The 144,179-nt window shown below is 42.7% G+C and overlaps 1 protein-coding gene across 2 annotated transcripts; it reads right to left on the reverse strand.

The window, feature by feature from the left end:
• Positions 1–102,977: 102,977 nt before the first annotated feature.
• On the reverse strand, positions 102,978–106,338 carry LOC137813777 (protein DETOXIFICATION 21). Of its 2 annotated transcripts, none has more exons than XM_068616199.2 (8): positions 105,893–106,338; positions 104,719–105,260; positions 104,480–104,566; positions 104,125–104,181; positions 103,787–104,025; positions 103,518–103,636; positions 103,347–103,433; positions 102,978–103,235 (listed from the first exon to the last, which is right to left on the reverse strand). In XM_068616199.2, the coding sequence occupies exons 1-8, from the start codon at positions 106,154–106,156 to the stop codon at positions 103,158–103,160; spliced, it is 1,473 nt and encodes a 490-aa protein (XP_068472300.1). In that variant the 5' UTR covers positions 106,157–106,338; the 3' UTR covers positions 102,978–103,157. The 2 variants fall into 2 exon arrangements, with proteins under 2 accessions (XP_068472300.1, XP_068472301.1); XM_068616200.2 differs by having other exon boundaries at positions 104,719–104,897; positions 105,893–106,262.
• Between the last annotated feature and the right edge of the window lie 37,841 nt (positions 106,339–144,179).

The raw sequence follows: 144,179 nt of genomic DNA on the forward strand, positions 1-144,179 counted from the left end.
AAGGACCAAGGATGTTAAAGCACACAAAGAAAATTCATCTCAAAGTAGAGACCTCACCAGAGGGAGGATTGGACAAAGACCAGAGCACTTAAAGTTCTTCCTGCTAGTCTTCTTAATGTTTAGAGAAATATTGTAAACAATTTGGGCTCATTTGCGGGGTCGAAATAACAGAATAAGGAAGAGTAGGTCTATATAGCAATAATAGGAGGTGAAGATATAAGAATGGGCCCATGAGAAGTCCATTAGGGTAGGAAGGAAACCCTAGCTTCTAGAATGATGCATAAGGTGCGGTTTTGATTAAAGTCTACCCTAGAAACCGCACCACATTTTCTTTTACCCTTCTACCCTTTAAGCTTGCTCTCCAAGGCTCCTAAATCTATAAATAGGGAGGCCTACCTCATGTACTCACAAGTTGAAATTAGAGTAAAGAGATTCTGCATAATTTTTGTGTGATTTGTGAGTGAGTGAATCTCCTCCTAAAATTGGCCTTATCTTGTGAGAAATGAGCTTTCAAGTGGCGGCCTCCCATGCACTCATCTTGGTGATTCCATCCCATCAAGTGGCGTGTCTCATCCTAGCTCCACTTCCATAAGTTCTTCTTTCATCTTCTCTTCCATTAATCCATTCCATTTTGATTGTGTCAATTCGGTTTTCTATTCTTGCTTTTAGCTTTGTTTCCTTGCTTACAATTCAGTCCATTTTCTTGCTCTTCTAGTGTTTGTTAAATTTCCGCACCATATTTGTCATCATTCTCACCATTGAATTGTGTTTTTCCTTTGCCTTTGTGAAATGAACATTCACATCTACTTAACCACTTGGGGATTTTCCTTAGGTTCTCACCTATAATTGTATTAAAATCCAAATCTAAGTAAAGTGTCACCATACAAATAAACAATCCTAAAATCAACTCACAGTTTGTGTACCTTAAAACAGAAACAAAAACATATTAAAATGTAATGAAACTAAAACCGACTGAGGTATATTCTGCCATACTGTTGTCGTCAAACTTTGGGACTCTGTCCCTTAACTCCATATATTTAAGGACCATCACCCCAAAATCATAATTAAAAAATGTCAACCACAACAACATCATTCAGTAGTAGAACATAAACCCATGTAACCTTAATTACATGCTATTAAAAAATGGATAACTACTCACGTATTTGGCTGTTGGAAGCTTTGGTTGAATAAACTTAAGAATAACATCCATTCCAACCATACTAAACATATGTTGAAGTCTTTGTGCCTAGCCAAATAAAATCAATTTCAAAAAATACATAACATACACAACAAAAATCAATTCATATTTTACATTTAACGAACACTAGACATTTACTCAACAACATACATATCACAACTTTATCAATGCGTTTGCGTGACCGATCATTGTGTCCAAGGGAATCCAACACAAACAACTTCTTACTATCACACTGACCACATAACACCACTAGTGGTCATCATGCACAGTTGGCACAAAGACCTACGTGTTAGCAAAACAATGGTCATCATGCATATTTATAAAGTTTGTAATCATGTATTTCATATGTACATTTCGAATGTGCCACTCATAAAATCAGCATGTGATATATGTTGGAATTCTAGGATGCCATTTTGGTAAAAAACTTTGTAATCCTTTGTATCCCAAGCTCGCAATTTAGATTTTGGGTTCTTAATTTCTTTGATAATAGTAGTATGTAAAGAAATGGAATAACATAATTACAACAACACTCTAAATCTATGTGTGAACCAAAAAATATATTACACATACAACAAAAAAAGGACTAAAGAAAACTCGTTTCAGCTTGCCACTTCCACTTTCTTTTTTTTCACCGTACATCATTGTACTACATCCAAACAACATAACCTACAAACGATAATCATCGATGAATTATATAGCAAACTTTATATGTAAAATTATTACAATAAATTTTATCATGTTGTCGACTTTCTCTCTAGGCCTAAGCGAATGGATGTCGACTTATGTCAGGATCTGCTTATTCACCTCAACCACGAATCTACACAAAAACAAACATCATATTAAGAAACCATGATTTTACTCCATAACCAAAATTTCACACTTTAATATTCACAAACCTATTGTTTTCAGCATCAGAATTGGAGGTCAAAGTCTGATAAATAAGCTCACAATCAACATCATCATGCATCTTACCAGTATTTCTTGGTGTTGGTGTCCAGTATGATGATGACTCCACATTATGGTTGCCCTTGAAGACTTGCTCCAGTAGAACTCTTATTTTCTCTTCAATGGCGCTAATGCGAATGTCATTTTCCTCAGCCTTTTCTTTGCACTTTTATTTGTCAGACAAAATCCTTTCCAAATCAATGGAAGTGAAGGAGGATTCATCATTCTCAATACATTTTGGTGAGGGCTCTCCACCAAAATTGCCTGCTTCAAGCACTACATCCAACGCCTCTTCTTCCTCTGACAGATCCCAATCCCATACAATCTAAAAAAATTCCAATAAACCAATTTAGATAAATGAAAATCACCACTTAAAAACTTAAAAAAATCAATCACCAATTACTTCATGAAAAACTTCTAATTACCTCATTCGAAGCAAATGTAGCATGTATTTTGCTTGATCGGTCATTTACACCTGGCCATTGAAGAACACGTGGAAAACAATATGTTGGACTCCCATCACCAGCACATACATGTTGAACTTCCCACAACTGTTACAATGGAAAACAAAGTTCTTTTTTTAATTTTTCAGTTTAAAAAATACAAGAATTTTCCATTATGAAAATATTGAAAAAGCACTTCAACTAACCTGTAGCGCAACAACACATCCAACCAGGTGCAGTCCGGCTGAATTCTTTTTCATGTTCAAAAATTCAGAAGCCTACCCTAGTCTGCTAACAAGTAACCCGTGGACAGCTTCACCCCAGTTATACATACTCAAGGAATCTAAGTTATCTAACAAACTAAACAGAAAACAACCAAAAGACCTAGATGTTCGCGGAAAATAAAAAAAGGCAAACCCAAGCAATATATACAGTCTACAAAATACATCAACATATTTTTTTTTCTTATTTTACTGTCATTCAATTTCGCCCCAATGCCAACAATTGTAATCTCCTCACCACCAAATAATTTTTTAACAAGGCCCCCCTCATCGTCTTGTAATTCAACATTAATACCACTAATTCCTAATCCCAAACTAATACAGACATCAAAAGGACTAAATGGCACAAGATGTTGCCTTATCCTAAAACATTAGTCCTCAACAGACCACCTACTAACCAACTCCTTTAAAATAGTACTTGAAATATTTAATGGTTCTTCTAATCCAAGCAACCATTTAAACGATGTACTTTCAATCCTCTTACGTATGGAAGATGATAACATACCATTAATCTCAATGATATGTTTTATACTTACCCTGTGTCTCACCCTAATTTGTAATTGTAAACAATAAACGAATTAGTTGCTTTACAAAATCATAAAAAACAAAATATACCTTTTAAGATAAACATACATTAACTTCATTCACACCATACTCGTTTGCCATATTTTTCCCTAAAAAACAAACCTGACATCGAAAACCCAAAAAATCAGCAAACAGAACAAATGCTAGACCACAAAATGCCCAAATGAACGAAGCAAAACAAAACACAACCAAAGAAAGCATACATACTCACTAAGACAATACCAAGACGAAGATGAAACCATAACCACACCAACAGAAGAACAAAATAAACCGCAACACACCGTAAAAATGATGTCACTATCACAACGAAAACGAAGGGAAACGAAACCCAAGACGAACCACCCACTCGGAAGTTGAACAAAACGGAGACACTGAGAACAACTGAAGCTCAAGGACTACACTCAAATAAGAGAGAAAGCAACATGACTTAATTTGACATAAAAAATTATTTATATTCACATATTTTACACTGGTTACATGGCTAAACCGGTGTAATATGGGTGTATGACTAAAAACTACAATATATTACACCGGTTATCACTAAGAACTGATGTAAAAAAAACTCGCCCTTTCAAAGTTGCCACATCACCGAACGCAATCTCACTTTTCCATGTCACGCAACGCTATCTGAGTCTGCCACGTCTATGCCACCTTTGCAACGTCAAATGTGTGTTATGTGCAGAAGGTCTCAACATATCGGGACCCTATAAGGAAGTAATATAGGGTAGGAATGGTGTGCCTTGTGTTGTTTGTTTGTGTTAGAGAGAAAAAGAGATTGAAGTGAGAGAGAGAGAATACAAAAAAGAAAGAGAAAGAATAAGGAGACAGGAAAAAACGTAAGCTACATAATCATTACTATGAAAAAGATGGAAGCAAGGTTTGAAAAAGAAAAATAAGATAAAGTTGCCTTTGTCACACATAAAGTTTTAGAATTATGTTGGGTAAGGAATTAAAAGAAGAAATATTTTACTAAAGTTGAAAATATATATTTTTAGAACAAATTACAACAACACTCCTTAAAAATTTTCGAAACGATATTTAATCATCCTCTTTTTTTCACCATTTGACTCTTCCTATTAGGAATATAAGTGTTTTTTAACCTTAAGAAGTGCATATATAATATAAAAAGTGTGATGATATAAAGTTTTTAAAAGAAAAGAAAATTGTGTAACTTGTTGATCTTTTACAATGATAAATGTTTTTGACAAAACTTGTGGGACATACCAAAAGAGAAATAATAGGTAGCAGAGGAATACAAAAGCTACAATATGCATTAATACAGTGCAATTTTGTGTTATTTTCTTTATGTATATCTTTTAATTGTGACGTTTCAACCATTTCTACTAACTTAACTTTCTTAGATTCAATTATTATTATTATTATCTGTTGTAGACTTAAGGATGGGTTAAGTGACATAATTAAAACCTTAATTATATTAATCAATAATGTCATCTAATTAGTGATTTAAGTACAAGTCAAAGTACTTGACCTATTGTATTCATATGCTACAATCTTCTTTCTTGGATGTGTATGAAGAAGAGTTCATTCATTCTTTCCATGACCATTCCCAGTAAAAGAGCACTCGGAAATGATATCGATGTGTATTTAATGCCATTAATTAAAGAATTAAAAGAGCTATGGAACAATGGACTTAAAACTTTTGATTTATATAGCAATGAAGTGTTTAATATGCATGCAGCTATATTGTAGACCATTAGTGATTTTCCTGGTCTTGGAACCTTATCTGGGTGGAATACACATACTAGTTTAGCTTACCCTAGTATAATTTTTACACTACTGCTAAGAAGATTCAGGGTAAATTTTTTTCATGAATCATCGACGTTGCTTAAATGCAAGACACAAATTTAGATTTGCCCGCATTCATTTTGATGGAAGTGTTGAAAATAGAAATTCTCCTTTGATAATATTAGGAATAGATGTCTTAAGACAAGTTGAGAATGTCAATATCATATTTGGGAAAGAACCAAAAGTTAAGGATTTGGGGAAAAGATAATGTAGAGATTGCCAACCTATTGATGGTCCTCTACAATAGGCAAAAGGAGTATATTTTTTGAAGTTCCTTATTAGGTAAACAATTTATTGCACCACAATCTAGATGTTATGAACATTGAAAAAAAATGTATGTGATAATATGGTGTATACATTATTGAACCAAGGTAAAAAATCAAAGGACAACCTAAAGAGAAGAAAGGACTTATAAGATTAAAGTGTTAAACCTGATCTTTGTCCTAATGAAAATAATAGATATGATGTGATTCCACTAGCCATATAGAGAAAGGTTCTTGACCTTCTTAGGAATCACCTTGAGTTGGACATTATAGAGGCACTTTTCTTAGAGTTGGATCATTGTTCTAAGACAAGAACTCACCAAAAACTAGTACCAAATCCCAAACTCATTTGGATGAACCAATTTTAGTCAAATTGAACCGAACAAAAGAATAAGAAAAGCAAAGGAACAAGATGAATGGACAGAATTATAAAACTGCCGAACCAAAATACTCATAAAAACAGCAAGAACACCAAACCAAACTCAAGAACACAAGCTAACAAAAACAAATGAAAGAGGAGAAAGGAAGGAGAGAAGAAATGCTCATGAAGATGGAAGGAGGATGGATGATCTCGCCACTAGAAGTATGGAATGCTCCTAGATGAGAGTGATGCCGCCACTTGAGGACTCCATTGATCCATCAAGATAAGACTAGAGAAGAAGGCTCAAAGCTCTCCAAAGTTCACTCAAAATTTGAGTAGAGTTTTCTTAGATTAATTCCAATCTGAATTTTTACAAAGAGAGCACCTCTATTTATAGCCTAAGGTGCTGAAAAGTAAGCTACACAAATTCAAAAAAACTCCCTCCTAAAAAGCTTCTAGAATTTGCGCCTAAAACAAAGCATGAGGAAGGTGTGATCCCTTCTCTCACTTTGGCACCTCCTTATTTACTCCTACACCTATCTACTAACACACCCCCCCTAAGACTCTTAACTAAAGACTAAAAGATGCTTTAACAATAGAGGTTTCTAATGTTTCCCCCTAAGCACCTTTCTAAACAATATTTATTTAAAACTTGGCTTTGCCCTTCATGGGATGGTCTTTGGGCTTTTGTGGGCTTTGGCCTTCTTGGGCTTGGGCTTGGGCTTTATCTTTTGCAAAGATTAACAAGAAAAACTTTAAATGTGAAGGCGAATGATCTTGTTCTTCATTATAAAAAGCCACCTTTAGTTGATTCTCATCAAGATATCTTCCTGTTATATATACATTGACAAAAGAAAATAAGCATACATTTCTGACAAGATTAAAGAACATCATTGTTCTAGATGGCTACTCAAGTAAGATTAGTAAATGTGTTGATGCCAAACAATGTAAGCTTGGAGGATTGAAAATTTATGATTCACATGTTTTGATGGAGCAACTTCTACCTTTAGAAATGAGAAAGACACTTCCTAAAAAAATGTGTTATGTTTTGATTGATTTATGTTCGTTTTTTAAAAACTTAAGCTATAAAGTTTTGAAAGTGGATGAACTTAACCAATTGTAAAATAGAGTTGTTCTCACATTATGTCATATGGAGATATTATTTCCTCTTGCACTTTTATGGTCATGGTTCATTTGATTAGGCATTTGGTGGAAGACGCCAATCTTGGAGGACCTGTCCAATATAGATGGACGTACCCCATTGAGAGATATTTAGGAGAAATGAAGTCTTATGTGCGTAACAAGGCACAACCAGAAGGCTCAATAGATGAAGGCTACATGGCTAAAGAGTCTTTAACCTTTTGTTCAAGATATTTAAATGAAATTGAGATTGTATTTAATTAAATAAGGCATGTTCATCATGAACCAGACAATATGTCATCTACTGTAAGCACTTTGTTTCCACCTGTTGGAAAACCAATTGAGTCTTTTACTTTTTTCTCTTTATCAACAAAGGAAAAGTTACAAACACATCGTCATATATTGACTAATTGTGCCCAAGTTGACCCTTTTCTTCATTAAGTACTTTGACTTTATAACTTATTATGATCCATCCGCAATTGAACACTAACCATGTAATTATTATTTATTTAATTTGGAGAATTTAGAGATGTTATACGAAGTCAATTAAGAAGTCATACACGGTCATCCTCTGTGATAGATAAGAGGGTTCATAGAGAATTTTCAAAATGATTTTCTCGTCATGTATGTATAATTTAAATTGTTGAGCTTTGATTATATTGAATATATAGAATTGTTTTGATTGTAATTTCCTCTTTTTAGATAAGAAATGAGTTGAATGGACCTTACTTAGATGATTTAAAGTTCTTGGCTATGGGGCCAATTGATTGTGCAAAACGTTATAATGCTTACAATGTAAATGGCTTTAAGTTTCGTACATTGGAGAGAGATTAAGGACTTAACACACAAAGTAGTGGAATATTTGGTACTTTTGGGACAAGGAGTTATGCAAGTAGCATCAACAATCAAATGCAATTTGGGAGTGTGCCTTATTATGCAAAATTGGTAGACATGATTGAGATAAACTATAATGGTTGATTTTCTGTTACTTTATTCAAATGTATGTGGGCTAATACAACTACTTCTAAAGGGATTATGATAGATGACCTGGGATTTACACTAGTAAACTTTACACGTTTGATACACACTCGTGATAATGATGATGACAAACCATGCATCCAAGCTAAAGAAGCACAAATGCTTTATTACATAGTGGATGAATTAGGTATTTAAAGAAGATTGGAGCATTCCTGTGCATCTAAAGCCACGAGACTTATATGATATGGGTGAAAATAATGATGTCACTTTTCATGAATGTAAACCATTTGTAAAAAAAAATTGGAAACTTTATTTGTAAATGGAGAAGGGAGTATATCACTAACAAGGTCCTATTTTTAATTAAAAACTTGTATATTATTTTTGTTTAGGGTTTATGGTCTTTATTACTTATACATGCATTATATTAGGTAATTATGATTTATTGAATTTGTGATTTGACTTTTATTAATGTTATTATTTCAAAAATACCTGAAGATGAAGAAAATATACATCAAGAAGACTAGAGCAACAAAACATGAGGCCCTTGTAGAAAAGGAAGGTTTGATGCATGTGCTACTGTGTTTGGGGTTTAGTTCTAGGTTGTTTAGAATTTGTAAAGTTCATTCTTAAACCAATGCACAACTGAATCAATCTGTTTTGAAAAAGAAAAGTGTTTTTTCTAGGCCAAGTGAAAAACAACCTGTTGATTTCTCGGTTTAGTCGGTTGTTTTACACCCAACTTGTTTTAGGGTTTTCAAAACTGTTTTTGACTTGGTTGACTAACTGTCAAAACCAATTCAACCGGTTAAAACGACATTTCAACCGGTTGATTTTTGAAGTTCTTAATAGTTTATGAAAAACTTGTTAAATCTGTTTTCAATTGTTTTGAATCTGTTTTGGCTCGTGTTTAACTGCCTAAAACGGCTAGATTGAAGAGCTATAAAGTTGGTTACCCTCCATATTTGAAAAGACACAGAAAGTGAGATTAAGAAACATTTTTTAGGAAGATTTTATTCAAGCTTTGCTAGATTGCCTAAAGTTGTGCAATTGGTTCAAGAAGTGAATTAGGAGCTCTGTGATTTCCTGTACACCAGGTGTAATCTGTTCCTTCTATTCTTGTAATTGTTTTTCATTTTGTATACTTGTAAAACGTTAAATCTGTAAGGTCAGAGGTTGTTTTGACTGTGATTGTGTGAAAAGGCAAAGAGGGTGTGTGTTCTTGTGGGATCAAGATCACCTCTTTGTAGTGTTGTGTCATTGTAATCTGTTGTTGGTTACTTAGTGAATACCCAATGGTTTTTTGGGGACTGGATGTGGCTCTAGTAAGGAGTGAACCAATATAATTGATTGTGTGATCTTCTCTTTCACTCATTCATTTAAAATCTGATTGAATTGTGATTTTAACACTGCTGCCATAAACAATCGGTTAAAATGTAATTTCAACCGGTTGTTTTTCTGATAGCTGGTTTAACAGTTCTGTTTTCTTGGCTGATCTAATTCATTTATCTGTAAATCAATATCAATGTTCATTCTTAACATATATTTGCGAAAATCGCTCCTTAAACAATTCACCCCCCTCTTGTTAAGGCCATTAATTCTTACAACCCTCAATAACACTTTTGACCAACTTTCAGCCCTTAATAACTCAAGTAAGTTGAATTTAAAATGTTCAGTCTGCATGCTAATTTTGAACATGATACATTAGGAGCACCTCAAGTACATACTTATCTTTCTAGGCTTAATAATCCACCTCAAGTTCATACTCAACTTCCATTTGCACCACAATCTAGCCTAACACCTCAATTAACATCTAAATTTAGTAAGATATTTGTACTTCTATTTTAATTTGGCATTCTCTTTAAAAATATCTTATTTTTCACATGTATTTATTTAACTATTATGCATCACCTTATGTTAATTCTCATCCTATAGAGAATAATAAGAAACCTCATCCCCCACATGCACCTCATAGGTTAATTTCTACTATTAAGATCAATGTTGCACCTGAATTTAAATTTAAATTTGATTGTACAAATGAATATGTCCATGAATCTACATTTGAACCTACACCAAGGTTACAATCTGATGAAGAAGGGAAATAAAATGTGGGTATTGAGATGAAAACTAAATAATCAAAGCATGTATTACATAAAAGATCATGGCTTGTTGATGTCATTGGTAAGCTCGAATCAATAACATTGCAAACTCACATTGTAATTCTTTTATGTTCGTCCTCTTAAACTAACAATAGCTTTGAAAGATAATGAAGGCACAAAAGCTAGAAAACAATTAACAGTGAATGATGTTTAGTTTTTATTTGTTGATGAGAGGATTCTTGTGAATTGGAATATCAAGAACCAACCAGTTGATGATCGTGGAACATTACTTAATAGGCTTTTAGGTCGTGTTGCAAGAAATGTTAATGCATTTCCTATTAGCTATCAAAGTTGGAGGAAGATTCCCAAAGAATACAAAGAAGATATATCTAAGAAAGCCATTCAAGTAATTGATTTCTGGATTTTCCTATGTTTTAATTGATATTATATTGCAATTATCATTAAATTTACTTGTGTAATAATTTTGAAGGCTAAGTTTGAAGTTGAATCTGCTGCTCATGTAAGATATATCTTCAAATCACTTAACACAAAATGGACTGAGTATAGGAAATAACTATGGCGACAAAGAGATGATGGAACACACAATAAAGATGAAATTATTACAATGTGTTCAAGAGAAATGAATAGAGACCATTGAGCTTCTTTTGTTGACTACCCTCTAAATTCAAGGACAAAGGTAATAAAAACTACTTTATTCTTTGAAGTGTTTATTTACCTATATTTAGTTATTTTACTACATGTATGCTTAGGAAATTGCCAAAAAAAAAACAAAGATAATAAAAAGAAGTAAACAGTTCCTCATACTAGTGGATCAAAGAGCATTGCACGAAAGAAAGATGAGATGCTAACTTGATTCTCTAATAATTGTTATGTCATATATCATGATTCATATACTTTTGTTATATTTTATAGGAGCAAGATCTTGGTCCCAAAGTTAGTAGGAGAAAAGTATGGGTAGCAACACATAAAGATATTGGGGTAAGCATAACTTTTGTAAAGATGAAAACTCAACCAAATTGGATGTGAACTTCATTTATAACTTTTTCCATTATTTGTAGGAAAAAAATTCAAGCATATGAGTCAAATACATCTTCCCTCTCACAAGATATATCAATTGAAGATTCATTAGCTCATGCCTTTGGAAGTCAAGAACATTGTGGTCGTGTTCGAGGGATGGGATTGGGACCTTGCCCTTCTCATGTGTTTAGATATACTAAGAATTCTCGCACTGGGATATCTTCAACTTCTTCTCATAGAGAATTGGAGAATCAGGTTATTGAATATGCATTTTCTTATGTAGCTTTTTGGTGTTATTTACTTTAGATTATCATGCCAAGATTGGAAATGTTGTGTTGAATATTATTGGGTCAACATTAAAAATTGTAGCAAATGTAGTATAGCTTTTGTTGATAGATTGATTAATTTTTTAATGTGTATAGTTTTCTCACTCTTTTTCATGATAAATTGTGTTGTAATATAGGTTATTGCATTAAAGTCATAATTGGATGAACAAAATAAAAGATATGAAGAACATGAAAAAAGATTTGAGACAATGATGAATTTTTTCTTTCAACATTATCAAGGTCAATTGCCTCCCGAGTTGACTATGTTCAATCCTTCATCGGTAATGTTTAAGATAGTTAAATAACTTGTTTATTTTTCATATTTATATTTTTAATTGTGTTACATGTTTATATTGCAGGTTTTTTTATCAAGGAAATATGCCAAAATATTCTAGACATGAAGAGGAGCATATGTGATTGTTGAAGAATATAGTATAGTATGGTAATATTTTTTACATATGTTTTGCTTTGTGAACAATATGTTATGTTTTCATTTGTAGTACTTCATAGTACTATTCGTCCTATATTGCTTCCTCATAGTTTTTTTAACTCATATTTTGCTTTTGAGTTTGAATTTCAATGTGTTTACTTGATATATTTTGGTATATTTTTATGGTATAATTACCTTTTCGGTCCTTATATTTGAAGTCAATATTCAATTTGATATAGTGGTTTTTAAAAAAATCAATTTGGTCCCAAGGTTTTTTAAACAGGTTTAATTTACTCCCTTCCGTTAAGTTTCGAGCAACGATGTTAACTATTGCTGATGTGACACTGATGAGAATCAAATAAAGGAGGCTTTTATTAATGGAGGAAGAGGACATCCACCCTCACATTTGAAGTTCTTCCTTCTAGTCTTCTCAAAATTAAAAGAAGAAATAAAATAAAGATGAGGCCCAAGCCCAAAGCCCAAGCCCAAGCCCAAGAAGGCCAAAGCCCAAAGAGCCCAAGTCCATCCCATGAGGGGCAAGGCCAAGCTTTGAAATACTCTTGTATAGTTTTAGGAGGTGTGGTTATTAAATAAAGGTGTGTGAAAATGTAAAATAAAGTCACATTGTCCATGTGACTTAGGAGAGTGGTGTAGGTGTAGTTTTTGGGAGGTGTCATAGTAGAAAAAGGTCACACCTCCCATGTGACTTGTTTTTGGTGGGAATTTCAAATGAGTTTATTTGAAATTTCCCACCTATTTTTCAGCACCTTAGGCTATAAATAGAGGTGCTTCCTTTGTAAAATTCAGATTGGAATTAATCTAAGAAAACTCTACTCAAATTTTGAGTGACCTTTGGAGAGCTTTTGGAGCCTTCTTCTCTAGTCTTATCTTGATGGATCAATGGAGTCCTCAAGTGCCGACATCACTCTTATCTAGGAGCATTCCACACTTCTAGTGGCGAGATCATCCAACATCCTTCCATCTTCATGAGCACTCTCTTCTCCTTCCTTTCTTCTCTTTCAATTGTTCATGTTGTCTTGTGTTCTTGAGTTTTTTTGGTTCGGTTTTTCTGTTTTTCCAGCACCTATGTTCTGTTCTTGCCTTTTAATTTCAATTCTGTTTGGTTCCTTTTAGTTTCTCTTCTTTTTTGGTTCAATTTGACTAAAATTGGTTCATCCAAATGAGTTTGGGATTTGGTACTAGTTTTTGGTGAGTTCTTGTCTTAGAACAAATGATCCAACTCTAAGAAAAGTGCCTCTATAATGTCCAACTCAAGGTGATTCCTAAGAAGGTCGAGAACCTTTCTCTATGTGGCTAGTGGAATCACATCATGTGGTATCATGAGTCTTAGGTTCATTCTTGTTTAATTGTTGAGTTGTGTGCACTTTATTTCAAGAGCTCTTTAATTTTCTTGCAATTTAAGTTTCTGTTTTAGGAATTATTTGAGTTTTCTTGCTGTTTTTCTTTTGTTACACCAAGTGCTTGTGAAAAGGTTTATGGCACTCATAATTCTTATGAGTATGGTTGCTCTTTTGGAATGGCATTATCCTTCCTAGAGTTTACCTTAAGCTTCCTTTCACTTGTTGTTAAAATTTGTGATGTGTCTTTTAATTTTGTAATCATGTCAAGTTTTGTCTTAGTCATGTTATTCCATATTTGTCATTACTTCTAGTAGTACTTTTATTGTTTTGATTGTTTCTTGCTTTGGTGTCATATAATTTTCTGAATTGATATTGATCCTTTGTGCATTTTTCCTTTTAGAATTGAGTTCATACTTGTATTCTAGACCTATACAAGTTCCAATACATCATTTTCCATTATGTCTTTGCTAGTTCATCATTCTGTTTTTTATTCCTATTAGGATTCCTCTGTTTCTGAAAAAAGTGCTTACTGTTTTTCCTTATTGCAATTGATTTACTTACTGGAAAATTCTGAAATTCTGGATTTGAGATATTCAAAGTGTTAGAAAAGAATAGAAAAAAGAATCATTCAAAAATACGAAGTACACAAAAAATGATAAATAAAATAAAAAAAGTGTACAATTCTGCCGAAAAAAATACGGTAATCTGGCAGCGATTTTGAAAAATTTATTTCTCTCAATTGGCTTACTGTTTTTAATTGATTCCAGTGCCATTATTGAGTTAACATCTTGAAGTTTCTGTGGTTTAAATTTCATAATCCAGTTCGCTCTACATCATTCCAGTTAAATCCGTGAATATCAAGCACAGTTTGCCTTTTAAAATTTTTTTTTTCCAGTAGCTAATTTTTGTTTTCTTCATCTACTCTAGAACTTTTCCTTAAGTATTCTTTTGTGTGCCTACTTTTCTCATTGAGTTCTTTATTTTCTTGATTGTCTTTCATTCTTACTCTTTGAGTTTGTCTCACATATAGTTTTCCTTTTGCAATTACCTTTCTTTGCTTATACCTTTTCTTGTTTGTCTTTATTGTTTCATTGGTTTTGTGGTGGTTGCTTTTGAGATTGGTGTGCTTGCTTTGATATCTTTCATTTGAGGATTCCAAGGCCTCAAGATCAGATTGGTGCAAGAACATTATTTCTTTGAGAGTGATCTCTTTTTTCAGCCTCATTTCACTTCGGCAGTTTCATTGCCAAGCTCACTGTTTTTGCTAATTTTGTTTCTTAACTTGTTTGCTGTTTTTGTGTGTTTGCTGTTTTTTATTTGCAAAATGGCTGGCTATTCAAGTGGTGCATATTACAAGCAGCATTCTCCTTGCAAAGTTTCAGTCCTTGGTGAAGAAGAACATAGAAGAAGGTGGCATCACCATCATTCTCATGAAGAGAGCTATAACCGTGACCAAAGATATCACCAAGTGTTCAACATTGCTTGTAAAAAAGTCCCTAGTTTTAATGGTGATAGTGATCCTAATGTGTATTTAGAATGGGAGACTAAGGTTGACCATTATTTTAATGTGTATAAGGTCCAAGATGACCAAAAACTGAGATTAGTTTCTTTATCCTTTTTGGGCTATGCCAAAGAATGGTGGCATAAAATTGTAATGGACATTATGTATCGCAAGAAACCTCCCGTGGTTTCTTGGAATGCTTTGAAAGAGTGTATGCGCGCGAGGTTTGTTCCTCCTTCTAGGAAGGAACACTTGTTGAAGTTCCAAAGGCTTCCTCAAGGACATAGGATGGTAGAAGAATACTTTAAAGATTTTGAAACAACTTTGACTAAAATGAATATGCATGCTAATGAAGAGTCAAAGATTAAATGGTTTGTACGTGGTTTGAAAAGAGATATTAGAGATTTTGTAGAATTAAAAGAATATTCTTCTTTAAAGAGCGTGTTTCGCAAAGCCATCAAGGTAGAATCATATCTTTTGAACAAAACTTTCAAAAATACTCATGATGATGATTTCTACAACTCTTCTAGGAAGGATGCAAACAAAATTTCTCCTTCCAATTTTTCCAAACAAACCATGTTTCCAAACAAAGTTTCTACTACAAATCTTTCTACTCCTAAGTCACCTACCAAAACTTCAAATATCAAATGTTTTAAATGTTTAGGTTTTGGGCACATAGCTCTTCATTGTCCACAAAAGCAAATCTTAAAGATCAACAAGGTAAAACAAGACCTAACTCACCCACCTACCACAAGTAAACAAGAAAAAGACAAAGAAGGCCAAGTTGACATGGGTCTTATCCTTTCACCTCCAAGGTGTTTTCCTTCCTTATCTTTTTCATTACCCAAGGTTCCTATTTCACCACCATCTTGGTTAAAAAATGTTAGGGATGATTTGTTCATACCTCCTAATGGTTGTCACCATTTAAGAGGTCTTTTTCCAAAACATCACATCATTCCCAAACAAATTTTTCCAACTTGGTCGATTTATAGAACCTCCTTTTCTGAAATCCCATTATTTACAAATGCTAAGTCATGTTTACATTTTTCTTCCACTTTTAATTGTAAAACTAAACTGACTTTGTTATATGCAGGGATTCAGAATTCGTGGACGAATTCTCTCCAACTCGAGGAGTATGATGAGAATCAAATAAAGGAGGCTTTTATTAATGGAGGAAGAGGACATCCACCCTCACATTTGAAGTTCTTCCTTCTAGTCTTCTCAAAATTAAAAGAAGAAATAAAATAAAGATGAGGCCCAAGCCCAAAGCCCAAGCCCAAGCCCAAGAAGGCCAAAGCCCAAAGAGCCCAAGTCCATCCCATGAGGGGCAAGGCCAAGCTTTGAAATACTCTTGTATAGTTTTAGGAGGTGTGGTTATTAAATAAAGGTGTGTGAAAATGTAAAATAAAGTCACATTGTCCATGTGACTTAGGAGAGTGGTGTAGGTGTAGTTTTTGGGAGGTGTCATAGTAGAAAAAGGTCACACCTCCCATGTGACTTGTTTTTGGTGGGAATTTCAAATGAGTTTATTTGAAATTTCCCACCTATTTTTCAGCACCTTAGGCTATAAATAGAGGTGCTTCCTTTGTAAAATTCAGATTGGAATTAATCTAAGAAAACTCTACTCAAATTTTGAGTGACCTTTGGAGAGCTTTTGGAGCCTTCTTCTCTAGTCTTATCTTGATGGATCAATGGAGTCCTCAAGTGCCGACATCACTCTTATCTAGGAGCATTCCACACTTCTAGTGGCGAGATCATCCAACATCCTTCCATCTTCATGAGCACTCTCTTCTCCTTCCTTTCTTCTCTTTCAATTGTTCATGTTGTCTTGTGTTCTTGAGTTTTTTTGGTTCGGTTTTTCTGTTTTTCCAGCACCTATGTTCTGTTCTTGCCTTTTAATTTCAATTCTGTTTGGTTCCTTTTAGTTTCTCTTCTTTTTTGGTTCAATTTGACTAAAATTGGTTCATCCAAATGAGTTTGGGATTTGGTACTAGTTTTTGGTGAGTTCTTGTCTTAGAACAAATGATCCAACTCTAAGAAAAGTGCCTCTATAATGTCCAACTCAAGGTGATTCCTAAGAAGGTCAAGAACCTTTCTCTATGTGGCTAGTGGAATCACATCAGACACACACAGTGGCATTGGTTTGCACACGTGAACTAAATAAAGTTTTAGGATGTGGAAATTGGGAAAAGAAGATTGAGGGAGAGGGAGGCGGCGACAATAGTGACTGTGGTGGTGGAGCCAAGGGAGGGGCGACACGACTATGGTGGTGGAATCATATAGTTCCTTGAATCCTTCCTTAATTGATTGAAGCATCACTTATAAATTTTTATTAAGGTGACATGGATTCAAATTGATTTTTTTTAAAACCGCTATATTAAATTGAATATTGACCCCAAATGTATGGACAAAAAAGGTAATTATACCTATTTTTATCAATAGTTTGGTATATTTTGTCAATTGATGAATGTTATATCTGTTGGGTCTATTAGTGTCTAAGTTCAAGAGGGGAGGGGTGAATTGAGCTTATAAAATTTTCGCAAGAACACACAATTTTCAGTATACTAGAGGCAAAAAGAACAGATTGTTTTTACATAAAACAGATTGATTCTTCAGAGCAGTCTAGCACAGTTTGAATTTGTTCAATATAAAATTGTGATCAACAGAGGATTATAACAGAGTCAGATCAGCTGAATATTATGAGGATGAAGGATACAACTATGCTTAAAGATCAAACAAATTTACTCAACACAAGGTTCTAAGAAGAATGATTCTTTCTCAGATTTTAATGAATAGACTGTTTGTTCACAGATCACTTAAACCATCGTATACAACTGCCTTGTTTGTGATTAGAAAGCTTTAACAAATCAGAAAGAACAGTTCTTACTTAAACCCAGAATTAACAGATTCAATTTCAAAAGAACAGATTTAGTTTTTGACAGAATTAAGCAAAACCAGAAATGAGTGCAGGGATGAGAAGAAAAAGGCACACAAGTTTTTATACTGGTTCACTCATACAGAGCTACGTCCAGTCTCACCTTACCCCAAGGTGGAATCCACTAAAATAGTACCAATTACTTACAAACACACCAGTTCTTGAATACTACAAGAACAACACAATCAATGCTGAAAAACCCTATTTCAGCACACCTTGCACTCCAAGAAATCCTATCAAGGAGTGACTAACACTTACACCTTTACAAACCAGAATAAAGGAAAGATTACACCTGAAAAGAAGATGCAAGAACTCAAAACCAGTAGTTCAATTTGCTGCAGAACTGCACCAGCACCTTCACCAAGAACAAAGGTTTCCTAGAACAAGCACACTTGAAAATCTCTTTGGAAAACCTTTCAAAAATCTTTCAATCCTTCTTCTCACGTGGAAAATGTTTGATCTTTGTCAAAAACGTAATTGCTCAACACTTTTTCATGTGAGAGAGACTTTTCTTTATATAGAAAACAGTTTCTAACTTCTTTTCAAAAAACAGTTGAAAAGCAGTTATGAAAACAACAGATTCATTTTTGAACTTAACAGATTTATTTTGTTTAAACCACCAACTCAGCTAACTGAAATAACTGTCTGAGTTGTACCTTTGGTGCCCTAACTAACTTGTGAAAAACCTTTCAGCAGACCAAAGAATAAACCTGTTCTTTCACAGTGAAACAGATTAAATGATAGCAAATGAGCCAGCTCAGCTTTAACAGAAATAACTAACTAAGCTTTGCCTTGGTGCCCTAACAGAATTTTAGAAAAGCCTTTTAACAGAGAAGAAATAAACAGATTCTTTCTCCATAAAACAGACTTATTTGTGTACTGATTTAAAACTGTTAAAACCATTTTAAAAAGCTTTTCAAAAACCATTTAACCACATCATGTGCTTGATCTAGACTTGGTTAGGCATCTAGGATGGGTTATACAGCAAAAGGCAACCCTACACACTTACAAGCCTAATTACAAACGAATCTAAAACCTATTACAAACTTCAAAGCACTCAAGCTATTTTCTTCATCAAACACACATCAAGCCTTGGTAGGGAAGAAGCTTCCTCCAGCTTCAACAATCTCCCCCTGTTTGATGGAGACAAATTCCCTTTGCTTTGCACAGCTTTGAAGGACCAAATCTGTACAGTACTATATACCAGAAAAAAAATACACAAGTGTCAAGGCAGAACAAACAGATTTAGAATTGATGTACCTGCAGATTTAACATCTGAATCATATCAGCAACCTCTGTGAATATCAGCTGCAGAACCTGTATCAGGCTATTCTTCTCCCCCTTTGGATTCATCAAACAGAATGGGAGCACAAGATACCAAAGAGTTCATAGCCATACATAACAGTTCAAATAAAACCAACATAGAGGTCCATTACAAACCACAAATCAACTAAAAACCAGTGCCGAATAAAGACAAAACAGACTAATCCCAAATTGTTCAACAACATATAAAAGATAAGGACTTAGAAATAGGATCACTTGTTGTTGTAATAAAGCTCAGCTAGCTGCACTTGAACTCCTTCAAGTTGGTCATCCAAGTGTTGAAACCTGGCGTAAGTCATTTCATAGTGTGCCTTCTGCTTATATGTGAGTGTGTCCAGCCTGCTTAGCACTTGCCTTTCAAACATAGGCAGAGGTTCACCTCTGTACTCAGGTGCCTCATATGCAACCATTGCATTTTGACTCGTAGCAGCAACATCTTCATGTCCAGCAGAGTGCCCTGGTGATGCATCCATGTTCTGCACTCCATCAGCATTTTCTTCTTCATTTTCTGGATCAGCTGCTTCATTTTCGGCCCTATTTGCAGCATTCCTTCTAAATACCCAGCTGCCATCCTCCTTTTGAAAGCCCATCTTGAGGAGAGTGGAGTTGTCTATCTCACTTGCTGCCTTAATTGTGTCATTTCTTTCATTTGTAGTGTCAACTTCAAAGTAATCAATTAGCTTTGACACAAAAATTGCATATGGAAAGCGATAGTCTGGTAACCTTGTGGATTTGAGCATATGCTCTACCATAGTACTCACCCAATTTACCTTGAGTTGATTCATGATGCAGTACAGCAAAATCAAGTCCTCTTCATGGAGAGTTGCATGATTACTTCCTCTTGGAGTAAGCTGCCAAGCAATGATGTAGGCAAGGAGTCTTGGAATGATTGTGAGATTTCCAGCATGAAATCTAGCCACTGGTTCAGCAGGATTCCTCACACAACTTCTGTAAAACTGCATCTTGTTGAATCCCTGAATTCCAGCAGTGTTACCTTTGCTTACCTTCATTCCAGAGTACTTGGTTCCTCCCACATTGCTCCATATTTCTCTTGTAATCTTCAGCTTCACACCTTTCACATGGGAGACCAGATTTTTGCCATCTTGAACCAAGTTGCTGTAGAATACTTCCACCAAATCTGGATAGACATTTCCAGTCATTTCTAGGAAGTTCTTCAGCTTTTGATGCTTGAGCAAGGTTTTTGCTTCAGTCAGATTTTCTTCTCTCAGCCAAGAAAATTCCAGCACTTTGGGCGCATTGACTTGCTTTCTGCTTGTCTCATGGATGTACCTTGTCATTGCTTCAGAATCTCCAGCAAACCATTTCTCCAGAATGCCTTGGTTGCTGCTGGATTGCTCCTTGGATTTCTTTTTTCTGTGTGATGAGGATGCCATGCTCAATCTGTTTTTACCTGCACCAGTTTATTAATATACAATTCTAGCTGAAAAAAAATTGCAGTTCAGATTAACACTCAAAACAGAAACGAAACCTATGGTGAAGCAAGTGTGAACCTGGACAGCTTATAGCACAAGTGAGAAGGTGTGAGAGAAAAGCTAATTTGTGCTAGGTTTATATAGAATCATTAAACCAAATTTTGAAAAACACAGATTTTAACGAAGGGCAATTTGATCAGATTTTGTAAATTATTAATTTTGAAGGAAAATCAAATCTCTCAGATATGCTACAGATTTTATTCCTATGGTGCAGCAGGTTCAGGTGTGGATTCACGTAAGAATATCTTGGAACCTGATTTTGGCACATCAAATCTGTTGCATCTACACAAAATTCAATTAGTTAGGATACCCACACATTAATTGGCATAGACCTGCTGGTCAATAACCGTAAAAGCAGTCAACAATAATGTGAGAGAGAGAAAAGTAAATCTTTCTCTTTCCTAGTCACAGCTGTGATTACTGAAACAGGGAACAAAACATGTTAAGTCATAAAACAACAGATTGAAATTTTCACTGCAGAGGACAATTTAAGCTAATAATACCCAATTCATTTAGAAGAAAGTAAAACCTGTCTTTAGCAAGTGGTTTAGTGAATAAATCAGCTAGTTGAAATTCAGTACCAATGAATTGTATATCACAAGTTCCATTAGCTATATGTTCTCTTAGAAAGTGATGTCTAATTTCAATATGTTTAGTCCTTGAGTGCATGACAGGATTCTTAGACAGATTTATGGCACTAGTATTATCACAGTTTATAGGGATCTTGTTTAACAAAATTCCAAAATCACTTAGCTGTTGCCTTAGCCATAAGGTTTGAGCACAACAACTTCCAGCAGCTATGTATTCTGCCTCTGCTGTGGAGAGAGCAACACAAGCTTGCTTCTTGCAATGCCAAGAGATGAGACTTGATCCAAGCATGTGACAAGTCCCACTTGTGCTCTTCCTATCAACTTTGCAACCTGCAAAATCAGAATCTGAAAAACCAGTCAAGCTTAAAGATACATTGTTAGGATACCATAATCCAACATCTTTAGATCCTTGCAAGTATTTCAAAATTCTCTTTGCTGCATTGTAGTGTGATTCCTTTGGATCAGATTGATATCTAGCACATAAGCACACAACAAACATAATATCAGGCCTGCTAGCAGTTAAGTATAGTAAAGAACCAATCAAACCCCTGTACTTAGTTTGATCCACTGATTTTCCTGCCAAATCTTGATCCAGCTGGCAGCTTGTTGAAATAGGAGTGCTGATTGCTTTGCATTGATCCATATTAAACTTCTTAAGCAACTCCTTGCAATACTTTGCTTGATTTATGAAGATTCCATCTTTGAGTTGTTTTACTTTTAAACCAAGGAAGAAATTCATTTCCCCTAACATTGACATCTCAAATTCACTCTTCATTGCAGCAACAAAAGCTTCACACATTTCTTCATTTGTGGCCCCAAAGATGATATCATCCACATATACTTGTACAAGGATAATATCTTCTCTTTTCTTCTTTATGAATAGAGTTTTATCAGAATTGCCACGGTTATACCCTTGAGAGAGCAGAAACTCACCGAGTCTCTCATACCATTGCCTAGGTGCTTGCTTCAATCCATATAAGGCCTTCTTAAGCATGTACACATGTTCTGGATTTTTGTGATCTTCAAACCCTGGAGGCTGAGATACAAACACCTCTTCATTGATGTAGCCATTTAGAAATGCACTTTTAACATCCATTTGAAACAGCTTGAAACCTTGTATGCTGGAAAATGCTAGAAGTAATCTGACAGCTTCAAGACGTGCTACTGGTGCATAAGTTTCACCAAAATCAATCCCTTCTTCTTGGTTATAACCTTTAGCAACCAGCCTTGCTTTATTTCTAGTGATAGCTCCATGTTCATCCATCTTGTTCCTGTACACCCACTTGGTTCCTATGATATTCATCTCATGCTTTCTTGGAACCAAGGTCCATACTTCATTGTATTCAAACTGGTTCAACTCTTCTTGCATTGCTGTTATCCAATTACTGTCTTGCAGTGCTTCTTCCAGACTTTTAGGCTCAATCTGTGACACAAAAGCCACTGTTCTGCAGAAATTGTTGAGTGAATTCCTTGTTGAAACTCCTTTCTCAATTTTACCAATTACATTATCAAGAGTGAGATCCCTTGGAGTCTTCCATTCTTTAGGCAGTCCTGCATTCACAATAGATTCTTTGATAGAATTTGAATTAGTTGCATCAAGCTCACTAGATTGATTCTGTTGCAAAATGGTTCTTAAATCATCCATACCAGGTTCATCCAGAACAGATTTGGGCACAGAAAAATCTGTTTCATCAAACACAACATGTATAGATTCTTCAACTGCAAGCAATCTTTTGTTATACACTCTATAAGCATGACCATTTATAGCATAACCAATATGAATTCCTTCATCTGATTTAGGATCAAATTTCCCCAGATTATCTTTACTGTTCTGTCCGGTGACTGGGACGTCTTCGTGCGCGACCTCAACCGTCAGCTAGGGACTCCTTCCCACTGGTTACCTGTGGATTCCTGCAAAAAGAGGACAAAAGGGCGCCCTAGCGGCCGTTTGCACTCCGACGCTCAAGTCAGCCAGCAAGAAACACCAAAACTGTGCACCTCCGTCTCTGAGCACCGCGTATGGCACTCTGAAGGTGGTAAAAAGAACTGTGTTTGTGTGTATGTTTTCTCCCTCAGGCAAAGATCTTTCCCCAGTCCCTTGTACGTAATCTCAAAGCACGAGTAAGCAACTAGAGAGTTCTCGTAAATTTGCCAAAAGTTCGAACCCCGTTTCCAACATTCTCCGCGCCATTTAAACTACCCAAGCATTTAAAGCGCCTTAAAGCGCCTTTAATTACAAATGTAACGCACTCAATCAGCGTATCTAATTTAGAAAACGTAGCACATTTAAGACGTCGAAACGCTTGGGAGCCATTATGGTACCTGAACGCTCGAAACGGAAACTGTATTGAATGACTTTAATTACTTGGCACCTGACTAGAGGGTGTTTCTATTCTGACGTGGCTATCGTACACGTGGAGGGCCTCACGACGCCGTGGCCCCATCTGGGGGCGTTTCTGCCCATCTGAGGACGTTTCTACGTGTGAGTCCTCCTGCTTGGGAGTGCTACTGCGCTAGGGGTGACTTTTTGGGTGCCAACTCATGCCCCCAATCATCTAGTCACTCACTTTGAGAGCGTATCTGCCTTCCTCTTGTACCCTGCACCCGGCTACCCTGGGCGTGACCTTCCTCTCGAGTCGTATCTGTCCCAAAGGCGTCTCTGGGGCGGCAGGGGTACTTCTCGAGTCAGGCTGCCCTACACTGGTGTTGTTGTTATGGCCTTGAAGCCACCTTTCTCTCCTCTTTATTACTGTTCCCTGGTTATCCAGGGTTTGGGGCCTTCCCATGGCGTCGCCTCCTCCATGGTCTTTCCTACCCATGGGTATCGGGGAGCAGCGCCGTGGTCACCTTGCCCTTGTGCCATTCCATCTTGGCGACACCCAGTTGGGCGGCGCCCTATCTTGGCGATTCCCTGCTAGGCGACGCCTTGCCTGGGCGACGCCTTATCTTGGCGACGCGTTACGTTGACTTTGACCTTTACGTTGACTTTGACCTTGACTTTGTCAACGCCCGGGTACGGGACTGTACATTTACCATTATTTAAAACAAAGCATTTGTAGCCAAACACCCTAAGATGACTAATGCTAGGCTTCCTACCTTTATACAATTCATAGGGAGTTTTCTTAAGAATTGGTCTAATCAATGTTCTGTTAAGCACATAAGAAGCAGTGTATACAGCATCAGCCCAAAAATATTTAGGTAAACCAGATTCATTTAGCATGGTCCTAGCTAACTCTTCTAGTGATCTATTCTTTCTTTCAACAACACCATTTTGTTGGGGTGTCCTAGGAGCAGAATAACTATGTATGATCCCATGTTTTTCACAATATTTCTCAAACTTTGCATTTTGAAATTCTCCCCCATGATCACTACGAATCTGTTTTATCCTATTTTCATTTTCATTATGCAAAACCTTAGCTAGTTTCTTAAAGGCTTTATATGCATCATTTTTAGAAGCAAGAAACAAAGTCCATGTATATCTTGAAAAGTCATCAACAATCACCAAAGCATAGTAATTTCCAGCTAAGCTAGCAGTCTTAGATGGTCCAAACAAGTCCATATGCAAAACATCCAAAGATTTATTTGAAGAAACCATATCTTTTGATTTAAAGGTAGTTCTAATCTGTTTTCCCTTTACACAAGCATCACACAATCTGTTATTTTGAAATTTTATGTTTGGTAAACCAGAAACAAGTTCCTTAGATTTTAGCTTATTCAAGTGATTTGTGTGAATGTGAGCTAGCCTCCTATGCCACAGCCATGACTCATCATTTTTAGACAACAAACACTCATTTTCAGAACAGCTCTTTATAATATCTAAGAGATAGATGTTGTTTACCCTTTTTCCAGTGAACAGCACCTTACCAGAAATTTCATTTGAAATTGTACAAGTGTTGGCTTCGAAATTGACCTTGTATCCCTTGTCACACAGCTGACTAATGCTTAGAAGACTATGTTTTAGCCCTTCAACATACAGTACATTCTCAATAGTGGTTGAGTCTTTAGTACCAACATCTCCTCTTCCAAGAATTTTTCCTCTATTGTTATCCCCATATGTGACATGCCCTTCAGCCTTGAGTTTCAGATTTATGAACTGAGTCACATCACCAGTCATGTGCTTTGAGCAGCCACTGTCAAGGTACCACTGGTTTCTCCTGCTGTTTTTCTGCAACAAAATAGATTTAGCACATATGGTACCCCTTTAGTCTAGGGTCCAGCATGATTAATACCTTTCCTTAGGAAGCCATTTGGCCAATCCTTTAGGAACAAGGTACCTCCTAGCTTTACATGTTCTAGATACATGACCAGACTTCATACAATAAAAACATGTTGCAGTATGCATTGTTTTTGAATAACTAAGAGAGGAAAAACCAATTTTGGAAGGAACAAAGAAACTAGACAGCTTTTTCACATTACTTTTCAATCCAGGATTATATCCTAGACCATTTTTATTGAAAACAACATTCTGTGAACCTAATAAGGTTTCAAGATTTTCTCTTCCTTTAGTGAAATTTGAGAGAGTTTTTAACAAATATTCAACCTGTTTTTCCAGCTTCTTACAATTATCACAGGTTTTAATTGATGCATGCAAACATGTTAATTCAAGGCTAACCAATTCAGTTTTAGCTTTGTGCAGTTCTTCTTCAAGAGTTTTGACCTTAGGTTCAAGTACCCTATTTATTCTATTCAATCTGTTGCACATTATAGCCAACCTGTTTGCTTCATCATGTGTTTCCTTAAAAGCTATTAACAGCTGATCATAGTTTTCAGAATCAGTGGAAAAATCACTTACTGAGTCAGAGTTGGATCCTTCATCATTCACCATGAAGCACAGATTTGCTTCTTCACTTTCAGTTGAGGAATTACTGGATGAGGATACATCATTTTCTTCCCATGAGATGTATGCTCTTCTACCTTTGCCTTTGTCACTCTTCTTGCTTGCTGATTTTTCTTTATGTTGATTGTTTGGACAATCAGCTTTTATATGACCTGGTTTACCACATCCAAAGCACGTGTAATTGGAAGAATTTGAATCATTAGGTTGTTTAGAGTACCTCTTTCTTTGTTGAGTTCTGTCATGGTTTTTCTTTCTAAGAAACCTGCTGAATTTTCTGGTGAGCAGACTCACAGTCTTATCCATGGTAGTTTTCAAAGCAATTCCTTTGGCCTTCTTCTCCACAGTTTCTTGTTCTTTCAATCTTTTCAGCTCTATTTCATGCTCTATCAGCTTTCCAAAAAGTGCAGCAGTGGACATCTTGGATAAATCTTTGGATTCTGAGATTGCTGTTACCTTAGGCTGCCAGCTCCTATCAAGACATTTTAGTACCTTTATGTTAAGCTCTTCCTTGTCAAAGACTTTACCAAAGCCAATGAGGTGATTTACAATGTGTGTAAATCGTTTCTGCACATCTGCAATACTTTCTTCTGATTGCATTCTGAACAGCTCGTACTCCTGAATTAGTGAGTGCTTCCTTGCCCGTTTCACATCATCAGTTCCTTCATGAGTCACCTCTAGTACATCCCACATCTCCTTTGCTGAGTTACATTGAGAGACTCTAAAGAACTCATCCATATTCAGTGTAGAGGTGATGATATTCTTGGCCAAGGAGTCGTATTGGGCCTTCTTCTTCTCGGTTTCACTCCATTCAGACCAAGGCTTTTTTATTGTTTCATCTTTGACAACCTGCATAGGTATAAATTGTCCACTGACCACTGCATCCCAGATTCCCATGTCAATAGATTCCATAAAGATCTTCATCCTGATTTTCCAGAAAGCATAGTTAACACCACCAAACATAGGAGGTCTATTAATAGACGCACCTTCAGCAAAAGGCATTTTAAACTCAGACATCATGCATACACTTGAGCAAAATACAAGCCCTAGCTCTGATACCAATTGTTGGGTCTATTAGTGTCTAAGTTCAAGAGGGGAGGGGTGAATTGAGCTTATAAAATTTTCGCAAGAACACACAATTTTCAGTATACCAGAGGCAAAAAGAGCAGTCTAGCACAGTTTGAATTTGTTCAATATAAAATTGTGATCAACAGAGGATTATAACAGAGTCAGATCAGCTGAATATTACGAGGATGAAGGATACAACTATGCTTAAAGATCAAACAAATTTACTCAACACAAGGTTCTAAGAAGAATGATTCTTTCTCAGATTTTAATGAATAGACTGTTTGTTCACAGATCACTTAAACCATCGTATACAACTGCCTTGTTTGTGATTAGAAAGCTTTAACAAATCAGAAAGAACAGTTCTTACTTAAACCCAGAATTAACAGATTCAATTTCAAAAGAACAGATTTAGTTTTTGACAGAATTAAGCAAAACCAGAAATGAGTGCAGGGATGAGAAGAAAAAGGCACACAAGTTTTTATACTGGTTCACTCATACAGAGCTACGTCCAGTCTCACCTTACCCCAAGGTGGAATCCACTAAAATAGTACCAATTACTTACAAACACACCAGTTCTTGAACACTACAAGAACAACACAATCAATGCTGAAAAACCCTATTTCAGCACACCTTGCACTCCAAGAAACCCTATCAAGGAGTGACTAACACTTACACCTTTACAAACCAGAATAAAGGAAAGATTACACCTGAAAAGAAGATGCAAGAACTCAAAACCAGTAGTTCAATTTGCTGCAGAACTGCACCAGCACCTTCACCAAGAACAAAGGTTTCCTAGAACAAGCACACTTGAAAATCTCTTTGGAAAACCTTTCAAAAATCTTTCAATCCTTCTTCTCACGTGGAAAATGTTTGATCTTTGTCAAAAACGTAATTGCTCAACACTTTTTCATGTTGGAGAGACTTTTCTTTATATAGAAAACAGTTTCTAACTTCTTTTCAAAAAACAGTTGAAAAGCAGTTATGAAAACAACAGATTCATTTTTGAACTTAACAGATTTATTTTGTTTAAACCGCCAACTCAGCTAACTGAAATAACTGTCTGAGTTGTACCTTTGGTTCCCTAACTAACTTATGAAAAACCTTTCAGCAGACCAAAGAATAAACCTGTTCTTTCACAGTGAAACAGATTAAATGATAGCAAATGAGCCAGCTCAGCTTTAACAGAAATAACTAACTAAGCTTTGCCTTGGTGCCCTAACAGAATTTTAGAAAAGCCTTTTAACAGAGAAGAAATAAACAGATTCTTTCTCCATAAAACAGACTTATTTGTGTACTGATTTAAAACTGTTAAAACCATTTTAAAAAGCTTTTCAAAAACCATTTAACCACATCATGTGCTTGATCTAGACTTGGTTAGGCATCTAGGATGGGTTATACAGCAAAAGGCAACCCTACACACTTACAAGCCTAATTACAAACGAATCTAAAACCTATTACAAACTTCAAAGCACTCAAGCTATTTTCTTCATCAAACACACATCAAGCCTTGGTAGGGAAGAAGCTTCCTCCAGCTTCAACAATATCCATTTATTTATTTTATTTATTGCAAAAGTACTTTAACAAACAAAGATAAATAAATACAGTATATGAAAATAATTGTAGTTTAAAAAACACATGAATGCCTATACGATAAATGAATAAAAAAAACAAATTTTCATAGTTTTGAAACCAATCGTATTTTTTACGGAGGTTCTGGAACCTATTGTATTTTACCAAGGTTCTGAAACCTATGATATTTTATGAAGCTTTTCAAACCCATGATATTTTATAGAGGTTTTGAAACCCATGATATTTTACGGAGGTTCTGAAACTTGAGGTATTTTACGAAGGTTTTGAAACCCATTGTATTTTACGGAGGTTTCGAAACCCATGGTATTGTATAGAGCTTTGAAACATATGGTATTTTATGGAGGCTTTGAAACCCATGGTATTTTATGGCAGCTTTGAAACCCATGGTATTTTACAGAGGTTCTTAAACCCATGGTATTTTAACAAAGTTCTTAAACCCATGGTATTTTATGGAGGTTCTGAAAGACTCTTATTGTGGTTTAGAAAAATCCCGGAGAACACATTCCCTAGGAATGATTTAACAGGAGAAACTGCAACCCTGAATAAATGACTTAATGGAGATTTTAACCCAGAATAATGTAAAAATAAACTCCCGTTAAAATAATTTCTTGTAGACTCTTCTAATTGGATGATTATAACTTCTCTATAAAAAAAATAATTCGTTACACGGTAATCTATAATATACTTGTTACCATTTGTTTCTTACTAATTATAAATTATAATATGTTAAGAAGTTTTATTTAACTTAAATTAGGATAATAACCTTTACTTAAATTTTGTTTTATAAATTTAATAATTTCGAACAAATCGGGCATTTCATAAGCTGGCCTAATATATTTATATAAATTTAAAAGTGCATGTAACTTTTGTTGGACAAATCAATAAATATGCATATGTAATTTGGATAAATAAACCAATGCGCAAAGGTTATTAGTAATCTTTTTGTGACGTTATAATGCATAACATAAAACAAAAGTCAACTATATTCTCAAACTAAATAATGGAATCCTGTAGTGATTTTTTAACTATAACTTTTTTTTTAATTTATTAATTGTTCTTGTCGGTTGACCTTAAAGACAAGTTCTGGCTCCGTCTATCTCTGTTGGAATCTATTTTTCCCTTTGTTACGTTGGAACGCAACTCCGTTGAGATAGAGGGGACGCGACCTATTGATTGCACTCTGACAATCCAGTCAGTACAGGGCTTATAAGAAACAAGAAGTAACTAGTTTCCATCTTAGAAACAACGTCTCTTAACCTGGGATCTCAAGTCCCTTTTATAACCTACTTCTTGTAAGAACTTTCTATCATGAGAGCATCATCTCAACTGAAAGCCTATGCAATAGGAAGATATTCTGTTTTAGGGCACACTCTCTTAGCGCCACAACTAAAAAAAACTTTTCCTCTCTTGAGTGCATAAAATCTTAATAGAATAACCACTAGGGTACCAACTCATGTACCGGCTTCAGGGGTCCAATCTGTTTCCTGTAGGCACCCTCGACGAGGCATTACACATCATACATGCAACCTAACTCATCGTGCTCTAGCACACATGGCCTTAGGTTTAGAGAAAAAATTTTGGTTGTACTAGATCCATACGCACTAAGCGCACCCCTAGGTCCATTATCACCCCCTTGCTGACCGCCCAGGCCCCGTGCATGGGGGTTACGTTAAGTATACAGGAAAGAGTTGACACACATCTTGAGCCCAACCACATGGCCCATCAACTTGGCCCAATAGCCGAGTTGACGATTTTGAGGCAGATGCTGAGCTCTGACCAACGAACCCTGAGCTCTGGTCCAGTACACAAGCCCCACAGGCTTGAGCTGAGCTTGCTTCAGTGAAAAGGCTACTTGCTCGCCCTTGGTGGCTTACATGTCTTGTAGGTAGTGGCACATGCAACACAACGCACGAAGCGTTTCTGAGTGGACATTTCACCACACTCCATCACAAGCGCACACGTGGCCTTTCATCAACTGTTGAAAAACATTGTCGTTTGCCCTTCCCAACATTGGGTTTTATAACGTTTGAAAAAACTTCATCGTTTTTCACTGTTCCATCTTTCTTTTACAAAGCTTTCGCGCCTTCACTCAGACTCTCTGGACCTCCTTCCTAAACCTGGGAAACCTTCTCGCCTCGACTCGTTCGAATCAAGGTACCCCCTCTGATTCATGGTTATGTGCTGGTATCTTTTAATGCTTTCACCATGCTCATATCAACTGTTCTGGAACTATACTGCATTCATTTGATTCTGATTGCTATGTCTATTTAGCTTTGTAACCTTTCTTTGAACCTTGCATCATTTTTTGAATGTGTGCTTGTACTTTGTTTGTTTTCTTTTCTTGTTTTAGATATTCTGAGTGATAGATTATCATAAAATGTACCCCTGGGCTCTTGATAACCTTATAGAGGAAACTTCTATCTACACCTCATCTGAACAAATAGTTTTATATATGAAAAGCGAGCACCCTAAAAAATGTATTTTGGGTAGGGAAAATGATAGAGCTCTTAAGCTAAGGCCCTGTAGGGATAAGCCAGTTTGTTGTGACGAGTCTTCGGACCCAGATGGTCCTTTTTTGCTATTTTTACACCACCATTTTCAAAAAAGTTCTTCTCCCACTTCCCTATATAACTTCGAAAAAGAACTCCTCACCGAAATAAATGTCGCCCCGGCCCAACTACATCCAAATAGCTGGGCATTTGTTGGGGTTTTTCCATTCTCTGCACCCATTTCGGCCATCAGCCATCAGTCATCAGTGGAGGTCTTTTTGCACTTCTTTGAGGCCAAACACCTAGGTCGCCAGTTATGGGTGTCCTTCAACGGGGTGGCTAGGAGAGCCTTGTTGTCCCTCTTCCAGCAATCTTACAAGGGTTTCAAGGGCAAATTCCTGAAAATCCACTGCAATACGATTGACCCAACTCTTCTAGATGGGTTCCCCTTGTATTGGACTGAGAAACCAAGATTCCAAGGGGCCAAATGCTTGGAGGATATGCCCCAACAGGACCGAGAGGTGTGCCTATTCTTCTCTAGCTTGAAGGTGGTTTTTGACACAGCCACCCTCACAAGCAAAGTGTTCTACTCTGTGGGACTTAAAACATACATTGGTATCCTTCGTTCTCTTACTTTTACTAATGTTAACTTGTGTGCTTGCTTGCTGATCTACCTTTGTTCTCTTGCAGACAACATGCTAGGTAGACAAAACAAGAAGGACTTCATAGCCAGGGCCAAGAAGATGAAGGCAGCTGCCCAAGCTTCACCTGCTAAAGATTTGAAGCTCAAGGTTGTGGCTGAGGTCGTCCCTTCTGATGATGAGTAAACCTACTATGGGCCTGTCTTCAAGCGAAGGTGACAGATCGCTGTTGAGCTTGCTGAACTTTCTGCTTCAGATGGCCGCGCTCCTTCCCCTCAAGATCTTCCACCCAACCCTCCTCCTTCTCGCGACATAGTGGTGCAGGAGAGTGTGGGTGCAAGTGCGCCAGTGGGAGGACTGTGGGATCCTACCTTGGATGCCCCTACCTTCCTTGAGAAGACCTTGCTATCTGTTCAATCTAAGGAGAAGCTTGAGAGCTTGGAGGAGGACCAGCTGGTGGAGCAAGCAGTGAGGCAACTGGGCCATGCCTTGGTTGCGAGCTGCCTAGCCATCTCTAAACTAAGGGGGTGGAAATGTTCAACCAAGGAAGAAACCCATAAGGTTGTTGAGCTCTCGCGACAGATGGATGGCCTAAAGCATGAAACTACTAAACTCAACGAAAAACTCCAACAAACACAAGAAGAGTCTAGGGTTCTTTTGACTAAGAAGTCCAAGGAAGCCCTAGATTTATCCAACTAGAATGCGGAGCTCCAAGATGAAGTGGAGAGATTAAAGGGGGAGCTGACCAAGAAGAATTAATAGTTAATCCAAAAGTATGAGGAGCAAGCACGAGAAAGGGAGGCTCTCACCAACGATGCCGCTAACTCCTTCACGGTGGGCTTTGAAGACGCCGTCGCACAGGCCTCGGGAATCTACCCAGAGATGGATTTCTCCCAACTCGGTTTGGGCCAAATCGTGGTACATGGGCGACTGGTGGATGAGGAGGAGTAGAGGGTTGAGCCTTCTTGTAATCAACTGCCTTTCGTAGCTCTTTGAACAATTTTTCACCCTTTTTGTATATATCAGTACTCTTATTTATTTAGCTTACTTGTGTTTACCATACCTCGACTAGTAAACAATGCATGTCTCGTTAAACACGACTATTATAACTTAATCAACTGATAATGACATAATCAATCACCTTATTAATGTAATGCATCGATTCAGGATGGTAAATCACAGTGCTCTTGGTGGAGCGATCCCATGGATGACCTGTAGCTTCTAACTGCGAAGGATGTCACCCTTGCTCGAGCATTGACTAGCTACATGAGCAAGGGATTAAGGCTTGTGCACTTGGAAAGTTTATCTGCTTTCTTCACACATCCTTCCCCAAGACCAGGGGTGACTTGAGCATCTGACTTGGGGCCAATCTCTGCACCAAGTTTGCCCTTGAACGACATTTAGTAGCTTGGAGTATCTGACTTGGGTGTTGGCTTGCACACCTTTAATAATTTTCACTACTTGGAGTATCTGACTTGAGTGTTGACGTACTCACCAAGTCTACTCTTAACACTTTCGTGGTGCATTGCTACCCTACGGGGTCAGTCTTGGTTCTTTTCCATAGAGCGCCCGAGCTTGGATGGTTCCACCAACGCCGAGGTGGGTTGCTCTCCATACCTTCAGCTGTGCGCTCTTAGGCGCTGTTAGCCGTGGCTTAGCACCTCCTGGACTTAGAATCTTACTGAGGAGAGAACGTACCACCTCATGGTATACGTTTAGGGTGTCGGGACTCAGAATCTTACCGAGTCAGGTCATGTTTCCCAGGTTAAGCCCGACAATCTTAGTTATGGCTAACTATGGTTCGGGGCATCTGAGCTCAGAATCTTACTGAGCAAAAGTCGTCCTATCTGATGTCCAATTATAAATATTTCATTTGTAACTTTTTGGCCTTTAGAATATCTGACTTGGGTGTTCACTCACACGCCATGTCTACTCTATTAAGGCCTTTCGAATGGAGTATCTAACTTGGGTGTTTGGCTGACATACCGAGTCTACTCCTAAACAATTTTGACCACTCGGAGTATCTGACTTGGATATTGGCACACCAAGTCTACTCCTTAACGTCGGGGTAAGTTAGTTCACCTGCCCTCGGATAAATAATCTTAATTCCATTCAGAGGGCCTAGCCTCAGAGTCTTACTAAGAAAAGGTTTCCCCATCTGAATAGTATGATCGTTGAGTCACGTAGGCCCCAAAATCTTACTAGAGAAATAGGTGACCTTGTTTAGTTGTCGATCATGTACACATTGCGCTTACTCGGATAATATACCGGTCAAGTCGCCTTCCTGTGTATTAATGAAATATCTTGGCAAAAAATCTTTCCAAGAATAGCTTTCATTGGGAGACCTCATTAAAAAAACCCTGTAAGGGAAAAGAAGTGTCCCTTTAATCATTCAAATTGTTCGTAAAGATCGACAAAAAATACAATAACTTAAATAAAACTTGAGGTTGGCCTCATTCCACGTTCGGGGTATAGTTCGACCCTCCAGAGTCTCGAGCTTGTAAGCTCCATTTCTGAGTGCCTCTACCACGCGAAATGGGTTGGTCTACTTGGGAGACAACTTGTTCTCCAACTGTAGGGGTGAGCTTTTCGCATCACCAGGTTGTCAACATCATCCTCAATCAAGAAGGTCATGACTTATGAGAATAACAATAAAGGGAAGATTCTTGGGAAAGGCACTATTGGTAATGAGAACAACTTCTTGATCCATGATGTCCTACATATGGAAGGACTCAAGCATAATCTCCTCAGCATAAGCCATCTATGTGATAAAGGGTATCAAGTAAATTTCAAACCCAACACTTGTGAGATTCGTTTATCCAATTCACAGGAAGTGCTGCTGATTGGTAAAAGAGTTAATAATGTTTACCTTTTTGATATATCACATCCCACATTCATAGGTTGTCTTTTAACCAAGCATGAGGAATCATGGCTTTCGCATAGAAGAATTGCTCATATTCGTATGCATCACTTAAACAAATGATCTTGTTGTAGGGTTACCTAAGCTCAAGTTTGAGAAAGATCATATATGTGAAGCTTGCCAAAAAGGGAAACAAATTAAACTTTCCTTTAAACTGAAAAATATGGTTTCCACTTCAAAACCCCTTGAGCTACTTCACATGGAATTGTTTGGTCCCTCAAGAACTATGAGTCTTGGTGGGAATTACTATGCTCTTGTTGTGGTTGATGATTTTTCCAGGTTCGCATGGAGATTGTTTCTGGAATAAAAAATTGATGCCTTCTTTGCATTCAAAAAGCTAGCCAAGAGGTTGCAAAATACTTGCTGCAACAACATATTTGTTATTCGTAGTGATTATGGAGGAAAACTCCAGAAGTAGAAGTTTAGCTCCTTTTGTGAAAAGCTTGGTATCTTTCACAATTTCTCTGCACCAAGAACACCTCAACAGAATGGTGTGGTGGAAAGAAAGAATAGATCACTTAAAGAACTGGCTAGGACAATATTGAGTGAATCATCCTTGCCAAAATACTTTTGGGCAGATGTTGTAAGTATTGCATGCTATGTAATGAACCGGGTTCTCATCAGGCCTATCTTGAAGAAGACTCTATATGAACTGTTCAATGGAAGGAAACCCAATATAGTTCATCTGAAGGTATGTGGATGTAAATGTTACATTCTAAATAATGGTAAAGAAAACCTTGGCAAATTTGATGAGAAAGCGGACAATGGTATTTTTCTTGGTTACTCTTTATCTAGTCATGCTTATAGGGTTTATAATAAAAGACTCATGACAATAGAGAAGTCTATACATGTTGTATTTGATGAGACTAACCATGCAAAACAAGGTTCTCTGAAGAATTGTGCAGAAGAAGATGAGCAAAACATCTAAAGAATCTGGAAACCTGTCCAGAAAAAACAACCGATTGATTATGCGAAACAACCGGTTGAAATTCTGCAACAGGATGAGCTACCCAAGGAATGAAGGATTCCTAGATACCTGTCTGTGGACAAGATCATTGGGTAAATTAATAAAGGAGTTTCTACACAAAGAACCATATCAAACTACTGCAGGCACATGACTTTTGTCTCTCAAGTTGAACTCAAGTCAATTGATGAAGCTCTCAAGGATGAAAAATGGATTGTCGCCATGCATGAGGAACTAAATCAATTCATCAGAAATGATGTGTGGTTCATGGTTCCTAAAATAGATCAAATAAACATCATTGGAACCAAATGGGTGTTCAGAAACAAGGTAGTTGAATCAGGAGGGATGATTACAAGGAACAAAGCAACACTAGTTGCAAAAGGGTACATTCAGGAAGAAGGGATAGACTATGATGAAACCTTTGCACCAGTGGCCAGATTGGAAGCTGTGAGGTTACTACTTTCATTTGCTTGCATAAGCGACTTCAAACTATTTCATATGGATGTGAAGCGTGCCTTCCTTAATGGAGTTATCAATGACGAGGTCTTTGTCTTACAACCACCCGGGTTTGAAGATCATCAACATCCCAAGCATGTATACAAGCTGAAATAGGCCTTGTATGGTATCAAGCAAGCTTGTAGGCAGTGGTATGAGAGGTTAAGTAATTACCTTTTGTCTCATGACTATGAAAGAGGGAAGATTGACAAAGCTCTCTTTATTAAAAAGTCAAATTCTGCTATTATCTTAGTCCAAATATATGTTGATGATATTATTTTTTGAGCAGCTAATGATTGTTTGTGTGAAGAATTTGTGACAACAATGCAGGGGGAGTTTGGGATGTCAATGATGGGAGAACATTCCTTCTTTCTAGGACTGCAGGTTAAACAATCTAAAAAGGGCATCTTCCTAAGTCAAGCAAAGTATTATAAAGAGATTCTCAAACGATTTGAAATGGATAATTGCAAAGAAGCACCAACACCAATGTCCACAAATTGCTATATGGATGCTGATATAGCTGGAATTGTTGTAGATCAAAACAAATTTAGAGGATTAATTGGTTCTTTGCTCTTTCTTACAGCTAGCAGGCCATACATTATGTTTGCAGTGTGTCTTTGTGATAGATTCCAGTCCAGTCCAAAAGAATCACACCTTAAAGTTGCCAAAAGAATTTTGAAGTATCTAAAAGGTACAACCAATGTTGGGTTATGGTATCCCTCTCACTCTTCTAAACATTTAGTTGGATACTCTGATTCTGATATTGTAGGGTGCAAACTGGACAGAAAAAGCACAAGTGGAACTTGTCATGTTCTTGGCTCAAGTCTTATATCTTGGCATAGCAAGAAGAAAGCTTGTGTGGCACTCTCAACTACTGAAGCTGAATACATCGCTGCAGAAAGCTGCTGTGCTCAAATCTTGTGGATCAAAAAACATCTAGAAGACTTTGGGTTGAAAGTTAGCAAAGTAACTTTGCTCTGTACAACACAAGTGTTATTAATCTCACAAAAAATCGAGTTCAACACTTTAGAACAAAGCATATTGAGATCCGACACCATTTCATAAGGGATCATGTGAGCAATGGAGATTATGAGGTGAAGTTCATTGCAACTGAAAGGCAACTGGCATACATTTTCACCAAGCCTTTGCTAAAGGACAGGTTCTTCTTTTTAAGAAATGAGTTAGGAATTCTTGATTCACAAGTTCTATCTTAATGCTGTTTTTTTTCCTTCTTGTATTCTATTTGTGAAGACAAATAGGGGGAGAAGTATATGATTTGTAATGTGGTTTGTAATATGCTAATATTTGCTACATATCCTGCTTTAAAACTGGTTTATATGGATTAGATAGTTGTTGCTTTACTTTGATTAAATTGTTGCATAAACTCTTATTTGCACCTTGCTTTCACTAGTTTTCACACTGATTTTACTGATTTTCCTTATGGAAATTGTACTGGCCAGACCTCGGACATCGGCTGAAGAAGAGGTCGACATCAGACCTCGATGGTCCGACAATAATAATGGGCCACGTAAGCTGGGCCCCACAAATAGTATGAGTTAATGTGAGTTAACACCTAGATACCAGAAAGACCTAAATCACGAGATGATCATGCATGGGGTGTGTATAGTATATTTGGGTACGACACATACAAGTTGTACCGTCCCGCCCCCGGGCGTTGACCAAAGTCAAAGTCAACGTTGGGGCCAAGGTCAACATGTGGTGAGACCATGCGAAGGGGTCAAAGAAAGGAAGTCAACAGAATAATTACACAAGGCGTCGCCAGGACAAGGCGTCGCCAAAGAAGGGCGTCGCCCTGACATGGCGTCGCCGAGATAAGGCGTCGCCTAGACAAGGTGTCGCCAAGATACGACATCGCCAAACAAGCCACCGGTAGTGTCACTCCCCGATACCCGTGGGTAGGAAAGACCATAGAGGGAGTGACGCCACGAAGGCTTCGGGCCCGCCAAGTGCAGAAACAATGATAAAGTGAAGAGAAGGGTGGCTTCAAGGCCATAGTACTAGCGCCAGTGGAGAGCAATCTGACTCGCGAAGTGCCTATGTCACCCCAGAGAGGCCCTTGGGATAGATACAACTCATGAGAGGGTCACGCCCAAGGGTTACCAGGTGTAGGGTACGAGAGGAAGGTAGATACGCTCTCAAAGCGAGTGACTAGAGGTTTGGGGGCATGAGTTGGCACCCAAAAAGTCACCCCTTGCGCCAGATGCACTCCAAGGAAGGAGGACTTACACGACGAAATACCCCCAAGTTGGGTCACGGTGCTGTGAGGCCCTCCACGTGTAATAACAGCCAAGTCAGAATAGCAACATCCATTTGTCAGGTATAAGGTAATTAAAGCTATTTAAAGGTAATTAAAGTTTACGTTTCGAGCGTTTTATGGTACTTTAAATGCTTCAGGCGGTTTAAACGTCTTAAAGGCGCTGAACGTTTCATAACCTTAAATGCGCTTTAAGACGCTTTAAATGCTAGAGGCGTTTAAATAGAACCTTGGATGTTGGAAACGGGGTTGGAACTTTTGGCAAATTTTCCCAGAATACACTATAGTTGCTTGCTCGAGTCTTGAGGGAAGGTGTCCCTAGCTGACAGGCAAGGTTGCGCACAAAGATGTACCCAGGTCAACCGGCCGGAACACAAGTGTTCCCTAGAGGAACTAAGGCCCGTAAGGGTTAGGGTTTCCAAGGAAAGACTGCATGCATTACACGTGAATAATTAGAGCATCCACAGAATAGATGGCGCCGCAAGGCTAATACATGAGTTGGTACCCTGGCGGCCATACTGTTAGAGATATTGCACACCATAAGAGGCAAGTCTTGTGTCGCGGCTGCGCTAAGCTTGTGCAATGCGTCACAGGATGCCTCACTAGTAACCTTAATTCCACTAAAGGAAATATCCTTGTGGTATAGTGATGAGAATCAACAATACATGAAGATGACCAAGGATGCTATACTTGAAGGGTCATCTCAACAAGCAAAGAAAGATTTCATCACAAGGAAGAATGGACAAGGGCCAAAGCATTTAAAGTTCTTCTTATTAGTGTTTTCAAAAGATGAGGCCCAAGCCCAAGAAGCCCAAGCCCAAGAAGGCCAAGGCCAAGCCCAACCTATGAAGAACAAGGCCAAACATTAATAAATGAGCATCAATGGTTGTCTCTTTTTGTAATTACTTTTGTGTAGTTTTTAGTAGAACTTTAAAAGGAAGGTGTAGATATTAAATAAGGGGTGCTAATGTACAAAACAAAGTCACACCTTCCATATGACATAAAAGAGTAGGTGTAGATATAGTTTTAGGAGGTGCCAAAGTAGGAAAGCAAGTCACACTTCTCATGTGACTTGTTTTGGCTCCAATTTTGAATAGTGTAGTTTTTGAATTGTGCCTTTTCATTTTCAGCCCTCTTCTACTATAAATAGAGAGGTCATGATCTTGTAAATTCAGAATTAGAAATTGAAGAAAGGAAACTCTACTCAAATTGAGAGAGAATTGTGAGAGATTTGATCTCCTTCACTAAGTCTTATCTTGTGAGCTTTGGAGGGCTTCAAGTGGTGGCAACTAGCACTCATCTTGGATCATCATCTCCAAGTGGCGTGTCCATCTCCTTCTAGTCTTCATCCAATTAAGTTCCTTCTTCCTTCCATCTCCATTTCCATTTAGAATAATGTTTTAGCAATTCCAATCGGTTGTTATTGTTCCTTTTGTGTTGTTCTTCATTTTCCACCGATTGTTCTTGATTCTTTTGTGTTTCCTTTTATTTCCAGCACTTAATTCTCCTTTCAATTGGTTCATATGTGTTAGTTGTTGTTTTTAATTGGTTTAATTGTTCTATATTCTGTTTCTACTTGTGTTCATGTGTTGATCTTGCTTTCCTTTCCATTTTTGCCCTATATTTGTGTATAAGGATATGGTACTAAAGATTCTTATGAGTTTGGCTCTTCATTTGGAAGGCAATGTCCTCCATTGAATTGTCCTTAAGCCTCCTTATTGTGTTCCTAAAGTTCCTAAAGTTTCTATGCTTGATTTGGAAATTGATGAAAAGAAACTCTACTCAAATTGAGAGAGCTTTGTGAGATTTGATCTCATTCCTAGTCTTATCTTGTGTGCTTTGGAGGGCTACAAGTGGCGGCAATCACACACTCATCGTGGAGCTTTCACCACCAAGTGGCGTGTTCCTCTCCAACTCCATCTCATCCGATCTTCATCCAATTAAGTTCATTCTCCTTTCAACTTCATTTTCAATGTTCTAGCAATTTTCAATTTATAGCTTAGTTTCCTTGGCTTTATTCTTCAATTTCCACCGTTTAATTTTGTTCCGATTTTGTTCTCCTTTCAATTCTGCACTTATAGTTTGATGTTGATTCGGTAATTGTATTCTATTCCTTGTGATGTTATGGATTCAATGTGGAATGGCACTCAATCTTGAGTTTGGTTCATCTATTATAAGGCTTTGTACTTCAATGATAATTCCTTAAGTTCCTCCACTTGTTCCTAATTGTTTGTCCTTGTTTTCAGCTCTTAATTGTTGTCTTTCCTTACATATTGATGCGAATCAAATAAAGAAGGCTTTTAATAATGAAGGACAAGATCATTCGCCCTCACATTTAAAGTTCTTCTTATTATTCTTTGCAAAAGATGAGGCCCAAAGCCCAAGCCCAAGCCCAAGCCCAAGAAGGCCAAAGCCCAAAAAGCCCAAGTTCATCTCATGAAGGGCAAGGCCAAGTATTAAATAATAAAGAATATTGTTGAAGGTGCTTAGAGGGAAACATTAGAAACCTCTATTGTTAAAGCATCTTTTAGTCTTTAGCTAGGAGTCTTAGGGGGGGGTGTATTAGTAGATAGGTGTAGGAGTAGAAAAGGAGGTGCCAAAGTGAAGGAAGAGGTCACACCTTCCTCATGCTTTGTTTTAGGCGCAAATTCTAGAAGCTTTTTGGGAGGGAGTTTTTTGAATTTGTGTAGCTTATATTTCAGCACCTTAGGCTATAAATAGAGGTGCTCTCTTTGTATTTTTCAGATTGGAATTAATCTAAGAAAACTCTACTCAAATTTTGAGTGAACTTTGGAGAGCTTTGAGCCTTCTTCTCTAGTCTTATCTTGATGGATCATTGGAGTCCTCAAATGGCGGCATCACTCTCATCTAGGAGCATTCCACACTTCTAGTGGCGAGATCATCCAACATTCTTCCATCTTCATGAGCACTCTTTTCTCCTTCCTTTCTTCTCTTTCTATTGTTTTTGTTAGCTTGTGTTCTTGAGTTTTGGTTTGGTGTTCTTGCTGTTTTTTTATGAGTTTTGGTTCGGCAGTTTTATATTTCAGTCCATTCATCTTGTTCCTTTGCTTTTCTTACTCTTTTGTTCGGTTCAATTTGACTAAAATTGGTTCATCCAAATGAGTTTGGGATTTGGTACTAGTTTTTGGTGAGTTCTTGTCTTAGAACAATGATCCAACTCTAAGAAAAGTGCCTCTATAATGTCCAACTCAAGGTGATTCCTAAGAAGGTCAAGAACCTTTCTCTTCTAAGCTAGTGGAATCACATCATGTGGTATCATGAGTCTTAGGTTCTTCTTGTTTAATTGTTGAGTTGTGTGCACTTTAATTTCAAGAGCTCTTTAATTTTCTTGCAATTTTTTGTTTTAGAATTTTATTTGAGTATTCTTGCTGTTTTTTTCTTTTACACCAAGTGCTTGTGAAAAGGTTTATGGCACTCATAATTCTTATGAGTATGGTTGCTCTTTTGGAATGGCATTATCCTTCCTAGAGTTTACCTTAAGCTTCCTTTCACTTGTTACAATTTGTGATGTGTCTTTTAATTTTTGAATCATGTCAAGTTTTGTCTTAGTCATGTTATTCCATATATGTCATTACTTCTAGTAGTACTTTTATTGTTTTGATTGTTTCTTGCTTTGGTGTCATATAATTTTCTGAATTGATGTTGATCCTTTGTGCATTTTTCTTTTTAGAATTGAGTTCATACTTGTATTCTAGACCTATACAAGTTCCAATACATCATTTTCTATTATGTCTTTGCTAGTTCATCATCCTGTTTTTTTATTCCTATTAGGATTCCTCTGTTTCTGAAAAAAAGTGCTTACTTTTTTCCTTATTGCAATTGATTTACTTACTGGAAAATTCTGAAATTCTGGATTTGAGATATTCAAAGTGTTAGAAAAGAGTAGAAAAAAGAATCATTCAAAAATTCAAAGTACACAAAAAATGATAAATAAAATAAAAAAAGTGTACAATTCTGCCGAAAAGAATACGGTAATCTGGCAGCGATTTTTAAATATTTATTTCGCTCAATTGGCTTACTGTTTTTACTTCGTTCCAGTGCCATTATTGAGTTGAGACATTGAAGTTTCTGTGGTTAATTTTTCACATTCCAGTTCGCTTTCAATCGTTCCAGTAAAATCTGTAAACATAGGACAGTTTGCATAAAAAAAAATATTTTCCAGTAGCTAAATTTTTGTTTTCTTCATCTACTCTAGTGCTTTTCCTTAAGTATTCTTTTGTGTGCCTACTTTCTCATTGAGTTCTTTATTTTCTTGATTGTCTTTCATTCCTTACTCTTTGAGTTTGTCTTACATATAGTATTCCTTTTGCAAATACCTTTCTTTGCTTATACCTTTTCTTGTTTGTCTTTATTGATTCTTTGGTTTTGTGGTGGTTGCTCTTGAGATTGGTGTGCTTGCTTTGACATCTTTCATTTGAGGATTCCAAGGCCTCAAGATCAGATTGGTGCAAGAACATTATTTCTTTGAGAGTGATCTCTTTTTCTGCCTCAATTCACTTCGGCATTTTGCTTAAAACACTCACTGTTTTTGCTAATTTTGTTTCTTAACTTGTTTGCTGTTTTTGTGTGTTTGCTGTTTTTAATTACAAATGGCTGGATTTTCAAGTAATGCATCATACAAGCAGAATTCTCCTTCCAAAGCTTCAATCCTTGGTGAATTACATGAAGCACAAAGAACTGTTAGACGCTTGGAAGAGAAAATGCAAAAGATGGAGGTCCAACAAGCTAGACCATCTCCTTCTATCCATGATGGGCATCATTCACATAGACCTTCAACAAGAGGTTCTTCCAATGACATAGGCCCTGAAGAGGACCATAGGAGAAGGAGAACTCCACCCCAATTCCTTGGACATAGACATCACAACCAAGGGGAGAGACCTCACTATGGCAATGGTTACTACCAAGATGCAAAGGCTAGGCTACCTTCGGTCAAGCTTCCTTGTTTTAATGGCTCTAGTGATCCTAATCTATATTTAGATTGGGAGGCTAAGTGTGAACAAATATTTGAGATCCATGAGATCCAAGATGAGCATAAGCTTAAGCTAGCCACCCTAGAGTTTAGTGATTATGCCATGAAATGGTGGCATGGAATTGTAAAGGACATTATCTATCACAAGGGTCCTCCCGTGGACTCTTGGAACTCTTTAAAGGATCAAATGCGCGCTAGATTTGTGCCCCCACATTTTAGGAAAGACCTCATGTTGAGACTCCAACGGTTTCAACAAGGCACGCTAAATGTGGATGAATATTATAAAGAGCTAGAAACGCTTGTGCTTAAAATTGAATTAGAGGAAAGTGAGGAAGCTATGATTGCTAGGTTTGTGAGTGGTCTTAGGAAGGATATTCAAGACATTGTTGAGTTACAAGAGTATTCATCATTGGGCTCTTTAGTTCATCTTGCAATGAAGGTGGAAGCCCAACTTGCTAAGAAAAACTCTTTCAAAAATGCTTCCAATGATGGATACTACTCCAAGTCTTGGAGAAACAAAAATTCTTTTTCTAAACATCCTTCCAAAGATTCTTCTTTCAAACCCAAGGATCCTACGCCATCTACTTCTAGGCCTAAATCCCCAATTAAATCGTCTAGTCAAAAGTGTTTTAAATGTTTGGGATATGGTCACATTGCTGCTAATTGCCCTTCTAAACGAAGTATGTACATGCATGAAGGCATTGTAGTTAGTGAGCATGATTCCAATTCACCTAGGCATTCTTCACCTTCTAGACCATCAAGTGAAAATGAGAGTGAAAGTCCTTGTGAAGGTGACTTATTGATGGTAAGACGTATGTTGGGCACAATTCCAAAATCTTTGAATGATACTCAAAGAGAAAATATTTTTCACACCCGATGTCTTATCAACAACAAGTTATGTTCCTTGATTATTGATGGGGGAAGTTGCACTAATGTGGCTAGTACAAGAGTTGTGGAGAAGTTAGCCTTACCCACTATCTCTCATACCAAGCCCTACAAATTACAATGGCTTAGTGAAGTAGGTGAAATCATGGTGAATAAACAAGTCCTCATTAACTTTGCAATAGGAAAGTATAAAGATGAGGTTTTATGTGATGTTGTGCCCATGGAAGCATCTCATCTTCTTTTAGGAAGGCCTTGGCAATATGATAGACATGTTTTACATGATGGCCTATCCAATACAATGTCTTTTTCCTTCCTAGGGCGCAAGGTTATATTAAAACCCCTCTCTCCCAAAGAGGTTCATGAGGACCAAATAAAAATGAAAACTAAAAGAGAAAATGAGAAAGAAAAAGAAGTAAGTACTACACCGAGTCACACCATTTTCTCCTCTAAATCCATCATGTTGACTCGTGCTATGCCTCAAATGGACCCTCCAAGGTCTTCTTCTTCTTTATCTTTTTCATTACCCAAGGTTCCTATTTCAACACCAACTTGGTTAAAATATGTTAGGGATGATTTTTTCATACCTCCTAATGGGTTTCACCATTTAAGAGGTCTTTTTCCAAAAAACATCATCATTCCCAAACAAATTTTTCCAACTTGGTCGATTTATAGGACCTCCTTTTCTGCAATCCCTTTGGTTCCATCCGCTAAGTCATGTATTCCTTTTTCTTACACTTTTGATTGTAAAAGTAAACTGACTTTGTTATATGCAGGGATTCAGAATTCGTGGGCGAATTCTCTCCAACTCGGGGAGTATGATGCGAATCAAATAAAGAAGGCTTTTAATAATGAAGGACAAGATCATTCGCCCTCACATTTAAAGTTCTTCTTATTATTCTTTGCAAAAGATGAGGCCCAAAGCCCAAGCCCAAGCCCAAGAAGGCCAAAGCCCAAAAAGCCCAAGTTCATCTCATGAAGGGCAAGGCCAAGTATTAAATAATAAAGAATATTGTTGAAGGTGCTTAGAGGGAAACATTAGAAACCTCTATTGTTAAAGCATCTTTTAGTCTTTAGCTAGGAGTCTTAGGGGGGGGGGTGTATTAGTAGATAGGTGTAGGAGTAGAAAAGGAGGTGCCAAAGTGAAGGAAGAGGTCACACCTTCCTCATGCTTTGTTTTAGGCGCAAATTCTTGAAGCTTTTTGGGAGGGAGTTTTTTGAATTTGTGTAGCTTATATTTCAGCACCTTAGGCTATAAATAGAGGTGCTCTCTTTGTATTTTTCAGATTGAAATTAATCTAAGAAAACTCTACTCAAATTTTGAGTGAACTTTGGAGAGCTTTGAGCCTTCTTCTCTAGTCTTATCTTGATGGATCATTGGAGTCCTCAAGTGGCGGCATCACTCTCATCTAGGAGCATTCCACACTTCTAGTGGCGAGATCATCCAACATTCTTCCATCTTCATGAGCACTCTCTTCTCCTTCCTTTCTTCTCTTTCTATTGTTTTTGTTAGCTTGTGTTCTTGAGTTTTGGTTTGGTGTTCTTGCTGTTTTTATATGAGTTTTGGTTCGGCAGTTTTATATTTCAGTCCATTCATGTTGTTCCTTTGCTTTTCTTACTCTTTTGTTCGGTTCAATTTGACTAAAATTGGTTCATCCAAATGAGTTTGGGATTTGGTACTAGTTTTTGGTGAGTTCTTGTCTTAGAACAATGATCCAACTCTAAGAAAAGTGCCTCTATAATGTCCAACTCAAGGTGATTCCTAAGAAGGTCAAGAACCTTTCTCTTCTAAGCTAGTGGAATCACATCACATATATTGTAGAGTTCATATGCTGAAAAGTGTCTTGTGTCAATCCAACTCACATCATATGGGGAGTTGACCTAATTACAGCCTATATAAAGGGTGGTAAGAACCCTTGAAAGGTACGCCGTTTCTAAGACTGAAACTGGTTTACGTACTTTACTGTTTCTTAGCCCAGTACTGACTTGATCGTCTGAGTGAAATCAACAGGTAGGGCCCCCTCTGTTTCAACGAAACCACTCTCAATCACCCAAGGAGAGAGTTGAAACCACCAGGAAATAGGAGGAGTCACCATCTGCCTTTGGAGTCAACGACGGCTGCGTCAACCGGCGAGAACTGGAATCACTAAGTGAAAACTGGTTCGGTGGTGCTAATGATATCTGGAAATTATTACCTCTAGTACATGCACATTTGTGTTTTGCAGGTATTGTCAAATTCAAACAGAACATCCCAAGCAAACCAGGGTTTTGTCATCATTAAATAGGGGGAGATTATTGAACTTAAAGCTTTGATGTCTTCAAATCCATGAAGATTGATTGAAGACTAGGTTGTTGCTTGTGGGCATGGGTTTTGGGTAGATTAGAATTTGTCAATCCACTCTTAGCTTAATCCAAAACTGAATCAATCAAGTTCTTTCAAAAGAAAAGTGTTTTCAAAGTAGTGAAAAACAACCTGTTGATTTATCGTTTCAATCAGTTGTTTTACACTTAGTGGTTTTGAAAAGGATTTGCAAAAAGATGAAATTGGCTGACCTCACATTCAAGGCCAATTCAATAGGTTGAATCGAGCTTTCAATTGATTGTTTAAGTCTGGAAAATCTGTTTTACATGATTTTAAATTGTTTTTGCCCCTGATTAAAAGTCTTAAACGACTATTTTTTAGGCTATATAATTGGTGTTTACATCTCTGACATTGTTCCCGCCGGTTGGCCGGGATCGTCTTTGCGCGTGGCTTGTCCTCGCGAGTTAGGGCACCTTCGTTTGCTCCGTCTGAGAGTACCTGAAAAGAAGTGAACAAAGGGGCGCCCTCGCGGCCGTTTGCACTCCGACGATCAAGTTAACTAGCGAGAAACATCAAAGGTGACACACCCTTTGGAGGTGGTCGAAAATAACTGCACTGAATCACTGAAACTGTGTTGCCCTAATTGCCTTGTGCTCACAGTGGGTGCGCAGCGAAAACAACTAGGGTTTGTGCTCTGTGTAACTATGAGTATTAGGTCAAAAAAACACTCCCCTTTAAATGCCCCAAGGTCCCTTTTTATACATCTCTCATGTTTAAAGCGCGTTAAAGCGCATTGAAAGCGTATAAAAATATTCCTTGGAACGTTCAAATCTTAACTGAATCAACGCGTACCTTGGCAAACTTTCACTGAAACCTTTAATGAGCACGTGCGCGTCGTCACGTGCCCTTCTGACTTGATCGTTATTCTGCACAGAGGGTCCCACAGCGCTGCAACCCAACTTAGGGTTATTCCACTGTGTGAGCCCTCTTTCCTCGAAGTGCTTATGGCGCGTGGGGTGACTTTCGGGGCGCCAATTTATGCGCCCCAATCGCTAGTCACTCGCCCTGGGGTTGTATCTACCTTTCTCTCGTATCATGCACGTGGTTCTCCCCTGGTCATGGCCCTCTCGTGCGTCGTATCTGTCCCAGGGTCTCCCAGCAGTGGCGTGGATACTTCACGAGTCAGGTTTACCCCCTACTGGTACTAGAACTTATGGCCTTGAAGCCACCTTTCTTTGTTATTGTTCTGAGCTATCAAGGTCCAAGGCTTCCTCACGGTGTCGCCCCCTCCACGGTCTTTCCTACCCATGGGCATCGGGGGGGTAACACCATCGATATCTCTGCTTGGCTATGTGTTCTCTTGGTGATGCCTTATCTTGGCGATGTCTTGCTCGGCGATGCATCTCTTGGGCGATGTCAGACCACCTGATCTTCCATTATCTAACACGTTGGTGACACACAATGCGGCGACAACCGATTATGTATGCCACAGAACGCCACTTCCATAAACGGCGACTATGTTGCCTTCTTGACCACCCACCTTTCTCTTGTCCACGTCATCACACCCGATGACCTGATCGGTACATGTACCGCCCTGGTGGTCGGGTGTGGTGACGTGGCATCCTGCCACAGTATAGGCGTGTTGACAAGGCGCCAGGTTGGCAGAAGGGAAGGAAGTCGGGGGGCTCGTGTAGTCGCCAGTTGTTATATTGGCGTGTTCCGATCACCAGCTTACCAGAGTCGGCGATCGCCAGGTTCAAGGATGAAGTCGCCAGGTGTAGATTCAGGCGACCTAGTCATTGGAGATCGCCAGAGAAAGCACATCGCCGAAGATGAAGGAAAAGCAGATTGTGAAGGCGGCCGGCGAGACCACAGGGAAGGTGTATGAAGGCCCCTGACCCGCCAGTTCCAGTAGAGATCGCACTCCCAAGTTAGCTATGCACTGGGCAGTACCATGCATAAGTAACTTAGCCAAAATGAGAGTAGAAGCAGCGCCAAGTCAAGGAGGCTCCAGATGATGGCACATGTACGACTGGATGCGAGCCACGTGTCCAGGTCTGTAACTGCCAGGAGAGAGAAAACAACCAGGTATATAAGAGTTCTCAACGAACTTTCTGAGGTACGCACGTTCAGTTCATACACTTTACGCTTGAGAGTTAGAGCTGACTGTGAGAGAGGATTTGCACGGTTCTTGTTCTCTTAGTAGTTGGTGATCCCGTCACTGACTTGAGCGTTGGAGTGCGATCGGCCGCAGCGGCGCCGTACTGTTTCTTTGCAGGTTCTTGAGGTAGATCCCGAAGAGGAACGGAGGTGAGAAGCGGTGCACACGTCGATCCTTTGACGAGGCAGTTTCCAGCGTTCCGGTCAACAGGCAGGATCAGTACACAAGCCCCCCAGTCTTAAGCTGTGACTTGTCCAGCGAAAAGACTAAGAAGTTGAAATTTCGGCGACCTACGTGGCCTTGCACGCTAACGCCCACGCTGTTTACTGATTTGACATTTCACCAACCTCCTCCTGTCAATTGACACGTGGACTTATCAACGACGATCATTCATTGCCGTTTGCGCTTCTTGTAACGTTCGAAACTCTTAAAACTCTCGCGCCACTTTACTGTTCCATTATCTTCTTCTTCATTCTCAAACTTTCGAAGCACCCTAGCGAACGCTTCATCTCCCTCAATCACCCTTTTCCTCGAAGCATCTTCGCTCATCAAAAGGTAACACTTTTACTTCTCCCACTGATATTTGCTGCATTTTAATCGGTTTGCATCATCCATTGACTGTCTGGAGCATACGTTGTGGGCTGTTTGTTCTCTGTTTTTCTTTTTCTGTGTTTAGGTTTTCTCTTCTCTGCGAGACCCCTTGTTGATGTTGTTTTCTTTTTCGTTTTTCAATCGAGTCATTCTGTTTATCAACCTTCCACTCTTCCCTTTTTCATCTTCTTTTCGTCTTCTTTGCAGTTCTCCTGATGGCTCGTACAAGAATCACACCAAACCCCCCTGCCTCTTCTCGAAACCCACCTCCAAAAACACGCAGAATCCCTTCATCAGGAAACCCTTCCTCATCTCGTAACCCACCTAGGGATCCCAGCGTCCTTTCAAACCGGGCTGAGAGACCTGCACCCTCTCGACCTGACCAACAGCGACAAACCCCTCCACAAACCAGTGCCAATGTACGCCCCACCCTTGACTACAAACTACTATACCCCTGGGCCACTCCAGCCTTGTTGAGTGAGACCTCCTCTATTAACACTGAAGCAGATGTTCTCTGTTTGAAGAGAGGAGATAAGGCCCACCTTTCCTTTAGTAAGGAACATGATGACAAGGTGGTCATTCGCCCTTGTCTTCCTGGGGAAGCTATCTGCACTGACAATGAAGGGAACAACGGTCACCCCTTTTGCTTCGTCTACGCAACTATATTCAAGAAGGTCAAGCTCAGACTCCCCTTCACTCGCTTTGAGAGGGAGCTTCTGACTGAACTTGACATCGCCCCCGCCCAGCTGCACCCCAACAGCTGGGCGTTCGTCAGGGCATACCAAATCATCTGCGCACACCTAGGCCACCCAGCCTCTGTAGATGTATTCCTGTTTCTAATCGAGGCCAAGAATCCAGGGGATCCTTTATGGGTGAGCCTTAATGGGATTGCTGGGAGATCCATCCTCTCAATCTCCCAGCAATCCTACAAAGACTGGGAGGGCAAGTTTGTCTGCGTGTGCCGCAACGATCAGGATCCTACCCTTCTTGACGGATTCCCCTTTTACTGGGTGAACAAGGGGAAGAAGGAGTCCAAGGAAAATTTTCGGAGGGCTGGGAGTCCAGAAAAAATGGGGGAACTTGACAAAGACTTGTGCAACTTCTGGAAAGAAGTTGCCTCCTCCAACATCACTTTGGCCACCCTCTCCATCATCAACTTCGAATTCGCTGAAAGTCAACTGGACTTTCACATAGGTCTGCCCTCCCTTCTTCTCCAAATTTGTCTTTCTGTATTAAGTCCACCTTACTCTTTATCAAATTTGCTTGCATTACACTGATTTGCATTCGTTCTTGGCTGTTTGATTCATGCATTAGTGTTCCCATTGCTTGCTTTCCCATGCATTATTAATTGCTTGAACGGAATTGATTTGCAAATATTGATCTCTTTGTGCAGATACAATGTTGGGGAAGGAGCACATGGCTAGGCTACGCTCTATAGTCAAACGTCACGAGCTAGCGGCGGGCTCTCAAACCGTCCCAAATTCAGTTGCGGAAGCTGCTGCTGCCCTGGGCAAGTCCCCCCAAGCGGGCTCACCTTCCTCTGCCACTCTTCCTGCCCCTGAGAGGAAAAAACTACCATTAAAAAGGGCCAAGAGGAACACTCCCACGGTGGTATCGGACGAAGAAGAGGACGAGAGCACTGAGGATGGGCTTGTTTGCAAAAGGAAAAGAGCAACCACAACTGAGCCACCAGCGGTTGAAAACACAAGCCCAAATTATGCAGAGAACCCCCCCAGTGCCTCCACACCCTTTGAGAGCGCTGGGGATGCTCTCCCATCAAACACCTCGGCTGTTGGGGGTGCTCAAGAGCAGGTTGTGGACACTCAATCATCCCCACAACCTGCAGTGGAGTCAACCATCTCACCACCATGCCCTGATGCTCCCCTCGCCATCCAAGCTTATGAGGGTGGTGGTGAGAACCAATCCTCAACACCTCCTCCCACCCCAGCTCTCCCAACCCCCGTTGAAGAAGTCTTGAAGGCCCACGCCGCTCACCTTAGCGCCATAACTACTGAGTGCGTGGAGAAACGTCTTCACAAGATGATGAGCGAGGCTCTAAGGGACTCCTTGAGCCAATACGAGTTCGATAACCGCGCTCAACGGGAGGAAGCTAGCATTGCGAGGGCCCAAGTCCAAAAACTTAAATGCGATATGACGATGAAAGGACTGGAGTTCTCACGGCTAGAGAACGCCCTGAGGGACGAGCTGCGGAGTGAACATAAAAGTAGCGCCGAGCTACGCCAAAAGCTTAATGCCAAACTCTTAGAGGCCGTCGAACTCGAGAGCAAGCTCGTGCCTCAGAGGGAAAAGATAGTTGACTTGGAGGGGCCCCTCGAGGCTAACAAGGCCCACATGATTAAGCTCGAGGCCTGGTCAATCGAGAGGGAGGACCTTCTGGGCAAAGTTGAAGCTGACAGAGACCAAAAAGCTAAGGAACTGGGAGAGAAAGATAAGGAGCTGAGCGAGTCTGTAGCGAAGCTTGCCCAGGCGCTTGAGGAGAACGAAAAGCTAAAGAAACAAATCGAAGAACTCGAGCTTAGCGTCGCAAACATTCTGACTTCAGGGTTTGGCACGGCCTTGGAGCAGTTCGCTTGCGCTTACCCCGACTTGGATCTTTCTCAGTTCTCGATTTTCCATGAAGTGGTAGATGGCAAAATTGTACCTTCAGATTAACATTTCCATTTGCCACTTTGTTTCAAAATATTCTGAAAAATTTATATATTCAACCTTTGTTTATGTGTAATGAACCTATTTGTAATGACTTTCTCTTTATCCAAATTGCTTAAATACATATAAATATGCACATGGTTTCGCCTTTATCTGTTGTGTAATCATCTGATATAACTGGTTAACTCTTGCTTTAAAGAAATCAACTTAGCACCAACTGGTGCTTAATTCTGTGAAAATCAACTTAACTGAACAAACTATTAGTTCGTAGCAATAACACTTGTACCGACCAGGTAGTCGGGAGTGATGACGTGGCAGCAAGCGATAATATAGGCGTGTTGAACGGAACACCTGGCTGACGGAAGGGAAAGACTTCGGGAAGCTCGTGTAGTCGCCAATCGTTAAGTTGGCGTGCTCCGATCTCTAACATTTCTAAATCGGCGGTCACCAGGCTTGTGCCGTAGTCGCCGTATGCGAGCTTAGGCGACCAAGTGATCAGAGATCGCCGAGAGGGGGACATCGTCGAAAGATCAGGAAAGCTTGTTGAAGGCTTTCAAAGGGCACGGGTATGAAGGATGAAGTTATCAGATGATCATTCGCTAGCCAGAGGTTGAGGCCAGGGAACAGTTTACCAGAACATGCACGATGAGCAAGTAATGCAGATCGTGATAGCGATAGGTGAGACCACAGAGAAGGTGCGCATGGTGACACCCCGTGCTCGCCATTAGAAGAGATCGCGCTCCAAGGCAGCTATGCACCGAGTTGCTCCTCACCTGAGTAACTCAGTCGAACAGCCTGAAGAGTAGAAGTGGCGCTCAAGCAGAAGACGTTCCAGATGGTGACACGTGTACAGCTGGATGCGAGCCACGTGTCCAGAGGTGTAACCGTCAGGAGAGAGAAAACGCACAGGTATATAAGGAACTCTTAACAGATTATGAGGTACGCACATTTAGAACACTTCTTTACGCTTGGAGAACACTTGAGTACGCTGAGAGAGATTTTGCACGGTTCCTTGAGTTTCTAGCTTTTCTCTCTTAGAGTTTTGGTGATTCTGTCACTGACTTGAGTGTCGGAGCGCAATCGGCCGCAGCGGCGCCACTCTGTCTTTTGCAGGTTCTTGAGGAGAATCGAGGTGTGAAGGACGGAAGCTAGCGTGGTGCAAAGTCGATCCAGAGGAAGATACCTTTGACGTGGCAAGACCCTTGCGCTCTGGTCAACCGGCAGGATCAACACTTAATGCAAGATCACTTACTGGGCAGTAGGCTTGGGCCAATCTTAATATATGAAATATCGCTCGCCTGAACTGCTAAGTTTTATGCACATTTCTATGTCATCGCCTAAAACTCTGCTAGCTTAGTTCTCGCCGTGTACTTCTTCTTTCGAGCCTCAACCACAAAGCCATAGGCTTCCAAGGATGCTATTTTCCTCTTAACTGCCAAGGCGTCCTTTGCGGAGCTGCCTCATACCTTGAGCTATAAGCTTTGCTCATTCTGGGAGGAGAGCCGCCTTTAACGGATCTCCCTCTGCCTTCCCTGAGCCTTTAATCTGAAACAACTTGATCTTGACCACTGTTCCCTCATCTGGGGGTAGAGCTGCCTTTCGGATCCCTCTCTACCTCCCTGAGTTTCAGAACAATGATCTAGGTAGTGAGGTGTCCTTTACGAACCTACCTCAGCCACCCCGTAACTTCTTCCACCCTTTGCACTACACCTGAACTCGTTCAAGACGAGAAGGATTTTAACTACCTTCACAACGCCCGCAAGCGTGGAAGCTTTAATTGGCCTTACTAGGTCAACATTGATGTTTCACTCAAGGGAAAGGGCGTCTTCTATCGACCTTCCTTTCCCATACCTAAGATCATTGACACCCCTAACCTTTCAGTTTCATCTTGCCTAAACTCACTCGAGGGTGAGAAGGACTTTCTCTGGTGCCTCAACTTGCCCAGGGGTTACATCTCCTCCTCCCCCGAATGCACTGAGGACTTTCAAACTTGCCTCGATTTGCTTACGCAAAGAGGTCTTGCAACCTGTTCTTGTCTGCGCTCGCTCACGGCGAGGAGGACTTTTCTGATGCCTCAACTTGCCCAGGGGTTGCATCTCCTCCTCCCCCGGATGCACTGAGGCCTTTCAAACTTGCCTCGATTTGCTTACGCAAAGAGGTCTTGTAATCTATTCTTGCCTGTACTCGCTCACGGCGAGGAGGGCTTTTTAATCTCTTCTCGCCTACCCTCGCTCACGGCGAGGAGGACTTTTTAATCTCTTCTCGCCTACACTCGCTCACGGCGAGGAGGACTTTTTAATCTCTTCTCGCCTACACTCGCTCACGGCGAGGAGGACTTTTTAATCTCTTCTCGCCTACACTCGCTCACGGCGAGGAGGACTTTTTAATCTCTTCTCGTCAGAAGGCAATGAGAACTTAGAAAACTTTATACTTGTGGCGATGAGGACTTAAAAATTAACTTTCACCTCCGTTCGCCAGATGGCAATGAGGGTTTAAAACTTTATACACGTGCCTCCGATCGCCAGGTGGCGATGAGGACTTAAAACTTAACCTTCACCTCCGATCACTAGGTGGCGATGAGGGTTTAAAACTTTATACCGAATGCACGCGACCTGAATTCACTGTTGCCTTAAATCACGCAAGGGCGACAATGTCTCTTTTCCGAAAACTTAAAAACGATAAGCATGCAAACTTAATGAACTTGGAAACTTTGGTAAACTTCGAAACCTTCTTTATTGGGTGGCCTCGTTAAAAACCCTCCTCAGGGAAAAAAGAGTGCCCCCTTGAAAAACTTTTTTGACTGAAACATCTTAAACTGTTCGAGTTAATTGCTACTTACAATGCTTTAACTGTAATAAAACTTGAGATGGGTGGTGTTCCAAGTGCGAGGAATCGCCCCTCCTTCCAGTGTCTCCAAGCGGTAGGCGCCGTTCCCGAGTGCTTCGGTTATTCTAAACGGTCCTGTCCACTTGGGTGACAATTTGTTCTTCATCTCATACTGGTAGGCCTTCCTCATCACCAGGTCGCCATCTCTGAATTGCCTTGCCCTTATTCTAGAGTTATACTTGCTTCAACTCTTCTCTTCACTGCTTCGGCCTTAACCCGTGCTTCCTCCCTGACCTCATCCAGCAAATCCAAGTTCATCCTCCTTTCTTCGTTCGAGTCTTCCGCCACAAAGTTTTGGAATCTCGGCGAGCTTTCCTGGGCTTCAACTGGAATCATAGCATCACACCCATACACCAAACTAAACGGGGTTTCGTGGGTTCCCGATTGCTCGGTGGTGTGGTATGCCCATACTATACGGGGAACTTCCTCAGCCCATGACCCCTTGTGATATGATTCCACTAGCACAATATGAATGATTCTTGACATTCTTAGGAATCAACATGAGTCGGATATGAGATAGGCACTTTTTCATAGAATTGGATAAAGGTTCTATGAACAAGAACTCACCAAAACTAGTACCAAAGCCCAAACTCACTTGGAAGTTCCATGTATTGTCAAATTGAACCGATTAAAATGGAACAAAAGGCAAGATTACCGAATAGAAATGCTGGAAACTTAAAAGCACCGAACCAAAACCAAACAAAAGAAGAACAGCCAGCTGAAAATTGAAAAAGCCGAACCAAAAAGGCAAGAACACAAACTAAGACATGAATATGAAAAGAGAAAGAAGGAAGGAGAAGAGAAAGCTCATGAAGATGGAGGAATGGTTGGATGATCACGGCACTTAAAGGATGGTGACTCCAAGATGAGTGTGCAAGCCGCCACTTGAGGTAACCATTGAACTCTCAAGATAAGACTAGTGAGGAAGGCACAAAGCTCTCCAATGCTCTCTCAAAAATTGAGTATAGTTTCTCTAATCAAAATTCAAATCTGAATTGTACAAGCTAAGCACCTTTATTTATAGCCTAGAGGTGCTGAAAAATAGGTGGGAAAATTCAAATAAACTCATTTGAAATTCCCACCAAAAACAAGTCACATGGGAGGTGTGACCTTTTTCTACTATGACACCTCCTAAAAACTACACCTACACCACTCTCCTAAGTCACATGGACAATGTGACTTTATTTTACATTTTTCACACTCCTTTATTTAATAACCACACCTCCTAAAACTATACAAGAGTATTTCAAAGCTTGGCCTTGCCCCTCATGGGATGGACTTGGGCTCTTTGGGTTTTGGCCTTCTTGGGCTTGGGCTTTGGGCTTGGGCCTCATCTTTATTTTATGTCTTCTTTTAATTTTGAGAAGACTAGAAGGAAGAACTTCAAATGTGAGGGTGGATGTCCTCTTCCTCCATTAATAAAAGCCTCCTTTATTTGATTCTTATCACCTTGGCCTTCTCCAACCTCCTCTTCAAGCCTCTCAGCAAAACCCGATTGGCTGACTCCACTTACCCATTCGTTTGTGGATGCTCCACTGAAGCAAACACCTGTTGTATTCCAACATCCCCACACAGCTTCTTCAATAGGTGACTCGCAAATTGAGTCCCATTATCTGCCACCAAACGCTTGGGCACACCAAAACGACACACAATATTCTTCCACACGAAACTCTGAATCTTGTGCGCGGTGATCTGGGCTACTGGTTCTGCTTCAATCCACTTTGTGAAGTACTCGATCGCCACAACCAAATACTTCATTTGCCTGATCGCCAACGGAAAGGGTCCCAGAATATCGATTCCCCACGTATGGAACAGCCAGGGGCTGTAAATCGACTTTAGCTCCTCTGGAGGCGCCTTGTGCCAATCAGCGTGCTGCTGGCATTGCTTGCAACGCTGGGCATATTTCTTGCAATCTTCCCTCATTGTGGGCCAGTAATAACCCGCACGGAGGGTTCTTGTTGCCAAAGCTCGACCCTCGATGTGACTCCCACAGACCCCCTCGTGGAGCTCAGCCATAATTCTCACGCACATTTCTCCGTGTACACATACCAGAAGAGGGTGCGTAAACCCAAACCTGTACAACTCGCCATCGATGAGGGTGAACCTGCTGGAGTTCTTCTTTATCTTTCTGGCCTCTATCGAGTTCATTAGGAGCACGCCATCCGCCATGTAGCGCTGGTAGGGCGTTATCCATGTATCCGGCTCATGGATAGCGCAAACTTGCGTCATCTTTGTCACTCCCGCTGGATGTGCCCTAACTCTCGGCGTCCTCAAAGTCTCTTGAGTCAAGGATCTATGACTCCTCGTCGTCCCTTCCATTGACCTGCACACTTGAAGAACCTGGTGATCTGCCACAAACGCTCGAGGTGTCTTCAAAGTTTCTTGTATGACGGTCCTCTGCCTGCCCCCCTTGCCCGAACTGGCAAGCTTGGCCAGCAAGTCAGCTCGGGCATTCTGCTCCCTTGGCTTCAAACAAGGCAAAGTACCTCTTTAACTCTTGCACGTACTCCAGGTAAGCCGCCATCTGCGGATCTTTGGCCTGAAACTCGCCGGTTACCTGGCCAGTGACCAACAACGAATCACTCTTGGCCATCAGCACCTTTGCTCCCATCTCCTTTGCCAACAAAATACTAGCGATCAAAGCCTCATACTCCGCCTGATTATTGTTGGCTTTAAAGGAAAACCTCAGAGATTGCTCTATCAACATGCCGTTGGGTCCTTCCAAAATGACCCCAGCCCCGCTACCCAGCTGGTTAGACGACCCATCCACCGAGAGTACCCAACGAAAATCATCCCCGGCGCTCTGCACTGCTTCAGAAGATAGCTCGACCACAAAGTCAACGAAGATTTGCCCCTTGATTGGTCTTTGGGGCTCATACTTGATGTCGAATTCCGACAACTCCACCGCCCATTTTACCATCCTCCCAGCTACATCTGGTTTTTTCAAAACCTTCTGGATGGGTAAGTCAGTCATTACCAACACCGTAAAGCTCTGGAAGTAATGGCGCAACCTCCTCGCCGAAAACACGACCGCCAGCGCCGCTTTTTCTAAGGCCTGATATCTCACTTTCGGGCCCTGCAACACCTTGCTAACAAAATAAATGGGCTTTTGGGCTTGATCTTGATCCTGGATGAGCACCGCACTTATCGCTCTCTCAGTTATGGCAAAATATAACCTGAGGGGCGTTGCCCCTTGAGGTTTGCACAGAACCGGCGGGCTTGCCAAGTACTCTTTGAGCCTCACAAAAGCTTCTTCACACTCCTTCGTCCAGACAAACATGTTATTCCTCTTCAAGCATTGGAAGTACGGGTGGCCCTTCTCTCCGCTAGCGGATACGAATCGAGACAGGGCAGCCATCCGGCCCGTGAGCTGCTGCACCTCCTTTACAATGGCAGGACTCCTCATCGCCAGAATAGCGGCACATTTGTCTGGATTTGCCTCGATTCCCCTCTCCGACAAGAGAAATCCCAAAAATTTCCCTGCCTCCATGCCGAAAATACACTTCTCAGGATTCAGTTTCAGCTTGTACCTGGCTATTGTGACGAACAACTCTTCCAGATCAGTGACGTGCCTGCTCTTTTCCAGGGAGCTTACGACCGTGTCGTCAACATACGCTTGCACATTCCTCCCGAGCATAGGGGCGAGCACCTTGTCCATTAGCCTCTGGTACGTGGCCCCCGCATTCTTCAGCCCGTAGGGCATCTCCTTGTAGCAATAGCTCGACCTTTCGGTCATGAAAGCAGTCTTTTCCTCATCCATGGGATGCATCTTGATCTGGTTGTATCCTGAGAAGGCATCCAAGAAGCTGAGCAACTTACACCCTGACGCACTGTCTACCAGGGCATCTATACTTGGCAAAGGATAAGAATCCTTTGGACAAGCTTTATTCAGATCCGTGAAAGTCAACACATATCCGCCATTTCCTGCTGCTCTTCTTGACCAGAAGGACGTTGGCGAGCCATTCTGGATATTGGATCTCCCTGGTATGGCCTGCTGCAAGGAGTTTCTGCGTCTCGTCCTTGATCGCCTGCCTCTTTTCTTCGTTGAACTTTCTCCTTCTCTGGCGGATTGGCCTGACCTGGGGATCCATTGCTAAACGATGACACAAAAAATCGGGGTCAATCCCCGGCATGTCTGAAGCACCATGCAAACGCGTCCAGGTGCCTACTTATTACCTTGGCGATCTGGTCTTGTGTCTCGCCGTCTAAGGTTTTCCCCAGTTTAAACGTCTTGCCGTTGATCTTCTTCTCAAGCCACTCCTCGACTGGTTGAGGCCTCTTCTCGCTGGCGATCAGCGCTCTCGCAATACCTAACTCCCTGGCGATCTCTGGGCAGTTTCTCTCTTCCTCCACCCGAGCGGCACTCTCGGATCTCGCCTCGACATCCTCCATCATCACATCGCCCTCAGCGGCCACCTCCAACGCTGTATCCACAACTCGCTGGTTTTCCTGCTCAGGCTCCACACCAGGGGGGCGTTGTGGTTACGTGGCATACCGATCTCTTGTTCTTGAGGTTGTTTTCATAACACTTCTTCGCCTCCTTTTGGTCTGAACGGATGGTGATAACTACCCCTTCCATTCATGGTAACTTGACCTTCATGTGCCTTGTTGAACGCACAACTCCTGTCCTGTTGAGTGTTGGCCTTCCCAACAAGATGTTGTATGCCGACGGAGCGTTCACAACGAGGTACCTGATCTTTTCTGTGCGCGAGGCCGACCCATTCGTGAACGTCATCCTTAACTCAATGTACCCCCATATGGCCTCAGCTGGTCAGGAGACAACTGTAACTTTTCGAAAGTCGGCCAAAACATCACATCTGTCGAGCTTCCTTCATCGACCAACACCCGGTGAACCATCCTCCCCGTCGTAACAAGCGAGACCACAATGGGATCATTGTTGATATGATTCCACTAGCACAATATGAATGATTCTTGACATTCTTAGGAATCATCTTGAGTTGGATATGAGATAGGCACTTTAAGATAGAATTGGATCAATGTTCTATAATCAAGAACTCACCAAAACTAGTACCAAAACCCAAACTCATATGGAAGTTCCATGTATTGTCAAATTGAACCGATTAAAATGGAAGAAAAGGCAAATGCACCGAACAAAATGTATTAGAACTGAAATGTACCGAACATATAAGCTAGAAAATGAAAAGGAAGCAAAGATGAATCGGTAGAAAACACAAGACCGAAGTCAAAACAACAAGAAATGAAAAATGCCGAACAGAAAAAGCTAAGAAGCAAACTAAGACATGAATATAACAAGAGAAGTAAGGAAGGAGAAGAGAAAGCTCATGAAGATGGAGGAATGGTTGGATGATCACGCCACTTAGAGGATGGTGACTCCAAGATGAGTGTGCAAGCCGCCACTTGAGGTAACCATGGAACTCTCAAGATAAGACTAGTGAGGAAGGCACAAAGCTCTCCAATGCTCTCTCAAAAATTGAGTATAGTTTCTCTAATCAAAATTCAAATCTGAAAAATACAAAGCCAGCACCTTAATTTATAGCCTAGAGGTGCTGAAATGCAATAAATTCAAAATTCCCCCCAAATACAAATGAAAGTGGCGCCAACTATAGTCATGAGGAATGTGTAACCTTCTCTCTTACTTTGGCACCTCCCTATTACTCCTACACCTATCTACTAACGCACCCCCCCTAAGACTCCTAATCTAAAGACCTAAATATGCTTTAACAAAAGAGGTTTCTAATGTTTCCTTCTTAGCACCTTCAAAAAAAGAAATTACAAAAAGAAAAAATAAACGTCCATTAGCTCCTAAAGCTTTGAACATGCTCCTTGTAAGCCTTTGAGGTGGGCTTTGACCTCCATGGGCGTCTTCTATTTGAGCCTCATCCTCTTCTTGCTCTTGATGATTGGCCTCCATGTCCACTTGAGCTTGATCTCCATCATACTCCCCGAGTTGGAGAAAATTCGACCACGAATTCTGGAGACCTACAGAAAAAGGAGTTAGATCACTGATATTGAAAGTATGACTACCTAAGAATGTATCAGGCATATCTAACTCATAAGCATTGTCATTAATCCTCCTTAGGACTTGGAAAGGTCCATCTCCACGAGGCATTAGTTTGGACTTCCTTTGAGTAGGAAAACGATCCTTCCTCAAGTGAAGCCAAACCCAATCACCCTCCTCAAACAACAATGCTTTTCTCCTTTTATTGGCAAGTTCAGCATACTTGCCAACCTTCTTCTCAATTCTCTTCTTGATGTCTTTATGCAAAGTTTTCACAAAAGAAGCCTTTTCATCCCCATCTTTGCACAAGACATCTCCAAGAATGGGAATAGGAAGAAGATCAAGAGGTGTTAAGGGGTTAAAACCATAGACAACCTCAAAAGGAGAATGTGAGGTGGTAGAATTTACTACACGGTTATATGCAAACTCAATATGGGGTAGTAAATTCTCCACACTCTAGGATTCCCCGAAATGAAACATCTCAATAGTTGTCCCAAAGTTCTTGATGTCTTTATGCAAAGTTTTCACAAAAGAAGCCTTTTCATCCCCATCTTTGCACAAGACATCTCCAAGAATGGGAATAGGAAGAAGATCAAGAGGTGTTAAGGGGTTAAAACCATAGACAACCTCAAAAGGAGAATGTGAGGTGGTAGAATTTACTACACGGTTATATGCAAACTCAATATGGGGTAGTAAATTCTCCACACTCTAGGATTCCCCGAAATGAAACATCTCAATAGTTGTCCCAAAGTTCTATTCACCACCTCGGTTGTGGGTGGCAAGTGGTAGAAAATAAAAGTTTAGTTCCAAGCTTGCCCCACAAGGTCTTCCAAAAGTAACTTAAGAACTTGGGATCTCTATCGGATACTATAGATGTAGGGATTCCATACAAGCGAACCACTTCTTGAAAGAAGAGGTTTGCAATATGACATGCATCATCCACTTTGTGGCAAGGAATAAAGTGAGCCATCTTTGAAAAACGATCTACTACCACAAAAATGGAGTCCTTTCCCTTTGATGTCTTGGGTAATCCTAAGATGAAATCCATAGATATGTCAACCCAAGGCATTGAAGGGATAGGAAGAGGAGTATATAAACCATGGGGATGCATTTTAGACTTAGCTTTGCAGCAAGCTATGCATTTATCACACAAACTATGAACATGTTTATGCATATGCGGCCAACAAAAATGTTCATGCAACACATCCAAAGTTTTAGCAACCCCAAAGTGACCCATTAAACCCCCCTCATGTGCTTTTCTAACAAGAGATAATCTAATAGAGCATTGAGGGACACAAAGACGTTTTCCTTTAAAAAGAAAGCCATCTTGTATAAAAAATTCTTTGTGTCCTCCCTTAAGACACTCTTGATAGATGAGAGAAAAATCAAGGTCATCATGATAAAGTTCCTTAATGTGATCAAAGCCAAGATATTGAGAACTTAAAAGATTTAGCAAAGTGTATCTTCTAGAAAGTGCATCCGCCACAATGTTTACTTTGCCTTGCTTGTGTTTGATCACATAAGGAAATTGCTCAATAAATTCCACCCACTTAGCGTGCCTCTTGTTAAGCTTGTTTTGGCTTTTCAAATACTTAAGAGATTCATGATCACTATGTATCACAAACTCTTTAGGAAAAAGATAGTGTTGCCAAGTAAACAAAGCCCTAACAAGTGCATATAATTCTTTATCATAAGTGGAATAATTGAGATGACTTCCCTTCAATTTCTCACTAAAATAGGCTATGGGGTGGCTCTCTTGAAGGAGAACAGCCCCAATGCCAATGCTTGAAGCATCACACTCAATCTCAAATGTCTTAGTGAAATTAGGAAAGGCTAAGATGGGAGCATTAGTCAATTTTTCTTTCAAAGTTTCAAAAGCTTTTTGTTGTGCTTCTCCCCATTGAAAGACCACATCCTTTTTCACTATGTCATTGAGAGGTGCAGCAATGGTACCAAAGTTTGGTACGAATCTTCTATAGAAAGAAGCAAGTCCATGGAAACTTCGGACTTCATTCAAGGTTTTCGGTGTAGGCCAATTTTGAATGGCCATCACCTTTGTTTTGTCCACATGGACCCCTTTGCAACTCACAACAAACCCTAGGAATTCTATATGATCAAGAGCAAACATACATTTAGCAAGATCAGCATAAAAATGTTCCTTCCTAAGGGTTTCTAAAACTTGCCTAACATGCAACCTATGGTCATCCAAAGATAAGCTATAAATGAGAATGTCATCAAAGTAAACAACAACAAACTTACCAATGAAAGGTCTAAGAACATGATGCATGAGGCGCATGAAGGTACTTGGTGCATTAGTTAAACCAAAAGGCATAACTAACCACTCATATAAACCAAAGTTGGTCTTAAAAGCCGTCTTCCATTCATCACCCGGTTTGATACGGATTTGATTGTAGCCGCTTTTAAGATCAATCTTTGAAAAGATTTTTGAACCATGCAATTCATCCAACAAATCATCTAGTCTAGGTATGGGATGCCTATACTTAATTGTAATGTTATTGATGGCCCTACAATCCGAACACATTCGCCATGTGTCATCCTTTTTAGGCACTAAGATGATAGGCATAGCACAAGGACTCATGCTATCTTGAACCCACCCTTTTTCAATCAAAGCCTCAACTTGTTGGCGAATTTCCTTGGTTTCACTTGGATTGGTCCTATATGCTGGACGATTTGGTAAAGAAGAGCCCGGTATCAAATCAATTTGGTGTTGAATCCCTCTCAAAGGTGGAAGTCCTTTTGGAGGATCTTGAAACTCTTCTACCAAATTTTCCAAACAATGAGGACTATCAACAAGTGGTTCAATCTTAAGAGTTCTAGGGATGGCTAAGAAAAGAGGATGATGAGCCACTATTTCCCTTTGAATCTCATGCCTAGACACAAGGAGTGTAGGCTTAGAACTCTTATCTTTTTTATCTTTTTCACTCTCCCTCTTTTTCTTCATTATGATTTGGTCCTCATGGACTTCTCTAAGAGAGAGAGATTTTAAAGTAACCTTGTGACCATGGAAATCAAAAGAAAGTTTGTTGGTAAAGCCATCATGAAAAACTTTTCTATCAAATTGCCAAGGCCTTCCCAAAAGAACATGAGTAGCTTCCATGGTCACAACATCACATAATACCTCATCTTTGTATTTTCCAATAGAGAAATGGATGAGGACTTGTTTATTCACAACAATTTCTCCTACTTCACTAAGCCATTGCAATTTGTAGGGCTTTGTATGAGAGATAGTAGGCAATCCAAGCTTATCTACTACTCTTGTACTAGCCACATTAGCACAACTACCCCCATCCACTATCAAAGAGCAAATCTTGTTTTGAATAAGACATCTTGTATGGAAAATATTTTCCCTTTGACTTTCATCAAAAGGTTGTGAAACTTGTCCAAGAAGTCTTCTCACAACTAACAAATCCCCTTCAAGTGGACTCTCACTCTCATCCTCACTAGATGCCCTAGATGGTGAAGAATGCCTAGGTGAATCTGAATCATGCTCACTCATAACAATGCCATTATGCACAAACATATTCCTTTTAGTAGGACAATTAGTCGCAATGTGACCATAACCCATACACTTAAAGCATTTCTTACTAGACGATCTAGTTGGTGATTTAGGCCTAGAAGTAGATGGCTTAGGTTCCTTGGGTTTGAAAGAAGAATCTTTAGAAGGAAATTTTGAAAACGACTTTTCGTTCCTCCAAGAATTGTTGTAGTACCCATCATTGGAAGCATTTTTGAAAGAATTTTTCTTAGCAAGTTGTGCTTCCACCTTCATTGCAAGATGAACTAAAGAACCCAATGATGAATACTCTTGTTACTCAACAATATCTTGGATATCCTTCCTTAGACCACTCACAAACCTAGCAATCATAGTTTCCTCACTTTCCTCTAATTCAATTTTAAGCACAAGCGTTTCTAACTCTTTATAATATTCATCCACATTTAGCATGCCTTGTTGAAACCGTTGGAGTCTCAACATGAGGTCTTTCCTAAAATGTGGGGGCACAAACCTAGCGCGCATTTGATCCTTTAAAGAGTTCCAAGAGTCCACGAGAGGACCCTTGTGATAGATAATGTCCTTTACAACACCATGCCACCATTTCATGGCATAATCACTAAACTCTAAGGTGGCTAGCTTAAGCTTGTGTTCATCTTGGATCTCATGGATCTCAAATATTTGTTCACACTTAGCCTCGCAATCTAAATACACATTAGGATCACTAGAGCCATTAAAACAAGGAACCTTGACCGAAGGTAGCCTAGCCTTTGCATCTTGGTAGAAGCCATTTCCATGGTGATGTCTCTCCCCTTGGTTGTGATGCCTATGGCCATGGTATTGGGGTGGAGTTCGCCTTCTCCTATGGTCCTCTGCACGGCCAAAATCATTTGAAGAACCTCTTGAAGAAGGTCTATGAGAATGATGCCCATCATGGATAGAAGGTGATGTGATTCCAATAGCCACATAGAGAAAGGTTCTTGACCTTCTTAGGAATCACCTTGAGTTGGACATTATAGAGGCACTTTTCTTAGAGTTGGATCATTGTTCTAAGACAAGAACTCACCAAAAACTAGTACCAAATCCCAAACTCATTAGGATGCTCCAATTATAGTCAAATTGAACCGATTAAAGTGAAAGAAAAAGCAATTGCACCGAACATATTACTTAAGGAATGAATTGAACCGAACAAGGGAGCTAGAAAAGAAAAGGAACAAGATGAATGGACAGAATTATAAAACTGCCGAACCAAAATACTCATAAAAAACAGCAAGAACATCAAACCAAACTCAAGAACACAAGCTAACAAAAGCAAATGAAAGAGGAGAAAGGAAGGAGAGAAGAATTGCTCATGAAGATGGAAGGAGGATGGATGATCTCGCCACTAGAAGTGTGGAATGCTCCTAGATGAGAGTGTTGCCGCCACTTGAGGACTCCATGGATCCATCAAGATAAGACTAGAGAAGAAGGCTCAAAAGCTCTCCAATGTTCACTCAAAATTTGAGTAGAGTTTTCTTAGATTAATTCCAATCTGAAAAATACAAGGAGAGCACCTCTATTTATAGCCTAAGGTGCTGAAAAACAAAGCTAAGAGAATTCAAAATTCCCTCCTAAAACTATTCAAAACCGACGCCTAATCCATGCATGAGGAAGGTGTGACTCCTTCCTTCACTTTGGCACCTCCTATTCTACTTCTACACCTATCTACTAACACACCCCCCCTTAAGCTCCTAACTAAAGCCTAAAAGATGCTAAAACAAAAGAGGTTTCTAATGTTTCCCTCTAAGCACCTTTAACTAAAGAAATTACAAAAAGAGAAAATAAATGTCCCCTAGCTCCCAAAGCTTTGAACATGCTTCTTGTAATCCTTTGAGGTGGGCTTTGACCTCCATGGGCGTCCTCCATTTGTGCCTCTACCTCTTCTTGATCTTGTTGATTGGCCTCCATGTCCTCTTGAGCTTGATCTCCATCAGAAGGAGATGGCCTAGCTTGTTGCACCTCCATCTTTTGCAATTTCTCTTCCAAACGCCTAATGGTGCGTTGAGCTTCATGCAATTCACCAAGGACCGAAGCTTTGCAAGGAGAATTCTGCTTGTAGGATGCATCACTTGAATATCCAGCCATTTGCAAATAAAAACAGCAAACACACAAAAACAGCAAACAAGTCAAGAAACAAAGTTAGCAAAAACAATGAGTTTGGCAACCAAATTGCCGAAGTGAATTTGGTCAGAAAAAGAGGTCACTCTCAAAGAATGTCCCTGCACCAATCTGATCTTGAGGTCTAGGAATCCCCAAATGAAATATGTCAAAGCAAGGCACACCAATCTCAAAGCCAACCACAACAAAACCAATGAAGCAATAAAGACAAACAAGAAAAAGTATAAGCAATGAAAGGCTAGAACAAAAGGAATACTAGATGTTTGACAAACTCAAAGATTAATGAACAAAAGACAAGCAAGAAAATTAAAGAACTCAATGAGAAAGTAGGCACACAAAAGAATACTTAAAGAAAAGCACTAGAGTAGATGAAGAAAACAAAAATTAGCTACTGGAAAAAAAAAATTTATGCAAATTGTGCTTGATGTTCACTGATTTAACTGGAATGATATAAAGCGAACTGAATTATGAAATTTTAACCACACAAACTTCAAGATCTTAGCTCAAAAATTGCACTGGAATCATTTAAAAAAAGTAAGCCAATTAATTGAGATAAATTTTTCAAAATCGCTGCCAGATTACCGTATTTTTTTCGGCAGAATTGTACACTTTTTGTATTTTATTTATCATTTTTTGTGTACTTTAAATTTTTGAGTACTTCTTTTTTCTACTCTTTTCTAACACTTTGAAGATCACAAATCCAGAATTTCATAATTTTCCAGTGAGTAAATCAATTGCAATAAGGAAAAACAGTAAGCACGTTTTCAGAAAACAGAGGAATCCTAATAGGAATGAAAAACAGAATTATGAACTAGCAAAGACATAATGGAAAATGATGTATATGAACTTGTATAGGTCTAGAATACAAGCATGAACTCAATCTAAAACATAAAATGCACAAAGGATCAAATATCAAACTCAGAAAAATATATGACACCAAAGCAAGAAACAACAAATTCAATAAAAGTACTACAAGAAGTGATGACAATTATGGAAAAACAAGACTAAGACAAAACTTGTATGAATTCAAAAAGCAAAATACTCAAACATATGATAGGAAACATAAAGAAAACAGCAAGAAAACTCAAATAAGCCTAAAACAGAAACGTAAATTGCAAGAAATTTAAAGAGCTCTTGAAATAAAGTGCAACACAACTCAAAATTTAAACAAGAACACACCTAAACTCATGATACCACATGATATGATTCCACTAGCACAATATGAATGATTCTTGACATTCTTAGGAATCATCTTGAGTTGGATATGGGATAGGCACTTTATGATAGAATTGGATCAATGTTCTATAATCAAGAACTCACTAAAACTAGTACCAAAACCCAAACTCATATGGAAGTTCCATGTATTGTCAAATTGAACCGATTAAATTGGAAGAAAGGCAAATGCACCGAACAAAATGTATTAGAACTGAAATGTACCAAACATATAAGCTAGAAAATGAAAAGGAAGCAAAGATGAATCGGCAGAAAACACAAGACCGAAGCCAAAACAACAAGAAATAAAAAATGCCGAACAGAAAAAGCTAAGAAGCAAACTAAGACATGAATATAACAAGAGAAGTAAGGAAGGAGAAGAGAAAGCTCATGAAGATGGAGGAATGGTTGGATGATCATGCCACTTAGAGGATGGTGACTTCAAGATGAGTGTGCAAGCCACCACTTGAGGTAACCATGAAACTCTCAAGATAAGACTAGTGAGGAAGGCACAAAGCTCTCCAATGCTCTCTTAAAAATTGAGTATAGTTTCTCTAATCAAAATTCAAATCTGAAAAATACAAAGGCAGCACCTTAACTTATAGCCTAGAGGTGCTGAAATGCAAAGCTAAATAAATTCAAAATTCCCCCCAAATACAAATGAAAGTGGCGCCAACTATAGTCATGAGGAAGGTGTGACCTTCTCTCTTACTTTGGCACCTCCCTATTACTCCTACACCTATCTACTAACGCACCCCCCCTAAGACTCCTAATCTAAAGACCTAAAGATGCTTTAACAAAAGAGGTTTCTAATGTTTCCCTCTAAGCATCTTCAAACAAAGAAATTACAAAAAGAGAAAATAAACGTCCATTAGCTCCTAAAGCTTTGAACATGCTCCTTGTAAGCCTTTGAGGTGGGCTTTGACCTCCATGGGCCTCATCCTCGTCTTGCTCTTGATGATTGGCCTCCATGTCCACTTGAGCTTGATCTCCATCAATTGTCATGAGGCACATCATCCCTAAGATCTTCTTTGGTGAACGTGATGTCCACGTTGGGCGAGTGGTCCTCAAAAGCCTCCACTGACATCACGGACCTTGCATACTTCTTACGTTGAGAGGCAGTGGGCCCTCCTCCTGAGAAGCCACCAGAAATGGTGTGAACCTCCCCATGGATCGGCATCTCGTGTGCCTGGCCTTCCTCTGGCACCGTCGTGGCCGCACTTGTAGTAGACCCTGCGAGGTAGTCCTTTAAAAAACCATTCTTCACGAGCTCATCCAACTAATAGCCCAGCGCCAAGCAGTTGTTAATATGGTGCCCGAATGCTTCGTGGAATTCGCACCATGATTCCTTGTGAGGTCCCAGCACCTTGTCAGACTTTACTGGTGGCCTCAACCTGTCAGCTATGTTGGGCACAACGATGAGGTCTTTGAGTTCCACCACAAAGTTGTGCCTTAGTGGCCTATTTCCCTCTCTCCTTCCTTCTGCTCGACCCCTAGGCTGGGTCCTCCTTGTCTCGTAGGTGCGCTTCCTGTCTGGGTTCCTTCTCTCTGTGGCAGCCTCGTGAACCCTAGCAGATTGCGTGCGTATCTGCGCTCTCGGCCGTGTGGGTGCAGCAGTCATGCACTTCTCGTATGCCTCGCCCTTTGAGGCAATGTGCTCTACCGCTCCTCGCCTTACTTCAGCAAAAGTTTTGGGGCGGCTGCAGTTAAGCGATTTACTGCAAGACCCGGGACGCATCCCCTTCCTGAATGCGTACACGATCATGGGCTCATCTGTAGTACCCACTTTTACCACTTACGCTCCGAAGCAGCTTATGTATTCCTTCAAAGTTTCCCCTTGGTATTGCTTCACGTCGAAAAGGTCGTACGAAACTGGGGCTGGGGCCCTGTTGGCTAAATACTGCTCTCTGAATAGTCGTGAGAGTTGTGCGAAAGACGTGATGTGACCCTCTGGGAGGCTGATGAACCAATCCATAGCCATCCCAGTCAAAGTGCTCATGAAGAGCTTGCACCTTACGACATCAGAACCGCCAACCAAATCATCTGTGTGTGGAATGCAGTGAGGTGTGCCTCAGGATCCTCCATCCCTGTGAAGGTTACCTTGGGCCCTGTGAACGTGTTGGGGATCACTGTCTCTAGGATCGCCTGTGAGAATGGTGTTGTGAATTCTCTAGGTGGGGAGGCAGCCTCAGGCTCGTCTACATCGCGCCATCCACGGCGTAACTCCTCGTTGGCACGGTGGAGCTCATCGTTTCTCACCTGAGAAGATGCGAGATCTGCCTGCATGCGCTCTTGCTCCCCTTTCGACGCTGCCATTTCTTCCTGCAGCCCTTGCATCATGCCCATGAGTTGTTGCATGGTCATCTCTTCACTCCTAGCGCGTGCAGGTCTGGTGGTCATGGCTTTCTGGAAACCCTCTTAACTTATCTTGGTTTTGAGAACTGGAACTGAAAAACGTGTGTGGTGGGACTGATGTTTTATATCTGCCCCACGGTGGGCGCCAATGTTCTCGCCGGTTGGCCGGAATCGTCTTTGCGCGTGGCTTGTCCTCGCCAGCTAGGGCACCTTCGTTTGCTCTGTCTCAGAGTACCTGAAAAAAAGTGAAAAAAGGGCGCCCTCACGACCATTTGCACTTCGACGATCAAGTCAGCTAGCGAGAAACATCAAAGGTGACACACCCTTTGGAGGTGGTCGAAAATAACTGCACTGCATCACTGAAACTGTGTTGCCCTAATTGCCTTGTGCTCACAGTGGGTGCGCAGCGAAAACAACTAGGGTTTGTGCTCTGTGTAACTATGAGTATTAGGTCAAAAAAAACACTCCCCTTTAAATGCCCCAAGGTCCCTTTTTATACATCTCTCATGTTTAAAGCGCATTAAAGTGCATTGAAAGCGTATAAAAATATTCCTTAGAACGTTCAAATCTTAACTGAATCAACGCGTACCTTGACAAACTTTCACTGAAACCTTTAATGAGCACGTGCACATCGTCACGTGCCCTTCTGACTTGATCGTTATTCTGCGCAGAGGGTCCCATAGCGCCACAACCCAACCTAGGGTTATTCCACTGTGTGAGCCCTGTTTCCTCGAAGTGCTTCTGGCGCGTGGGGTGACTTTCGGGGCGCCAACTTATACGCCCCAATCGCTAGTCACTCGCCCTGGGGGTGTATCTACCTTTCTCTCGTATCATGCACGTGATTCTCCCCTGGTCATGGCCCTCTCGTGGGTCGTATCTGTCTCAGGGTCTCCCAGCAGTGGCGTGGATACTTCACGAGTCAGGTTTACCCCCTACTGGTACTAGAACTTATGGCCTTGAAGCCACCTTTCTTTGTTATTGTTCTGAGCTATCAAGGTCCAAGACTTCCTCACGGTGTCGCCCCCTCCATGGTCTTTCCTACCCATGGCCATCGGGGGGTAACACCATCGATATCTCCGCTTGGCTATGTCTTCTTTTGGCGACGCCTTATCTTGGCGATGTCTTGCTCGGCGATGCCTCTCTTGGGCGATGTCAGACCACCTGATCTTCCATTATCTAACACGTTGGTGACACACAAAGTGGCGACAACCGATTATGTATGCCACAGAACGCCACTTCCATAAACGGCGACTATGTTGCCTTCTTGACCACCCACCTTTCTCTTGTCCACGTCATCACACTCGATGACCTGATTGGTACAGACATTAAAAGAGATCAGATTACCAAAAAGATTAAATTTTTCAAGATTGCAAGATTGCTTAAGGCTTTGCTTTGGTTAAGAGTGGAATAGAGAATTGTTGTAATCCTTTTGTATCAGGTGTGATCTTTCTTGTTCTTGTTTTTCATTTCATATTTGTAAAACTTATAAGGTATTGATGTCTACATTCGGAGGGTGTTTGTAGTGTTTGTGTATCAAAGAGGGTGAGTGTTCTTAAAGGGTTCAAGATCACCTCTTTGGTGTTTGTGTTTTGTAATATGGGACTGGATGTAGCTTTTGGTGTAAGAGTGAACTAGTAGAAACATTGTGTGTGAATGTCTCTATCCCTCACTCATTAAAAGTGTTTGAACTGTGTTTTTATAAACTGATGATAAAAACAATCGGTTGATTCGCATAAACAACCAATTGATTATCTAGAATCAATTTAAAACAATTTTGTTTCTTGGCTGATCTGATTACTTTTTTTTGTGCTTCTTCATTAATCTTCATTCTTCTCTAGTATTTTCGAAAATTTTCTTTAAACAATTCCCCCCTTGTTTAAAGCCTTTAATTCTAAGAACTATGAGGTACTTGTTGGGTAGTATACTCTTTTAGGCTTAAAGATTGGTTTTCTTGGAGTCTTTATGTGTTATAAAAGACTTGATTTAGTGGAATCTTGGCTAGTGTAGTTGGGAAACTGGATATAGTTCTTATGAAAGAGTGAACTAGTATAAAACTTGAACGTGTGATCTTTCTCTTCATTCCTCTTTAATTTTTTACACTTAATTCTTTAAGTTTTCTTGATTAGAACAAGTTTTAACATATTAATCTCCTTATTAGAAATAGTTGAATTGTTTGATTTTTCTGCATTTTGAATTGTAACTAGGTTTTTAGTGTGTTGTTTTGTAACCTAAAATATTTTAATCAATTGATTTTCTCAAGAATTTCATTTTAAGCTCAAATATTATAAGAAAATCTTGATTGTTCAATTCACCCCACCCCACCCACTCTCTTGAACTTAGCCTATTTTCTTTACATAAGCTTCCATAGTGGAATGTGTGATCAATGATACAAGATGAACCATGAACAAGTCAAAAGAGACAAAGTAGGAGTCCAAAAGGCGAAAAAAAAAAGAAAGACAATATGAGAAAAAAAAATCATCAAATATTAAAATGAATTAAAAACCACTGATAAAAGCTTCATTACTCCAATTATAGGCTTTGATAAATGATATACAAATGGACCTTGACTATGGTCCTTAATAGTAGTTGTGAGCCCAATTACAAATAATTTGAAATTAAATCTCCTATATGTAGCAAATTTGTCTTAACTTAAATAATCCTAAAAGATCATAGTAAACTCCAAATTGTAAACCACATGTTCATTTTCAAGTCTTGGATGTAAATTATCAAATGAAAAAAAAAATTATCCCAAAATAATACATGAACTTAAGTTTTAGCTAAAACTGTAAACAAAATTCAGGTAAAATATATGAAATTAGAGAATTTAGCTTAAAAGAAGCTCAATTTATTACAATGAATAGGAAATAAGAAAAATACAAAAAAATAAAGCAGATCAAAAATCAATTAAAGATACAATGAAATTATAAATGTGAGTACAAAATAATGATCATCAAAAAACAAACAAACTATCTTTTTAATAACTAAATAAGTTATTTTTACCAATACTTGTTGTACTAAACTGACTATTTGCCTTATAATTTTTTGGTTCACCTTAAAATAAGTCATATGAATTGAAAAAAAAAAGGTAATCTACTTGCATTTGAACACTGAATAATTTTAAATTTCAAGACCTTTTTGAATGAGTAAATATGTTAGAGATACACAACACAATAAACAATTAGAAATCATCATATATGCACCCACACGTCATGAATAAAAAAAATATCCTTCCACTAAGGTACACATAACTAAAAAATAAAAAATCAAATTTTATATTTTATATTTTAATAGTGTTGTATGGCTTTTTGACCATTATGGTGCAATTTGTCACAAAAATTACCATAATAGACATATTTTAAAAAAATTATGAGAATGGGTAAGTTGTGCTTAAAGCACAACTTCATATAAAGAAAGTTGTGCTCGTTGAACACAACTTCAATTTCAACTTAAACACAATACAAAAGTTGTACATGGAAAAAATGATTTTTGCAACAAAAATGTGAGACAAAGAAGTCATACTCACTAAGCACGACTTTGATTTTTCTAATTAACTACTAGTTACATGAAGTTATGAATGGAGAAGATGACTTATGTTCTCGCTGGTTGACTCAGTCGTTGTTGACTTCAAAGGCAGATGGTGGCCCCTCCTATCTCCTGGCGGTTTTCGCTCTCTCCTTGGGTAGCTGAGAGTGGCTCTGTTGAAACAGAGGGGGCCTTACCTGTTGATTGCACTCCGAGGATGTAGTCAGTACTGGGCTAAGAAATAGTAAAGTATGTAAAGCAGTTTCAGTCTTAGAAACGACGTACCTTTTCTAGGGTTCTTATCACCCTTTATATAGGTTGTATCTAGGTCAACTCCCTATCCCACGAGGATCTTTCTTTTAGTGGAATTAGGGTTACTGGGAGGCATCCTATGACGCGTTGCACAAGCTTAGCGCAGCCGCGACACAAGACTTGCCTCTTCTGGAGTGCAACCTCTTTAACAGTATGGCCGCCAGGGTACCAACTCATGTACCAGCACTGCGGGGCCATCTATTTTATGGGTGCCTCAAGTATTCACGTGCCATGCATGCAGTCTACCCTTGAAAATCCTAACCCTAATGGGCTTTAATGCCTCCAAGGGTTATTTACCTGTTCTGGACCTGAACGTGCTACACACACACATGCATGAATCCTTTCGTGACTTAGGTCCCTCTCTTGTATGGATAATAACTCATTATTATTTCTGGGGCCAACCTACGTGACCCATTAATGTGACTGGACCGTCGAGGTCCGATGTCACGACTGATGCCGGTCTCTTCAGCCGAGGTCCGAGGTCTGGCCAGTACACAGGCCCCCCTAGGTTCGAGCTGTAACTTGTTTCAACAAAGAGACTAAGTGATCTCCCACGGCGACCTACGTGGTGCTAGAGTGACGGGACGTGATTAGTGTACCAAAGTGACGTTTCACAATACTTTTTAAATCAGCGTACACGTGGCAGGATCTACGGCTAAGGCTCGTTGCCGCTTGCGCTTCTTCGTATACGTTAAACCCCTAAAACCCCTACGCTCCTCACTGTTTCATTACTTCTCTTAACATTTCTCAAGCATTTCTTGCTCTCAAACGCTCCCTCTTCTTTATCAACCACTTGAACCCTTCAAAACCTAATCGATCAAAGGAATATTTTTTACTTTATGATCGCACTTGCTTTACTATTCTGATGCTCATAAATTGGCTTAACTGTTCTGGGACTGTTTATGTTTTCTGCACTTTATAAATGTTCTTCATTTGGGCGTCTCTCTATTTTTCTTTCTTTTGAATTTCTGAGGCGCACCGAGCCTTTCTCTAAACTCTGCCTTTTTCTTCCTTTTTTCCATCTCCTTCTCTAGCTTTTCTTCTCAAGATGGCTAGAACAAAAACCACTCAAACCGACCTCCTATCAACTACAAATCTCTATACCGCTGGGCTTCTGACAGCCTCCTAGCCGAAACCTCCAAAATCACCTCCTTCAAGGATATAGATGCATATAAGGAGGGCGAGTCCAACGAGAAATTTTGCATTTTCGGGAGGAAGCACGATAGGTTCGTAAAGGTCCTGCCCTGCAGGGAGGGTGAACCGGTGTGCATCGATGAGTCCGTGGACCTAGAGGACCCCTTCTTCTTCATGTACTCAACAGTCTTGAAAAGGCTCAAGCTTCGCCTACCGCTCACTGGGTTCGAGCGTGCACTTCTCACCGAGGTCAACGTGGCTCTTACGCAGCTGCATCCCAACAACTGGGCATTCGTTAGGGCCTTTTCCATTCTCTGTATCCACTTTGTCCATACGCCATCGGTGGACATTTTCTTGTACTTCTTTGAGGCCAAGAGTTTAGGGAAGAAGCTGTGATTGAGCTTAAATGGGGTCGCTGGAAGAGTGTTGTTGTCCTTCTTGCAGCAATCGTATTAGGGCTTTAAAGGGAAGTTCCATAAGATTCTGTGTAGTAAATTTGACCCCACCCAGGTGGACAGGTGATATGATTCCAATAGCACAATATGAATGATTCTTGACATTCTTAGGAATCAACTTGACTTGGATATGAGATAGGCACTTTTTGATAGAATTGGATCAAGGTTCTATGTTCAAGAACTCACCAAGACTAGTATCAAAACCCAAACTCACATGGAAGATCCATGTATTGTCAATTGAATCAAAACAACAACTAGAAATGAAGAAGAAGCAAAGAGGAACAACAAATGAAAAAGGAACCGAAGCAAAAACAAAGGAAACTAGAATACCGAAACTGAAAATGCAAAGAACACAAGCTAAGACATGAACATAAAAGAAGAAGGAAGGAAGGAGAAGAGAAAGCTCATGAAGATGGATGGATTGGTTGGATGATCACGCCACTTAGAGGATGAAGACAACAAGATGAATGTGCTATGCCGTCACTGGAGGTAACCAAGAACTCTCAAGATAAGACTAAGTGAGGAAGGCACAAAGCTCTCCAATTCTCTCTCAAATTGAGTAGAGTTTCACTAATTCAAAATTCAAATCTGAAAAATACAAAGGAAGCACCTTAATTTATAGGCTAAGAGGTGCTGAAATGTAAAGCTAAAACAAATGCAAATTCCCCCCAAATGACATGAAAGTTGGCGCCAACTATAGCATGAGGAAGGTGTGACTTCCTCTCTTAGTTTGGCACCTCCCTATTACGTCTACCCCTCTCTACTAAACGCACACCCCCCTAAGTTTCCTAAACTAAAGACCAAAGATGCTTTTACAAAAGAGGTTTCTTATGTTTCCCTCTAAGCACCTTCAAACAAAGAAATTACAAAAAGAGAAAACAAACGTCCATTAGCTCCTAAAGCCTTGAACATGCTCCTTGTAAGTCTTTGAGGTGGGCTATTAACTCCATGAGCGTCCTCCATTTGAGCCTCAACCTCTTCTTGCTCTTGATGATTGGCCTCCATGTCCACTTGAGCTTGATCTCCATCATACTCCCCGAGTTGGAGAGAATTCGACCACGAATTCTGGATACCTACAGAAAAAGGAGTTAGATCGCTGATATTAAAAGTATGACTACCAAGGAATGTATCAGGCATATCTAACTCATAAGCATTGTCATTAATCCTCTTTAGGACTTGGAAAGTTCCATCCCCACGAGGCATTAGTTTGGACTTCCTTTGAGTAGGAAAACGATCCTTCCTCAAATGAAGCCAAACCCAATCACCCTCCTCAAACAACAATGCTTTTCTCCTTTTATTGGCAAGTTTAGCATACTTGCCAACCTTCTTATGAATTCTCTTCTTGATGTCTTTATGCAAAGTTTTCACAAAAGAAGCCTTTTCATCCCCATCTTTGCACAAGATATCATCAAGAATGGGAATAGGAAGAAGATCAAGAGGTGTTAAGGGATTAAACCCATAGACAACCTCAAAAGGAGAGTGAGAGGTGGTAGAATTTACTACACGATTATAAGCAAACTCAACATGGGGTAGTAAGTTCTCCCACACTCTAGGATTCCCCGAAATGAAACATCTCAATAGTTGTCCCAAAGTTCTATTCACCACCTCGGTTTGACCATCAGTTTGTGGGTGGCAAGTGGTAGAAAATAAAAGTTTAGTTCCAAGCTTGCCCCACAAGGTCTTCCAAAAGTGACTTAAGAACTTGGGATCTCTATCGGACACAATAGATCTAGGGATCCCATGCAAGCGAACCACTTCTTGAAAAAAGAGGTTTGCAATATGACATGCATCATCCACTTTGTGGCAAGGAATAAAGTGAGCCATCTTTGAAAAACAATCTACTACCACAAAAATGGAGTCCCTTCCCTTTGATGTCCTGGGTAATCCTAAGATGAAATCCATAGATATGTCAACCCAAGGCATTGAAGGGATAGGAAGAGGAGTATATAAACCATGGGGATGCATCTTAGATTTAGCTTTGCGACAAGCTATGCATTTATCACACAAACTATGAACATGTTTATGCATATTGGGCCAAAAGAAATGTTCATACAACACATCCAAAGTTTTAGCAACCGCAAAGTTACCGATTAAACCCCCCTCATGGGCTTCTCTAACAAGAGATAATCTAATAGAGCTTTGAGGCAGACAAAGACGTTTTCCTTTAAAAAGAAAGCCATCTTGTATAAAAAAATCTTTATGTCCTCCCTTAAGACAATCTTGGTAGATGAGAGAAAAATCAAGGTCATCATGATAAAGTTCCTTAATGTGATCAAAGCCAAGATATTGAGAACTCAAAAGATTTAGCAAAGCATATCTTCTAGAAAGTGCATTCGCCACAATGTTTACTTTGCCTTGCTTATGCTTGATCACATAAGGAAATTGCTCAATGAATTCCACCCATTTAGCATGCCTCTTGTTAAGCTTGTTTTGGCTTTTCAAATACTTAAGAGATTCATGATCACTATGTATCACACACTCTTTAGGAAAAAGATAGTGTTGCCAAGTAAACAAAGCCCTAACAAGTGCATATAATTCTTTATCATAAGTGGAATAATTGAGATGACTTCCCTTCAATTTCTCACTGAAATAAGCTATGGGGTGGCCCTCTTGTAGGAGAACAGCCCCAATGCCTATACTTGAAGCATCACACTCAATCTCAAATGTTTTAGTGAAATTAGGAAGGGCTAAGATGGGAGCATTAGTCAATTTCTTTTAAAATCTCAAAAGCTTTTTGTTGTGCTTCTCCCCATTGAAAAACCACATCCTTTTTCACTATATCATTGAGAGGTGCAGCAATGGTACCAAAGTTTGGTACAAATCTTCTATAGAAAGAAGCAAGTCCATGGAAACTTCGGACTTCATTCAAAGTTTTCGGTGTAGGCCAATTTTGAATGGCCGTCACCTTTGTTTCGTCCACATGGACCCCTTTGCTACTCACAACAAACCCTAGGAATTCTATATGATCAAGAGCAAACAAACATTTAGCAAGGTTAGCATACAAATGTTCCTTCCTAAGGGTTTCTAAGACTTGCCTAACACGCATCCTATGATCATTCAAAGATAAGCAATAAATGAGAATATCATCAAAGGAAACAACAACAAACTTACCAATGAAAGGTCTTAAAACATGATGCACGAGGCGCATGAAAGTACTTGGTGCATTAGTTAAAGCAAAGGGCATAACTAACCACTCATACAAACCAAAGTTGGTCTTAAAAGCCGTCTTTCATTCATCACCCGGTTTGATACGGATTTGATTGTAGCCGCTTTTAAGATCAATCTTTGTAAAGATTTTTTAACCATGTAATTCATCCAACAAATCATCAAGCCTAGGTATGGGATGCCTATACTTAATTGTAATGTTATTGATGGCCCTACAATCCGAACACATTCGCCATGTGCCATCTTTCTTAGGCACTAAGATGATAGGCATAGCACAAGGACTCATGCTATCTTGAACACACCCTTTCTCAATCAAAGCCTCAACTTGTTGGCGAATTTCCTTGGTTTCACTTGGATTGGTCCTTGTACCGTCCCATACCCGGGCGTTGACGAAGTCAAGGTCAAAGTCAGCGTCAAGGTCAAAGTCAGCGTCGAGGTCAAAGTCAACCTAAGGCGTCGCCCAGGTGGGGTGACGCCAAGCGCAGGCGTCGCCAAGAGGAGGCGTCACCTAGCAGGGCGTCGCCAAGGTGGAATGACACAAAAGCAAGGTGACCACAGCGCCACTCCCCGACACCCATGGGTAGGAAAGACCATGGAGGGGGCGATGCCGTGGGAAGGCCTCAGACCCCTGATAACCAGGGGATAGTGATAAAGAGAAGGAAAAGGTGGCTTCAAGGCCATAGCAATAGCACCAGTGTAGGGCAGCCTGACTCGTGAAGTACCCCTGCCGCCCTAGAGACGCCTTTGGGACAGATACGACTCAAGGGGAGGGTCACGCCCAGGGTAGCCAGGCGCAGGGTACGAGAGGAAGGCAGATACGCTCTGAAAGTGAGTGACTAGATGATTGGGGGGCATGAGTTGGCACCCAAAAAGGTCACCCCTCGCGCAGTAGCAATCCCAAGCAGGAGGACTCACACGTAGAAACGTCCCCAGATGGGCAGAAACGCCCCCAGATGGGGTCATGGCGCTGTGAGGCTCTCCACGTGTACGACAGCCAGGTCAGAATAGAAACACCATCTAGTCAGGTACCAGGTAATTAAAGTCATTTAATACAGTTTTCTGTTTTGAGCGTTTAAGGTTCTATAAATGCTCCCGAACGTTTCGAACGTCTTAAATGCGCTGAGCGTTTTTATAATTAAATGCGCTTTAAGGCGCTTTGAATGCGTGAGGAGCTTAAATAGCGCTTTGAATGTTGGGAACGGGGTTCGAACTTTTGGCAAATTTCCCAAAAACTCTCTAGTTGCTTGCTCGAGCCTTGAGGTTACGCACAAGGGACTAAGGAAAGATTTTTGCTAGAAGGAGAAATATACACTAGACACAGTTTCCTTTTTACCACCTTCAGAGTGCCATACACGGTGCTCCGATACGGAGGTGCATAGTTTTGGTGTTTCTTGCTAGCTGACTTGAGCGTCGGAGTGCAAACGGCCGCTAGGGCGCCCTTTTGTCCTTCTTCTTTGCAGGAATCCACAGGTAACCAGTGGGAAGGAGTCCCTAGCTGACGGTTGAGGTCGCGCACGAAGACGTCCCAGGTCAACCGGACGGAACATTTGGCGCCCACCGTGGGGCCGATATAAAACATCAGTCCCATCACAAGTTTGAGAAGATCTACCAAGTTGTAGTAACGTTGGAGGAGGTTGGAAGAGACCGTGACAATGGCCTCCACCAGACGAGGTACAGCACGCGCGGCCCCATCAGAACTATCCATGCAACAGGTCCTGGAGATAATGCGGGGGCTGCAAGAGGATATGGCGGAGTCGAAACTGGAACAGGAACGCATGCAGGCAGATCTCGAAGCCTCGCATGAGAGGAATGAAGAGCTCCGCCGCGTAAATGAGGAGTTGCGCCAGGGTCTGAGAAATAATCGGGGGCAACGTGAACATGACGAGATGGAGAACCACTCCCCACCAAGGGAGTTCTCAACTCCCTTCTCGCAGGAGATTCTGGATGCAGTGATCCCGAACACGTTCGCAGGGCCCAAGGTGATCTTCACCGGGATGGAGGACCCCGAGACGCACCTTGCTGCATTTCACACACAGATGGTCCTGGTAGGCGGCTCTGACGTTGCCAAGTGCAAGCTCTTTATGAGCACCTTGACTGGGATGGCTATCGACTGGTTCATCAGCCTACCGGACGGTCATATCACCTCTTTCCGACAACTGTCACGATTGTTCAGGGAACAATACCTAGCAAACAAGCCCCCGCCGCCGATCTCCTACGACTTGTTTGATGTGAAACAGTACCAAGGGGAGACCCTCAAGGAATACATCAATCGCTTCGGGGCCCAGGTGGTAAAGGTTGGTACGACAGAGGAACCTATGATTGTATACGCATTCGGACCTTGTATTCACGAAAAGGGATCTCCGAGACGTGGTGCCGCACGACAATGACCCCGTGGTCATTTCAGTTGTCACAGCTGGAAGAAAGGTGCACAGAGTCCTTGTCGACCAGGGAAGTTCAGCAGACGTCATGTTCTGGTCGACATTCAATAAGTTGCGGTTATCCCCCGACCTTTTGAGGCCCTACACAGGGTGCCTGTATGGGTTTGCGGACAACCAGGTGGAAGTCCGAGGCTATCTGGAGTTGAGGACTACGTTCACAGACGGAGAGGCCTCGCGTACCGAAAGTATCTGGTACTTGGTCGTGAACGCCAGCTCCGCTTACAACATCTTGTTGGGCAGGCCGGCGTTGAACCGGTTGAACGCAGTAGCCTCCACACGCCATATGAAGATGAAGCTGCCGGACCTCAGTGGCAAGGTGATAGTCATCAAGTCAGATCAGGAGGAGGCAAGAAAATGCTATGAGAACAGCCTGAAAACGAAGAGAGGCGTGTTCATGGTGTATGAGCGTCCGCCGTGCGCAGACACGACGATGATTGAGGCGACGCCCGCTGCGCCGATGCCTAACGAGGCTGTGCCCGCGAGGGCGACGCCAGCAACAGATGCACACATGGAGGAAGGCCCTGACGACGCGGTGCCCGTGGAAGAGGCGGCGCCCGTCGAGGATAGCAGGGAACAACCGGCGGCCAACGCCGTAGAGAGGGAGATTGGCGGCAAGACGTTCAAGTTAGGAAGTTTGCTGAGCCCAGAAGAACAGGAAGGGGTGGCAGAAGTGATTTCGCGCCACCTGGATGCTTTCGCATGGTCCGCCTCGGATATGCCCGGTATCGACCCTGATTTCCTGTGTCATCACCTCAGCATGGACGCCACGGTCCGCCCCGTGCGCCAAAGAAGGAGAAAGTTTAACGAGGAGAGACAGCAGGTGGTAAAGGATGAAACGCAGAAGCTGTTGAGTGTTGGCCACATCAGGGAGATTCAATACCCCGAGTGGCTAGCCAATGTCATCTTGGTGAAAAAGGCGAATGGGAAGTGGAGGATGTGTGTGGACTTCACGGACCTAAATAAGGCGTGCCCGAAGGACTCGTACCCACTGCCCAGCATCGACGCGTTGGTGGATAGCGCATCTGGCAGCAAGGTGTTGAGCTTCCTGGACGCATTCTCAGGGTACAACCAGATCAAGATGCACCCGAGAGATGAGAGTAAAACTGCATTCATGACTGAGACTTGTAGTTACTGTTATAAGGTGATGCCTTTTGGGCTGAAAAACGCGGGCGCCACATACCAAAGGTTAATGGACAAGGTCTTGGCGCCCATGCTAGGGAGGATTGTGTACGCCTATGTAGATGACATGGTGGTGGCGTCGCCGGATAGGGCACAGCACATGGCAGACCTGGAGGAGTTGTTCGTCACCATATCCAAGTACCGCCTCAAGTTAAACCCTGAGAAGTGTGTCTTCGGGGTAGAGGCCGGTAAGTTCTTGGGTTTTATGCTCACAGAGAGGGGGATAGAAGCGAACCCCGACAAATGTGCAGCGATCATCGCCATGCGAAGCCCGACGTCGGTGAAGGAAGTACAGCAGTTGACGGGGCGAATGGCGGCGCTCTCAAGGTTTGTTTCCGCCGGAGGAGAGAAGGGGCACCCATATTTCCAGTGCCTCAAGAGAAATAGTCGTTTCGCATGGACTGACGAATGCGAAGCGGCTTTCATTATGTTGAAAGAATACCTGGCAACGCCACCGGTCCTCTGCAAACCGGTAACAGGCGTGCCCCTCCGCCTATACTTCACGGTAACGGAGCGGGCTATCAGCTCGGTGCTGGTCCAGGAGCAGGACCAGAGTCAAAAGCCCATCTATTTCGTAAGTAAGGCACTGCAAGGCGCTGAGACGAGATACCAGGCGCTGGAAAAGGCAGCGTTAGCAGTGGTGTTTTCAGCCAGGAGGCTCCGTCATTACTTCCACAGCTTTACGGTGGTAGTGATGACAAACCTCCCTATACAAAAGGTGCTGCAGAAGCCTGACGTGGCTGGAAGAATGGTGCGCTGGGCGGTGGAGTTGTCAGAATTCGACATCCAGTATGAGCCTAGAGGATCCATCAAAGGGCAAGTGTATGCAGATTTTGTAGCAGAGCTCTCGCCCGGTGGTGAACAAGAGGTGGAGGTGGGCTCGCAGTGGTTGCTCTCGGTTGATGGCTCTTCCAACCAACAAGGGAGTGGTGCAGGAATAGTTTTGGAGGGACCCAATGGCGTGCTGATTGAGCAAGCCCTGCGCTTCGCCTTTAAGGCAAGTAATAATCAGGCGGAATACGAAGCTCTGATCGCAGGAATGCTCCTGGCCAAGGAGATGGGCGCACAGAACCTCCTGGTGAAAAGCGATTCCCAACTGATCACGGGGCAGGTGTCGGGCGAGTTCCAGGCGAAGGACCCCCAGATGGCGGCGTATCTGAAATACGTCCAGTTACTGAAGGGAGCATTCAACGTTCTTGAGCTGATACATGTCCCAAGGGAGCAAAATGCCAGAGCCGACCTGCTTGCCAAGTTCGCGAGCTCAGGCAAGGGGGGTAGACAGAGGACAGTGATCCAAGAGACGCTCAAGGCTCCGCGTAAATTCGTGGAAGATAACAGGGTGGATATCCTCCAGATCTGTACAACAAGAGAGAGTCCAAGGAATCATCGCTCTCTGACCCAAGATACGCTGAAGACGCCCCGCATCAGCACGTACGCGGATATGCCTGAGGAAGGAAGGCAAATGCAGGTATGTGTCCTAGCCGAGGGAGACACCTGGATGACGCCATACAAACGGTACCTGGCGGATGGGACTCTCCCAGTGGAGCCGGAAGAGGGCAAGAAGGTCAAAAGAAATGCCGCAAGATATACTCTGGTGGATGGAGTGTTGTTCAGGCACGGGTTCACTCACCCTATCCTAACGTGTGTAAGTGGCGACGAGTGTACCAGGATAATGTCGGAGCTCCACGGAGGCATTTGCGGGAGCCACGTAGGGGGAAAGTCTCTAGCCTCCAAGGTGATACGCGCAGGGTTCTTCTGGCCAACAGTAAAAGAGGACTGCGCGCGACACGCCCAGCGCTGCAGGCAATGCCAAAAGCACGCTGACTGGCACAAGGCGCCGCCAGAAGAACTGCGATCCATATATAGCCCGTGGCCTTTTCATACATGGGGAATCGACATCCTGGGGCCGTTCCCACTAGCGATAAGGCAGATGAAGTATTTGATCGTTGCCATCGAGTACTTCACCAAGTGGATAGAGGCAGAGCCCGTGGCACAGATTACTTTGTGTGGAAGAACATTGTGTGCCGCTTTGGCGTACCTAGACGCTTGATATCCGATAACGGGACCCAGTTTGCCAGTCAGCAGTTGAGAAATCTGTGCGCTGAGATAGGCATCAAGCAAGTGTTCACGTCAGTCGAACACCCCCAGACCAACGGCCAAGTGGAGTCAGCAAACAGAGTTTTGCTGAGGGGGTTAAAGAGAAGGTTGGAGAAGGCCAAAGGGGCGTGGGCGGAGGAAGTTCCAAGGATTGTATGGGCATACCACACCACGCCCCAATCTTCTACCATGGAGACGCCTTTCAGTTTGGCGTACGGGTCGGACGCGATGATCCCGGTAGAAATACATGAAAGCTCACCACGTTTTCAGAACTTTGTGGTGGAGGAATCCAACGAAGAGAGGCGGGTAAACCTGGATCTACTAGACGAAGCCAGGGAAGAAGCCAGAATAAAAGCTGAAGCGGTGAAGAGAAGAGTGGAGCGGCAATATAGCTCTAAGGTAAAGCCGCGACAGTTTCAGATTGGCGACCTAGTTATGAGGAAAGCCCACCCATATGAGCTGGAGAATAAGCTGTCTCCCAAGTGGACCGGACCCTTCAGAGTTACCGAGGCTAAGGGCAACGGTTCATACAGCCTAGAGACCTTGGAAGGAGGTCCCATCCCGCGCAGTTGGAATGCAGCCAACCTGAAGTTTTATTTTAGTTGACTTATGTAAAGCAGCTATGTAACAGTCTTGTTAAAGGGGACGCTCTTTTTCCCTTTCCGGGGTTTTTTAATGAGGTCACCCAAATAAAAGAAGAAAAGAAAACAAGTTTGAGAAAAACCGTGCCTTGGTTCTTAGTCTTTATTTTTCTCCGTTTGAAGTAGCGTGAGGCGTCGCCAAGAAAGAGGGCGTCGCCAAGAAAGAAGGCGTCGCCAAGAAAGAAAGGCGTCGCCAAGAAAGAGGGCGTCGCCAAGAAAGAAGCGTCGCCAAGAAAGAAGGCGTCGCCAAGAAAGAAGGCGTCACCAAGAAAGAAAGCGCCGCCAAGAAAGAAGGCGTCGCTAAGAAACATGACGGAGGAAAAGCGCACAATGTATGAGGCGTATGCAAAGTAAGACGGCGTTACAAAAACCAAGTATGGTATAGTAGAATTGATATTACAAGCAGTGTTCGATACAAATGGGAGTAATGCGAATAGGGCAAACATTACAACTCATACAAAAGCACAAACAAACCACTTCTCAGTGGCCATCGGAGTCAGCACGGGAAGAAGACGAAGCCTCGCTCTCAGCCCGCAGAGCTCGGGTAAGTCGTGTCCTCCGCTTTTGATTTATTTTCGAGCCTGCACCAAGGAAGATGAACGTGTCAGGGACACCATGAAGCAAAACACACCCAGATAGAGAACGATAAAGGCGGAAGTTTCTAGGGCAGCGACTCATACCTATATACTTTTCGAGAGTTCCAGCGTTGAACTCCAAACTGATCAAGGTGGCAGAGTCAGAAACCTCCCGCCTCGGCGAGAATCCGGAAAACCACCTGGTCATTTGGGGCCAGCTTCTTGAAGGGTTTGGATTTAAGGGCCCTCGTCTCCCTCACCCAGTACAGTGGAAAACCATCCAGGGCGGAGGGAACGAGGTCAGAACAGCAAATCTTGAAGAACCGGCCTTTCCACCCAGTGAATGACTTTTGGAAAGGGGTCAGGAGAACTCTACCAGGAACGTTACTGAGAGTTACCCAGAGGTTGTTCCTCTGCCGCTTCACCTCAAAGAAGTGAAGAAAGATGTCCACCGAGGGTGCATAACCCAGAAACCCGAAAAGGATGTCAAAGGCCTTGACAAAAGCCCAGCTGTTGGGATATAACTGGGCCGGAGCGGCATTGATCTCCGTCAGCAGTTCCTTCTCAAACCTGGAGAATGGCAGGCGCACGCCGATGATTTTGAAAACCACCTGATAACAATAAAAGAAGGGGACCCCGTCGTTGGCCCGCTCATCTCCACATACTGGCTCCCCTAGAGTGCAAGGGAGCACAGCAATGTCGTCGTCATGCCTCCTTGCGAAGGCACGGTGATCATAGGAGCAGGGATCCCCTTTGTGTTCCCTTATGGCCCTGGTGGAGAGTAAGCAGGAGCATTCGTCAAGAAGCTCCCTCGAAGCCCAAGGGTACAGGTCCTTGGGGTTGACCCTGGGGGGAGTAGCACGAGAAGACATTCTTGAATAGAATCAGGGAGGTTTGAAGTTTTGGCAAGGGTAAAGCGCCGGTGGGAACGAACACTGGAAAAACTCTTCGTGAGAAGAGAAAGGGTGCAAGCGAAAAGGGTGCAAGTAGGTTACGAAAAGCGCAGAAATGATGAGGACAGTTTCAAAGCTTTAAAGAATCAAATATTGCGGTTAGAGCGCCAAACGACGCAAATGGAAGTATTGCAGTTATAGCGCTAAACGACGCGAATGGGTAAACCATGCAACTAAGCCACGTGGCAGAAAATGAGAGGATGGTCCTGGCACCACTGGTTAACACTCAGAAAACGTCGTATCGACAGAATGCTCAGGGGTACGACACGCCGTCGAAGAATGGGTCAGAGACTCAGGAGGTGTCAGAACCTAGTCAAGTGGGGGAATGTCCCATCAGTCATACGAAAAGCGCCACGTGGACGGCACGGGCGAGACCTAGGGTCCCTCACCACCCCGGGCGTCGACCCGAGCCAAAGTCAGAGCCGACGTCGAAATAAAGTCAACGGTTTAGCCGCCCCGAACGTCGCCAGTGGAAGGCGCAGATGGCGTTGCCACCATGAGACATCGAGGGCGTCGCCAATACCAGAGGACGTCGTCGAAAGAGGTGGCGTCGCCAAGAGAGAGGGCGTTACCAAGGGAAAGCGTAGCCAAAGTAGAAGGTATTACCATTGTGAAACGTTTAAAGGCGTCGTCAATGCAAGTATCAACAGCTTCACCTCCCCGATACCCACAGGTAGGAAAGACTGTGGAGGGAGATGAAATTGAAGGAGTCAAAGCTAATCACTAGCGGCGTCGCCTCCCCGATACCCGCAGGTAGGAAAGACTGCGGAGGGAGGCGAGATCGCCAAAGGCTGAGTGAATCGCTGGCAGGGTCGTTCCCCGATACCCATGGGGAGGAAAGACCGTGGAGGGAACGACCCCTGGAGGGCTTTGAGCTTTCCCAGCGACTGGCGTTTTTAGACACCCTGAGGACGATACGGCGCTACGGTAGCAGGCCTCTCCTCAGGCGTGGGCGCCGGTCACCGAGAATTAGGGGACAGGCCGCTTAGGAGTTTGAGACACCCCACGGACGATACGGCGTCGTTAGGCAAGCCTCTCCATGGGCGTGGGCATTGATGTGTGGCCTTATCCCGAACATTTGGGGCCTGGAGTATGCCTCAACTTTTGCGTTACAATAACGGAAAAGCCATTGACGCCTTCACGAGGCAGAGGCCTCATAGATACGAAGGCGGAACAAGCCACGAAGGAACGCGATCGTGGGCAAAGCGGTCGGAGCATGTGGAAATGAGAAAGGAAGGTAAAATCATACAAACAGAATTTGATAACGCAAAGGCACGAATTAGTCATGCAAAATCCAAAGTTCCGACAAAGTGCAAAGGAGTTACAAGTTTATCACAGAGTGGCAAAAATAACTATAAAGCTCGAAAGGTAAAGGTGGCGGGTGGGAGACGGCGGCTCAGTCATCCAAGTCGAAGGGCACGACCTTCCCGTCGACGACCTGGTGTGTGGGGTCGCAGTTTGAAATATTAATGCTAGCGTTCTCGCAGGACGCCTGAGCCAGAGCCTCTTGGAAGCCCTCTTCAAACGCGCCCGCCATCTCCCCAGTCAGTCCTTGGACCTCCCCTTCTAGTTCCGCAACCCTAGAGTCCTTGGAGGTCAACTGTTTATCCAGGAATTCCTTCTCCACACGGAGCTTGTTAGCCTCGGCTTGGAGAAGGCCCAAGGCTTCGACCTTCGCAGCCAAGGCGTTCTCTCTCTCGCTTAACATCTGCCTCCAAGCAGCGTCCAGTTCTTCAAGTTTTTTCCGCTGTACTTCGGAGGCAAGAGCCGCCTCTTGGAGGCCAAGGCTTTGGATTTGGTAGGAAGTGAGCTGGGCCAGCTGATCGACATGCGCCTGTTCAAGTTCGCGCGCGTACGCCTCGGCCCCCTCCCTGCCCTCGTGGGCCATTTTTAGCAAGGATTGGGAAGCTTCCTCCTTGAGCACCCAGTTTTGTTTCTCCTCCTTCAACGCTCCCACTTCTTGTCTCAGTTTGCGGAGAGCCTCCCTCCCCTTGATAGCGCTTTGAGCCTGGGTGCGCCACTTGAGTGCCACCGCCAGGAATGCTCCCATATAGTAAGGCATGCCTCCCCCCTTGTGAGGATCAGTCGGCGACATTCCCTCAGTGAAACCCTACGTCAACTCCTTATGGATGGGGCGAGGAATTCGGGGCTTTCGAGAAGTCGTTGATGCAGGAGGGGCAGAGCCAGAGGCCTCAGCTGCGTCATGAAGCGGTAACGGCGAGGGCGGGGGAACTGAATCAATCCTTTCCTCTCGTTCCTCGTGGGCAGGTGGAGGTGGAGGTGATGTGGCACTTGGAGGATTGTCCCTGAGAGAACTCCCACCACCGGGAGACGCGACTGTCAAGACAGGAACGCCCGTAGCCCTCCTCTTACTGGAAACCAAGGCGACGCCCGAATCTTCACTATCAGAATCTACCACCAGGACCCTCTTCCCTTTGTTGGGGCGTGCTGGGGCAGGAGTCGACGCCATGGCCAATGGTACCGCGGCAATGGGAGAAGGAGAGGCGGACGGAGGAGGAGTCGGCAGGGAAGCGATGGTTGGCACGGCAGGGGTAACCGCGTCTCCACCCTCTTTGGCGGACCTTGCCTTCTTCAGGAATTTGGCAAGGGCGAGTCGCCTCGACGAAGTCATCACTGAACCTGCAGCAGCGAGAATAACAGAGCACAGACCAATTCAGATATAGCATAATGAGAGTATTTATAGCTAAACGCATGCAGATAACCATAGGGTTTCAAGCGGAGCAAGCGAGTTCGTATAACCACGACAGTTCATGCAGTATAAACAAGCAGGAGCGGATACCGAAGTAGGTGGAGAGTCCGTGGGCATTGAACTCATTGGCGATGAGCTTGGCAGTATCAAAGACTACCCCAAGCCCCGCCAAGGCTTTGCACACGTCCCGATCAGCGGGAGCAAGTTGGTCCAATGCCAAGGCCTTCATTGTTATGGGCTTGTCCGTTCAATATAGAGGAAAGTCGTCCAGGGCGGTAGGATCGTGCTTGGTTGCACGTATTTTGAAAAACTTCCCTTTCCACCCTTTGAATGAATTCTGAAAGAGCGTGAGGATGATGCGCCCGGCGACGCCAGAGAAGCTCATCCATCGGCTTTTCCCTTGTTTCTTTACCTCGAAAAAATGAAGAAAAACGTCCACGGAAGGAGGGACACCCAGATATCCGCAAAGAATTTGAAACCCCCTTACGAAAGCCCAGCTGTTGGGGTGAAGCTGGGCGGGGGCGGTGTTGATCTCGGTGAGCAGCTCCCTCTCGAAGGAAGTGAGAGGTAGACGCAGGCCCACCCTTTTGAGTACCATTTGGTAAAGGAAGAAGAAGGGGTTTCCTCCAGTGTCCCTTGAGTCCCCACAAACGGGTACCCCGGGTTTCACCCGGCATACCAAGACATGGGAGTCGTGAGTTTTATGGAAAGCATTGAAGTTGTAAAGCGCGGGGTCCGCCCTGTGGGCCTCCACGTCTTCAACGGAGTTTAGAGTGGAGCATTCGTCGAGGAGATCGTCGGGGGCCCAGTCATACTCATCTTTGTAGTAAGACCTAGGGAGCGGAGGAGGCGCGCTGGTCTTAGTTTTCGCCATGGATGCAAGAGCTGAAGAGCAAAAGAGAAAAAGAAAGGGTTCAGAGAAAAAGGGTTTGGAGGAGAAAAGGGGAAAAAATTGAGGAATCCTAGGTGAACCCTACCCACACGAGAGAAAGGAGGAACGAGAGGAACGAAGAAGCGCAAGAACGACATCCAAAAAATGCAGTAACATAAACAGTCCCAAGCAGTTCATGCAGTAAAGGGAATCATCAAGGAGAGGAAAAACCGTACCTTTGGGGATCGAAGGATGTGGAGAGCGGAAGCACGAAAGAGCAAGGGTCGCGAGAGAAGAAATTCGAAGAAGATGAACAGTGAGGAAAGGCAGAGAAAGTGGATGTAACAGTGGTTTCAAGCGCGGGGTTTGGGTAACTTAAACGTTACACCCGCAACTCAAGGGGCGTTAATTGGGGACCGTTTGATTGCGCCGCGTGTCAAGGGATTAGGCGCTCAAGGGGAGCGCAAGAGGCTCTTAGGGATGCCCGCGTGATGAACCACGTGGCACGCGATTAAGCGTAGCCCAAAAGGTGTTGTTTTCCCGTTTCAGAGGATGTCCAATCAGCCATTAAGAGCACCCCAAGGGTTCAGAGAGTGTCACGTCAATGTTTTCAAGGTGGCCACGTCAGAAAGAATGACACATCAGCGGGTGCCACGCAGATGGCGTGGGCGAGGCCTTAGTCTTTTCGCTGAAGACAAGTCATCAGCTTAAGACTGGGGGGCTTGTGTACCGTCCCATACCCGGGCGTTGACGAAGTCAAGGTCAAAGTCAGCGTCAAGGTCAAAGTCAGCGTCGAGGTCAAAGTCAACGTAAGGCGTCGCCCAGGTGGGGTGACGCCAAGCGCAGGCGTCGCCAAGAGGAAGCGTCGCCAAGAGGAGGCGTCGCCTAGCAGGGTGTCGCCAAGACAAGGTGTCGCCAAGACAAGGTGTCGCCAAGACAAGGTGTCGCCTAGCAGGGCGTCGCCAAAGTGGAATGACACAAAAGCAAGGTGACCACAGCGCCACTCCCCGACACCCATGGGTAGGAAAGACCATGGAGAGGGCGACGCCGTGGGAAGGCCTCAGACCCCTGATAATCAGGGGATAGTGATAAAGAGAAGGAAAAGGTGGCTTCAAGGCCATAGCAATAGCACTAGTGTAGGGTAGCCTGACTCGTGAAGTACCCCTGCCGCCCCAGAGACGCCTTTGGGACAGATACGACTCAAGGGGAGGGTCACGCCCAAGGTAGCCAGGCGCAGGGTACGAGAGGAAGGCAGATACGCTCTCAAAGTGAGTGACTAGATGATTGGGGGGCATGAGTTGGCACCCAAAAAGGTCACCCCTCGCGCAGTAGCACTCCTAAGCAGGAGGACTCACACGTAGAAACATCCCCAGATGGGCAAAAACGCCCCCAGATGGGGTCATGGCGCTGTGAGGCCCTCCACGTGTACGACAGCCAGGCCAGAATAGAAACACCATCTAGTCAGGTACCAGGTAATTAAAGTCATTTAATACAGTTTTCTGTTTTGAGCGTTTAAGGTACTATAAATTCTCCCGAACGTTTCGAACGTCTTAAATGCGCTGAGCGTTTTTATAATTAAATGCGCTTTAAGGCGCTTTGAATGCGTGAGAAGCTTAAATAGCGCTTTGAATGTTGGGAACGGGTTCGAACTTTTGGCAAATTTCCCAAAAACTCTCTAGTTGCTTGCTCGAGCCTTGAGGTTACGCACAAGGGACTAGGGAAAGATTTTTGCTAGAAGGAGAAATATACACTAGACACAGTTTCCTTTTTACCACCTTCGGAGTGCCATACGTGGTGCTCCGATACGGAGGTGCATAGTTTTGGTGTTTCTTGCTGGCTGACTTGAGCGTCGGAGTCCAAACGGCCGCTAGGGCGCCCTTTTGTCCTTCTTCTTTGCAGGAATCCACAGGTAACCAGTGGGAAGGAGTCCCTAGCTGACGGTTGAGGTCGCGCACGAAGACGTCCCAGGTCAACCGGACGGAACAGTCCTATAGGCTGGACGATTTGGTAAGGAAGAGCCCGGTATCAAATCAATTTGGTGCTCAATCCCTCTCAAAGGTGGAAGTCCTTTTGGAGGATCTTGAAACACATTTTGAAACTCTTCTACCAAATTTTCCAAACAATGAGGACTAGCAACAAGTGGTTCTAACTTAAGAGTTCTAGGGATGGCTAAGAAAAGAGGATGGTGAGCCACTATTTCCCTTTGAATCTCATGCCTAGACAATTGAATCAAAACAACAACTAGAAATGAAGAAGAAGCAAAGAGGAACAACAAATGAAAAAGGAACCGAAGCAAAAACAAAGGAATCTAGAATGCTGAAACTGAAAATGCAAAGAACACAAGCTAAGACATGAACATAAAAGAAGAAGGAAGGAAGGAGAAGAGAAAGCTCATGAAGATGGATGGATTGGTTGGATGATCACGCCACTTAGAGGATGAAGACTCCAAGATGAGTGTGCTATGCCGCCACTTGAGGTAACCAAGAACTCTCAAGATAAGACTAATTGAGGAAGGCACAAAGCTCTCCAATTCTCTCTCAAATTGAGTAGAGTTTCTCTAATTCAAAATTCAAATCTGAAAAATACAAAGGAAGCACCTTAATTTATAGGCTAAGAGATGCTGAAATGTAAAGCTAAAACAAATGCAAATTCCCCCCAAATGACATGAAAGTTGGCGCCAACTATAGCATGAGGAAGGTATGACTTCCTCTCTTAGTTTGGCACCTCCCTATTACGTCTACACCTCTCTACTAAACGCACCCCCCTAAGTTTCCTAAACTAAAGACCTAAAGATGCTTTTACATAAGAGGTTTCTTATGTTTCCCTCTAAGCACCTTCAAACAAAGAAATTACAAAAAGAGAAACACAAACGTCCATTAGCTCCTAAAGCCTTGAACATGCTCCTTGTAAGCCTTTGAGGTGGGCTATTAACTCCATGAGCGTCCTCCATTTGAGCCTCAACCTCTTCTTGCTCTTGATGATTGGCCTCCATGTCCACTTGAGCTTGATCTCCATCAACAGGTTTCCCCTTTACTGGGTGCAAGAACTAGGGCTTAAGAGGCCTAGGTGCCTAGAGGACTTGACCCCGCAAGACCGAGAAGTATGCGAGTTCTTCTCGAAACTAGGAGTGGTGTTTAACACCGCTGAGCTGATCAAACTTGAGTACAACCCCGGATCCCTTGAGAGCTATATCGGTATCCCCCTTTCCCTTTCCTTTGCTTATGTGTCTCTTTTAGTTGTGTGTACTGCTGGTTTAGTCTCTTATGTGTTATATTCTTCATATGTAGGTATGGTTCTGAATGCTGAGAAGAGGAGGTAGCTAGCTGAAGTGGCCCTTCAACGTAAAGCTGCTCCTGGCCCTTCTGCTGCCGATGCCTCTACTCCTGCTGCTTCTGCCCCAGGCCCTTTTGCCCCAACCCCTGTAGACCAAAGGCAAAAGAGGGTGGCTGAGTTCGCTGCTTCTGAAGACGAGGACACCTGCTCAGGCCTCGTCTTCAAGAGGAAGAGGAAAGTTGATGTTGTAGTTCCTGCGAATTCATCCTCGGATGATCACGCCCCATTCTATAGGGCAAATCCTCCCAGCGCCTCTTTCCCCCGTGACCTAATGGTGCAAGAGGGTAGGGGGAGAGTGCCTTAGGGGGTGATCATGGTGCACTTCCTGTCAACCTTCTTGCCTTCCTCCAACGAGCCCTGCACTCCTTCTAGGATCAAGAGAGGCTGGAGAACATGGAGGAGGATCCCCTGCAAGAGCACACATCAAAGTGCCTTGGGGACTTTCTCGTTGCATCCAGCATCGCCCTGACTAAGATGCAGAAGCTGAAGGAGGCAGGTAGCCAAGACACCTTTCGGATCAAGGAGCTCAAACACCGCGAAAAAGCCTTGTATCTGGAGGTGTCAGATCTTCGCCAAACTGATAAGGAGACCAAGAAGCTTCTGTTGAAGAAGTCCCAGGAAGCTCTGGGAGCTCATGCCAAGGTCTTGACTCTCTGAACTGAAACTATTGGCTTGAAAGAGAAGGTGGAAGAGTCGCAGGAGAAGATGGCTAGGGTCGAGGAGAAGTCATCCCAACAGGAGGAGCAACTTGCTAAACTGGAGGAAGAACTAGCCCGCAAGGACGAGCTCTTCAAACAGACTAAGGAGGAGCTTATCTTATCAATGACGTTGTCGACGCCTACGCCGCGGGGTTTGAGGATGCCATGGCCCAAGTAGCCAGCGTGCACCCTGGGGTGGACCTTTCTCAAACCAGCTTGGCCAAGAAGGTTGTTGGTGGGCAGTTTGTTAATGCTGATGAGTGACTCCTCCTTTTGTAATTATTTGGTTGCACCATTTGATAACCTATACATATACATTTTTATTTATAAAATCCACTTTGCTCTTTACTTAAGTTGCTTCTTGTGTTTGTCGCTGACTGTCTTGCTTAGTATAACAACGTTTTAGGACCTCTCTAACTTAGATAACACGCTTCTTTACCACACGTTTGACCTTAACTTCGTCGTCTTAGGGTAGAGGTGGTGGTTTCTTGAACTCTTACTTCGCTCCTCCTTTTTCTAACAAAGATAAGAGAGGTGCTGCTCTTGACCTTGGCGTATAAGGGCAAGGGAGATCTTTAACTAAGAACCATACTGTACTTGACCTTTCCACATAGGGGTAAGGGAAATATATAACTGGGAACCATACTGACCTTGCCTTATGAAACAAGGAAGAGAGGTTCCTCTTTCTGACCTCGCCCTAGCCGTATAGAGGCAGGGGAGGATTTTAATTGGTAATCGTTTTGTTCTCAATCTTGACGTTCCCACACAAAAGGGACGTTCGCTAAGAACCATACTATTCCCAATCTTGGTGTTTCTAACCCAAGGGAGATGTTTACTTTGCTTACTGACCTCACCCTTGCCATATAGAGGCAGGGGAGGGTTTGAATTTGGGAACCATATTCTACCTTGGCGTTTCCACGCAAGAGGGAGGCTCACTAAGAACCGTACTATTCTCAGTCTTGGTGTTTCTAACCCAAGGGAGAGGTTCACTTACTGACCTCGCCTTTGCTGTATAGAGGCAAGGGAGGATTTTAACTAAGAACCCTACTGTCTCTACCTTGGCGTTCCCACGCAAGAGGGAGGCTCACTAAGAACCATATTATTCCCAGTCTATGTGTTTCTAACCCAAGGGAGAGGTTCGCTTACTTCATTGTACAACAAATTTGCAAAGACATCTTTTAACTAAAACTTTATTGGGTGACCTCATTAAAAATCCCTGATAAGGGAAAAAGAGTGTCCCCTAAGCTGTGTACAATGAAATAATTAACTGAAATAAAACTTTAAATTTTCTCCATTCCAAGTTCGAGGTATCGTCTCACCTTCTAGGGTCTCGAGCTTGTACGCTTCGTTCCCAGGCAACTCTGACACTCGGAATGGACCAGTCCACTTGGGAGATAACTTGTTTTCTAGCTGGTAGGGGTGGGCTTTTTGCATCACCAAGTCAGTGACTTGGAACTGCCGAGGTCTCAACTTGGAGTTGTACTTGTACTACACCTTTCTCTTCAAGGCTTCAGCCTTGATGCGAGCCTCCTCCCTGACTTCATCCAGTAGGTTCAGGTTCACCTTTCTTTCTTCTTTGGAATCCTCAGCCACGAAGTTCTGAAAACGTGGTGAGCTCTCCTAGATTTCTACAGGAATCATCACGTCCGAACCATACACCAAGCTAAAAGGTGTCTCTTTGGTAGTGGACTGGGGAGTGGTGTGGTAAGCTCACACAATTATAGGAACCTCTTTTGCCCAGATCCCCTTGGCTTTCTCCCGCCTTCTCTTCAAGCCTTTGAGCAGAACTCGGTTGGCAGACTCGACCTGCCCATTTGTCTGGGGGTGTTCGACTGATGCAAAAGCCTGCTTTAGTCCAAGCTCTGTGCACAGCTTGCCCAACTGTTGGCTTGCAAACTGGGTGCCATTATTGGACACTAACTGTTTGGGACTCCAAAGCGGCATACTATGTTCTTCCACTCAAAGTGTTGGACCTTGTGGGTTGTGATTTGCGCTACTGGCTCAACCTCTATCCACTTTGTGAAGTACTCATTGGCAACCACGAGGTACTTCATCTGTCGCACTGCTAAAGGGAATGGCCCCAGGATGTCTATTCCCCAGGTATGAAACGACCATGGGCTATGAATCGATCTCAAGTCCTCTGGGGCGCCTTGTGCCAATCAGCATGTTGTTGGCACTGTTTGCACCGCTGTGCATACCTCGTGCAAACTTTCCTCATGGTTTGCCAGTAGTATCCAGCGCGAATGGCCTTCGATGAGAGAGCTCGACCACTGATGTGACTCCCGCATATCCCCTCGTGAAGTTCTGCCATAATGCGCGTGCACTTCTCACCACTTACACATATCAGGGTAGGGTGAGTATACCCGTGTTTGAACAAATCCCCTTCGATCAGGGTGTATTTGCTCAAATTTTTCTTGACTACTCTGGCTTCTATGGATTTCAACGGGAGTATCCCATCAGCCAAGTAGCGTCGGTAGGGTGTCATCCAGGTTTCGCCTCCTTCAACAAGGCAAACATGCATTGACTCTTCTCTTGATAACGCGTACGTGCTTATCTTGAACGTTTTCAGCGTTTCTTGAGTCAACGACCAATGACTTCTCTTAACACCTTTTGAGGTGCTTATTTGTTGGACTTCTTGTTGGACTTTTACTGTGCTGTCAGTGGTGGTTCAAAGTGTCCTCAGGGTCTCCTGTATGATTGTCATTTGTCTACCCCCCTTGCCTGAACTGGCGAGCTTTGCTAGCAAGTCAGCTCGGGCATTTTGTTCTCGAGGGACATGTACTAACTCGAACACCACAAAAGTCTCCTTTAGAATCTGGACATACTATAGGTATGCGGCCATCTGGGGGTCCTTTGCTTGGTATTCTCTCGTAACCTGCCCTGTTACTAGCAAGGAGTCACTCTTTACCAGCAAACTCTTCACCCCCATCTCTTTGGCTAGCAACATTCCAGCTATCAGGGCCTCATACTCCGCTTGGTTGTTACTGGCCTTGAAAGCAAACCGTAGGGCTTGCTCGATCAACAACCCATTTGGTCCTTCCAAGATGACACCAGCCCCACTACCCTATTGGTTAGAGGACACATCTACGGAAAGGACCCACTTGAAACCTACTTCCTCTTGGTGTGTGGCTGCCGAGGAGAGCTCTACCACGAAGTCAGCATAAACATGGCCTTTGATAGGTCCTCTGGGTTCATACTGCACATCGAACTCTGATAGCTCCACCGCCCAACACACCATTCGTCCTGCCACATCGGGTTTCTGTAAGACCTTGCGAATGGGCAGGTCTGTCATCACGATTACGGTGAAGCTCTGGAAGTAGTGGCGAAGTCTTTGCGTCGAAAATACTACTGCCAGGGCTGCCTTCTCTATGGCCTGGTATCTCACCTAAGGCCCTTGCAAAAATTTGCTCACAAAATATATTGACTTTTGCGCCTGATCCTGCTCCTGAACGAGGATCGAACTGATCGCCCGATTTGTGACTGCGAAGTACAAGCGAAGCGGGGTGCCTAGCTGTGGCTTGCACAATACTGGTGGGCTAGCTAAATATTCTTTCAACTTGAGGAATGACTCCTCACACTCCTCGGTCCATACGAACCTTCTATTTCTCTTTTGGCACTGGAAATAGGGATGCCCCTTATATCCTCCTGTTGACACGAATCTGGACAAAGCGACCATCTGCCCTGTCAACTGCTGCACCTCCTTCACTGAGATCGGGCTATGCATAGCTATCATTGCAGCGTATTTCTCAGGGTTCGCCTCTATCCCACGCTCAGTGAGTCGGAAACCTAAGAATTTGTCTACCTCTACCCCAAACACACATTTTTCAAGGTTCAACTTCAACCTGTACTTAGCTATTGTGGTAAATAGCTCTTCCAAATCAGTGACGTGTTGATCCTTCACCTGGGAGGTGACCACCATGTCATCCACATACACCTGGACATTTCGCCCTATCATGGGCGCAAGTACTCTATCCATCAACCTCTGGTAGGTGACCCCTGCGTTCTTGAGCCCAAAAGCATCACTTTGTAACAGTAACAGGAGAGCTCCGTCATGAACGTTGTCTTACATTCGTCCCTGGGATGCATCCGGATCTAGTTGTATCTAGAGAAAGCATCCAGGAATCTAAGGAGTATACATCCTGAGGCACTATCTACTAGGGCGTCAATGTTCAGGCAGGCTTTATTGAGATCTGTGAAGTCCACGCACATCTTCCACTTCCCGCTGGCCTTCTTGACCAACACTACGTTCGCCAGCCACTCTGGGTATTGGATCTCCCTGATGTGGCCAGCGCTCAACAGCTTCTGGGTCTCTTCTCTGATGACCTGACGCCTATCGTCATTGAGCTTCCTCCTTCTATGGCGGACAGGTCGGACTGGTGGGTACATGGTGAGGTGATGACACAAAAAATCGGGGTCAATGTCAGGCATTTTTTAGGCAGACCATGTGAAGGCATCCATTGGTCGTGATATGACCTCAGCAATCTGGTTATGTGCTTCTTGGCCCAAAGACTTGCCAAGTTTGAACTTCTTACCCCTGATCTCCCTCTCCAGCACTTCTTCTGCGGGCTCGGGTCGTCTCTCCCGGGTGATCTCGACACGGGTGACCCCTTCTTCCCTTGGAGATTGGGTGGTGACTGCGCACACTCATCTCTTTGTTTTGAGGTTGTTCTCGTAGCACCTTTTGTCCTCCTTTTGACCAGACTTTAGGGTGATCACTACTCCTTCGAGGGAAGGCAACTTCATCTTCATATGCCTCGAAGAGGCTACTGCTCCAATCTTGTTCAAAGCAGGTATGCCCAAAAGTATATTATAGGCTGAGGGAGCATTAACAACAAGGTACCTGATGTTAGCAGTGCAGGAAGTTGTGCTGTCAGTGAAGGTTGTCCTCAACTCCACATGTTCCCGCACTTCTACATGGTCTCCCGCGAAACCATACAGACAGCCATCAAAAGGCCTCAACTGGTCAGGAGACAACTATAGTTTGTTGAAGGTCGACCAGAACATTACGTCGGCCGAACTTCCCTGGTCAACAAGGACGCGATGTTCCTTTCTGCCTACCGTCACCACTGAGATCACCATTGGGTCATTGTCGTGTGGAACCACATCTTGCAAGTCGGTCTTGGTGAAGATGAGGTCGGGCTCAAGTGTCTGGTTCGACCTCTGTGCTTCCATTGTAATCACTCCTCTGGCATATTTCGAACGTTGGGAGGCAATGCACCCTCCTCCTGAGAATCCTCCAACGATGGTGTTGTTCTCTTCGTGAATGGGCACCTCGTGCCCCTGATCTCCTGCTAGGGCCGCTGACATCGAGACCCCCTGCGGCTCTTGTAGGTATTCTTTCAAGAAACCATTTCTCACCAGTTCATCTAATTGGAATCCCAACGCCAAACAGTTACGTAGGTCGTGGCCAAATGCTTGGTGGAACTCGCACCACGTGTCCTTGCTGGGCCCTAGCCTCTTGTCAGTCTTCGGTGGAGACTTCAGTCTGTCTGCCACGTTAGGGATGGCTATCAATTCTTTGAGGTCCATCTAAAAATTGTGCTTGGTGGGGGCGTTCTCCCTCGTACGAGCCCTAGTTTGAGGCTTCTTTCCTTCATATGGCGGTTGTTTCCCCGGAGCTTTCTTCTCTGTCGTGGCCTCATGTACCCTTAGGGGATGAGGACAACCAGTTCCCCGAGATCGGACTGGGCCGATGCTTCCGCGCTTCTCTGTGACCTCTTCTTCTACAACGATGTGGGCGACGACTCTGTGTTGGATCTCATTGAACGTCTTTGGGCGGCACCTTATCAGTGAATCACTGAAAGGTCCTGGCAACACCCTTCGTCTGAAGGCGTGTACCGTCATATCTTCATCTTTGGTGTGCAATTTCACCACTAATGCCCCGAACCTGTTCAAGAAATCCTTCAAAGGCTCTCCCTAGTACTGCTTTACGTCAAAGAGATCGTAAGAGACAAGAGGGGGAGCCTGGTTGACGATGAATTGTTCTCTAAACAATGTTGAGAACTGGTCAAAGGACGTAATGTGTCCATTAGGGAGGTTGACGAACCAGTCCAACGTCGTGCCTGAGAACGTACTCATAAACAGCTTACAGTGCATGGCGTCGATGCCTCCCGAAACCATCATCTGGGTGTGGAAGACCGTGATGTGGGCTTCCGGGTCCTCTACACCTATGAAGGTGATCTTTGGACCTATGAAGTTGGTTGGTATCACGATGTCCATAATTGCTTGTGAGAACGGCATAGGGCGAGCCCTAACTGGTACGGGCGGGGTTCACTCACCAGTTGTGCGCTCACCCATGCACTGCAAATCTCTGCGTAGATCTTCATTGGCTGCGTGTGACGCTGCCAAGTCGTTTTGGTAGCGGTTCTGGCTAGCCGCCTGCTCGGCTCGCACTTTAGCCAAAATCCTGTCCTGGTTCGCTTTGGACGCCGCTACGATCTGCTGGAGAGCGCAAATGGTCTCCATCAGTTACTGTATGAAGACGCTGTCTCCTCCTTCTAGTGCAGATGCAGCTTGCCTCGTACTCCTCATGTTGCTCGGTGGCTCTCAACACAATTGTGAATGGGACCTAGTTTTATCGGGCCCCATGGTGGGCGCCAAATATTCTCGCCGATTGACTCCGTCGCCGTTGACTTCAAAGGCAGATGGTGGGCCTTCCTATCTCCTGGTGGTTTCCACTCTCTCCTTGGGTAGCTGAGAGTGGCTCCGTTGAAACAGAAGGGGCCCTACCTGTTGATTGCACTCCGACGATCAAGTCAGTACTGGGCTAAGAAATAGTAAAGTATGTAAAGCAGTTTCAGTCTTAGAAACGACGTACCTTTTTTAGGGTTCTTACCACCCTTTATATAGATTGTATCTAGGTCAACTCCCTGTCCCACGAGGATTTTTCCTTTAGTGGAATTAGGGTTACTGGGGAGGCATCCTGTGATGCGTTGCACAAGCTTAGCGCAGCTGCGACACAAGACTTGCCTCTTCTGGAGTGCAACCTCTCTAAGAGTATGGTCGTCAGGGTACCAACTCATGTACCAGCACTACGGGGCCATCCGTTCTGTGGGTGCTCTGAGTATTCACGTGTCATGCATGCAGTCTACCCATGGAAACCCTAACCCTACAGGCCTTAATATCTCCAAGGGTTATTTACTTGTGCTGGACCTGAACGTGTTATACAAATTGCATGCATGAATCCTCTCGTGACTTATGTCCCTCTCTTGTATGGATAATAACTCATTATTATTTCTGGTGCCCACTTGCGTGACCCATTAATGTGAATGGACCACTGAAGTCTGATGTCACGACTGATGCCGATCTCTTCGGCCGACATCCAAGGTCTGGCCAATACAACTTCTACATTTTTTAAAATAGAGATCGTACAAAGAGACACGACTTTAATGTAAAAATGATACACAAAATTCATCATAATCATGCACTACTTCTCCGCATTATCAATGCACTAAAGTCGTGTCACCCCTATAACAGACAAGACATTACTAGATGGTGAAAGAACACTAGATCTAGTTAGTGTTGTTATTGGTATTTTATCTTTCTTCTTTCATTTTTTTCACTAGTAAAAGAATTATGGTGCATGTTGGAACATTGTATATTATATTCAGAGTTAATGTTTCTTTCATGAGTAAGTGGTGCACTTGCATCCATCAAATTGCCTGGACCATTAGTCAGATTGAGTGAGTAATTTATAATGAATATGTTATTGCCAGTTGAAACTTTATTTGAACTATCACGTATATATATATATATATATATATATATATATATATATATATGTAAGAATTTTGTTTGATGTTAGTATTTGGATTGCTTTTGTAGACAAGATTGTGTTTAAAAACCTTTAACGTTTTTGATCCATGGTATATTGATAATCAATCACAAGTGCGCTCCAGATAAGCCACTTGCATGAAATATCTCCGTGGCATTGTCCTTTTTATGTTGACATAGTAATCACAACTATAAAAATCAATCATGCATATTTTCTAATTTAAATAAACAATGAAAATGTGTAGGGAAGACATGAGTCTCTAGTGCATTTATAATACACAAAAGTCTATGCATTACTTTTTCACTAAAATCGTGTCTTTTCTGCATTTAAAAACAAGTCTTTTTCTCCACTCACGACTTCATACAATCCATAGATAATTAATGAAATTAGAGTTGTACTTAGTAAAAATTACTTCTTTACCTCACAGTTTTGTTGCAAAATTTGCTTTTTTTTTCATGCACAACTTATGTGTTATGTTTAAATTGAGAATAAGTTATGTTCAACACGACTTTGTTTATATAAAATCGTGTTTTTAAGTCTAACTTACTCATTTGAACCATGATTTATACAAGTATATATATATATATATTAAGAAATGTTTACTAAATAAAACTTGAGATTAGGTAAACTAAATCTGTATATTGAAATCAACACCAAACACTCGATTGTTTACTTAAGAATTAATAAATATAGATAACGATTCTAATGTTTATATACTAATGGATGTATTGTATGTATCAAGTTTTATTTTTATTTTAATTAAAGTTTTTATAGACTTATAAAAACACATTTATTATATGATTGACAAAAACTGTAAAGTCGACCAAAGCATCAATCACTAGTGTTCTCAGCCAAAAATTATAAAAAAAAAAAAAACTAAAAATTCAATTTTACAGGCCAACTTTACTAGGGTATGTTAACAACTCAAGACTTGAAGACTTTACCATAATCAAAAGAAATCAAATAAACTATTGAAGGGGATAAAAATTATAAAAATTTCTCGACTCCACCGAAAAAAAAATGATTAGCAAAATCTAATGTACATATTAGAAAATTATGCTTAAAAAATTATCGTGCAAATATAATATTCAGTATTTTAAAATATTCTATATACATATTCATCGGTTATAAAGCAATGGAGAAAGTCTTTTCATAAGAACAAAATAAATGACATATTATTAAATTGTTATGTAAAATATCTTTGCTAGCATGTAAGATAATAGATTGAAGTATGAAACTAATTATCTGATCTAATTCTTTCATGATCAACATCCACTTTAGACCACCTATTAATACGGATACGGGCTATCATTACCTGCATAGGAACATAATCATTTCATCAAGTTCTATTATATCTAATTGAAACTCACACGAAAGAAAATATAATAATTGAGTAAAAATTAGAGAAAAATGGATGAAATGTTACCTGTTCATCCCAATTAGTTCTGTAGGTTAATATAATTAGGACTACAGTTTGAATTAGTGTCCCAAACAACATTCCAATCCAAACACCCTACATAGAACAAAGTTTGTCCAATGAATAAAATAGGATCAAGTGCAATTTTAAATGAGAAAAAGAATACTATAGAAGTCTTACCTTAACTTGCAAGTGGAAAACATTACCAAGTAATATTCCAACAGGAATACCTATGGCATAGTAACACCCTATATTCACATATGCTACAGTGCTCTGCCACCCTGCTCCAATAGCAACCCCTGTTGAAATCAAATAATGTCATATCTTTCAGACCCTATCACATTCTCCAATTCATAAACTAGTTTACTTACTCATGTAAAAAAAAAAACAGGATTAAAAAGTCTTGAATAAATTCTTTAAACCAAGATAACAAAAGTTATGAAGCATACCTGAGAGAACTGGTTGAACACTGTTTAGTAACAAAGAAAATGCCAACAAAGGTGACAAATCCCCAACAGCAATAGCCACGTCTTCGCTTGTAGTAAATACATAGGCTATTTTTTCTCTTAGAGTTAAGAAAACTAGAAACAAGATTAACCCAATTGAAAAGGATGTAAGCACTGTCACAACTATAGAAAACTTCGCAGCTTTGGAGCTTCCTTTTCCAAGCTCGTTTGCCACTCGAACACTGCGAAGGAAGAAAGATAAAGTTAATATTCCTAAGTAGGTGTGTGTGTTCATATAATTTGTACTTAAGAAAGATAAAAAAAACTTCATTACTCATTACCTTGCAGCAGCCATGAAACCAAGTGATATCATCATTTCCCATCCATTGACGTTGATGCTGTAAAATAATGAAATTTGGTCACATGCAGCAAAGAGAAAAGTTTACAATGCACGAGAGTGCAACATTGTACCAAAGGGGGAAACCGTATGTTACAAAGGAAAAGATGGTAGATAATACATTTCTTAATACCTTTTTTTCTTAATGCCTGAAATTAATTCGAACTCATAAATAATGTAAACTTCAGTCCCTAATTTCATGAACTCAAAATCCTATAAAAAATAATTTTGGAAAAAGAGAGTGTTTTCATCTCTCATATTCTAACAATGTAATGTAAGACAATGCAAAAGTAATATACCATATAGCTAGAGCATCAATTTGGACCTCTGCATTTTCCATGTTACCCGTTAACAGAACCAATATTGTGTTGTACCAGAGCTCAAGACTGTAAAGTAGACAATAGAATAAAGTTAGAAATCTAGATAATCGAATCTTTATCTTGTGCATTAATCATAAAGAAGATCCAAATTTGTTTAGCAATTAATCATGGCATTTCTAAAGAGCTAAAGTCATTAGCTGATAGAGAAGAAAGCAGACCATAACATGGCACCAGCTGAAAGGGACATCTTGATAACAGGCCAGAGGTCTTTGAATGCGAGAGAGGAGAAACCTTTCCATGTATCAGAGCACCAACCACATGTGACAAATATGAGTTGACCAATGTTAGGAATCCAGAATGCCAAAATTGTTGAAACCATTGCACCAGGAATTCCCATCTTGAAATTCATTGTCAAAAGCCAGGAGAGAAAAACATGAATCACTATCGCAAAAGCTGCCAAGAATGCAATGATGACATTCTTGCTCTGAGATTGCAGGAATGTCTGGCAAGTGAATGAGAAAATGAAAGAAAACATGATAGGAATTGACCAGAGAGAAATGGTTCCTGCCATTTGTGCTATGCTCTCATCTTGGCCTAAAAGTGTCAAAATTGGGCTTGTGAAAATGAACACAGGAACAAGAACAAGTGCAGTTAAGAACAAAACTATCCATGATCTTTGAAGATACACTCCCATCATGCTATATTCTTTTGCACCAAATGCTTGTCCACAAAGTGTTGACAATGCACTCGCCATTCCTAACTACATTACAGAGACAAATAATTTCTCTGTCATTCTCTTGTCGCTGCAGTTGATATACCATGCAATACTTTATCACTGAATATACTGTAATGGTAGCCAGTAGCTATATGTAGGTAAAGTATGTGTACATAAATGGCAAAAGCTATACTCGTCAACAAAGCAATTTAATTTTGAATACCCTCAAAGAAGATGTTCAAACTTCAACCATTTGAGTTCTTTTCATCCCTTAATCTTTGATGTTTTTGTTTTCTTTTAACCCAAGTTCACCATTTACTAAAACCATTAATACAACCCAATATTTAAACCAAAACCAAAAACAACATAAGAGATCTCGATTTGGTTGACTTCATATATACAAGATATTGTTCACACACTAATTGAGTATAAATTATTATTTATAAATTTTAAATATTATATATACATATATGTACTTTATTGTTTTATTAATCTTGTGTGGAGACAATAATATATAAAAACTATATAAATGATAACTAAAAACTAAAAGTAATATTTATGAAATAAAAAACATCTTTTAAGTGTAAAATTAAAAAAAAAAGAATTGTAACTATGGCAAAAAACCAAAATTGTATGTTGACCAAAAATTTTGAAGGAAGATAAAAAATTGTACATACCAGAACACCATTGGCAAAGCGTATGAGAACAGTGAAGACAAGAGCAAAAGCAGCAAGTTCCCTTGGGCCAATATGACCAATAAAAGCTTGACTTATAATATTGAGACCAAAGGTGGAGAACCTAGTGAATATGGCTGGTGCTGCAACTATCCACATCAACTTGCTCTCTTTCCACACCTTCTTCGTCAACGATGATTCATCTTCTTTTTCTTGCTCTGAGGTTATTTCTTTGTTCAGCAACTTCTGCTTTAGATTCCCCTCCATTTTCCCAGTTTTTTTATTAGGGTTTGTATGATCTAAGAGAACAAGAGTTTTGAGCCTATTTAACAAAAAATAAGCGTGAATTGCACAGAACAGTGAAGTTTTGTTTATATCCCACGAGGAAGCCACGAGGGAGAAGAAGTATTCTTTTGACTAAATATTTGAAGTCTCAAAAAGTACTGAGTAATAAGAATTATTTGACTTCAAGATTATAAATAATCATTAAACAAATAGTTTTTTACTTTTGGTTTTCAGGGAATTGAATTCACAGCATAAAATAATATCAGTATGTCGAAAAAATAGATAAAATGCAATATTTGGAAAGTCAAATTCCAAAATTCAATATTTGAAAAGTCAAATTCCAGTCTCATTTTTTAAAATATTTTTTTAAATTCTTTGTTCCATTTTTTATTAATTTTTGAAAAAGAATTGGAGAACCTCGTAGGAAATTGGCTCTCGGACCAATTTCCAAGTTTCCAGCATAAGACGATACTATTTAGAGTTGTGAATTTGGCTTTTAGGGATCGAAGTTTTTGTGGGTTTTCAGCATCTTATAAAAAATTCGCTTCTTAGTTATTGGAAATTTCACATATCTAAATATAAGATTAATTTTTAATATATAATTTTAATTTTTAGTATATAAGTTTAAGTGGAAGCAAATTTTACCTTATTGAGCTAATTTTATAAAATTGGATTAAGTTAAGCTCTAGTACTTTAATATGGTATCAAATTCATTAAGAATTTATCCTAAGTCAAGAATATGATAGTGGGTATCCACCATATTCTATATTGCACCTTTAGATAGTGCTAATAATTTTTTACTTTTATTTGTGCTATGACTTTGTTGATACATGAGTGGTAAGGTCTGGCTTGGTCAATGATGTGATTCCACTAGCCATATAGAGAATGATTCTTGACATTCTTAGGAATCACCTTGAGCTGGACATTATAGAGGCACTTTTCTCAGAGTTGGATCATTGTTCTAAGACAAGAACTCACCAAAAACTAGTACCAAATCCCAAACTCATTTGGATGCTCCACATATTGTCAAATTGAACCAACAAAGAGAGGTAAAATTGAAAGGACCGAACAGAATTGAATAAGCAAACATATGAACCGAACAAAATTGAAATTAAAAGACAAGAACAGAATATAGGTGCTGGAAAAACAGAAAAACTGAACCAAACAACTCAAGAACACAAGACAACATGAACAATTGAAAGAGAAGAAAGGAAGGAGAAGAGAATGCTCATGAAGATGGAAGAATGTTGGATGATCTCGCCACTAGAAGTGTGGAATGCTCCTAGATGAGAGTGATGCCGCCACTTGAGGACTCCAATGATCCATCAAGATAAGACTAGAGAAGAAGGCTCCAAAAGCTCTCCAAAGTTCACTCAAAATTTGAGTAGAGTTTTCTTAGATTAATTCCAATCTGAATTTTACAAAGAGAGCACCTCTATTTATAGCCTAAGGTGCTGAAAAGTAAGCTACACAAATTCAAAAACTCCCTCCTAAAAAGCTTCTAGAATTTGCGCCTAAAACAAAGCATGAGGAAGGTGTGATCCCTTCTCTCACTTTGGCACCTCCTTATTTACTCCTACACCTATCTACTAATACACCCCCCCTCCTAAAGCTCCTAACTAAAGCCTAAAAGATGCTAAAATAAAAGAGGTTTCTAATGTTTCCCTCTAAGCACCTTCAACTAAAGAAATTACAAAAAGAGAAAATAAATGTCCTCTAGCTCCCAAAGCTTTGAACATGCTTCTTGTAATCCTTTGAGGTGGACTTTGACCTCTATGGGCGTCCTCCATTTGTGCCTCCACCTCTTCTTGATCTTGTTGATTGGCCTCCATGTCCTCTTGAGCTTGATCTCCATCAGTCAAGGTGTTGGTGTTGTGTTGGTGATGGATTCAACATTGAGTATCATCAAGTTGCCAACGAAAATCTTCTGGAAGTTGTTGCAACAAGTTTGATATGCAAGGTTACGAGGATTGTCAACGGGGAAGGATTTTCGCCATCCATAAGTTTGTGAAAATCATCAATGACAAGAATGATTCAAGCATATCTATTGACAAAATGTCATATGTTCATTTCACAACACGAAGAAATAGAAGGGTTGATGTTGAAACTTTATTGTAGGGTAACACTCTTTATATGTTAGACTTTTGGTGAATGAATGATATATTAATGTGTACTCACCAAAGTCCCATGAAGAAGGAAAAAGTAGAAAACTATTATAAAAATACTTGTTGTGACAGTTGTCACCACAACTCAACAAGTCTCGTGGGTACACAAGAGAGATAGGTAGTTATGCGATATGAGAGGATTTGCAATTTTTGTTAGAAAAGTTGCAAAAGAGGATTTTCAATTTTCACTAGAAAAATTGTACATGAGGATTTTCAATTTTCGCCAAAAATATTGCATGAGAAGGTTTGTAATTTTTACCATAAAAATTACTTATTGAGTAATAGTTCTTCGATTATGGATGCCAGAGACTTGAAGTGTCAAAGCAATAATGGTATGCTTTTATTTAAATTTATGCTCTTATTTGTAGGTGTGTTTATACTAGAAGAGATTATTTCTTGTGTGATTCTCTACATATCCTAGGCGAGTTTGTTGAATCTATCATATTACTCGCTATCACACCCCTTTCATAAATAATGTTAGTAATGGTTCATTTGCATATTTTTTTTTAAAAAAAAATGAGCTTATTGCAAAAAAAAAAAAATCAAAAGAAATAGTTTTAAATAAAAAAATATATTCAATTAAAATAATAAATACTTAATTATTTTTTATTTTTCATTATTTTTTTAATTTAATCTCACTAAAAATATGGATAAAAAGTTGTATACAATTTCTCAATTTAAAAAATATTAAAAGTAAATATTGAAAATTTCAATTTATGTATAATATAATTTATAACTAACATAATTTATAAATCTAATCACGACAATTGTATCGGATGAAATTCTTATATATGGTTACGTTTTAAAAAATTGATTAACTAGATTAAAACTTGAAAGAGTTTGTCTTATACCACGAAATCGGAAGTCCAAATGGTTGGAACGACCTGGTGGTCTCTCGATAAAAACCAATGTCCATGTCACATCACAGATTAAGAGAATTAATTTTGATTAAGGATTACAAAGCGGGATTAAACACTCATTGGGTTTGACTTAGTCATTCTGACAGAGTAAGGCACACTAGAATAGTATAAATTAGAGAAAACCCTCAAAGTGATAGGTAATCTTGCTTTAAATTCAAATATATCCCTGAAATTGACCTCTTCTAACTTGAGCATCGGAGTATCTTTCTAGGTATCCCCCCCCCCCTCTCGAACATCCAAGGAGAAAAGACAGAACTGAAGAGAAGACAAAGCTATTTGGTAGGGGGTCATTCGGTCTAAAAACTGTAAGAACATTTTGGCGTCCACCATGGGGCTAAAAGAAAAACCTATCGAAGAAATCGCATGGTAACCACCCAGAGTATGATGGGAAACGGCAGGCAGAATGAAGAACCAACTGTAGACCCGATAACTATGATGATGGCCATGAAGGAGGAACTCGAGAATATGAAACACAAGAACAAAGGCCCTAAAAGCCGAGAACAAGTTGATGAAGAAAAAATTGAACCTAAAAAATACCCCTCTTGTCCGAGAGGATTCGAGGAACCGTGAGCGCTTAAGAGCAAGACACTAACGTGGATGGAAGGGGAAAATAGCACACATGAGCGCACGACATACCACCTCTAACGGAGCCACGGGACTATCGTCACGGCAGCATCCCTTCACTGAGGCGATCATGCAGGTATCTCTCCCACATAGATGGAAGAGTCCAACAATCGACAAGTACGACGGTAGCAGCAATCTGAATGAACACGTTGATGCCTATGGCACTCAAGTTAGTTTATATACAACAGACGATGCTCTAGTTTGCCATGTCTTCCCCACCTCATTAAAAGGAGTCGCCTTGAATTGGTTTACCTGTCTCCCACCTTCATAATTGATTGCTTCGACACCCTCATGTCTAAATTCTTAGCCTAGTTCGTTACGAGAAAACCTCATCACTTAACTTTCCTGACATTGGTGAACATCAAGCATGAATGTTCAAAACACTTCGTTCATTCGTGGAGAGATTCAGAAAGGTGGCCCTCAGTATTCGGGAGCTGAGCCTAGAAGTAGCCTTGCACCAACTGATCACCGCACTGAAACCAAGACCTTTTTCTAATAGCTTATGTAAAAACCCAGCCGGGAGCATGGACGAGCTAAGGCAAAGTGCAACGATAGAGGAAGGTGAACAAACACGTGGATGTGCGACGGATAGAGGAGGCACTACAGCTCGCGTGACCCCCAAGAAGACAAAGAGAGTTCCAAAAGCCATTAAGGTTCTCCCAATACACGCCTTTGACATCCAAAAGGACGAGAGTCCTACACGAGGCTCTGGAAGCCGATCTTATACCACCATTCAAAATGACCCTCACTCCTCCCAACACAGACCAAACCTGCCATTGTCGATATCACCAAAATTTCAGTTATACGACCGAGGAGTGCGCTGCATTAAAAGATAAGATCGAGGAATTAGTGCGGGCCGGACACCTGAGATGCTTTGTACAAAAGGAGGGGAAAGACGAGAGGAAGTACGAGGAGCGAGATTCCGGAATCAACCGAAGGGACTACCAACCAAGATCGCGAACACCAAAATGTAGGGTCCATAGGGGGAGAAGGGCTAACGGCCCCCCCAAGAGGATTATTGATACGATAGTCGGCAGGTTTGCAGAGAAGGAACTTCGTAATCTTCCTGGAAACGCCATGCTTGTAGTCTTGGTTCTATCAACTTTGTTGGCAAAGGAAAGTGCACCATGGCGCCAATAACCTTCACTAACGAAGACTTCATGGGAATAGACACGAATCAGGATGATCCCATGGTAATTACGATTGAAGTAGCAAACTGTACCATCCTGAAAACCCTAGTCAACCAGGAGAGTTCATTAGATGTCTTTTATCTTAAGACCTTCAAGAAGATGGGAATTCCTTTCAACGAGGTAGTCCCGCACGACGAACAAATCATTAGATTCTCATGAGAAAGGTCAGACACGAAAGATCACGTCAACTTGTACACCATGTTCGGAGAAGATGAAAGGCAAAAGACGGTTAAGATTCGTTACCTGATTGTTGATGCCGACAAATCCTATAACGCTATGTTAGGAAGGTCATCCTTGAATTGACGGGGAGCTATCGTGTCAATGCCACACTTGACCATGAAGTTCCTGGCCGAGGACGAAAGAGTAGCAAGAATGAGGGTGCATAAAAAATGGCAAGGGAGTGCTACACGGCGTGTTTGAGAATCTTGTCGAGGTATGTCTTGCGAAAGAAAGACGTGAACTTGTTATCCATTAAAGGAGACTTTGACCCGCAGTTGAATGATGAGCCATGCGTAGAACCAAAAGACAAAATCATCCCTTTGCATATCGAAAAGTCTAGACAGAACATGTGAATCAATGCCAATCTGGAGGAGAAGATAAACAAAAGATCAAGGAAGTACTGACCACGAACAAGGACCTATTCGCATGGACGACATCCGATATATCAGGAATTGATCCACGAACAATGCCACACAGATTGTCAGTGTGCCATGAGGCTAAACCTATGGCACAAAGGAAAAGAATGTTGGGGGAAGAAAGAAGGTTGGCGGCTGAAGCGAAAGCTAGCAAACTAAAACAGGTCGGGTTCATACGGGAGGTTCAATACACTACATGGCTAGCCAACATCGTCCTAGTGAAAAAGAGTAATGGACAATGGTGTATGTGTACCGACTACACGGACTTGAATAATGCTTGCCCTAAAGACGTATACCCTCTCCCTAATATAAACAGATTAGTGGATGGTGCAGCAGGGCACGATGCCATGAGTTTCTTAGATGCGTATTTAGGATACAATCAAATTCCAATGCACGAGTCTGATAAGCCGAAGACAAATTGCATGACTTGTACCGTCCTATCCCCGGGCGTTGACCAAAGGTCAAAGTCAACGTGTGGTAGAACCCCTCGTGGGAACCAAGGAAGAAAGTCAACAGATTGACTGACTGAGGCATCGCTGGATTAACGCGTCGCCAATAGGGAGCGTCGCCTTGCTAAGGCGTCGCCTAAGAAAGGCATCTCCAGGTTAAAGCATCGCCAAGTAAAGGCGTCGCCAAGACAAAACACCAAGCTAAGGCATCGCAAGGAGGCTTCGGGCCTCGATAGTTCAGAACAATAACAAAGAGAAGAGAAAGGTGGCCTCAGGGCCATAAGTTCTAGTACCAGTAGGGGGTAACCTGACTCGTGAAGTATCCACGCCACTGCTGGGAGACCCTGGGACAGATACGACCCATGAGAGGGCCACAACCAGGGGAGAACCACGTGCATGGTACAAGAGAAAGGTAGATACACCCCCAGTGATGTGATTCCAATAGCACAATATGAATGATTCTTGACATTCTTAGGAATCAACTTGAGTTGGATATGAGATAGGCACTTTTTGATAGAATTGGATCAAGGTTCTATGTTCAAGAACTCACCAAGACTAGTACCAAAACCCAAACTCACATGGAAGATCCATGTATTGTCAATTGAATCAAAACAACAACTAGAAATGAAGAAGAAGCAAAGATGAACAACAAAAATAAAAGGAACCGAAGCAAAACACAAAGGAACTAGAATACCGAAACTGAAAAAGCAAGGAACACAAGCTAAGACATGAACATAAAAAGAGAAGGAAGGAAGGAGAAGAGAAAGCTCATGAAGATGGAAGGATTGGTTGGATGAACACGCCACTTAGAGGATGGAGACTCCAAGATGAGTGTGCTATGCCGCCACTTGAGGTAACCAAGAACTCTTAAGATAAGACTAAGTGAGGAAGGCACAAAGCTCTCCAATTCTCTCTCAAATTGAGTAGAGTTTCTCTAATTCAAAATTCAAATCTGAAAAATACAAAGGAAGCACCTTAATTTATAGGCTAAGAGGTGCTGAAATGTGAAGCTAAAATAAATGCAAATTCCCCTCAAATGACATGAAAGTTGGCGCCAACTATAGCATGAGGAAGGTGTGACTTCCTCTCTTAGTTTGGCACCACTCCTATTTACGTCTACACCTCTCAACTAAACGCACACCCCCCCAAGCTTCCTACTATTTTCCTAAACTAAAGACCTAAAGATGCTTTTACAAAAGAGGTTTCTCATGTTTCCCTCTAAGCACCCTCTAACACAAAGAAATTATAAAAAGGGAAAACAAACGTCCATTAGCTCCTAAAGCCTTGAACATGCTCCTTGTAAGCCTTTGAGGTGGGCTATTAACTCCATGAGCGTCCTCCATTTGAGCCGCAACCTCTTCTTGCTCTTGATGATTGGCCTCTATGTCCACTTGAGCTTGATCTCCATCATACTCCCCGAGTTGGAGAGAATTCAACCACGAATTCTGGAGATCTACGGAAAAAGGAGTTAGATCACTGATATTAAAGTTATGACTACCTAAGAATGTATCAGGCATATCTAACTCATAAGCATTGTCATTAATCCTCTTTAGGACTTGGAAAGGTCCATCCCCACGAGGCATTAGTTTGGACTTCCTTTGAGTAGGAAAACAATATTTCCTCAAATGAAGCCAAACCCAATCACCCTCCTCAAACAACAATGCTTTTCTCCTTTTATTGGCAAGTTCAGCATACTTGCCAACCTTCTTCTCAATTCTCTTCTTGATGTCTTTATGCAAAGTTTTCACAAAAGAAGCCTTTTCATCTCCATCTTTGCACAAGCATCATCAAGAATGGGAATAGGAAGAAGATCAAGAGGTGTTAAGGGATTAAACCCATAGACAACCTCAAAAGGAGAATGAGAGGTGGTAGAATTTACTACATGATTATAAGCAAATTCAACATGGGGTAGTAAATTCTCCCACACTCTAGGATTCCCCGAAATGAAACATCTCAATAGTTGTCCCAAAATTCTATTCACCACCTCGGTTTGACCATCAGTTTGTGGGTGGCAAGTGGTAGAAAATAAAAGTTTAGTTCCAAGCATGCCCCACAAGGTCTTCCAAAAGTGACTTAAGAACTTGGGATCTCTATCGGACACAATAGATCTAGGGATCCCATGCAAGCGAACCACTTCTTGAAAGAAGAGGTTTGCAATATGACATGCATCATCCACTTTGTGGCAAGGAATAAAGTGAGCCATCTTTGAAAAACGATCCACTACCACAAAAATGGAGTCCTTTCCCTTTGATGTCTTGGGTAATCCTAAGATGAAATCCATAGATATGTGAACCCAAGGCATTGAAGGGATAGGAAGAGGAGTCTATAAACCATGGGGATGCATCTTAGATTTAGCTTTGCGACAAGCTATGCATTTATCACACAAACTATGAACATGTTTATGCATATGAGGCCAAAAGAAATGTTCATGCAACACATCCAAAGTTTTAGCAACCCCAAAGTGACCCATTAAACCCCCCTCACGGGCTTCTCTAACAAGAGATAATCTAATAGAGCTTTGAGGCACACAAAGACGTTTTCCTTTAAAAAGAAAGCCATCTTGTATAAAAAAATCTTTGTGTCCTCCCTTAAGACACTCTTGATAGATGAGAGAAAAATGAAGGTCATCATGATAAAGTTCCTTAATGTGATCAAAGGCAAGATATTGAGAACTTAAAAGGTTTAGCAAAGCATATCTTCTAGAAAGTGCATTCGCCACAATGTTTACTTTGCCTTGCTTATGTTTGATCACATAAGGAAATTGCTCAATGAATTCCACCCACTTAGCATGCCTCTTGTTAAGCTTGTTTTTGCTTTTCAAATACTTAAGAGATTCATGATCACTATGTATCACAAACTCTTTAGGAAAAAGATAGTGTTGCCAAGTAAACAAAGCCCTAACAAGTGCGTATAATTCTTTATCATAAGTGGAATAATTGAGATGACTTCCCTTCAGTTTCTCACTAAAATAAGGTATGGGTGGCCTTCTTGTAGGAGGACAGCCCCAATGCCTATACTTGAAGCATCACACTCAATCTCAAATGTTTTAGTGAAATTAGGAAGGGCTAAGATGGGAGCATTAGTCAATTTTTCTTTTAAAATCTCAAAAGCTTTTTGTTGTGTTTCTCCCTATTGAAAAACCACATCCTTTTTCACTATATCAGGCGTCGCCACTAGATAATCGAGCAGAAGTCGAGTTCAGAGCAAGATAACAGATATGTCCAGTATAAGTTAAAATGCGGGGGCCTAGTCCTTGATCAGGGGTTAAGGGATTCCTTCGGGACGCCCCCTCCTCAAGTATGAACAACTAGCCCCAGTACCAGATATCAGTATAAATTAATATCCGGAAGCCCAGTCCTTGAGCAGGGGTCAAGGGATTCCTTCGGGACGCCCCCTCCTCAAGTATGGCCCCGGTGTCAGATACTAGACATAAGTTAAAAACCCGGGCGCTTAGTCCTTGAGCAGGGGTTAAGGGATTCCGTTTGGACGCCCCCTCCTCAGGTATGAATAGCTGGCCCCGGTATCAGACGATAGATGCAAGCTAAAATCTGGGTGCCTAGTCCCTGAGCAGGGGTTAAGGGATTCCTTCGGGATGCCCCCTCCTCCGGTAGGAATAGCTAGCCCCAACGTCTGATGTTCAGAACATTTCGCCTTGGTGTTTTTAGACACCCTGAGGACGATACGGTGTTGCTGTAGCAGGCCTCTCCTCAGTCGTGGGCACCAAACGCAAAAGGATAAGGGTTGAGTTGCCCTGGTGTTTTAGACACTCCATGGACGATACGGTACTATGGTTTAGATCTCTCCATGGGTGTGGGCACCAGAGCGCGACTTTTGTCCCAAAGTATTTAGACACACTGAGGACACCCAGAGAAGGTCCCTCCTTGAGTGTAGACACCCAACACAGGTGAGATAAGTCCTCCTCGCCCTCGAGCGACGCTGAGGCACCAAAGAGGAACAAATATAGTCTTCCCTCGCCTTTGAGTGATGTTGAGGCCCTAGTAGAGACCAAATCCTTCCTTGCCTTTGGGCAATGACGAAGCAGGTGACGCTTTCAGGAGGAAGATTCCTCGCAGATACGAAGGCCAAGTAAGTTTCTTGATGGAGAGACCAAGGGAAAGGTACGCCTCACGACTTAAAAAGAGAGAGTAGGAGAGGAGATCACGTGCTACCTAAAGAATTAAAGTCGAACACGATGAAGGGGAGTATCAAAGGTAATGCACACGATACAGCAAAGAAAGCAGAAGCAGACGCAAGTATGCAAAGATAAAGCAGATAACGTTTAAGCATAAATCAAGAGTAATAATTACGGGTAAGGTTCATGACAGTGGCAAGTTAAGCAAAAGGCAATTATATACACGTCAAATATTGGGTTGAAACATGAAGTAAGGCTATTCTTTGGGGGCCTCTAGGGGCACTATTTTGCCATCAACCACTTCTCTCAGAGGGCTGCAACCAGAAACGTCAATACCAGGATTTGCGCAGGCAGCTTGGACCAGAGCCTCTGCGAACCCTTCGGCGAAACTGATGGCGGCCTCCCTTAGCAGCTTCTCCTCCGCAACCTTGAAGTCGACAGCTTGAGCGGTCATCTCTTGGTATTTGGAGGACAAGGCAGAAATCAACTCTTGGACCTTGGCTTGGAGAGAGGTATTCTCAGTGGTTAACTGGGAGCATTCGTCAGTCTTGTCCGCGAGGGCGACCTCAGTCTTTCCTAGCGTCTGCTCCCGATCCACGCATTGGTCCTCGAGTTTCTTCTGGTACGTTTTAGAGGTCTCCGCCACCGCCTCAAGATCAGCGATTTTTGAGCGAAGGGGGACCACTTCACCAAGGAGCTCTGCTTGGGATTGAGCCACCTCGTGCAACCGTTTATTGGCCTCCTCCCTCGCTTCCTGCGCCACCCTCAGTGAGGCTTTGTATGCTTCCTCCTGACGCCCCCAGTGGGTGGCTAGCCTCTCCTTCTCCTCCTTTAGCTTCTCCTTCTCCTCTTTTAGGGAAGCAACTTCCTTCTTCAGTGCTTGGAAGGCAGAGTTTTGAGCAGCTTTGGCCCTGGACTGTTTGTGCCAGGCGTAGGCGCAAGACATGAAGGCCCCCATGTAGTAGCATAAGCTTTCTCTCTGGGCCTCTTCAGCTTGACTACCCGGGGACTCCCTGGCCAGGAACCCCCATAACGAATCTTGCATAGGAGGAGGGAGCTCTGGGGCAGGCGAAGGAATGGTCGTGGCCTCAGTCTCAACCTCCGGGTTCGTCGGTTGAGGAGGGGAAGTGGAACTAGGGGGATCCTCCCTCAAAAACTCGGCCCCATGAGAGGAAGAAGTGGCCGAGGTGACTTGTTGAGGGACATGCTGAATTGTCCTTTGACGCTAGAAGACTTGCCCCTCAGCAGAATCTTCATCATCATCAGTGACCACCACCACCCTTTTCCCTTTTTCAAGGGGGCTGAGGGAGCAGCAGCCTCGGCCAGCGCAAGAGGCATGGCCGCAATGGTTAGTGGGGAGCTTGGAGGCTGGTGGGGAGAAGCTTGGACTGATGGGGTGGACGGAGTCGTGGCAGATTGAGATTGGGGGTTGGGAGAAGCTGAGGGCGCAGCAGAAGTTGGAGGGGCAGATGCCAAGGCCCCGTCCTTCGGCCTCAGTAACTGAGCCATCCGCAACCGTTGTTGCCTATCCATCTTAGAATCTGCACCAAGGGGACAAGCATGGCAGAGGTTAGGCACAGGTTAAAATTAAAACACAAAAAGAGCAGGCAAATCATGCATCAAGCAAGAATCCAACAGAAACAGAGGCCATAAGGTTACAACAAGAGGCATTCGTACTTATATATTTTGCTAGAGCCTCGGCGTTGAACTCTAGATTTATTAGAGTGGCGGTTTCAAAGCCCCCCACGCTAGTCAAGAGTTGACAAGCCTCTCGATCGTTTGAGGGCAGTTCATCCAGCGATTTGGGCTTCACGGTCTTTACCTCCTTCACCTAGTAGAGAGGAAAGCCGTCGAGAGCGGTAGGGTCATGGTCGGAACCGCAAACCTTGAAGAATTTGCCCTTCCACCCCTTGAAGGATTGCTGGAAAAGGGATAGGAAGACCCTTCCAGGGATGTTGCTGAGGCTCACCCAGAGACTCTTCCCCTGTTTCTTCACTTCAAAAAAATGCAGGAAGATATCGACAGAAGGTGTGCACCCGAAGAATCCGCACTATACCCTAAAGGCCTTGACGAAGGCCCAGCCGTTGGGGTGCAATTGGGCTGGGGCGATATTGATCTCTGTCAACAACTCCCTCTCAAATTGGGAGAAGGGCAAGCGCATCCCAATACGCTTTAAGACAACTTGGTAGAAGTAGAAAAAGGGGACCCCGTTGTTGGCCCGCTCGTCCCTGCATACCGGCTCCCCTAGAGTGGAAGGGAGCACTGCGATGTCATCATCGTGCCTTTTCCCGAAGGCACGATAGTCGTAGGTGCTTGGCTCCCCTACGTGGTCCCTCCAAGCTTTGGTGGAAACTAGGCTCGAGCACTCGTCGAGCAGATCGACCGGAGCCCATGTGTAAAGGTCTCTATGATTAACTCTGGGGGAGGAGGGTTGGCCATCACTTTGGTACGTGCCATTGACGAAACTGAAGAATGAAGAAGAGAAAAGGGTTCAGCAAGCAAGGTCAAGGAGAAAAGGAGAGAGAAGCCCTAAGAAAACCCCTACCCACGCGAGAAGTTCAAAAGGGGGGTGGGGAGGGGGGGAGTAGAGAAATGAGGAAGAGAATACAAGAAATACAAGGAAGATAAACAGTCCCAGGCAGTTATATTAGTACAGAAGCTAAAGGGAGAGCCAGTAAAGGAGAAAGGTCAAACCTTTTTTAGTATCTGAAGATTCGAAGATCAAAAGTGCGAGAGAGAACGAAGGTTGCAGAGAGAGTTGGGGAAGATGAACAGTGGAGAGAATGCGAAGAGTGAATGAAACAGTGGTTGGGAGCACGCGTTTTGAAAGATGTAACGTTAACCTGAGGAGTGCGAGAGGCACTAAGTGATGGTCGTGCGATCAAGCCACGTGTCAAAAGATTGAAGCACAACTTAAGACGTCACATCTTCAACGCAGAAAACGTCACATCAGACTCTCAGGGAGTGTCAAGTCAAACTGAACAAAGGAATGCCACATCGATAATGGGCGAGGCCTTAGTCTTTTCGCTGAAACAAGTGTGAACTCAAGACTGGGGGGCTTGTGTACCGTCCCGTCCCCAGGCGTTGACCAAAGGTCAAAGTTAATGTGTGGTAGGACCCCTTGTGGGACCCAAGGAAGAAAGTTGTACCGACCAGGTCATCGGGTGCGATGACATGTCTTGCGCGTGCCCGGGTGGGGCGTGCTCAGTGGAACACGTAGGCTAGAAAAGATGAATGGTTCAGAAGTGAGCATAGTCGCCGGTTACACTAAATTGGCGTTCTCCGATCTCTAGTGTGGGTGACCGGCGGTCACCAGAGTTACGACGCAGTCGCCGTATGAGAGTGCTAGGAGATCAGGTGGTGAGAGATCGCCGAAGATTGCTAGGAGCTCGGGTGGTTTACACGTCGCCACGAGGAGCACATCGCCGGATCTCCCAGTAAATTCAGTTAAAACTGTTAGAGGCTCAGAAGGGTAATCTCAAGCGTGTAAGTTCAATAAGATGACTGTTGCGCCAGCATGGGGCGTGAAGGCTGAGTGGGTTGAAGGGAACAAATTGCTCATCAGCGACAGGATTCCCAGAGGGGACATTCGTTGGTGGCAAGGTTTCCTCAGCTAGAGCATGCATGGCGTAGCAGTAAGAAAGGTAGCACTTACGACGAGCGATATCACAGAGATGATGCACTTTGTTGCATCCGATACTCGCCTTGTCGGGTGATGTTTCACAGCGCATTGTGCGCTAGCTTGCTCCTTGAGTGGAGGACTTAGCTGTGTGGCTAGTTAAGAATGACGTTCAAGTTGCCCCAATCCAGATGACAACACGTGTAGGGTTGGATGTTACCAGTTACTCCAACCTAGATGATGACACGTGTAGGGTTGGGAGCAATGGAGGAATGACGCTCAAGTTGCCTTGGCTCAGATGACGACACGTGTAGGGCTGGGTGCTACCTGCTACCCCAGTCTAGATGGTGACACGTGCAGGGCTGGATGCGAGCCACGCGTCCAAAAGCATAACGGCCTGGAGAGAGAAGAAAGCTAGCTATAAAGGTAATCTTAACAGAATTTGCAGAGGTACGTTTTTCATTACGGCTGATACTGCTAGGGTTGTGTGCCTACAGTACGGTCCTACAGAGCATATTCTCTCTTAGTTTTTGGGTGTTCTTGTCACTGACTTGAGCGTCGGAGCGCCACCGGCCGCAGAGGCGCCACTGTGTGTTTTTCAGGTTCTCAGAGAGGCTATCTGTGGAGTGGACTTGGAGGGCACGTTGTGTCAAGCTGGTGAGGAAGATCGTGACGAGGCAACGCTCTTGCGCTAAGTCAACCGGCAGGATCATCTGGCGCACACCGTGGGGTCGTATAAAAGGTGATTCCCAACCATAGTTTGTGTTTGTGGTGCTTCGAGTGTTTTCTGTTCGACTGCTCGCTATCGCAGTCGACTCCTGGAGTTTTCACCGTTTGTTTGGAGTTCTTTGAGCTGCTGAGTTTGCTGAGGAAGGATGAGGACAACGCGCTCCAGTTTAGTTGCGTCATGAACAGACGAAGATGCTGTGTCCATGACGCAAGTGATGGACATGATGAGGACGCTGCAGGAGAACGTGGCTGCATCGCGTTCTGAGCAGGAAAGGATGCACGAGGCGCTGGTGGCCTCGCAAGCAAGGAACGAAGAGCTCAACAGGATCAACGAAGAGCTGCGCAAAGCCCTTTAGGAGCGGGAGGAGCGTGCGGCAGGGGACAGATCTGCACCCCTGTCCCCACCACGCAGCTTTCCTATGACATTTTCCCAATAGATCATGGACTCGGTAGTCCCGGCTAACACTGAGGCAGTGAAAGCATCTTTCACTGGGGTGGAGGACCCTAAAGCCCATCTCACGACGTTTCATACTCAGATGATGCTCTCAGGGGGCTCAGATGCGGTGTATTGTAAGGTGTTCATGAGCACTTTGAGCGGAACGGCGTTGGACTGGTTCGTCAGTATACCCACTGGCCACATTACCACGTTCCAACTGTTTTCCAAGATGTTTGTTGAGCAGTACATAGTGAACAAGGCGCCACCTTTAGTGTCTTACGACTTGTTTGATATAAGGCAGTACCAAGGGGAGTCCTTGAAGGATTTCCTGAACAGATTCGGAGCTCGGATAGTCCGTTTGCCAGGAAAGGACGAAGAGATGTTCGTGCACACCTTCAAAAAAGGCGTGTTGCCTGGGCCTTTTAGTGAGTCGCTCATCAGGAGCCACCCCGCCACGTTCGCCGAAATCCGGCGACGTGCTGTGGCTCACATCGCCGCCGAGAGCGAGGTCACCGAGAAGAGAGGGAATGTGGCCCCAACTAAACCGCGCACCCAAGCAAGGGTACAACCTCAGAGGGTAATGGAGGCGGCGGCGGGAAAGAGGGATCAAAGGACGCGTCATCCTTACGACCCTAAGAAAAATAAGAGCAAGGGACCAGGGCGCCCCAGGGAGAGTAATCGCCCCCCGATGTATGAGTTTGTGATGGGTTTGGCTGATTTGATCGCCATCCCAAACATAGCTGCCAGGCTCAAAGTGCCTGAGAAAACGGCAGAGAAGATTTTTGGGCCAAAGCCAGACGCATGGTGCGAGTTCCACAAGAGTTTAGGCCACTCTATCAACTCGTGTTTGGCTCTGGGGCACCAGCTCGCCGAGCTGGTCAAATGTGGTTTCCTGAAGGATTACTTGCTAGAGAAGCAAGCGGACCAAGCATCAGGGTCTCAACCGGCGAGCAGCAGAGGGCAACAGCACGAGGTGCCTATTCACGGCGAGATCCACACCATAGCTGGCGGATTCTCCGGCGGGGGGTGCACAGCGTCGCAACGAAAGAGGTACGCGAGGTCGATAATGTCAGTGGAAGTCTTTGAGGATCACTCGCCCGACGTGGACATCACGTTCACCAAGGGGGACCTCAGGGACGTGGTGCCTCACGACAACGACCCTATTGTGATCTCGCTTGTCACGGCGGGAAGGACCGTCCACCGGGTGCTGGTCGACCAAGGAAGCTCAGCAGATGTGATGTTTTGGCCAACCTTTGAGAAGTTACAACTGTCCCCTGATCAGCTAAGACCATATGGGGGCTGCTTGTACGGTTTTATCGGCGACCAAGTGGAGGTGAGGGGGTATATCGAGCTGAGGACGACCTTCACTAACGGCTTGGCCTCACGAACGGAGAAGATCAGGTACCTTGTTGTAAACGCCCCGTCAGCGTACAACATACTGCTGGGGAGGCCAACGCTCAACAGAACAGGAGTTGTGCCTTCGACAAGGCACATGAAGGTCAAGCTGCCGTCTATGGAGGGTATGATCATCACTATTTGCTTCGACCAGAAGGAGGCGAAGAAGTGTTACGAAAACAACCTCAAGAACAAGAGGTCTGTGTGCCACGTAACCACAACGCCTCCCCCTGGCGTGGAGCCGGAGCGCGAACCCCGGCGAGTTTCGGATGTGGCGTTAGAGGTGGTCGCCGAGGGCGATGTGCCGATGGGGAATGTAGAGGCGAGGTTGGAGAGAAACTGCTCGGAGAGCGCCAGAGAAACCGGTATCGCGAGGGCGCTGATCGCCAGCGAGAGGAAACCTCAGCCAGTAGAGGAATGGCTCGAGAAGGAGATCAGCGGTAAGGTGTTTAAGTTGGGAAGAACCTTGGATAGCAAGACGCAAGACCAGATCGCCGAGGTAATAAGTAGACACATGGATGCGTTTGCGTGGGCTGTTTTAGATATGTCGGGGATCAACCCCGATTTCTTGTGCCATCGTTTGGCAATGGACCCCCAAGTCAGGCCCATCCGCCAAAGAAGAAGAAAATTCAATGAGGAGAAGAGACAGGCGATCAAAGAAGAGACGCGGAAACTACTTGCAGCGGGCCACATCAGGGAAATCCAATATCCAGAATGGCTCGCTAACGTTGTCCTGGTCAAGAAGAGTAGCGGAAAATGGCGGATGTACGTTGACTTTACAGACTTGAATAAGGCCTGCCCGAAGGACTCTTACCCTTTGCCAAGCATTGACGCCCTAGTAGACAGTGCATCAGGGTGCAAGCTACTCAGTTTTCTGGATGCCTTCTCGGGGTACAACCAAATCAAAATGCACCCATGGACGAAGAGAAGACCGCCTTCATGACGGAAAGGTCATGTTATTGCTACAAGGTAATGCCCTTCGGGTTGAAGAATGCAGGGGCTACATACCAAAGGCTGATGGACAAGGTGCTCGCGCCCATGCTCGGAAAGAATGTGCAGGCATACGTCGACGACATGGTCGTGACGTCCCTGGAGAAAGACAAGCACGTCACAGACTTGGAAGAGTTGTTCATCACAATAGCCAGGTACAAGCTAAAACTGAATCCTGAAAAGTGCGTTTTTGGTGTAGAAGCAGGGAAATTTCTGGGGTTTCTTCTGTCAGAGAGGGGAATTGAGGCTAACCTCGAGAAGTGCGCCGCCATTTTGGCAATGAGGAGCCCCGCCAATGTGAAGGAGGTGCAGCAACTCACGGGGCGGATGGCCGCCCTGTCCCGATTCGTATCGGCAAGCGGAGAGAAGGGTCACCCATACTTCTAATGTTTGAAGAGGAACAACAGATTTGTTTGGACAAAGGAGTGTGAGGAGGCCTTCGTAAAGCTCAAGGAATATTTGGCGAGCCCTCCAGTTCTGTGCAAGCCCCAAGACATAACACCCCTCAGGCTGTACTTTGCCATAACTGAGAGGGCGATCAGCGCAATGCTAGTGCAGGATCAGGACCAGACCCAAAGGCCTATATATTTCGTTAGCAAGGTGCTGCAAGGCCCGGAGTAAGGTACCAGGCCCTAGAAAAGGCAGCATTAGCGGTTGTATTCTCGACGAGGAGATTGCGCCATTACTTCCAGAGCTGCACGGTACTGGTGATGACTGATCTGCCAATCCAGAAGGTTTTGAAGAAGCCCGATGTGGCTGGAAGGATGGTGAAGTGGGCGGTCGAGCTTTCGGAGTTCGACATCAAGTATGAACCCCGGGGATCGATCAAAGGGCAAGTATTCGTCGATTTCGTGGTCGAGTTGTCCTCCGAAGTGGCACAGAACGCCGAGGGTGACTTTCGCTGGGTACTCTCTGTTGATGGGTCGTCCAACCAGCTGGGCAGCGGGGCTGGGGTCATTTTGGAAGGGCCCAACGGAGTGTTGATAGAGTAGTCATTGAGGTTCGCTTTCAAAGCAAGCAACAACCAAGCAGAGTATGAGGCTTTGATCGCTAGAATCCTGCTGGCTAAGGAAATGGGGGCGAGAGTGCTGATGGCCAAGAGCGACTCGCTGTTGGTCACAGGACAAGTAACTAGCGAGTTCCAAGCCAAGGACCCGCAGATGGCAGCCTACTTGGAGTACGTTCAAGAGCTAAGAAGATCTTTCGCTTCATTTGAAGTGGTGCACGTGCCAAGAGAACAGAATGCCCGAGCTGACTTGCTAGCCAAGCTCGCCAGTTCGGGCAAGGGGGGTAGGCAGAGGACAGTCATTCAAGAAACTTTGAAAGCGCCTCGAGCATTCGTGGCAGACCACCAAGTTCTCCATGTTTGTAGATCAATGGGAAGACCAGCGAGAAGTCATAGATCCCTAACGCAGGAAACTCTGAGGGCGCCGAGGGTCAGAGTGCGCCCAGTGGAAGGGGCAAGATCGATGCAGATTTGCGCTGTCCACGAGCCAGACACGTGGATAACGCCTTACCAACGTTATTTAGCGGATGGTGTGCTTCCAGTTGACTCAACTGAGGCCAGAAAAATAAAGAAGAGCTCCAGCAAGTTTACCCTTATTAACGGCGAGCTGTACAGGTTTGGATTCAGACACCCCCTTCTTGTATGTATACACGGAGAGAAGTGGAGGATTATGGCTGCATGAGGGAATTTGCGGGAGCCACATTGGAGGTCGATCGCTGGCGACAAGGACTATCCGTGCAGGCTATTACTGGCCCACGATGAGAGAAGATTGCAAGAGATACGCCCAGCGTTGCAAGCAATGCCAGCAGCACGCCGATTGGCACAAGGCACCCCCAAAAGAGCTGAAGTCGATTTACAGCCCCTGGCCGTTCCATACTTGGGGAATTGACATTCTGGGACCCTTCCCATTGGCGATCAGGCAGATGAAGTACTTGGTAGTGGCGATTGAATACTTCACCAAATGGATCGAAGCGGAGCCAGTGGCCCAGATCACCGCACACAAGATCGAGAGCTTTGTATGGAAGAACATAGTGTGCCGGTTTGGTGTGCCCAAACGCCTGGTGTCAGACAATGGGGCTCAGTTTGCAAGTCACCTCTTGAAAAAGCTGTGCGAAGAGGTGAGGATACAACAGGTGTTTTCATCCGTCGAGCACCCACAGACGAATGGCCAAGTGGAGTCTGCCAATCGGGTGTTGCTGAGAGGTTTAAAGAGAAGATTAGAGAAAGCTAAGGGATCGTGGGCTGAAGAGGTACCCCGCATAGTTTGGGCATACCATACCACTGAGCAGTCAGGAACCCACGAGACCCCCTTTAGTTTGGTTTATGGATGTGATGCGATGATTCCAGTCGAAATCCAGGAAAGCTCGCCGAGATTCCAGAACTTCGTGGCGGAAAACTCGAACGAAGAAAGAAGAATGAATCTGGATTTGCTGGATGAGGTTAGGGAGGAGGCGAGAGTGAAAGCCGAAGCAGTAAAGAGAAGAGTTGAGCGAAGGTACAACTCTAAGGTAATGTCAAGGCAGTTTAGAAGCGGCGATCTGGTGATGAGGAAGGCCCATCAGTATGAGATGCAGAACAAGTTATCGCCCAAGTGGACGGGACTGTTCAGAATAACCGAGGCGCTCGGGAATGGCGCCTACCGCTTGGAGACGTTAGAAGGAGGGGCGATTCCTCGCACTTGGAACGCCACACATCTCAAGTCGTATTATAGTTAAAGCCTTGTAAGTAAAGACGAATATGAAGAGATTTGAATAGTTTCTGTTAAAACAATTTCAAGGGGGCACTCTTTTTTCCCTAAGGAGGGTTTTTAATGAGGCCACCCAATAAAGAAGAGTTTTTCAAAGTTTAAAGCTTCTATGTTTGCATGCTTATGGCTTCGAGAGTTTTAGAAAAAAGGCCTTATTACTCGTATGTGATCTAGGGCAACAGTAAAATCGTATTGCATGCTCTCAGTTAAAAGTTTTAAAGTCCCCATCGTTTTTCGGCGATCGGCGGCATCAGTTAAAAGTTTTAAAGTCCCCATCGTTTTTCAGCGATCGGCGGCATCAGTTAAAAGTTTTAAAGACCTCGTCGTCTTTTGGCGATCGGAGGCACCAACAATGATTAAAGACCTCAATGCCCTCGCGCGTCTTGAGGCGAGAAAGAGATAAAGTCCTCATCGTCTTTGTGCGAGTGTAGGCGAGAACAGATTAAAAGACCTCTCTGCACCAGCAGATAGAGGCAAGATTAAAAGTCCTCAGTGCATCCAGGGGGGTGGAGATGTACACCCTGGGCAAGTTGAGGCACCAGATAAAGTCCTTCTCACCTTAGAGTGAGTTCAGGCAAGATAAAGTCCTTCTCACCGAGTGAGTTCAGGCAAGATGAGCTGAAAGGTCAGGGGTGTTTGTGACCTTAAATGGTGGGAAGGGAAGGGAAATGCCTTTCTCCCTTTAAGTGAAACATCAATATTGACCCAGTAAGACCAGATCATTGTTCTGAAACTCAGGGAGGTAGAGAAGGATCCGAAAGGCGCCTCTACCCCCAGATGAGGGAACAATGATCAAGTTATGAAAAGAAGAAAGGTAACATCGCTAGAACCTTATGGCGTGGAAGTTGAGACAGTGAAGGGGTTGTGCGGCAAGTGCCAGATCAGAAGAGTTCCGGGCGATGACAGACGTAGGGGGCACTTCACTTGGCAGATCAGGTAAACTGTATTTTAACACTAGTTTGAGTCAAAACCTGCTGCCTAGTAAGTGACCTTACGTTAAGGTTCGTTGCCTTAAGTTCGCGAGTTTTATTGAATGTCATCACCAAAGAGTTGATAGTTGCTCAAATTTACTTTGAGTTAACAGTTTGCCAAGTTTGTTATAAGGTTAACAATTTGCTCGTGTTTAAAGCGGTACACGGAGGGTTAAGTTCAAGTATTGTTGAGTTCACGCAGTTGAGCAAGTTTCGCCCGTTATGATAGTTAAATCAATTGATTGCGCAGCAGATAAGCTAGAAGATTATATATATATATACATGCACATTTGTGCACATGAGCGTCGAACAGTTCGAACAAGATGAGAGTTATTACAGAATAAGGTAATGCGTAAGAGTCTTCAAGGAGATGAGTCGATCGGGGGCACGATCTTGCCGTCCACCACCTCGTTGTACACTGAGAACTCAGAAAGATCAAGGTCGGGATATTTGCAAGCAAGCTGCTCCAAAGCAGCGCCAAAGCCGGAGGTTAGAACCTGGGTAGCCTCAAGCTGAAGCTCGTCGATCTTCGTCTTGAACCCACTGTTCTCTTCACGAACCTGGGTGACTTCAAGCTCGAGCTCGTCGGCCTTCTTCTTGAGCCCGTTGTTCTCCTCGCGAACTCGAGCAAGCTCAGCAGGAGCTTCACTAAATTCCTGGGAGGCCTTATCCCGATCTTGCTCAACCTTTCCCAGAAAGGTCTCTCTCTCAATTGACCTCTTCTCCAGGTTGGCCATCTTCTGAGCGTCAGTCTTCTTCGCCTCCTCCAGCGCAGCAATTCTCTCCCTCAGAGGGACGATCTTGCTCTCCAGCTCGACGGCGTCTTGGAGTTTGTCATGAAGCTTTTTGCGTAGCTCTTTGTTGTCTTGTCGCACGCTCTGGAGCTCGTCCTTGAGGGCGTTTTCAACTCGCGAAAACTCCTAGCCTTGCATCATCATATCGCACTTAGTCTTTTCGGCTTCAGCTTTCGCGGTGCTTGCCACCTCCTGGTTGATCCGATTGTCGAGCTCGAACTTCTCCAGGGAGTCTTTGAGGCCTTCGCCGATGATTTGGGGAAGACAATCGTCATCCATGGCACTTAGGCGCACGGTGAAGGACTTCAAAGCTTCTTGAAGAGCGGCTGGGAGGCCTGAGGTTGCTGGTGGAGGCGAAGGTTGGTGTTCACCACCGCCCTCGCAAGGTTGAACGACGGGGAGAGCTTTGAGGCGTGGTGGTGAGGCAGGCGGCTCCTCGGCAGCTTGTGAGGAGGCTTGCGTATCAGTGAGTTGATCAGGAGCAGCCTCAGCAATTGATGCGTTTGAAACAGGAACGCCCCCAGCGAACTCAAATGGAGTGGAGGCACTGGGAGGGTCCTCGATGAAGTTTGGAGTGGCGCTCTCAATTGCTGGGGGCTCGGAAACCGCCACCCTCCTTCTTTTGCAGATTAGCCCATCCTCGATGCTCTCATCCGCCTCTTCGTCAGATACTACCCTGGGGGATTTCCTTCTGGCCTTCCTAAGAGGTAGCTTTTTGCGTTGGGGGGCTGGAAGAGCAGCAGCAGCGGTTGGGCCAGCTGGTGGGGATTGGCCTTGGGCGGCGGCGATCTCCGCAACAGAGTTCGGGATCGTTTGGTAGCCCGCCGCGAGTTCGTGGGCTCGGGCGATCGCCCTTAGTTCAGCCAGTCTTCCTTTGCCCAACATTGTGTCTGCACTAGGTAAAGTCAATGAGTATGCCCCAAAGCAAAAACAGAGCATGCAGGCATATACATACGGAGATAACATAAGTAAACAGCACAAAGACAGAGTGGTAAGAGTCCTAGGTCAGCTTATACACGAAGTGAGAATCTTGGTGTTGGGAAGGGGGCTAACCTATGTACATGTCGAGTTGGTCCTCAAGGAATTCGAAGGAGATTATTTGAGCAGTGGGGAGGGTGATGTTGGCAGAGGCCACATTCTTCCAGAAGAGACAAAGGTCTTTGTCCAGTTCCCCCATGTTGTCGAGACTCCTTGGTCTCCTAAAGTTGTCTTTGGAGTCTTTGTGCCCCTTGTTTACCCAATACAAGGGGAAGCCATCAAGTAGTGAAGGGTCTTGGTTGTTCTGGAACACCTTGACGAACTTCCCCTTCAAGTCTTTGTAGGATTGCTGGAAGATGGAGAGGATTGACCTCCCAGCAATCCCGTTCAGGCTGACCCAGGGGCGATCTCCAGGATTCTTTGCCTCGAACAAAAAGAGGAAGACATCCACCGAAGCTGGTAGCCCCAAGTGCGCGCAAATAATCTCGAATGCCCTCACGAATGCCCAGCTGTTGGGATGGAGCTGGGCAGGGGCGATGTCGAGTTCGGTCAACAACTCCCTCTCGAAGCGAGTGAAAGGAAACCTAAGTTTCACTTTCTTGAACAGCGTGGCGTAGATGAAGCAGAACAACTCCCCGTTGCCCCCCTTATCGTCCACGCAAATCGGCTCTCCAAGAGGGCAAGGCAGCACTGTCATTTTGCTGTCGTGCTCCTTGTGAAATGAGAGATCAGATTGATCCCCTTTCCTCAGTCGATGTACCCCCACCTCAGTATTTATTGATGAAGTTTGATGTGATTCCAATAGCCACATAGAACAAGATTCTTGACACTTTGAGGAATCACCTTGAGCTGGAAAATATAGAGGCACTTTCTTAGAAGTTGGATCATGGTTCTAAGTCAAGAACTCACCAATAACAAGTACCAATTCCCAAACTCATTTGGTTGAACCAAATATTGTCAAATTGAATCAACAAAGGAGACATAAAATGAATTGACCGAACAGAATTATGCAAGAACACATAAGAACCGAACATAAAAGGAATTGAAAAACAAAAACAGAACACATGTGCTGGAAAATGGAATAGCCGAACCAAATCATGCTCAAGAACACAAGACAACAAGAGTAATTGAAAGAGAAGAAAGGAAGGAGAAGAGAATGCTCATGAAGATGGAAGATAGGTTGGATGATCACGCCACTAGAAGTATGGATGCTCCTAGATGAGTGTGGAAGCCGCCACTTGAGGAAACCATGGTCCTTCAAGATAAGACTAGAGTAGAAGCTCAAAAGCTCTCCAAATGCTCACTCCAATTTTGAGTATAGTTTCTTTAGATGAATTCAAATCTGAAATTTACAGGGAAGGCACCTCTATTTATAGCCTAAGGTGCTGAAAATTGAAAGCTAAAACAAATCAAAATTCCCTCCAAAACAAGCTAGAACCGGCGCTCAAAAACAAGGCAAGGAAGGTGTGATCCTTTCCTTCACTTTGGCACCCCCTATTCTACTCCTACACCTATCTACTAATACACCCCCCTAAAGCTCCTAACTAAAAACTAAAAGATGCTATAACAAAAGAGGTTTCTAAGGTTTCCCTCTAAGCACCTTCAACTAAAGACACTACAAAAAGAGAAAATAAATGTCCTCTAGCTCCCAAGGCTTTGAACATGCTTCTTGTAATCCTTTGAGGTGGACTTTGACCTCCATGGGCGTCCTCCATTTGTGCCTCCACCTCTTCTTGAGCTTGATGAGTGGCCTCCATGTTCTCTTGGGCTTGATCTCCATCATACTCCCCGAGTTGGAGAGAATTCGACCACGAATTCTGGAGACCTACAGAAAAAGGAGTTAGATCGCTGACATTAAAAGTATGACTACCTAAGAATGTATCAGGCATATCTAACTCATAAGCATTGTCATTAATCCTCTTGAGGACTTGGAAAGGTCCATCCCCTCGAGGCATTAGTTTGGACTTCCTTTGAGTAGGAAAACGATCCTTCCTCAAGTGAAGCCAAACCCAATCGCCCTCATCAAACAACAATGCTTTTCTCCTTTTATTGGCAAGTTCAGCATACTTGCCAACCTTCTTCTCAATTCTCTTCTTGATGTCTTTATGCAAAGTTTTCACAAAAGAAGCCTTTTCATCCCCATCTTTGCACAAGACATCTTCAAGAAGGGGAATAGGAAGAAGATCAAGAGGTGTTAGGGGATTAAACCCATAGACCACCTCAAAAGGAGAATGGGAGGTGGTAGAATTTACTACTCGGTTATATGCAAACTCAACATGGGGTAGTAAATTCTCCCAAACCCTAGGATTCCCCGAAATAAAGCATCTCAATAGTTGTCCTAAAGTTCTATTCACCACCTCGGTTTGACCATCAGTTTGTGGGTGGCAAGTGGTAGAAAATAAAAGCTTAGTTCCAAGCTTGCCCCACAAGGTCTTCCAAAAGTGACTCAAGAACTTAGGATCTCTATCGGACACTATAGACCTAGGAATCCCATGCAAGCGAACCACTTCTTGGAAGAAGAGGTTTGCAATGTGGCATGCATCATCCACTTTGTGGCAAGGAATAAAGTGAGCCATTTTTGAAAAACGATCCACTACCACAAAAATGGAGTCCTTTCCCTTTGATGTCTTGGGTAAGCCTAAGATGAAATCCATAGATATATCTACCCAAGGCATTGAAGGAATAGGAAGAGGAGTATAAAGACCATGGGGATGCATTTTAGATTTAGCTTTGCGGCAAGCTATGCATTTATCACACAAACTATGAACATGTTTATGCATATGAGGCCAAAAGAAATGTTCATGCAACACATCCAAAGTTTTAGCAACCCCAAAATGTCCCATTAAGCCCCCCTCATGAGCTTCTCTAACAAGAGATAATCTAATAGAGCATTGGGGAACACAAAGACGTTTTCCCTTAAAAAGAAAGCCATCTTGAATAAAAAAGTCTTTGTGTCCTCCCTTAAGACACTCTTGATAGAGGAGAGAAAAATCAAGGTCATCATGATAAAGTTCCTTAATGTGATCAAAACCAAGATATTGAGAGGTTAAAAGATTTAGCAAGGTGTATCTTCTAGAAAGAGCATCCGCCACAATATTTATTTTGCCTTGCTTGTGTTTGATCACATAAGGAAATTGCTCAATGAATTCCACCCACTTAGCATGCCTCTTGTTAAGTTTGTTTTGGCTTTTCAAATATTTAAGAGATTCATGATCACTATGTATCACAAACTCTTTGGGAAAAAGATAGTGTTGCCAAGTAAACAAAGCCCTAACAAGTGCATATAATTCCTTATCATAGGTGGAATAGTTGAGATGACTTCCCTTCAATTTCTCACTAAAATAGGCTATGGGGTGGCCCTCTTGAAGGAGAACAGCCCCAATGCCTATGCTTGAAGCATCACACTCAATCTCAAATGTCTTAGTGAAATTAGGAAGGGCCAAGATGGGAGCATTAGTCAATTTTTCTTTCAAAGTATCAAAAGCATTTTGTTGTGCTTCACCCCAATGAAAGACCACATCCTTTTTCACTATGTCATTGAGTGGTGCGGCAATGGTACCAAAGTTTGGGACAAATCTTCTATAGAAAGAAGCAAGCCCATGAAAACTTCGGACCTCATTCAAAGATTTCGGTGTAGGCCAATTTTGAATGGCCACCACCTTTGTTTTGTCCACATGGACCCCTTTACAACTCACAACAAACCCTAGGAATTCTATATGATCAAGAGCAAACATACATTTAGCAAGATTAGCATACAAATGTTCCTTCCTAAGGGTTTCCAAAACTTGCCTAACATGCAACCTATGGTCATTCAAAGATAAGCTATAAATGAGAATGTCATCAAAGTAAACCACAACAAACTTACCAATGAAAGGTCTAAGAACATGATGCATGAGGCGCATGAAGGTACTTGGTGCATTAGTTAAACCAAAAGGCATAACTAACCACTCATATAAACCAAAGTTGGTCTTAAAAGCCGTCTTCCATTCATCACCCGGTTTGATACGGATTTGATTGTAGCCGCTTTTAAGATCAATCTTTGAAAAGATTTTAGAACCATGTAATTCATCCAACAAATCATCTAGTCTAGGTATGGGATGCCTATACTTAATGGTTATGTTATTTATGGCCCTACAATCCGAACACATTCGCCATGTGCCATCCTTTTTTGGCACTAAGATGATAGGCATAGCACAAGGACTCATGCTATCTTGCACCCACCCTTTCTCAATCAAAGCCTCAACTTGTTGGCGAATTTCCTTGGTTTCACTTGGATTGGTCCTATAGGCGGGACGATTTGGTAAAGAAGAGCCCGGTATCAAATCAATTTTGTGCTCAATCCCTCTCAAAGGTGGAAGTCCATTTGGAGGATCTTGAAACACATCTTTGAACTCTTCTACCAACTTTTCCAAGCAATGAGGACTATCAACAAGTGATTCTATGCTAAGAGTTCTAGGGATGGCTAAAAAAAGAGGATGATGAGCCACTATTTCCCTTTCAATGTCACGCCTAGACACAAGGAGTGTAGGCTTAGAACTCTTATCTTTTTTATCTTTTTTATCTTTTTCACTCTCCCTCTTTTTCTTCATGATAACTTGGTCCTCATGGACTTCTCTTGGAGAGAGAGATTTTAAAGTAACCTTGTGACCATGGAATTCAAAAGATAATTTGTTGGTAAAGCCATCATGTAAAACTTTTCTATCAAATTGCCAAGGCCTTCCCAAAAGAACATGAGTGGCTTCCATGGGCACAACATCACATAATACCTCATCTTTGTATTTTCCAATGGAGAAATGGATGAGGACTTGTTTATTAACAATTATTTCTCCTACTTCACTAAGCCATTGTAACTTGTAGGGCTTTGTATGAGAGATAGTAGGCAATCCAAGTTTATCTACTACTCTTGTACTAGCCACATTTGCACAACTACCCCCATCCACTATCAAGGAACAAATGTTGTTTTGAATAAGACATCTTGTATGGAAAATATTTTCCCTTTGACTTTCATCAAAAGGTTGTGAAACTTGTCCAAGAAGTCTTCTCACAACTAACAAGTCCCCTTCAAGTGGACATTCGCTCTCTTCCTCACTAGATGCATGAGAATGCAATGAATACTTTGAAGAATCCGAATCATGCTCACTAACTACAATGCCCTCATGCATGTACATACTTCGTTTGGAAGGACAATTTGCAGCAATATGACCATAACCCATACATTTAAAGCATTTAGTGTTAGATGTTCTAGTGGGAGACTTAGGTCTAGATGTTGATGGCTTAGATTCCTTGGGTTTGAAAGAAGAATCTTTGGAAGGATGTTTAGAAAAAGAAGTTTTGTTTCTCCAAGACTTGGAGTAGTATCCATTATTGGAAGCATTTTTAAAAGAGTTTTTCTTAGCAAGTTGGGCTTCCACCTTCATTGCAAGATGAACTAAAGAGCCCAATGATGAATACTCTTGTAACTCAACAATGTCTTGGATATCCTTCCTAAGACCACTCACAAACCTAGCAATCATGGCTTCTTCACTTTCTTCTAATTCAATTTTAAGCACAAGCGTCTCAAGCTCCTTATAATATTCATCCACATTTAGCGTGCCTTGTTGAAACCGTTGGAGTCTCAACATGAGGTCTTTCCTAAAATGTGGGGGCACAAACCTAGCGCGCATATGATCCTTTAAAGAGTTTCAAGAGTCCACGGGAGGACCCTTGTGATAGATAATGTCCTTTACAATCCCATGCCACCATTTCATGGCATAATCACTAAACTCTAGGGTGGCTAGCTTGAGCTTATGCTCCTCTTGGATCTCATGGATCTCAAAAATTTGTTCACACTTAGCCTCCCAATCTAAATACACATTTGGATCACTAGAACCATTAAAACAAGGTAGTTTGACCGAAGGAAGCTTGGACTTTGCATCATGGTAGAAGCCATTGCCGTAGTGAATTCTTTCCCCTTGGTGATGATGTCTTTGTCCATGGACTTGGGGTGGAGGTCTCCTTCTCCTATGTTCATCTTCACGGCCAACATCATTTGAAGAAGCTCTTGAAGATGGTCTATGAGAATGATGTCCATCATGGATAGAAGGAGATGGTCTAGTTTGTTGGACCTCCATCTTTTGCATTTTCTCTTCCAACCTTCTAATTGTTCTTTGAGCTTCATGTAATTCACCAAGAATTGAAGCTTTGGAAGGAGAATTCTGCTTGTAGGATGCATCACTTGAAAATCCAGCCATTTGTAATTAAAAACAGCAAACACACAAAAAACAGCAAACAAGTTAAAAATTAGCAAAAACAGTGAGCTTTGCAATTGAAACTGCCGAAGTGAAATTAAGGCTGAAAAAGATATCACTCTCAAAGAAATAATGTTCTTGCTCCAATCTGATCTTCAAGCCTTGGAATCCTCAAATGAAATATGTCAAAGCAAGCACACCAATCTTAAGAGCAAACCACCACAAAACCAAAGAAACAATAAAGACAAACAAGAAAAGGTATAAGCAAGGAAAGGTAATTGCAAAAGGAAAACTATATGTAAGACAAACTCAAAGAGTAAGAATGAAAGACAATCAAGAAAATAAAGAACTCAATGAGAAAAGTAGGCACACAAAAGAATACCTAAGGAAAAGCACTAGAGTAGATGAAGAAAACAAAAAAATTTAGCTACTGGAAATTTTTTTTTTTTTTTATGCAAACTGTGTTTGATATTCAATGATTTAACTGGAACGTTGTAGAGCGAACTGGATTATGAAATTTATACCACAGAAACTTCAAGGTGTTAACTCAAAAATGGCACTGGAATCAATTAAAAACAGTAAGCCAATTGAGAGAAATAAATTCTTTAAAATCACTGCCAGATTACCGTATTTTTTTCGGCAGGAATGTACACCTTTTTTATTTTATTTATCATTTTTTGTGTACTTCATATTTTTGAATGATTGTTTTTTCTATTCTTTTCTAACACTTTGAATATCTCAAATCCAGAATTTCAGAATTTTACAGTACGTAAATCAGTTGCAATAAGGAAAAACAGTAAGCACTCTTTTCAGAAACAGAGGAATCCTAATAGGAATAAAAAACAGAATGATGAACTAGCAAAGACATAATAGAAAATGATGTATTGGAACTTGTATAGGTCTAGAATACAAGTATGAACTCAATTCTAAAAAGAAAATGCACAAAGGATCAACATCAATTCAGAAAATTATATGACACCAAAGCAAGAAACAATCAAAACAATAAAAGTACTACTAGAAGTAATGACATATATGGAATAACATGACTAAGACAAAACTTGACATGATTCAAAAATTAAAAGACACAACACAAATTGTAACTAGTGAAAGGAAGCTTAAGGTAAACTCTAGGAAGGATAATGCCATTCCAAAAGAGCAACCATACTCATAAGAATTATGAGTGCCATAAACCTTTCCACAAACACTTGGAGCAAAAGAAAAAAAGCAAGAATACTCAATTAAAATTCTAAAACAGAAACTTAAATTGCAAGAAATTAAAAAGAGCTCTTGAAATAAAGTGCACACAACTCAACAATTAAACAAGAATGAACCTAAGACTCATGATACCACATGATGTGATTCCAATAGCCACATAGAACAAGATTCTTGACACTTTGAGGAATCACCTTGAGCTGGAAAATATAGAGGCACTTTCTTAGAAGTTGGATCATGGTTCTAAGTCAAGAACTCACCAATAACAAGTACCAATTCCCAAACTCATTTGGTTGAACCAAATATTGTCAAATTGAATCAACAAAGGAGACATAAAATGAATTGACCGAACAGAATTATGCAAGAACACATAAGAACCGAACATAAAAGGAATTGAAAAACAAAAACAGAACACATGTGCTGGAAAATGGAATAGCCGAACCAAATCATGCTCAAGAACACAAGACAACAAGAGTAATTGAAAGAGAAGAAAGGAAGGAGAAGAGAATGCTCATGAAGATGGAAGATAGGTTGGATGATCACGCCACTAGAAGTATGGATGCTCCTAGATGAGTGTGGAAGCCGCCACTTGAGGAAACCATGGTCCTTCAAGATAAGACTAGAGTAGAAGCTCAAAAGCTCTCCAAATGCTCACTCCAATTTTGAGTATAGTTTTTTAGATGAATTCAAATCTGAAATTTACAAGGAAGGCACCTCTATTTATAGCCTAAGGTGCTGAAAATTGAAAGCTAAAACAAATCAAAATTCCCTCCAAAACAAGCTAGAACCGGCGCTCAAAAACAAGGCAAGGAAGGTGTGATCCTTTCCTTCACTTTGGCACCCCCTATTCTACTCCTACACCTATCTACTAATACACCCCCCTAAAGCTCCTAACTAAAAACTAAAAGATGCTATAACAAAAGAGGTTTCTAAGGTTTCCCTCTAAGCACCTTCAACTAAAGACACTACAAAAAGAGAAAATAAATGTCCTCTAGCTCCCAAGGCTTTGAACATGCTTCTTGTAATCCTTTGAGGTGGACTTTGACCTCCATGGGCGTCCTCCATTTGTGCCTCCACCTCTTCTTGAGCTTGATGAGTGGCCTCCATGTTCTCTTGGGCTTGATCTCCATCAAAGTTTCCCTCAGTAGAATCGGGGAGGCCCAAGGGTAGAGCTTTTTGTAGTCTGGTGAAGGAAGGGAGGCTCCCCCGGCCTGCGGAAGGGTTGCTTGGTTACGATTGGCATGGGATGAGGCAGGCCTCTCAGCCTGTGAGGAAGGAGCACCAGAGGCTCGTGGGGGGTTGCGTGTTGGTGGAGGGTTTGTCCTAGTGGTAACCCTACGAGTATTGGGAGGAGGGTTTCGCGATGAGGAAGGAGGGTTAGAGGTGGACTTTGTCTGAGCCATCGCAGGAACTGCAAAGGAAAGAAAAGGGAGGAAATGAGGATAGCAAAAGAATGACTCGATCGAAGACGAAGAAGACAGAACGAACGAATGAGAGTTCGCTGGAAAAGATGCTATCAAGAATGAAGCTCTAAGTTACTAGAGAAAAGAGAAACAACCCACAACGTATGCTCCAGGCAGTTAATGGATGATGCAAACCGATTAAAATGCAACAAATATCAGAAGAAGGCGTAAAAGAGTTACCTTTTGACGATCGGATGAGTGTTGAAGGAAGTTGAAGATTGAGGGAGACGTAGGTTTTGTAGTTCGCAGAGAGAGTGTTCAAAATGCTTGAAGACGAAGAACGATAATGAAACAGTGAATAGCGCGAAGGGTTTAAGGGTTTCGAACGTTGTGGGAAGCGCAAACGGCAGTGAACAATGGCCGTCGATGTGTCCACGTGTCGACTGATCGGAGGAGTTGGTGAAATGTCGAGTCAGTGAACAGTCTTAGCGCCAACGCGCAAAGCCACGTAAGCCGCCAGTTTTAAACCTCTTTAGTCTCCTCGCTAAACAAGTCACAGCTTGAGACTGGGGGGCTTGTGTACCGACCAGGTCATCGAGTGCGATGACATGTCTTGCGCGTGCCCGTGTGGGGCGTGCTCAGTGGAACACGTAGGCTAGAAAAGATGAATGGTTCAGAAGTGAGCATAGTCGCCGGTTACACTAAATTGGCGTTCTCCGATCTCTAGTGTGCGTGACCGGCGGTCACCAGAGTTACGACGCAATCGCCGTATGAGAGTGCTAGGAGATCTGGTGGTGAGAGATCGCCGAAGATTGCTAGGAGCTCGGGTGGTTTATACGTCGCCACGAGGAGCACATCGCCGGATCTCCCAGTAAACTCAGTTAAAACTGTTAGAGGCTCAGAAGGGTAATCTCAAGCGTGTAAGTTCAGTAAGATGACTGTTGCGCCAGCATGGGGCATGAAGGCTGAGTGGGTTGAAGGGAACAGATTGCTCATCAGCGACAGGATTCCCAGAGGGGACATTCGTTGGTGGCAAGGTTTCCTCAGCTAGAGCATGCATGGCGTAGCAGTAAGGAAGGTAGCACTTACGACGAGCGATATCACAGAGATGATGCACTTTGTTGCATCCGATACTCGCCTTGTCGGGTGATGTTTCATAGCGCATTGTGCGCTAGCTTGCTCCTTGAGTGGAGGACTTAGCTGTGTGGCTGGTTACTACACAAGAATGACGTTCAAGTTGCCCCAATCCAGATGACGACACGTGTAGGGTTGGATGTTACCAGTTACTCCAACCTAGATGATGACACGTGTAGGGTTGGGAGCAATGGAGGAATGACGCTCAAGTTGCCTTGGCTCAGATGACGACACGTGTAGGGCTGGGCGCTACCTGCTACCCCAGTCTAGATGGTGACACTTGCAGGGCTGGATGCGAGCCACGCGTCCAAAAGCATAACGGCCTGGAGAGAGAAGAAAGCTAGCTATAAAGGTAATCTTAACAGAATTTGCAGAGGTACGTTTTTCATTACGGCTGATACTGCTAGGGTTGTGTGCCTACAGTACGGTCCTACAGAGCATATTCTCTCTTAGTTTTTGGGTGTTCTTGTCACTGACTTGAGCGTCGGAGCGCCACCGGCCGCAGAGGCGCCACTGTGTGTTTTTCAGGTTCTCAGAGAGGCTATCTGTGGAGTGGACTTGGAGGGCACGTGGTGTCAAGCTGGTGAGGAAGATCGTGACGAGGCAACGCTCTTGCGCTAAGTCAACCGGCAGGATCAAAAGTCAATAGATTGACCGACTGAGGCATCGCCGGGTTAATGCGTCGCCAATAGGGAGCGTCGTCTTGCTAAGGCGTCGCCTAAGAAAGGCGTCGCCAGGTTAAAGCATCGCCAAGTAAAGGCGTCGCTGGGTTAAGGTGTCGCCAAGACAAAACACCAAGCTAAGACATCGCAAGGAGGCTTCGGGCCTCGATAGTTCAGAACAGTAACAAAGAGAAGAGAAAGGTGGCCTCAGAGCCATAAGTTCTAGTACCAGTAGGGGGTAACCTGACTCGTGAAGTATCCACGCCACTGTTGGGAGACCCTGGGACAGATACGACCCATGAGAGGGCCACGACCAGGGGAGAACCACGTGCATGGTACGAGAGAAAGGTAGATACACCCCAGGGCGAGTAACTCGAGCCTGGGGCGCATGAGTCGGCACCCAGAAAGTCACCCCATGCGCCAGATGCACTTCAATGAAGGAGGACTCACACAATGGATTAACCCTAAGTTGGGTTACGACGCTGTGAGGCCCTCCGCACAGAGTAACGATCAAGTCAGAAGGACACGTGGCAATTAGCACGCGCTCATTAAATGTTTCAGTGAAAGTTTGCCAAGGTAGGCGCTAATTCAGTTAAGATTCGAACGTTCCAAGGAACATTTTTATACACTTTCAATGCGCTTCAATGTGCTTTAAATGCAGAAGGTATATAAAAAGGGGCCTTGGGTCGTTTGATGGGGGACCGAGTTTTTGACCTAATTCTCGGAGCCTACACAGAACACAAACCCTATTTGCTTTTGCTGCGCACCTACTGTGAACACAAGGCAATTAGGGCAACCCAGTTTTAGTATTCCAGCACAGTTACTTTCGACCACCTTCAGAGGGTGTGTCACCTTTGATGTTTCTCGCTAGCTGACTTGATCGTCGGAGTGCAAACGGCCGCGAGGGCGCCCCTTTGTTCACTTCTTTTCAAGTATCACGGACGAAGCATAACGAAGGTGCCCTAGCTCGCTAGGACGAGCCACGCGCAAAGATGATCCCGGTCAACCGGCGGGAACATGATCGATAGGGAAAATTTCTTTTATGAGGTAATGTTGTTCGGCCTGAAAAACGCGGGAGCCACTTACCAAAGATTAATGGACCGAATGTTCAAGGAGGAGATCGGTCACAACGTGGAAGTTTATGTCAATGACATGATTGTCAAATCTGAAAGCCCCGAGCAACATGTTAAAGACCTACTAGAAGTTTTTGAAAGACTACACGATTTTGACATGAGACTGAACCGAGAAAAGTGTGTTTGGAGTAGAGGAGGAAAAATTCCTTGGATTTCTACTCACTAGTCGTCGGCCGTCTAAAACTTTAAGAGGTATAAAGGCTTGTTGCCCGTCTAACATCTTTGTCTCGATTTTTATCCAGGTTAGCAGAGCGGATAAAACCCATACTCAAAATAATGAAGAAGGTGGACAAGTTTAAATGGAGGGAGGCATGTGAGAATGCCTTAAATGTCGTGAAACAAGGTCTGGCTACACCTCCATCCTCAGTAAGCCAAAAGAAGAAGAACCCCTGCTCATGTATCTAGCTTTGTAATCTAACGCTATCAATGTGGTAGTCGCGTAAGGAACAACCGGAAAAAAAAAAAATCGTCAATTTCGTCAATTGAGTATTGCAGGATCCAGAGACTCGATATCAAATGATTGAGAAGGTCGCTTTGCGTTAGTGCATACAGCTTGAAGGTTACAACATTACTTCCAGAGTTACGAGGTCATCGTTAAAACTAATTGTCCTATCAACAAATTTCTCCAAAAATCCAAGTTGACGGGAAGAATGATTGCATGGTCGGTTGAGTTGTCAGAATTCAGGATTAACTATGAACCCAGAGGACTGATCAAATCCTAATGTCTGGCGGACTTCATCTTAAAACTCCAAGGTAGCCCCACTACCGAAGAGTGATGGGTGTTGTACGTAGACGATTCATCCAACAAAACCGACAACGAGGCTAGAATAGTGCTCGAAGGGTCGGGGAGCATCAGAATAGAGCAATCGCTGAATTTCGATTTCAAAGCATCCAATAATCAAGTCGAGTATGAAGCTCTGGTGGCAGGCCTTTTCCTGGCAAAGGACATGGAAGTGTGAAGACTGAAATGCCATAGTGATTCTCAATTGATCGTCAACGAGGTCAACAAGGAATACCATATTAAAGATGTTAGAATATCTACCGTACGGTCCTCGGGTGTTGACTGGCCTCGGGCGTTGACCGACTTCGGGCGTTGACCACAGTCAACAAGATGGGACGCTTGGGAAGTATAGCAGGCCAGGGAAGTGTCTCTTCCTAATACCCACGGGTAGGGATGACCGCGGAGGAGGCGGCACAGTAGGAGGCGGCACAATAGGAGGCGACACAGTAGGAGGTGGCACAGGAGGAGCGTGGAGGCCTCGGGCCTCGACACCTCAAACAATAAAGATAGACAAAGAAAGGTGATTTTCAGGCCACACCCCCAGTTACCAGTAGGGAGAGGCCAGAATCACGGAGGACCCGTGCATGAGGTGTAGAGACGCGACAGTACACACCACCGATTAGAGAGCCACTGGGACCGAAACAACCCGGAAGGGCCACATCCCAGAGGGTGATCTGCATGCATGGCGAGTGAGTAAGGCTGGGAACTCCCAGGGCGGATGACTCAGAGATTAGGTGCGTGAGTTGGCATCCAAGCAGTCACCCTCGCGCCAGCTGCACTACGACAAGGCAGTCTTGCACACTGGATGGCCCTAAATCTGGGCGCTAGTGTCGCTAAGATACGCCTACAGAATGATTAAGTCATAGTGAAACAGGAGGGTAAGAACACAAAAGGTATATAAGGTTGACAGCAGACATAACTAAGGTACGTTTTGACATTTCACAGGATATGATGCTCTTTGTGAGTGCAAGTTACGCATTGTTTAGAAGGAAGAGTGAGTTTGGTGTTCATTGCCCGAGATACTGACTTGACCGTCGGAGTGCAAACGACCGCGAGGGCGCCCTTTGTTTCTCTGTTTTCAGGTGTTTCTATCGGAGGAAGGGAACGTTGGAGCGAAGGGTTCTTGGAAGCAAAGTTAACAGAAACGCACAAAGACGTCAGGTCAACCGTGGGGCTCGAACTAAAACATCTGTCCCAACCGCAAGAAAGTTCAGAGTTTCATCAGGAAGTTCAAGATTCACCGAAGAAAGCCAAGATTTTTCAAGAAAGTTCGAAGACTCGTTAAGACATTTCAAGAATCATCAAGAAGTTTTCAAGAATGAGGAATACCAGGAAAAATGCTACAGCACGCGTAGGAAATGAGAGTTTGACCCTGCAACAGGTGATAGGGATGATGCAGGGCCTTCAGGAGGCGATGGCGGCGTCGAGGGCAGAGCAGGAGCGCATCCAGCTAGACCTTGTGGCGTCGCAAGCAAGAAATTTGGAGTTGCACCGCACCAACGAGGAGTTGCGTCGTGGGTTGCGCAACCAGGCTGAGAGTCGCGAAACAGAGGATCAAGAATGCTTTACGCCTCCCAGAGAGTTCCCCATGCCCTTCTCGCAGGCGATCATGGATGCAGAGATACCATCCACGTTCGTAGGGCCAAAAGCTACGTTCACTGGTGTGGAAGATCCAGAGGCACACCTCACTGTGTTTCATACGCAGATGATGCTGGTTGGCGGTTCTGACGCAGTGAGGTGTAAGCTGTTTATGAGCACGTTGGTGGGAGTGGCGATGGACTGGTTCATCAGTCTCCCAGATGGCCACGTGACTTCGTTTGCGCAGCTGTCGCAATTGTTCAAGGAGAAGTACATCGTGAACCGCGCTCCCCACCCATTTCTTACGATCTCTTTGACGTAAGGCAATATCAAGGGGAGACGCTGAAGGAGTTCGTGAACCGTTTTGGGGCGCAGGTGGTGAAGGTCGCCACCAAGGATGAGATGATGATGGTTCATGCGTTTTGGAAAGGGATTTGTCCTGGCCCTTTCAGTGAATCTCTCATCAGAAACCACTCCAAGACCTTTTGATGGAAGAGGCCCCAACACCAATCCATTGAAAGGCCAACAAAATGTCAAATTGAGGCAACCACTAGAGTTATGGTCAAAGAGGGGTCAAGAGGACACATTCTACATGTCATAAACTCTAGGGTAGAATAGTTTTTACTTTTTTGTCAAAGTAGCATAGTTTGAATTCTTTTTGTAATTGTGTTGAAACATGCACCTTCAAGATCATAAGGTTGTTGGGGGACAACCGTAGCTTGTTGGCCTCACCTCTCTTAACTTCCTACTTCTCATGCACCTTCAAGATCACCATCACTCCTAGGAGGATCTTGTTCCACCATCAATCCATGGAGCTTCCGCAAATTCACTAAAAAACTGCAAAGAAGAAGATACAAATCCATCATTTGGTATCATGAGCTATGGTTCTGCAAGAGCTAAGTGTCTTATTTCATTTTTATGTTTGTGTTGTTAGAATATATGGCCTTAAACGAGAGGGGGTGAATTGTTTAAGAAAGATTTTCGTAAACTTTTAAGCTTAGAATGAAAAATACTTCAAGAAAACCTTGATTAAGAATTCAGTTTTTCAAAACATAAAGCAAAAACACAATACTGGAAAAACAATCGGCTATTTTA

Source organism: Phaseolus vulgaris, chromosome 1 (genome assembly GCF_051622355.1).
Source record: "Phaseolus vulgaris cultivar YP4 chromosome 1, ASM5162235v1, whole genome shotgun sequence".
NCBI lineage: Eukaryota > Viridiplantae > Streptophyta > Magnoliopsida > Fabales > Fabaceae > Phaseolus > Phaseolus vulgaris.

Bases quoted from the DNA above. Each gene is read 5' to 3' on its own strand.
- LOC137813777 (XM_068616199.2), bottom strand. From the start codon at position 106,156: ATGGAGGGGAATCTAAAGCAGAAGTTGCTGAACAAAGAAATAACCTCA. The intron at 105,261-105,892 runs GTATGTACAATT...TCTGTAATGTAG, and splicing joins GCTTTGCCAATGGTGTTCTG to TTAGGAATGGCGAGTGCATT. The intron at 103,637-103,786 runs GTATGCTTCATA...TGATTTCAACAG, and splicing joins TGTTCAACCAGTTCTCTCAG to GGGTTGCTATTGGAGCAGGG.